The sequence below is a fragment of the Cervus elaphus genome, chromosome 8 (genome assembly GCF_910594005.1).
Source record: "Cervus elaphus chromosome 8, mCerEla1.1, whole genome shotgun sequence".
Taxonomy (NCBI): Eukaryota; Metazoa; Chordata; class Mammalia; order Artiodactyla; family Cervidae; genus Cervus; species Cervus elaphus.
The window spans coordinates 9,815,548-9,952,755 of record NC_057822.1 but is presented as its reverse complement, the minus strand read 5'-3'; the positions used below and the strand labels follow the sequence as shown (position 1 = coordinate 9,952,755).

At 49.0% G+C, this 137,208-nt stretch overlaps 1 protein-coding gene, 2 non-coding genes and 1 pseudogene across 3 annotated transcripts; 3 read left to right on the top strand and 1 right to left on the bottom strand.

Annotated features, from left to right (window-relative positions):
* Window positions 1–16,003: 16,003 nt before the first annotated feature.
* On the top strand, window positions 16,004–16,167 carry LOC122699065. The gene has a single exon (XR_006342550.1). It is a non-coding gene; the product is annotated as a U1 spliceosomal RNA (small nuclear RNA).
* An 18,634-nt stretch (window positions 16,168–34,801) lies between these two features.
* Window positions 34,802–34,873, top strand: TRNAE-UUC. The gene has a single exon. It is a non-coding gene; the product is annotated as a tRNA-Glu (tRNA).
* A 2,556-nt stretch (window positions 34,874–37,429) lies between these two features.
* Window positions 37,430–88,490, top strand: SLC9A1 (solute carrier family 9 member A1). Its single transcript, XM_043909385.1, has 12 exons — window positions 37,430–38,592; window positions 74,616–75,076; window positions 78,494–78,744; window positions 79,664–79,881; window positions 81,004–81,206; window positions 82,864–82,953; window positions 83,430–83,500; window positions 83,623–83,796; window positions 84,017–84,131; window positions 84,300–84,401; window positions 85,891–85,963; window positions 86,596–88,490. Exons 1-12 carry the CDS (start codon window positions 38,241–38,243, stop codon window positions 86,940–86,942), a joined length of 2,457 nt encoding a protein of 818 aa, XP_043765320.1. The 5' UTR covers window positions 37,430–38,240; the 3' UTR covers window positions 86,943–88,490.
* A 6,410-nt stretch (window positions 88,491–94,900) lies between these two features.
* LOC122698411 lies at window positions 94,901–95,433 on the bottom strand (annotated as a pseudogene).
* Window positions 95,434–137,208: the final 41,775 nt, after the last annotated feature.

The following is a 137,208-nucleotide window of genomic DNA, read 5'->3' as shown; positions in this document are numbered from 1 at the left end:
CTCTCTCTTCAGACCATTTTCTTTTTTTGCCCCTGGAACTGGTCAGGATTTGATCTGACTCCAGACAGATCCAACACATTTACTCCTTTGCCAGTATTTCTCAAGCTCTCCTCATTTACCTCTCATCTTTATCATTATTTACAATATTTACAAACCTTTTATATTAAAAGTTTCCCTGGTGGTCCAGTGGTTAAGAATTTCCCTGCCAATGCAGGGGACATTGGTTTGATTCCTGGTCTGGGAAGATTCCACATTCCTTGGGGCAACTAAGCCCATGAGCCACAACTACTGAGCCTGTGTTTAGAGCCCGTGCTCTGCAACAAGAGAAACCACTGCAATGAGAAGCCCGAACACAGCAACTAGAGAGTAGCCCCCACTTGCTGCAACTAGGGAAAGCCTTCGCACAGCAAAAAAGACCCAGCATAGTCAAAAATAAATAAATTTTTTAAAATTAAAAAAATAAAACTTTCCCTTAAGTCAACTCTAAATCAATTTGCTTCTTTGGTTTGTCCAAGCTGTACTATCAATGAGATAATGAGTTTGATGTGTTAGACATATTTCTCTATGAAAAAAAGATGTTAACTATTAACACTAACATGTAAAATGTTTATCCATGTGTCAACTAAAATCACTGAGTACCTCTATCCCTCCTGTATCACCTCCCACTTCACCTCACTGATGCTTAGCTTCTTCATCTGTACAATAGGACTAATCATACATCCCTCAAAAGGTTGTTGTTTGAAACAAATGAAATCGCTGAGGTGCTGCTTTGTTGATGGTGAAGCACTAAGCAGAAGGGAGGCACCACGGCCATTCAGACGGCAAACTCATCAAGGGTAAGGATGAGGACTTTGGTTTTTCACTTCTTGGATCTCATGCTAGTCTCCTTCTCTTGGCTACCTGCCAGCCTCTTGTTTGTCCTCAGGTGGACTCTGCCTTCTCCCATTGGAAGATTTTTGTTTAAGGATTGTCTCAACTGAAACATTGTTCCCACTGGGGCAATCTGTGTTTTTCAAAACTGGCCACAGCAGTATTTCTTGTCCCACATGCTCTTCTAGAACTTTGCTGTCCCCCGTAAAGAGATGGGAGTCTATTTCTTCTTCCCTTGACGTGGAGTGGAATTTTTTCGACTGCCTCAACAAATGGAAGAATAGTAGAAGTGATGTCAAGTGACTTCTGAAGTTGAGTCAGAAAAGATGGTTTTGGGACTTCCTTGGTGGTCCAGTGGTTAAGAATCTGTCCTGCAATGCAGGGGTCATGGGTTCAATCCTTGGTCAGGGAACTAAGATCCTACATGCCACAGGGCAACAAAGCCTGCATGTCATAATAAGAGAAGTTCCCGCAACTAGAGAAGTCCCCTTGAACCACCAATGAAGACCCAACATAGCCAAAAGAAAAAATGGTGCTGCTTCCACGGAGCTCTCTTTCTTGGGATGTTTGCCCTTGGAACCTGAGGAAGCCCAGACTGATCCATGTGGAGAGACCATTCGGAGAAGCCCATATAGAGGGGAGCTGAGGCCACTGACCAACAGCTTGCATAAACCACCAGATAAGTGAGTAATTAAACTTTTAGATGATTCCAGGCCTCAGCCTTTAAGTCTTCCAACTGAGGCCCCAGACACTGGTGTAGAGAACAGCCATCTTGTGGTGCCTTGTCTGAATTCCTGACACAGGGAACTTGTGATCGTAAAATAAATGCCAATAAGACTGGGGGGAATTTGATATACACCCACAGTTAAGTAGAATACCTCCTGTCTCTGCTTGGTTAGCTTCTCCTGAAACTCCAACTCTCACCTGAAATGCTTCCCTGGACAGGACTAGGTTAGATCACTGGTCATGATCTCCCATAGCATCCTCTATTTCCTCTTTTGTGGCCCTAGCCACACTTGCCATGATTTTTTTCAGCATCCACTTTCACTATATTGTGAACCCTATGAAGGCCAGGACCATGTCTGTCGGCACAATCTCCAGCAGGTAGCCTGGTGGATACCTGTCCACAGGATGCTCTCAGTAAATACTTACTGAGTGAATGAATGGATATTTCGCCCCACAGTGCCGGACACACACACGGGGGCAGCAAAGTTGGACCCACCCTGGAGGGATCGGGAATTACTTTTGGTAACATTCCTGCTTGGGGTACTGCCTTGTCACAAGAGTGGTCTTGACTTACCATGCAAATCCTTTACTGTTGCCAGTATTGTTCAGTAACAAAATGTACATTTCAAGAAATTTCATAGGCTTTTACTTCCACTTCAGATGAAGAAAGTAGCAAAAACACTACTCCCAACTTAACAAAGAGAAAAAGGCAAGTAGTCTACAATGTTGTGATTTTTCTTCAACCCATCAGAGAACAATGAAATCAACTGAATTCCAAAGAGTGAGAAGCTTCTCAAAGGTTTGATGGGATACATACAAGTGTCACCTTCGTCAAAGCACAAGAGAAAGCAGCAGCGGCTAGAGAGGCTGGTGAGAAGAAATTAGCTAAAACTTTGACAAATTTTTAAAGACCAAGCGTGGGCTAGCATATCAGTGTGGTATGGACTGGGGCTCTGACACAAAAGGAGTTTTCACTCCAAGTTCTTATCCACAGGCCTCCAGTGGGTGCTCACTAGAAAGACTGAAAGCAGAGCAGGAGACCAGAGAACGCCCTCGTGGCATAGGTGTGCAGCAGGTAACTGGCTGCTGCTGAATGATGCAAAGTGAAAGTCGCACAGTCGTGTCTGGCTCTTTGCAATCCTGTGGACGGTAGCCCGCCAGGTCCTCTGTTCATGGAATTCCCCAGACAAGAGTACTGGAGTGTGTTGCCATTTCCTTCTCCAGGGAACCTTCCCAACCCAGGGATTGAACCTGGGTCTCCTGCATTGTAGGCAGATTCTTTACCAACTGAGCTACTACAAAGTCCCTTACAGTTTTCCAGATGCTTTCTTCTTTTCAACAAAGCAAAACTTTAAGCCTTTGGGGGAGGGGAAGCAGACCCTCATGCCCGGATTCCTCCCAGCAAAGATCTATTGTTTCTGCAGGAGGAAGAGCAGCAACACCCTTCTGCCTGGACTGGTGGGTGTGTAGCGAACACTCTCACTCCAAGACACAAGCAAGGCCTCACTGCAGGTGGGGGATGAGTAGAAGCAGAAACCCTCCACCTTTCCAGGAGGGGCCGGAAACAAGTTCGGGCTCAGGAGCCTACAGCAATACCAATCTGAGGTTTGGGAACACTATAGACCAACCAAAAACACCAGGCGGCATTTGGTGCCACAAGGAGGAGGGGCAGGGATGCTGAGAAGGCTCCTGCCTGAGGCCCAGATGCATAGATCCTGCCTAAGACTGAGGCTGGGTCAGGACAATGGAGAAACCCACCTTAGGTCTTACCATTGTGACCAGCATAGCATCATGTAAGAGGCAACCGCAGGCTGCCCCAAGGAGAGCAGGGAGAGCATGGAGAAGAACCCTTGCTGGGTTGCAGGGGTGCAGGGGTGGCTGAAAGCTGAGGGGGCAACAGAAAAAAGCTGGGGACATCCATTGTCAGTAGACCTAACAATAAGAAAAGGTAATGGACGTTCTTCCGGAAGAAGGAGTATGATACCTGAGGGAACTTGGATATGTACAAAGAACTGAGAAGTATTGAAAATGGTAAAAAATAAATAGAAAAGACACTTTCAATCTATTTAAAAAATAATTGGCTGACTAGGACATCCCTGGTCTGCCTGCCCATGTAGGGGACACAGGTTCGATCCCTGGTCCAGGAAGATCCCACATACTAGTGCACCACACTGCTGGAGCCTGCACTCTAGGGCCTGAGTGCTGCAACTGCTGAAGCCTGCATGCCCTAGAGCCTGTGCTCTGCAACAAGAGAAACTACTACGACGAGAAGCCTGCACACTGCAACTAGAGAAAGCCCAAACACAGCAACAAAGACCCACCACAAAAATAAAAATAAATAAAAAATTTAAAAATAGCTTATTGGAGCTGAGTCCGGGGTAGGGGTAGCCGCGGTACAGCTTGCGGGCGTGAAATTGACTGACGGACACGGCGGCCTCGGGGCTGGTGAGAGGAGGACGAGGGTCCGAGCTGAAGGGTTATATTTCTTTAAAATCCTCACAAAACCCTATGAAACTAGTATTCCCATTCCACAGATGGATGATTGGAACTCAGATTTAAAGAACCCTTTTGCGGAAGGAACATATTCGCTTATACGGTTTCAGAATGTCAAGTACTGTGTCCTACTGGATTCTCAGTTCTGCAAGGAAGACTGTTGCCACATTACAGGGGGGACAACGTTTATATTCAAGCTGTGGGTGAAGGTGGCCAGGCCTCTGGACCAGCTGAATTTGTGTAGCTTTCAAGCCCTTCCTCTGTGTCTCACCCCTTGAACCTTTGAGCCATGCTAGGAGGTAACTTCTGTCTGAGCCTTAACTCCTGGCCTTTCCTTCATTAATAAAATTTCCTCCAGTGTTCAGTAAAAAAAAAAAATAATAAAAAAAAATAAAAAAATAAAAATAAAAATAGCTTATTAAAAAAAAGAAATTGGCTAACTAAACAAAAATAGGCAATAAAGTATTGCATGGCATTTATAACATATTTAAAAGTAAAATGCATGATGATAATAGTACAAAATGTGCTCAGAAGGAACCGGAAGTTTACGGTTGTAAACTTACTGTGTAAGTTTATTGTTGCAAACACTGTATCAGAGAAATGGTAGAATATTATCTGAAGGTAAACTGTGATAAGGGCTGCCCTGGTGGTTCAGCTAGTAAAGAATCCACCTGCAATGCAGCAGACCCAGGTTCAATCCCTGGGTGGGGAAGGTCCCCTGAAAAGGGGAATGGCTACCCACTCCAGTATTCTTGCCTGGGAAATCCCATTAAAGAGGAGCCTGATTGGCTAAACCACCAGCAGAGAAGTCCCTCTACTTTGTACTTCCCTGGTGGCTCAGATGGTAAAAGAATATGCCTGCAACGCAGGAAACCTGGGTTCGATCCCTGGGTCCAGAAGATCACTTGGAGAAGGGAATGGCAACCCATTCCAGTGTTCTTGCCTGGAGAATTCCCTGGACAGAGGAGCCTGGCAGGCTACAGGCAGTCCATGGGATCGCTAAGAGTTGGACACGACTGAAGCGACTGAGCATGCACTAAATTGTTATTTTTCTTATTGCATTAATGTGAAACTATTTTCATATGGATTAAAAATTATGCTCCAGAGACTATGGATTGAAATAGTATTTAATGGTCTAATATCCTACATCTGGATTTCCTAATGATATTTATTTTGCAAAAATTATGCAAGATAGCATTATTGGGGTTCTAACACAGGGAGAGTTGGGTAGAGAAAGAAAGAGTCGCAGTAATAAAGGCAATTAAGAGGAGATATTTGTCAGTAGCCACTAACAGTCTCCAAGGCACCATTTACATAGTAACCTCAAAATACCGCTCCACAGGTCCTGGGGCACAAAGCTGTGGTTTTTAGATTCAGTATCTTAGGCTCATTAGAATGTCAACTCCATTAAGGGAGGATTTTTATTCATCTTATTCTCTTCCGTATTCCTTGTATGTGGTTAAAAACTCAGGCTGAGAGCTGGAAAACCTTATGTATTTAATCCTATACCCTCCATTGCTCTCACAGAGGATCTCTAGGATGCGAAAAGCTGGAAGGACCTTAAATACCAACCAATGCTATTAAAAAAAGAACTATCTGCAATAATGGAAATAATCTATATTTATGCTGTCCAATATGATAACCACTATTCACAATTGTCTATTGAGCACTTGAAATGTGGTTATTGTGATTAAGAACTGAATTTTAACTTTTAGTTTTAATTATGCTTTTCTTGTGGCTCAGATGGTAAAGAATCCACCTGCAATGCAGGAGACCCAAGTTCAATTCCTGGGTCAGGAAGATCCCCTGGAGAAGGGCATGGCAACCCAATCCAGTATTCTTGCTTAGAGAATCCCATGGACAGAGGATCCTGGCGGCCTACAGTTCACAAGGTTGCAAAGAGTCGGACATGACTGAGCAACTAACATTGCTAGTACTAATTAACTTAAATAGCTATGTGGTTAGTGGCTACCAATTGACATCATGGATCTAGACTAATTCACTATTCTTTGCACAGAGGACATCAGTGACTTGAGTAAGATCACACCGTAAATAGACATTTCGATGGGATTTGATGAGCATTAAAGATGAAGTGCACTGAACTTAGAAGCAGGCCAAATTTGGCCTCTAGTACCTAGACAGCATAGTAAAAAGCAGAGTCATTACTTTACCAACAGAGTCTGTTTAGTCAAAGCTATGGAAAAACCATAACTAATCATGTTTGGATGTGAGAGTTGGACTATAAAGAAAGCTGAGCGCTGAAGAATTGATGCTTTTGAACTGTGGTGTTGGAGAAGACTCTCGAGAGTGCCTTGGACTGCAAGGAGATCCAACCAGTCCATTCTAAAGGAAATCAGTCCTGAATATTCATTGGAAGGACTGATGATGAAGCCGAAACTCCAATACTTTGGCCACCTGATGCGAAGAACCACCTCATCTGAAAAAATCATGCTAGGAAAGATTGAGGGCAGGAGGAGAAGTGGACGACAGCGGATGAGATGGTTGGAAGGCATCACCGACGCGATGGACATGAATTTGAGTAAACTCTGGGAGTTGGTGATAGATAAGCCTGGCGCGCTATGGTCCATGGGTTTGCAGAGTCGGACTCGACTGAGCGACTGAACTGAACTGGTTCAGCCACAAAACTGGGAAAGTTGGGTAACTTCTCTGGGTCTCACATGTCTTCTATAAAAGGAGACATTTACTTTATGGCTAACTTGCTCTAAAATCCCTTCTAATGATTCTTGTTGAAAGATTCTGATTGCATAATTTGTGCGCCCTCCGCACACAGTGCCACCTAGTGGTGGACTTTGAACTCTGCGTTTCCTCCTCCTGGATCAAATTCCTGGACAAGGAAAATGGAAACGGTGGCTCCGACAGTAAAGCGTCTGACTACAATGCGGAAGACCCGGGTTCGATCCCTGGGTCAGGAAGATTCCCCTGGAGAAGGAAATGGCAACCCACTCCAGTACTCTTGCCTGGAAAATCCCATGGACAGAGGAGTCTACAGCTCTCTGTATGGAGAGAGGCTACAGTCCATGGGGTCGCAAAGAGTTGGACACGACTGAGCGACTTCACTTTCACTGTGAGCTGCTCACCCTCTTGCTGTGAGTGACTTTGCCATCAGAGTACACTTCTCTCTACGCTCCTCATGTCGATGTGGGCAGCTATTCAGTGCTGACACTTTTAGATGTCCCAGGGCTTTTCCTGACCGCCTCTCACCCGCTGCATCCACGAGATGCAGCTTTGTGAGTACCTTTGGTGGAGTCATACCTAACTTACTTATCAAAAGTCTCCTGCCCCTGTGTTTGGTCCATGACATGGCAGCTACCTCCTCTGACCAGCCTCTAGTTTGATTTTTTTTTTTTTTCTTTTTCTCCGACACAGCTCAGCTGTGGCCGAAGACGAGTAGGTGGAAAGCCCCCAGCCCCTTAACATACATCTGGGGATAGTGCCTGAAAGACTCTCAGGGTCTCTGCCCCCATGGTCCTAACAGCTCTGTGACCTTGGAGAAGTTATTTAATTTTTCTGACCCTTAGTTTGCGTGGTGGAAATAAAAATACCTATCTCTCAGGTAGTTCTGAGAAACTATATATACTGAGTGTTTAATAGGCAATCAATAAACGGTAGTGTGTTATAATCACGGTAATAAAACACACCTTCTGTTAGCTCAGCACTGATCTCTGAACTCTAGGGGATGCAGAAGGGCTGTAAGAGACACGATCGCAGTTGGTTTCCACACTGGGGTAAACAGCAGGCTACCACACAGGAACAAGAGCAGATCAGTGGAGGCAGGGTATAATTAAATGCAGAATGGTAGGTCATGACCTGTGAGTGCTGAAGGAGCAGAGTGCCCAGAAAGATGATAATCATCCTCATGTCTACACAACACTTCAGTGTTCACACTGTTTCTTAACATCTATAATTTTACTTATAACAACCATGAGGTAGATGGTAATGTTATCATCTGTGTTTTATAGAGGGAACTGAGGCTCTCAGGGGCAAAGTGGCATGCCCACAATCACACTAGGAAGTGGCAATGGGGAGACTAGAGACATCCCAACTCATAGGCAGCCTTCTTTTCCCTCTCTGGAAATTTTTCTAGGTTAATCTGAACTTGAGATGGGTCTTGAAAGGTGAAAAGCATTGGAGAAGTAATGGAGGCTGTTCAAGCAGTGACACCCAGAGTGACGCAATGGAAGAGGGTGGGAAATTGGACCAGGTGACCCCTGAGATCACTCAGGGTAGACAAAATGCCTTGATTCTACACACTACGGATTCCTAACCCAGCCTGGTAGGGTGGAAAAGGCTGGGGAGGACTTCCTGGAGAAAGTGACGTTCAGGCTAAGACCTGAATGACAATCAGGAGTTGGCCAGAGTTTCCAGGCAAAAGAAATGTCATGGGCACATTTGGGGAAAGGAAAAGTGTTTCAGTCAGACAGGGGCAGAGTGTGGCTGAAAGTAAGGCTATGCACACAGCGCAGGGTCTCATATTCCACATTAAGATCTTGGGCTTTATTTCAGGTCACTGAGGACTCAATGGGATGCTTACCCAGGCGATTTGAGTTTTAGGCTAATCATTGTGATTACAACATGCAGACTGAAGGGCAAGGGCCTAACCGGAGGCAGAGGAGGCTGATGCAGCAACCTAGGCAAAGTAGGAGAGCTGCCTGGAGGAGGGAGCATAGCAGGAACTGGAGGACTTGGAATATCTAGGGGACAAATAAAGAGGTAAAATGGACTGGAGTTGGTGATTGATTGGAAACTGGGGGTAGTGGCCCAGGGCAGATAGAAAGAAAGGAGGAGTTGAGGATGAGTTCTGGTTTCTGGTTGGAACAACTAATTGGGTGGCTGTATCAGTCCCTAGGCTAGGAAATGTGAGAGAGAAGCAGTCCCTAATAGGAAAGCAAAGGAGTGAGGCTTTGAAGTGGGGAGAGGATTCAGCAGCAGATGGGGAATAGGAGTCAAGTACTCAGTGGAAGAAAGCAGAATTTCTTCTTTCTATTCATCCAACACATTATGGGTCTACTATATCAGACACTAGGAGTACAGCAGTGAATCAAACAGACCTGGTCCTGATCTCGTGGAGTTTATATTCTCGTGGATGGATACAGACAAACAGAGAAATAAGTACAGAAATATGTCAGGAGGCGGTAGGTACTATGATGACACATGAGCATGTGTAAGGGGATGTGGATGGTGACTGAAGTCCTGAAATTAAAAGACTTGCTCCTTGGAAAAAAAACTATGACAAACCTAAACAGTGTATTAAAAAGGAGAGACATTACTTTGCTGACAAAGGTCTGTTTAGTCAAAGCTATGGTTTTTCCAGTAGTCATATACGGATGTGAGAGTTGGACCATAAAGAAGGCTGAGCACTGAAGAATTGATGCTTTTGAACTGGGGTGTTGAAGAAGACTTTTGAGAGTCCCTTGGACTGCAAGGAGATCAAACCAGTCAATCTTAAAGGAAATCAGTCCTAAATATTCATTGGAAGCTGAAGCTCCAATACTCTGGCCACATGATGTAAAGAGCCAACTCATTGGAAAAGACCCTGATGCTGGGAAAGACTGAGGACAGCAGGAGAAGGGGACGACAGAGAATGAGATGGTTGTAAGGCATCATTGACTCAATGGGCATGAGTTTGAGCAGGCTCCCAGAGATAGTGATGGACAGGGAAGCCTGGCGTGCTGCAGTCCATGGGGTCACAAAGAGTGACTGAGGGGATGTGGGTTCTGCATGGGGTGAACAAGGATGGTTGCTCTAATTTTTAGGCCCAGACCTGAATGAATGATTTAGAAGGACACCTTTGGAAAGAAGGGCAAGGCTTTAAGAAGTTCTCTAAATGCTGTGGCTACTTCAGACATTATAGGGGTAAGGTCAGAAGTGGAGGCTAGATACCTTGTAAGAAATTTGGATTTTACCATAAAACCACTTCCTTCCTCTACCCTGAAAGGTAAAATTCCCCAAGATCTTTTTCAAGCCCATGATTCCAAAGACTTGAACTGGTTTTGCTGTCTCTCTGCTCTGCTACCTATCAGCTGCATAACCTTGGGCATGTCTCTTACCTTCTCTGAGCCTCAGCTTTCTAGCTATAAAATGGTTATACTAATAAGAGTTGCTGTGAGGACCAAATGAAGTTATGCGTAGTGCCTGGCATGGAACAGATTGCTCGGTAAAGTTAACTTTTTGTTTTCTCTTTTCCACAGAGGGAAAAGATACAGGATAAAAAGATACAGGATGAGAAAGCTGGCATGATTGAGGTGTGGAAATTGATAAATTCTAACACTGAACTCTCATAGCTACCACTGCTGGCAGGAGAAGTCCTCCTTCAGTATCCTTGGGGGATTGGTTCCAGGACCTCCTGCCAATACCAAAATGTGTGGATGCTCAAGTCCCTCACACCTATAAAATAGCATGTGCTGTGCTTAGCTGCTCAGTCGTGTCCGACTCTCTGTAACCCACCAGGTTCCTCTGTCGCCCACCAGGCTCCTCTGTCCATGGGATTCTCCAGGCAAGAATACTGGAGTGGGATGTCATGTCCTCCTCCAGGAGGTCTTCCCAACCCAGGGATCGAACCGGGATCTCCAGCATTGCAGGCAGATTCCTATAAAGAGAAGCCTGCGAGCCGCAACTAGAGAGAAGCCCACATGCTGGAACAAAGACCCAGCATAGCCCAAAATGTCAATCAATCAATCATCTCTAGGTTACTTCTAATACCTGATACAATGTAAATGTTGTGTAAATAGTTGTCAGTACTATTGTAAATACAATGTAAATCACTGGCAGTGCTCAACAAATTCAAGTTTTGCTTTTTTTGGAATTTTCTGGAAATGTCTTTTTTTGAATATTTTCTATCTGCGGTTAGCTGAATCCACGGATATGAAGAGCAAACTATATAGTTACCTTTTCTCTCCCATTTTCTCCCCCGCCCCCAGCTTCTGACCTGGACATATTTGTGTTTCCAAGTAGGTCGTCAAAGAAAGGCTGATAACAATCTTCCTGGTGGCAGTCTAGAAGGTTCAGTCTTGAAGCTGCCTTCTGCTTCCCTCTCCAATGGACTGCTTTCCTTTCACCAGAGGAAGAGAGAGGAGAGAGAGGGGAGAGGGTGTGATGGAAATGACTCCACCGAGAGCTTATGGGATTTTTACATGAGTCCCCACCCTGCACCTCCCTGCCCAGGGGGTCTCTGCTGGGTGGGCTGAAAGGTAGCTCTGGCCCTTAGCAGGGGTTGCAATGCTGAGCCTCTAAAAACCACTGAGCCAGGATAGAGTGGAGGTGGGAGGGTGAGCAGTGGAGATCACCTCTGTGCTGATGACTTAGATTTCTGCCAGTTTGGCCTCTACAGGCAAAGAATAAAGAGCTCATGGAAAGAAGGGACCTTGGGTAGGGGAGGGTAGAAAGGGGCCTGGGTAAGCTGAACAGGATGACTTTGGCTGAGTCATTCTGAAATCAACCACACCCTTGAAGTCAGACTACCCTCAGTAGCCTTCAATGGTTCCCCCACTATCATGAGATAAAGTCCCAAAGGCTTAACCCTGACCTGACCAAGAGTCTCCACTGGGTCTGCTATTCTACTCCACCCCTTCCCCATGATCCCTGAAATGCAGCCTCCTCCAAGGTTTCTGCTTCTAGTAGGCAAGACCTTCCTTCCTTCCTTCCTTTCTTTTTTGCTGTCTTTCTCCCCTACCTTTGAGGGGTTCCCAGGTTTCTCAGTAATATAGAACCCGCCTGCCAATGCAGAAGCCACCAGAGACTCGGGTTTGATCCCTGGGTCAGGAAGATCCCATGGAGGAGGAAATGGCAAACTGCTCCAGTATTCTTGCCTGGAAAATCCCAAACTCCAGACTTTAATTGGATTTCACCAATTTTCTTTTTCTGTTCCAGAATCCCAGTCAGGACACCACCCTGCATTTAGTTCCCCTGTCTCCTTAGTCTGCTCTGGCTGGAGACAACTTACCAGTCTTTCCTTATCCCTATGACCTTGGAAACCTTGAGGAACACTGGTTAGGTATTTTGCAGAATGTCCCTTAATTTGGACTTACTTGATATTTGCCTCATGACTAGACTGAGGTTATGGGTTCAGGAGGAAAAATAGCCACAGGGTGAAGAGCCCTTCTCATCATACCCTATCATGGATCACATGCTACCCATGTGATTATTACCCATGGCTTATTACTGGTTATGTTAACTTCCACCACTTGGTGATTCTATCACTCCCACTCCCTAACCACCACCCCTGCCCCCACACCTTTCCACAGTCTGTTCTTTAGCAAGTCACTAAATCCAGCTGACACTCAAGGGTTAGGGAATAGGATTAAATTCCACCTCCTGGAGGGGGAAGCATCTACATAAATTATTTGGGATTCTTCTTTAAAGAAGATTTGTCTCTTCTCCCCCATTTATTTACTTATTTATTCAATTATTTATTTTTATTAACAGGGGATCTTGTAATATTTATTTTACACTTTGGGTTATAACCCAATACTATGTCATTTCTTCTGTAGCTCAAATTGTCCCAGCTTTGCCATCCCTTACTCTTTCTGGTTGTCGGGTTTTGGTTTTTTAATCCTTTCTTACTTTCTGGCACTGCAAGATGTTCTGAGCTCATCTTGTCTTTTCTCTGGAAATTGGAAATTCTTAGTCACTCAGTCGTGTCCGACCCTTTGAGACCCCATGGACAGTAGCCCGCCAGGCTCCTCTAACCATGGAATTTTCCAGGCAAGAATACTGGAGTGGGTTGCCATTTCCTTCTCCAGGGGATCATCTTCCCGACACAGAGACTGAACTCTGGTTTCCCCACACTGCAGGCAGATTCTTTACCATCTGAGCTACCAGAGAAGCCGTTTCTTTTCTCTACCCACCATAAAATCATCTACTTCTCCAAAGAGCCCTGGTTTCTTCTATTGAAGATGATTTTTAGAAGCCAAAATCTGGACACTGGATCACTGCTCATTGCTACTGGGAAGAAAACTTACATTTTTAAATTGTGAAATATATCATATACAGAGGAGTACATCAAACCTATAAATATGGTTTAGAGAATAATTACAAGCTGAATATAATCAAGTCTCTTTTCAGCATTAATTATATCCATTCCTGTGTTTCTTCCTCCTGAAACCTTCTCTGACCTACAAGAACAGGATGAGGCGCCCCTCACATGAGCAACCATAAATTCTGTATTAATACATGTCGATGGTAAACAAATTGAAGATGTTTAAAGAAGAAACCAAGTCAGCATTATTCTATCATCCAAGGGAAGATGTCTAACTGCCAAAAGTGGTCCAAGAATATAATGGGTTCCCCTTAGATTTGTGCTTTATTCACTAGCCATGTGGAGCCACTGAGCAAGTGAAATGTGGCTGATCTGAACTGGGATGGTTTAGTACAGAAAAAGAATGTAAAATATCTCATTAACTGTTTTTATTTTCATTTCTTGTTGAAAGGATAATATTTTGGGTGTGTTGAGCGAAATAAAATACTATTAAAATTAATTTCACCTGTACATATAACAAAACTTATACATTTAAAATTGGTTAATTTTATGATATGCAGATTAATAATGGGGAACTTCCCTGGTGGTGCCCTGGGTAAGATTCTGCCTTGACAGTGCAGGGGACATGGGTTTTGTTGTGGTCCGGGAAAAATACACATGCCGAGGAGCAACTAAGATCGCACCCACAGCTGCTGAAGCCATGTGCTACAGCTCCTGAAGCCTGAGCCCCCTAGAGCCGGGTGCTCAGTAACAAGAGGAGGCACCGCAGTGAGAATCCCGAGTACCACATGGAAGAGTAGCCCCTGCTCGCCGCAACTAGAGAAAGTCCGCTGCAACTAGAGAAACCCCCGAACAAAGCAACAAAGACCCAGCGCAGCCAAAATAATAAATAAATAATAAAAATACATAAACAAATTTGTTTAAAAATTAATAATAGGGATTTAAATATTCCAAGAAAACAAAAATGCTTCATTTCACCTGTTTGTTTTTTTTCCCCCCTTTTGGTAGTTACCAGAAAAATATAAATTATACATGTGGCTTGCTTTATATTTCCAATGGATGGGGTATTATGTAAAGCAGGGGTCCCCAGCCCCTGGGTCACAGAAAAATGATTGAATTACTGCCTAAACCATCCCTCTCACCCCCGCATTCCTGTCCGTGGAAAAATTGTCTTCCACAAAGTTGGTCCCTGGTACCAAGAAGGTGGGAACCACAGCTCTGAATAGTGAACTCCTGAGGACTAGATGTTTCACAGCACTGAGTGGATTTTGGTGGAGTGCTGGAGATAACAGTGGAGATTAGATAAGCTGGTTCTTAAGATTTTAGCCTTGAGAGTTTATGTCTCTGCCTTTTCTCCCACTCTTTGCCTCTGTCTACACATCACCGACTCGATGGACATGAGTTTGAGTAAGCTCCGGGAGTTGGTGATGGACAGGGAGGCCTGGTGTGCTGCGATTCATGGGGTCACAAAGAGTCGGACACGACTGAGCGACTGCACTGAACTGAACTGACACTCTGTTTATTTCCCAAATGTGCTCACATGTCCTATGTCTTCCATTTTTATTCTTTTGCCTTATGGCTTCTTATCTCTGAGCTTTTGTTTATCCAGTGCACTCCACCTTGAATGTCCTCTCCCCTATATTTTCTGTCAAAATCCTACCCAACCTGAAAAGCAGCTGACATGCCACTTCACCCACAAAGCCTTTTTTGGCCCCCACAGTGAGAGGTAAACTCCCTGAACATCTCCATCACTACTCACCACCCCTGCAGCACATTTCTCTAACTCGTCTCCCCTTGCTGTTGTTTAGTCGTCAGATCGTGTCCGACCCTGCAAACCCATGGACTGCAGCATGCCAAGCCTCCCTGTCTTTCACTATCTCCTGGAGTTTGCCCAATTCAGGTCCATTGAGTTGGTGATGCTATCTAACCATCTCATCCTCTGCCACCTTCTTCTCCTTTTGCCCTCAATCTTTACCAGTATCAGAGTCTTTTCAGATGAGTCCACTCTTCGCATCAGGTGGCCCAAGTATTGGAGCTTCAGCTTCAGCATCAGTCCTTCCAATGAATGTTCAAGGTTGATCTCCTTTAGGATTGACTGGGTTTGATCTCCTTGCAGTCCAAGGGACTCTCAAGGGTCTTCTCCAGTACCAAATTCGAAAGCATTAATTCTTTGGTCCTCAACCTTCTTCATGGTTCAGCTTTCATGTCCATACATGACTACTGGAAAAACCATAGCTTTGACTATGCAGACCTTTGTCGGCAAACTTCTCCCCCTGACTAAATTGGAAATGCCTGGAGGGCAAAAGGTGCATGGCACAGATACTTCTAAGAATTGATGTCCAGATCCTCAAACTCTGTTCGTGCTCTTTGCTAAGACACATCTTCTGGAGAAGATGCTCTTTGGTCCAGGTCCATCTTTTTCTTTCCCACCCACCTTCTCTAACTTTACAAAAGGCTCTAAGCCCTGGTTTTTACCCACAGTCTTACCCTGGGAGGTAAATACCTCCAGGGTACCAACCAAAGGTAAAGAACTCCGAAGACTGGATAAGGCATTTTGTAAGTGGAGCAATTGCCAGTTGAAGGAGGTTCTGATTTTTTTGTCATTAAAAACAACTTTAAAAGAAATTTCTGGTTGCACCCCACAGCATGTAGGACCTTAATTCCCTGACCAGGGGTTGAGCCTGTGCCCTTTGCATTGGAAGACAAAATCTTAACCACTGGACTGCCAGGGAAGTCCCCCCAAAATAACTTTTGATCATTTTCAAAATAATCACTGTGTAATTTTTTGGCTTGAAACTCTAAGAATTAAAAAAGTTAAGTGACATTATTATAACAAAACTCCCTTCATTTTCATCTACTTGTTTATTTGGACACGGTTTCTCAGAGCTTCTATTTATAAAAGTTAAAAATAGATATAAAATACTTACCTGGCAGGGGAGATACCATGATCACGAAGGTGGTTTTCCCAGGGCGAGGCTTATCCATTGCACTCCGGATGTGCTGACCCCTGCGATTTCCCCAAATGTGGGAAACTCGACTGCATAATTTGTGGTAGTGGGGGACTGCGTTCGCGCTTTCCCCTGAAAAAAAAAAAAAAAAATAGATATAAAATTGATGCTGAACCCAGCTTCATTCCAGTAGTAACATTTATCCATAAATTCACAAACTAATTGAAAAAAAATCTATTTCAGTAAAAGACATATTTCCAATATTGTTTCACCCTTTGTTTAATAATTATTTTTCAAAAGATATATGTTATGTTTCTTTGGTCAACTGTGTATTAGTACAGTAATAAGTGATATTTCAATCCAGAAGAAATTTTAAAACATAGAGACTTAGAGTCAAAGGAAAATTTAAATTATTTAAATTTCAAAATTTCCTAAATTGCAATCATATATATAAATTTCTATCAGAGTATGAATAAAGTAATCAATAACAGACTTTCCAGAATAAAATATATTACCTTAGGATAACATTCTGTGAAAGGAAGCAAAATGCAACTATAAGTTCAAGAAGAAAAAAAATAATGATGTAGCATTTCTGCCTGTTAAAGTGAGCTTGTTCTGGTATTTTCTTCAAATGAAAGATAGTATCAAACCCTGATGATACTTGCATTCAGCTGATGATGGAACAGTTTTATTTAGCAAGTGTATCTTTTTTTTAAGTTTGGGCTACACTGGGTCTTTGTTGCTTTTGCGTGGACTTTCTCTAGTTGCAGCAAGCAGGGGCTACTCCTTGTACTACTTGGGCTTCTCATAACAGCGGTTTCTCTTGTTGCAGAGCACAAGCTTTAGGCTCTTGAGCTTCAGTAGTTGTAGCACACAGGCTTAGTTGCTCCATGACTTTCGGAATCTTCCTAGACCAGGGATCAAACCCATGTCCCCTGCATTGGCACATGGATTCTTATCCACTGTGACACCAGGGAAGTCCAAGTAAGTATAACTCTTGCAGTGACTTATATTTAAGACGTTTCAGTGAACAATATTAAAATGTGCCACCTAGCCTGCATGTGGACCAGCAGATCCATTCTCTGGCCTACCTCTCCCATCTTCTCTCCCCTGGTTGGCTGACTTGGTTGGAGGACATCAAGGGCTCTGTGCCTTCTAGCCTCAACTTGGATTTGGCCAGTGGGAAGCCCTGGCAGGAGATAGGATGGAGGGAGGAGCAAGATTAGGATATTTATTGCCCTTGATCTGTCCTCTGGACATCTAACCATTCTGGCTCTGTCCCTGGATGGAAAGTCACTGCTCCTCTTAAGGCAGAGAAATTGCCCTTTAGACCTAAGGTGGTAACACCCTAGCTGCTGCTCTTTCCAGCTTCCTGCATAATCCCTGGTGATTTCCCTACACCTTGACCGCACCTTCTAAATTAGCTCCTTTGTATATATGACCTGCTTGGGCTTCCCTGGTGGCCCAGAGATTAAAGCGTCTGCCTGCAATGCCGGAGACCTGGGTTCGATCCCTGGGTCAGGATGATCCCCTGGAGAAGGAAATGGCAACCTACTCCAGTATTCTTGCCTGGAGAATCCCAAGGACGGAGGAGCCTGGTGGGCTACATTAGTCCATGGGGTCACAAAGAGCCGGACACAACTGAGCAACTTCACTTTCTTTCTGAGTTGTCTTAATTTGAGTGTGTTATTTGTTTCCTGTTGGAATCCTCACAAATGCAGTTTTAAAAAAATTCTTTAAGTTGGCACGAGAACAAAAAGTCTGAAGACCACTGATCCAGACTGCGGCAGGAAGGGGGACTGCTTCCAGGGCCCGAGAGTGGGCTCTTGTCTAACACTTGGAAACGACTTGTCCGAGGAAATGCACATGCTGGCAAAGCCAGAGGCTCGTACTGGGGAGGGTGCCCAGGGGGAGAGCGCAGGGTAGTGAAGTGAAAGTCGCTCAGTTGTGTCTGATTCTTTGCGACCCCATGGACTATAGCCTGCCGGGCTCCTCTGTCCAAGGAATTCTCCAGGCAATTCTACTGGAGTGGCTAGCCGTTCCCTTCTCTGGGGATGGTCTCCAGCATTGCAGGCAGATTCTTTACCACCTGAGCCACAAGGGAAGCACAAGAATACTGGAGTGGGTAGCCTATCCCTTCTCCAGGGGATCTTCCTGACCCAGGAATCAAACTGGGGTCTCCTGCATCGCAGGCGGATTCTTTATCAGCTGAGATACTAGGGAAGGGCACCCAGGTGGAGAGCAGCAGGGTAAAGGAACCCAAAAGAACTGCCCTGCCACATGGCTCTCAGCCTCTGATTTTATGGTGATGGGATTAGTTCCTGGGTTGTCTCTAGATAATCATTCTGACTCAGGGCCCTTAGTGGCACACACATTGCTCAGCCAAGATGGATTCCAGCATGAAGGATTCTGGGAGGTTGGTAGGATATATGGACTGGCATCTACTCTCTCCTTTTGACCTTTCCTGAATTCTTCTGGTTGGTGGTAGCTTGTTAGTCCCACATTTTTAAATAGGACCTCTTGTTCTAAGGTAACTCATACAAGTAGCTATATTTTGCCTGACCAGGTTGAGTGGTTTCAGTGTTTCCCCTAACAAGACTATAGCCTCAAAAAAAAAAAAAAAAAAAAAAAGACTATAGCCTCATTTGTTCACTTAATAAACACCGATTGCATCATGCCCAGTGTTCATTTACAAAGATGAATTAGTTGGCCACCTCATACCCATTAGGATGGTTATTATAAAAAACACAGAAAACAACTTTGTTGTACAGCAGAGATATAATTAATTCAATTAAAAAATTTAAAAACACAGAAAACAAGTGTTGGCAAGGATGTGGAGAAATCGTGACCCTTGTGCACTGTTGGTGGGAATGTAAAATGATGCAGAAGCTGTGAAAAATAGTATGGAGCTTCCTCAAAAAGATTAAACATAGAATTACCCTACGGCCCAGCAATTCCACTTCTTGGTATACACTCAAAACAATTGAAAGTAGGGTCTCGAAGACACCTTACTGTGTACACCCATGTTCACAACAGCATTATTCACAATAGCAAAAGCATGGAAGCAACCCGACTGTCCATCCACTTAAATGGATTATCAAAATGTAGTATATTCATACAATGGAGTCATATTTGGCTTAAAAAAAATTCTGACACATGCTGCAACATGAATGAATCCCAAAGATGTAATACTAAGTGAAACAAGCTAGTCACAAAAGGACAAAAAATACATGATATGTATGATTCCACTTATATGAGGTACTTTAAAGGCAGAAAGTAGAATAGGGAGTTGCCGGGGGCTGAGGGGAGGGCAGAAGAAGGAATTATTGTTTAATTGATATAGAGTTTCAGATTTATAAGAAGAAAAGAGTTGGATGGATGGTGGTGATGGCTGCACAACAATGTGTTTTATGTATTTATTTGGCTGCGTTGGGTCTTAGTTGCATCATGTTGCATCATGTAGGATCCTTTGTTGTGGAGCTCGGATTCTCTAGTTGTGGAGTGTGGGCTCAGTAGTTATGCCTTGTTGCTCTGCAGCAAGTGGGATCTTAGTTCCCCAACTGTAACAGGAGGGAAAGGGGCAGGTCATAACTTTTGAGAGAATGACATAGCCCAAGGACACAACATAAACGGATTAGAATCAAGTGGGACCAAGATGGCAGCAAGACTAGACCTTGATCCTCAGTCAGCAAGTGAAATGACGCACCCAGAGGTGCCCGGACATTTCCAAGGCACTGGTAACAGACCAAGGAGTGGGCGGTGGCCCAAATCCTGGAAATCTCCACCCCTTCCCAAAAATAGCTGGAATAGTCCTCCCATGTATGCGAGCTAAGTCACTTTATTTTTTATTTTATTTTATTTTTTTTCATTTATTTTTATTAGTTGGAGGCTAATTACTTTACAATATTGTAGTGGTTTTTGTCATACATTGACATGAATTAGCCATGGATTTACATGTATTCCCCATCCTGCTCCCCACTCCCACCTCGCTAAGTCACTTTAGTCTCTGTGCAACCCCATGGGCTATAGCCCACCAGGCTTCTCTGTCCAAGGGATTCTCCAGGCAACAATACCGGAGATAGTCCTTCCACTCATTTGCATATGAAATTACCCAACCTATAAACACTAACCAGGCCACATTTCCAGGCGGCGCTCACCCTCTGTGATGGCCCACACTCTGTCTGTGAAGTGTGCTTCTCTGAATCTGAATAAATCCACTTCTTCCCTATCACTTTGTCTCTCACTGAATTCTTTCTGTGATGAGACATCAAGAACCTGAGCTTTATTAGGCCCTGAAACCAGATACCATGGGTTTGGGCTGGGTTCGAGTCCCAAGCTGGGTTTGAGTCCCAAGCTGGGTTTGGCTGGGCTCAAGTCCCAGGATATGGGTTCAAGTCCCAATCTGAGATAAATGGTTTCACAACCAGAGATCGAACCAGTGTTCCCTGCATTGGCAGGCATTTTCTTAACCACTGGACCACCAGTGAAGTCCCAACAATGTGTTTTTAATACCATGAACTGTCCATTTAAAAATGGTTAAAGTGGTAAATGTTACATATATTTCAACATAATTAAAAAAAAAGAAAGATGAACTGCATGGGGTTCCACGCCTTATGTAATAATTTAGTGTGAGAGAAGACATACAATTAAGCAAAGAGCAATATAACAATACAATTTGTACTTTATTTATTTACTTATTCATTTTTTATTTGGCTGCACCAAGTCTTAGCTGCAGCATGAGGGATCTTTAGTTGGAGCACGTGACATCTAGTTTTCTGACTAGGGATCAAACCCCAGCCCCCTGCATTGGGAGCACGGAGTCTTAGCCCTTGGACCACCAGGGGAGCCCCCGAGATATGTACTTTAGTAAAGATATGGACAAGTCGTGAGAGGACTGTGGAGAGAGCAACTAATTCTACCTGGGGGAATTGGGAGGGGCTTCCCATAGAAGGTTTTATTTGGTTTATGGCATTGAAGATAAGTAAGAGCTTGCTTAGCAGTAAGAAGGAGAAAGGACATTTGAGGCAAAGGGGCAACATGAATCAAATAAGGAAAACCAAAGATTTCTAGGGGATTGGTGAGTCATGGATGGGTATTCAAAGGTAGTTCAGAACCTACGAAGAATAAAGGAAAGCATTTGTGTATATGATTAAATTAAAATTAAAAACATAAATGTCAAAAGACATTATGAACAAAGTTAAAATACTAAAGGACTCCCTGGGAGAAGATAATTGCAATTTATATATAAATAACACCTTAAAGTCAGTAAGAACTAGAAACAAGAAAACAAGTTGAAACATAAGCAAAGAACAAAGTGGCAATTCTCACAGGAACTCCTGATTGCAGGAGGGAGTGTAAATTAAAATGAGTAGATACCATAGAGTATGGAAAGAAGGAAATAGTAACTTTACAGTGAAGAAACATGGGAACACCTTAACCAAGTGGTGAAAGGTAATAACATCACCAGTAATAAAGCATGTGGGTAGCATCTGACCTCCAGTAGAGTGTGATGAGAAAAGTAGTTCATCTTCCCCCAAATCTATAATCTTTGGAAAGCTATGAAGAAAACATCAGGTAAGCTCTAACTGAAGGACATTCTGCAAAATGGATTAGGTTTGTGGCTCAGATGGTAAAGAATCTGCCTGCAATGCAGGAGACATGGGTTCAATCCCTGGGTTGGGAAGATCCCCTGGAGAAGGGAAAGGCAAGCACTTCAGGATTCTTGCCTGGAGAATTCCATGGACAGAGGAGGCAGGTGACCTGTAGTCCACGTGATCCCTGAGAGCTGGACATGGCTGAGTAACTAACACTTTCACTTTCTTCTTCTGCAAAATACCTGACCAGTATTCCTCAGGACTATTAAGGTTATAAGAATAAGGAAAGACTGAGAAATGGTCATAGACCGGAAGAAACTAAGGAAACATAAGGACAGTGTAGTATTCTGGATGGTATCCTGGAACAGAAAAGGGACATTACTGAAATATGAATAAAGTCTGGATTTTAGTTAACAGTATAAGTTGGGAAAACCACTAGACCATTCAGGTATGACCTAAATCAAATCCCTTATGACTATACAGTGGAAGTGAGAAATAGATTTATGGGACTAGATCTGATAGACAGAGTGCCTAATGAACTATGGATGGAGGTTTGTGACATTATACAGGAGGCAGGGATCAAGACCATCCCCAAGAAAAAGAAATGTAAAAAGGCAAAATGGCTGTCTGAGAAGGCCTTACAAATAGCTGTGAAAAGAAGAGAAGTGAAAAGCAAAGGAGAAAAGGAAAGATATACCCATTTGAATGCAGGGTTCCAAAGAATAGCAAGGAGAGATAAGAAAGCCGTCCTCAGTGATCAATGCAAAGAAATAGAGGAAAACAACAGAATGGGAAAGACTAGAGATCTCTTCAAAAAATTAGAGATACCAAGGGAACATTTCATGCAAAGATGGGCTCAATTAGGACAGAAATGGTATGGACCTAACAGAAGCAGAAGATATTAAGAAGAGGTGGCAAGAATACACAGAAGAACTGTACAAAAAAGATCTTCACGACCCAGATAATCACAATGGTGTGATCACTCACCTAGAGCCAGACATCCTGGAGTTCGAAGTCAAGTGGGCCTTAGGAAGCAAAACTATGAACAAAGCTAATGGAGGTGATGGAATTCCAGTTGAGCTATTTCAAATACTGAAAGATGATGCTGTGAAAGTGCTGCACTCAATATGTAAGCAAATTTGGAAAACTCAGCAGTGGCCACAGGACTGGAATAGGTCAGTTTTCATTCCAATCCCAAAGAAAGGTAATGCCAAAGAATGCTCAAACTACTGCACAATTTCACTCGTCTCACACACTAATAAAGTAATGCTCAAAATTCTCCAAGCCAGGCTTCAGCAATATGTGAACCGTGAACTTCCAGTTGTTCAAGCTGGTTTTAGAAAAGGCAGAGGAACAAGAGATCAAATTGCCAACATCCACTGGATCATCAGAAAAGCAAAAGAGTTCCAGAAAAACATCTATTTCTGCTTTATTGACTGTGCCAAAGCCTTTGACTGTGTGGATCACAATAAACTGTGGGAAATTCTGAAAGAGATGGGAATACCAGACCACCTGATCTGCCTCTTGAGAAACCTGTATGCTGATCAAGAAGCAACAGTTAGAATTGAACATGGAACAACAGACTGGTTCCAAATAGGAAAAGGAGTACATCAAGGCTGTATATTGTTACCCTTCTTATTTAACTTATTTGCAGAGTACATCATGAGAAACGCTGGGCTGGAGGAAGCACAAGCTGGAATCAAGATTGCTGGGAGAAATATCAATAACCTCAGATATGCAGATGACACCACCCTTATGGCAGAAAGTGAAGAAGAGCTAAAGAGCTTCTTGATGAAAGTGAAAGAGGAGAGTGAAAAAGTTGACTTAAAGCTCAACATTCAGAAAACTAAGATCATGGCATCTGGTCCCATCACTTCATGGGAAATAGATGGGGAAACAGTGGAAACAGTGGCTGACTTTATTTTTGGGGGCTCCAAAATCACTGCAGATGGTGATTACAGCCATGAGATTAAAAGACGCTTACTCCTTGGAAGGAAAGTTATGACCAACCTAGACAGCATATTAAAAAGCAGAGACATTACTTTGTCAACAAAGGTCTGTCTAGTCAAGGCTATGGTTTTTCCAGTGGTCATGTATGGATGTGAGAGTTGGACTATAAAGAAGGCTGAGCGCAGAAGAATTGATGCTTTTGAACTGTGGTGTTGGAGAAGACTTTTGAGAGTTCCCTGGACTGCAAGGAGATCCAACCAGTTCATCCTAAAGGAGCTCAGTCCTGGGTGTTCATTGGAAGGACTGATGAAGCTGAAACTCCAATAGTTTGGCCACCTGATGTGAAGGGCTGACTCATTTGAAAAGACCCTGATGCTGGGAACGATTGAGGGCAGGAGGAGAACGGGATGACAGAGGATGAGATGGTTGAATGGCATCACCAACTCGATGGACATGGGTTTGGGTAAATTCCAGGAGCTGGTGATGGACAGGGAGGCCTGGCGTGCTGCGGTTTGTGGGGTCGCAAAGAGTCAGACACGACTGAGTGACTGAACTGAACTGAACTGAATAAGCCAATGTTGACTTCTTAGATTTGACAAATCTGCCATAGTAATGTAAAATGCTACCATTAGGGGAGATTGATTGAAGGGTATCTGGGAACTCTCTTGACTATCTTTGTAACTTCTATAGATCTAAAGATACTGGTGGCTCAGTGGCAAAGAATCCACCTGCAATGCAGGAGATGTTGTTTCAATCCCTGGGTTGGGAAGATTATCTGGAGAAGGAAATGGCAACTCACTCCAGTATTCTTGTGTGGGAAATCTCATGGATAGAGGAGCCTGGTAGGCTAAGTCCAAGGAGTTGCAAAAAAGTTGGACAGGACTTAGCGACTAAACAACAGCAACAAAGGTATTCCAAAGTAAAACGTTTATTTTAAAAAATGATGAGACACTGGGACTTCCTTGGTGGTCCAGTGGCTAAGACTCTGCTACCAATGCAGGGAGCCCACGTTTGATCCCTGATCGGGGAACTAGATCCCACGTGCCAGAAATAAGAGTTCATATTGTTGTTGCTGTGATTTAGTTGCTAAGTTGTCGTTTAGCTGCTAAGTCGTGTTCAACTCTTTGGTAACCCCATGGACTGTAGCCCTGCAGGCTTCTCTGTCCGTGGGATTTTCCAGGCAGGAATATTGGAATGGGTTGCCATTTTCTTCTCCAGGGTGTCTTTCTGACCCAGGGGTTGAACTTATGTCTCCTGCATTGGCAAGGGGATTCTTTACCACTGAGCCACCAGGGAAACCCAAAGAGCTCGTATGCCACAACTAAAGATCATGCACACTGCAACTAAAGACTATGTATGCGGCAGAGAAGATTGAGGATCCTATGTGCCACAGCTAAGACCTGGCACAGTCAGATAAATAAACTTTTTTTTTTGAATGATGAGATATTATTCCTACCCGTGAAATTAACAAAGAATAAAAAGTCTGACTCAAAGAAGTATCAAGGAGGATATGGGAAAAATAATTCTCTCATATTTGCAGGTGGAAGGGTCAAAGGTATTGTAGGAAGCAATTTAGTCTAGAAAAGCAGAAAATGTACAAACCCTGGAATCCAGAATTCCATTTGGACACCAAGAGATATTTATAAAGGCTTTGATACAAATTGTCCACAATAACATAAAACTGAAACAACTTGAATGTCTATCAATAGGGGGGTAGATACACAAATTATATACAGATTATAAATATGGTGCAATATTTACTACATAGCAGCTAAAAAGAAAGAATGAAATTTATATATATCAATATGGCTAGATGTTAAAAATACAATATTGAATGAAAAAGTAAAGGCGGAGAAGGGTATATGTGGTATGGATGTGTGCGTGTGTGTTGAGTTGTGTCTGACTCTTTGTGACCCCATGGACTGTAGTGGAGCTCCTCTGTCCATGGAATTTTCCAAGCAAGATTACGGGGTTGCCATTTTCTCCTCCAGGGAATCTTCCTGATCCAGAGATAGAACCTGTGTCTCTGTGTCTCCTACATTGCAGGTGGATTCTTTACCAATGTGCCCCCTGCATGTATCCTAATTCATTCACCTTTTTTTTTTTGCCACACAGCATGGCTTGTGGGATCTTAGTTCCCTGACCAGAGATTGAACAGCCCTGGAATTCCCTAAAATATCTTTCTTGTATGCCTCATTATGTGCCAAGTGCTATCCTCTGTTCGGAGGATACAGCAGTGAACAATGGCTAGCAACTACCCAGGACTTACTAAGAGTCGAGCATTCTGTAATAATAGTAGCAACAATAACAATAATGGCAAGCACTTACCTAGCACTTACTATGCTCGTGTGCTAAGGTGCTTTGGTTATATCCGATTCTGTGCAGCCTTATAGACTGCAGCCCACCAGACTCCTCTGTCCGTGGAATTCTCCAGGCAAGAACACTGGAGTGGGTTGCTGTGGCCTCCTCCAGGGGATCTTCCAGACCCAGAGATCAAACCTGTGTCTCTTACATCTACCTGCGTTGGCAGATGTGTTCTTTACCACTAGCACCACCTGGGAAGCCCAGCATTTACTGCACTATAAACCTTGTGACCCAGGCTCTGTTATTAACCCCAACAGATAGATGAAGACCCTAAGCAGCAGTGGAGTTCAGTAACGCATCTAGGGCACCACAGTTGGATGGTGGTAGAGACAGCAACCACATCCTGGAAGCCTGGCTTCAAGTCTGTCCTACCAACCATTGAGCTGTCTGCCTAGAATTCCCCCTCCTCATGGAGCTCCATTCTAGGGAAGGTAAGACAGGCCATAAACATGCGTAGTAAGTTAGACAGTGAATGAGCTGTGGAGAAAAACAAAGAAGAGAAGGAAAAAGGGAGTATTACTCTTCAAAGAGGGGGTGTGGGGGGTCATGGATGGCCTTACAGAGAGATAACATCTGAGCAAAGACCCTAAGGAAGTGAAAGAGGAAACCATGCCTATATCTGGGGGTACCCTCATTTCAGCCTTGACAACAAGATAAAAGGCTCTGGGGAGCAGTAAACCTGGAGTGTTTGAAAAATAAATAACAAGGAAGCCAGGGGCACTAAAGCAGAGGGAATAAAAGAAATGAGGCCAGAGAGAGATGGGAGGCTAGATTGGGTGGGGCCTTATACGTCATGAGGACCTTGGAGGGGTCTGAGCAGGGGGTGACAATATCTGATTTGGGCTTAGGAGAGATCCCTCTTTGTTGAGGTGATATTGTTCAGAGGCTTGGGTGGTAGCTTGAATTGGAGTGGTAGCAGTGGGTGGTGGTAAGAAGTGATCGGATTTTGGATATATTTTGAAGATCAAATTGATGGTATTTGCTGAGGATTGACTTGACAGAGGAAAAGGAGTCAAGGATGACTCAGGTTTTGGGCCTATGTAAATAGGAAGACAGAGCGATTGTTTCCTGAATGGAGGAGACAGGGGGAGAAGCACGTTTGAGGAGGAGGTGGGAAGGCCTGGAGTTTTGTTTTGGGCATGCTGAATTTGAGATTTCTACTGGACAACCAGGTGGACATGCTGAGCGTTCAGTTGGACATAATAGTCTGGAGTTTTGAGCAGAGGAGATAAAAATCTATGCATCATCTGCATATAGATGTTATTTGAAACCACAAGAAAGGATGAGATCACCAGAGAAATGAATATAGATATAGAGCAGTGAAAATGTGAGAACTGATCCCTGGGGCCCCAGCATTCAGAGTTTGCAGCTGAGGAGGAGGAAAGGGAGAAGGGGGAGAATTCAGCAACAGGAAACTGAGAAGGAACAGCCAGAGAGGCGGGAGGAAAACCAGGAGAAAAGCCAGGAGAGAGAGCCAGCTAGTTGAGGAGAGAGAGGCAGCTAGTTGAAGAAAGTGTTCCAAGAAGGATCAAGTGATCAAGTGTGTTGAAGGCTGCCGATAGGGAAAGAAAGATGAGGACTAAGAAATGACCGTTTGATCAAGCATCACGGAGGTGCTGGGTGGCAAAACGTGCCATCCCCAAATATGCCACTTTGGCACAAAGATTGTTTTGAGCTAAAGGCAATTGAGATGAGGCAGATAGAGGAAAGGCTCTCTACCCTATATCCTCATTTGAATAAAAGCAGGACACACATTCATAAAGGTGTCCCAACTCCTGTCTCTACCAGGAGGGACAGAAGTTAATCATCAAAAAACTTTAGACCCTTATCAGTCTAGAGACAGCTCCAGAGAAATTTATTGGGTTGGCCCAGAATTTTGTTCCCATTTTTCCATAAAAGCCCAAATAAACTTTTTTTGGCCAACCCAATATGTAAGAAACTTTACTGACTATCCTTTATCTACCATCATTTCCTCTGATTTGCCTTCCCACAATTTGCTGCCCCTAGTGAAAGTTACCTGGAGAAGGAAATAGCAACCCACTCCAGTACTCTTGCCTAGAGAATTCCATGGAGAGAGGAGCCTGGTGGGTTGCCGTCTATGGGGTCACACAGAGTCGGACACGACTGAAGCGACTTAGCAGCAGCAGCAGTGAAAGTTGCTCAGTCGTGTCCGACTCTTTGCAACCCCATGGACTATACAGTCGGTGGAATTCTCCAGGCCACAATAATGGAGTAGATCGCCTTTCCCTTCTCAAGGGGATCTTCCCAGCCCAGGGATCGAACCCCGGTTTCCCGCATTTCAGGTGGATTCTTTACCTGCTCCTAGAGTCAGGTCTTTTTCCTTCCTAGTGTCATATCTCTAAAAATTTCATTCTTTTGCTAAGATGTTATGTCAGCCCAAGGTCTAATTAAATCTTTGAGTTATTCATCTCTGGGTATATGATGCACATGTTTATGAACTTCTATTTGTTTTTCTCTTATTAGCCTGTCTTTGGCTAATCTAATTTATGCAGCCCCAGCTGCATGGCTATAGGAAGAGATTTGGGGGCAGAAGAAGAGATTTTTCTTTCCCTACAGCGGTCATTAGTAATATTGACAAGAGTGGCTTTATGTAGAGTATGTGGAGGTTAAAACCTAATTGGATCAGATTTGAGAGTCTGAGAGAAGAGAAATAATGCAGGCAATATAGACAACTCTCTCAAGTGTTTGACCACAGCTGGAAGGAAGTGTGAGGTGAACAGCAGTGCGTTAATGTGTCAAAATAATGCATCACATTCATCATAAGGTTTCCTGTCATTGGTAGAGATTGATGTACATTACTTGTGTTTTATTTTGCCATGTGTCCTGTGGGGTCTTAGTTCCCCTACCAGGGATCAAACCCATGCCCTCTGCGTTGGAAGCACTGAGATTTAATCACCAGGAAATCCTGCATTACATTCTTCTTCTTCTTTTTTTTTTTTTTTACTTATTCATTTATTTGGCTATGCCAGTTGTGGTATGTGGGCTCTTTTAATTTCAGCATGTGGGATCCAGTTCCCTGAGCATGGATGGTACCTGAGCCCTATCCACTGGGAGCACAGAGTTTTAGCCACTGGACCACCGGGATGATATTACATTCTTATAATATAATCTTGTATATAACCTTGTCAGTGAAGGTTCAAAGAGACATTAAAATTTTATGAAATAGTACAGATATCCCTTAAAAAAAAGTGAAGGCAAATGGAACAAACTGTAACAGCTGATAATTCAGAAAGGTGAATGTTTTGATATTTGCTATATTATCTTTACACTTACAATTCCCACAGAATCTTAACCACAGGACCACCTGGAAAATCCCTCTTAAAAATAATTAGAGGGGACTTCCCTGGTGGCTCTGGAGAAGGAAATGGCAACCCACTCTAGTACTCTTGCCTGGAAAATCCCATGGACTGAGGATCCTGGTAGGCTACAGTCCATGGGGTCGCAAAGAGTTGGACACGACTGAGCGACTTCACTTCACTTCACTTCACTTCCCTGTGGCTCAGATGGTAAAGAATCTGCCTGCCAATGCAGGAGACCCAGATTTGATTCCTGAGTCAAGAAAATCCCCTGGAGGAGGGCATGGCAACCCACTCCAGTATTCTTGCCTGGAGAATTCCATGGACAGAGGAGCCTGGCGGGCTACAGTCACTGGAGTTGCAAAGAATCGGACATGCCTGAGCAACTAACACACACACACTCCTTGGTGGTCCAGTGGTTGAGAATCCACCTGCCGATGAGGGGACATGGGTTTGATCCCTGGTCTGGGAAGAGTCCACATGCTGCAGAGCAACTAAGCCCATGTGCCACAGCTACTGCAGCCCACACGCCTAGAGCCCATGCTTAGGCAACAAGAGACGCCACCGCAGTGAGAAGCCCGCACACTGCAAACAGAGAATAGCCCCTGGCTCACCACAGCTAGACAAAGCCTGCGTGCAGCAACAAAAACCCTCTGCAGTCCAATGAATAAATTAATTAATTACAATACATAAATAATTAGAGCTGGGAAAAATGTGTGAGGGCCTGAAGGTATGAAGGCCTCTGAGTGCCATGTCAAGAATGCGGTGGGGGGAGGGGCATGGCTCAGAAAGTTCTCCCTGAAAACTGTGCAGAGGGTGTGGGAACAATAAAAATTTTTCCTTTAGCCATTCAGGCCAGAGTTTTCTAAAGTATGGACAGGACCACCTGCATCAAAATCTCCCAAGGGCACTCAAGAAAATTCAACCCCTGGGCCTTTCTCCTCTGGCTTACTAAATCCTAACGTCTCCAGCAGGGCTAAGCAATCCGTACCTGGGAAGGTGGAGTGGTAGCAAGTTCAGGGAACGGTTGGGGCTGTGTTTAGTACCTGTGGAGATGAGGTGCCCAGAGGACTTTCTGGTCTGGGAGTGGATATAAGAGTTTCAGGTTCATTTCATTGTCCAGTCTCCCACAGCAGGAAGCACAAGGACTTGCACATAGTAGGTGCTAAAAGTTTATTGAGTGAATTAAGAATTTAGCTTAAGGAACTTCCCTGGTGGTCCAATAGTTAAGATTCCGAGCATCCAATGCAGGGAGCCTGGCTTTAATCCCTGGTCCAGGAACTAGATCCCACATGCTATCACTAGATCTTACGTCCCAAAACTAAGACCTGGAGTGGTCAAATAAATAAATAAATACCTGAAAAAAAGAATTTAGCTTCAAAGCCAATCACTCAATCACAAATTCTACCTTGTTACCAACTCTCTCCTGGTTGCCTAGGGCGCAATGTATCTTCATGGTGGCCATTAGCCCAAAGAAGTGGGAAAAACTTAGACTTCAGAGTCAGACAGACTTGAATGCATACCTGATTCCCCTTATTCCCAGCTCTGTGGCCACAAGTGAGTCTCCCCTTGGAACTTGGTTTTCTCATGTGCAAATAATGTCATTTGCTCATTCATTCATTCAGCCTCTTTTGCCTTCCTGGAGTTTGCAACCTAAGGAGGTAATGGTAGTAAACAATAAATATAGTAAGTAGATTTATTATACCGTATATGAGAATGTGAAAATTGCTATGGGAAAAAAGAAAAAAAAAGCAGCAGAATGAGGGCTGGGCCTGAGTGGTAGTAGTAGCAGTGATCAGGCTGGGGAAACGTCATTATTAGTTACAGTTTGCATGTAGTAGGCCACGTTGACTCAAACAGTAAAAAATCCACCTGCCATGGAGACCCAGGTTCGATCCCTGGTTTGGGGAGATCCCCTGGAGAAGGGAATGGCAACTCAATCCAGTATTCTTGCCTGGAGAATTCCAAGGGCAGAGGAGCCTGGTAGGCTATACAGTCCATGGGGTGGGAAGGAGTCAGACCCAAGTGAGTGACTAACACACATGCAGGCCGCGCTGAGTAGGATTTGTGGATGTGATGGGATGTGGAGGGTTTTGTGGAGGGACGTGATGGAGTGGACCAAGTGGAGAGCTAGAGAAGAGTATTCCAGGCAGAAGGAGCAGCAAGCACTAAGGCACTGAGAGAAGTGTGGTTGGCACTGTGTGAGAAATAGCAAGGGGGCCGTATGGCTGGAGTGGAGTGAGTGATGGAAGAAGGGGGCCTTGCAGGGCTGTGATGTTATACACAAAGGAAAGAAGGAAATGAACTCAGTTACCGGGTGCCAACAATGTGTAAGAAACTGAGCTTTGCGTATTAATATATCAACTATGTAATCTTTTCACTAACCTTCGAGGCATATATTCAGACCTCACCCCCCTTTTATATACATGAATAAACTGAGTGACAGAGACAAAGTGACTTCCTCATGATGTACTGCTAGTAAGTGGCCCAGAGGATCTTTTCCAAGTATGACACGTTGTTTGCTACTTATCTGTCATAGCTATAGCAATTCCACAAAATTCCCATTAAATTTTATTTGGCTTTGCTGGATCTTAATTTGGGCACGTGGGATCTTAGTTCCTGGATCAGGGATTGACCCCATGTCCCCTGGGGTCAAGGTAGACTGGACAAGCAGAAGGAGGATGTGGGGAAAGGCTTGAGGGATGTGATGGAGTAGGCCCAAGTTCCCATCACTTTTACCAAAAGGATTCAAGGAGGGACACAGAGGGACAGACATGGCCTAAACAAGGGGAGATGCCGCCCAGGGCCAGGCATCTAGAGATGGTTCTGGATCTGCAGGGGAGGAGTCTGCAGAGACACGGCCCCTGTGAGTCAAAAGCAATGTGAGCCAGCAACAGTAACAAAATGAGGACTTGCCAAAATGGGGTTACAAGTATTGCAGCATATATTAACTGATGACCTTTAACAAGATAGACTTCCTTGGTGCTCAGACAGCAAGGAGTCTGTCTGCAATGTGGAAGACCTGAGTTTGATCCCTGGGTTAGGAAGATCCCCTGGAGAAGGAAATGGCAACCCACTCCAGTGTTCTTGCCTGGAAAATCCCATGGATAGAGAAGCCTGGCAGGCTACAGTCCATGGGGTCACAAAGGGTCAGACATGACTGAGCAGCTTCACTTTCTTTCTTTTAACAAGATCATGCTTTTAACATGCAGAATACACAACAATATAATTTATCTAAAATTACTATTATTATTATCATTTATTTTTTTTTAATTTATTTATTTATTTATTTTACTTTACATTGTATTGGTTTTGCCATACATTGACTTGAATCCTCCATGGGTGTACATGTGTTCCCCATCCTGAACCCCCCTCCCACCTCTTTCCCCATCCCATCCCTCTGGGTCATCCCAGTGCATCAGCCCTGAGCACCCTGTATCATGTATCGAACCTGGACCGGTGATTTGTTTCACATATGATAATTTACATGTTTCATTGCCATTCTCCCATATCATCCCACCCTCGCCCTCTCCCACAGAGTCCAAAAGACTGTTCAATACATCTGTGTCTCTTTTGCTGTCTCGCATACACGGTTATGGTTACCATCTTTCTAAATTCCATATATATGCGTTAGTATACTGTATTGGTGTTTTTCTTTCTGGCTTACTTCACTCTGTATAATTAATGCTCCAGTTTCACCCACCTCATTAGAACTGATTCAAATGTATTCCTTTTAATGGCTGAGTAAGATTCCATTGTGTGTATGTACCACAGCTTTCTTATCCATTCATCTGCTGAGGGACATCTAGGTTGCTTCCATGTCCAGGCTATTATAAATAGTGCCGTGATGAACATTCGGGTACACTCTTTCAGTTCTGGTTTCCTCGCTGTGTGTGCCCAGCAGTGGGATTGTTGGGTCATATGGCAGTTCTATTTCCAGTTTTTTAAGGATTCTCCACACTGTTCTCCCTAGTGGCTGTACTAGTTTGCATTCCCACGAACAGTGTAAGAGGGTTCCCTTTTCTCCACAACCTCTCCAGCATTTATTACTTGTAGACTTTTGGATAGCAGCCATCCTGACTGGCATGTAATGGTACCTCATTGTGGTTTTGATTTGCATTTCTCTGATAATGAGTGATGTTGAGCATCTTTTCATGTGTTTGTTGGCCATCTGTCTGTCTTCTTTGGAGAAATGTCTGTTTAGTTCATATAATTTAAAAAAATTATTAAACTCATAACATGCCACAAGGGTCGTGGTCTGATGATCACTTTCTCAGATGTGAAGGCATTTTTTTCTAGCCTGAATTTCTGTGTCTGAATGTGTAACTTCATGTGGCCCTAACACCAAAAGTCTACATTTGAGGCCCTCAGTACGTGTAAATGAAGATACAGATGGTAAATGTAAGTGGTACTGCTGTGTGCTGCCCTGAGTTCCACGCATACATTGGCTAAGATCTTATAACAGTCCCATGAGACTTGCATTGTTGTTGCCTGAATGTGATGGAGGAAGAAACTGTGAAACAGGGAGGTTGACTGACTTACCCAAGGTCTTCTAACTACTGAGTGGTGATGGGGGGTTCTGAACCCAGACAATATGGCTAGATTATTATTATTATTTTTTACAAGATATATGTATTGTATTTTTGCCCGCACTGGGTCTTGGTTGCTGTTCTCGGGCTTTCTCTAGTTGTGGCGAGCAGGGGCTACTCTTCGTTGCTGTGCATGGGCTCCTCACTGTGGTGGCTTCTCTTGTTGCAGAGCATAGAGTCTAGGCCTACGAGCTTCAGCAGTTGTGGCACATGGGCTTAGTTGCTCTTCAGCATGTGGGATCTTTCCAGACCAGGCTTGGAACCGGTGTCCCCTGCATTGGCAGGCAGATTTTAACCACTATACCACCAGGGAAGCCCAAAATCTGGCTAGATTCTTAACTTTCGCGTTATACTGCCTGGTCCAGGATGGGCCTTGGTTGTCCTGGGTGGTTTTCCCCAAGGGCTCTTTCTTGGCACTGTCGTGTTGGTACAACCTTCTCCAGGCTTCGGAAGATCTCAGTTCAGTTCAGTCACTCAGTTGTGTCCAACTTTTTGCAACCCCATGGACTGCAGCACGCCAGGCCTCCCTATCCATCACCAACTGCTGGAGTTTACTCAAACCCATGTCCATTGAGTCGGTGATGCCATCCAACCATCTCATCCTCTGTCATCCCCTTCTCCTCCTGCCTTCAATTTTTCCCAGCATCAGGGTCTTTTCAAATAAGTAAGTTTTTCGCATCAGGTGGCCAAAGTGTTGGGAGTTTCAGCTTTAGCATCAGTCCTTCCAATTAATATTTAGGACTGATTTCCTTTAGGATGGACTGGTTGGATCTCCTTGCAGTCCAAGGGACTCTCCAGAGTCTTCTCCTGAGGTAATTCCTGGTCCTCACAGGATTTGCTACTTCCCAGGCTGGTACCCAAGGACTGACTGAGGACTGGAGTGATGAATCAGAGAGTGAGGAGGATCAGAGCGTACCATTGAATGTTGCCCTCAAGACTGGAAAGAACTGGGAGTTCCCTGATGGTCTAGTGGTGAGGATTTGGCACTTTCACTGTTGCAGCCCAGGTTCAAGCCCTGGTCAGGGAACTGAGATCCTGCAAGCTGTGTGGCATGGGGAAAAAAGCTGGAAGGTCTCAGGGTTCCCTCTCCATGTCACCTGCATAAAGTCTCTCCACTAACCCCACATTTGCCCTTCTTTTTGCTATATTGAACCTGTGGTGTTTTGAAAGAGCTCTGGATTAAGATGCTAGAAAACTAACTTAAATCCTGGATCTATTATCTAACAGCTGTGTTATCTTGGCCAAATGGCTTTATGTTTAAATCTTCATTTTTTTTCCATCTGTAAAATGGAAATGAGAATAATGGCTACTACTCATTGAGCACCAGGGCTTGGTACATTGAAAAACCTGGAGCACTTGGGTGTAAACTATACAGGACTGAACCGTTGTGAGGCATAACGTCATTATTCTCATCCTTGCCCCAAATGCTTTTCTTCTCTTTGGTTATTTCCATTATAGCTGATGTTATCTTTTCATCCGCTGTCAGGTGACACAAAGCCCTTGACTTTCTCTGAAGGCTCTTCTGGGCTCTTCTGTCATCTCACAAGTAGCTGGACTTGTGCCAGGAGGATGTGAAGTACCGAGAATCAGTTTAACGTTGGCACCTTCAGTTACAATCACATCACTCTTGTATCATTTGAATATACCTTCTTGAGAAAGGAGAGCATATCTTATGAAAAGTGCACAGATCATGAGCACTCAGCGCGTTATCACAGTATAACCTTTGTATCCACCACCCAAAAAAGAAAGGAAGGGAACAGTATCAGCCCCTAGAAGCCCTTGCTGTGCCCATTTTGTGCCCCCTCCCAACCACTGCCGCCTCCTTCCTCCCCATTACGTCTGTGTTGCCAAAGCCTAACACAAATCCTTGTCAAGAAGCCCATAAACAGTTGCTAAACTGAACTGAGCCCCTTTGAAATCATTTTGTGATCTCAAGGTAATCACTTCAACTTCCTTGGCCTTGATTTACTCTTCTGAAAAACAGGGATGGCATTTCAGTAATTTCAATAGTCTTCAATCCTAGCCGTACACTAGAATCACCTGGGGAATCTTTTGAAAAGCTGTCCACCATGCTTGGGCTCTGGATACAAACCTCTGAAGGTCCCAGGCAGCGGTAGTTTTTCATGACTTTCCAAGGATTCCAGTGTACAGCCATGATCACTTGAATCTTACCAATTCCAATCAATACACAATTACACATACATTCAAATCTCAGTACCACTCCTGCCGTGGGTTGAATTGTGTCCTCTGCAAAGATACGGTTTCTAACCCCCAGAACCTGTGAATGTGGACTTATTTGAAAACAGGGTTATTGAAGATGATCAAACTAAGATGAAGTCTTTAGTGTGTGTGTGTGTGTTAGTCACTCAGTCGTGTCCGACTCTTTGCAACCCCATGGATTGTAGCCTGCCAGGCTCCTCTGTCCATGGTATTCTCCAGGCAAGAATATTGGAGTGGGTAGCCATGCCCTTCTCCAGGGGGTCTTCCCGACCCAGGGATCGACCTGGGGTCTTCTGCATTGCAGGCAGATTCTTTACCATCTGAGCCACCAGAGAAGCCCAATAGGTCTTTAGAGTGGGCCCCTAATCCAGTGTGACTGGAAACCTTATAAAAAGAGGAAATCCTGGACCCAGAGACAGAGGCCCAAGGAGATCACCAAGTGAAGACTGGTGTTATCATGGAGCACCAGAAGCTAGGAGAGATACTTGGAAGAGACTCTTCCTCAGAACCCTCAGAAGTCCTTCTGCTGACTCCTTGACTTCAGGCCTCTAACCTCCAGGATATGAGACAATAAATTTCTATTCTTTAAGCCACTCAGTTTGTGGAACTTTGTTAATTTCATACTAGCCAAGGAACTGTCTTGGCCTGTTTCTTCACCTGCAAAGCTGGAAGTATAATCATGGTTCCACGTCCTGGGCTCCATTCTAGACACTTGACATAGATTATCTCATTGAGTCATCACATATACTTTACTACTGGCTTCCCTGGTAGCTCAGTCGGTAAAGACTCTGCCTGTGGTGTGGGAGGCCAGGGCTCTATCCCTGGCTTGGGAAGATCCCCTGGAGAAGGAAATGGCAACCCACTCCAGCATCCTTGCCTGGAGAATCCCATGGACAGAGGAGACTGGTGGGCTGCAGTCCGTGGGGTTGTAAAGAGTCGGGCTCGACTGAGCCACTAACACAACATACTTTACTACAGCAGCATTAGCGGGTATAGGTACTCCTGTTATCTCCACTTTTTCAGATGAGATAGCTGTGGAACAGAGAGGTTAAGTAATTTGCTCAAGCTCACATGGCAACTAAATGTCTAAGACAATAATACATCATTCACTTTTACTTGGAAGTCTCCATGAGACTGTGAACGTGCATGTGAACGCGCTTTGTAATTAGCAGAGCATTTTACCCTTTTTAGTTAGAATCTCTGTAGATGCTGGACTTTTTTGGCCATCTTTAACTCTTCCCTTCTCTTTCGACGCGATACTTCCTTTCCTCGGCGGCAGGGGTCGCTGCATCGCGCGGGCACTGACAGGTCCTTCTAGCCCGCAGCGCCGGCTGCTCGCTGGTGCCTATAAGTGGCAGTACTGAGCTCAGTAGACAGCAGTCAGCCGCCGCCGGTGCCAGGGCCGGGGCTGCAACTGGAAGTGGAGCTGGACGCGGAGGAACTGAAGCTGGGCCGGGGCGCAGCGCAGCACCGCGCCGGGGCCGCAAGGAGGGGCGTTTCGCTGCTGGCCCACCGCGAGCCGCCCCCAGCCCGCGCCAAGGCGCCCTTTCTCCAGGCCGCCTGCCTCCGCCTTCCGCCTCCCTCCATTTCCCCGGAATCTCAGCCCGGCGCGCCTGCACCCCGGTCCTTCTTTGGGTGGGGAAGCTCCCGGCCGCTATCCGGCTTCACTCCTTCCTCGCAGCCTGGGCTCTCAGCTCCCTTTCTTCTTTTCCTGGACTGGGTCCCACCCCCTTCGATCCCCTTCTTTTAGCTCAGGCTCTCTGCTCCTTCCCTTAACAAGAGTCCCAGTAGCTTAGCCACTTTTCTTAGCAGAGGGTCCCCGCCTTCCTTTTCCTTGCCTGAGGTCCACCCGCATCCTATTTCTTCCTCTGTCCCTAGGGTGCCGCCTCTCCCCTCCCCCACCCCCTTTCCCAGGCCTGGAGTTCCAAACCTTTTGGTCTCCTCTTATGGCCCTAACTGGGTCTTGGTCCCTCTTCCCCAGTTTGGCGTTCTAGATCGGGAACCCAGCTTTCTTTCCACCTCCAGAGGGCTGCTTCCACAAAAACACATCTCTCAAACATGAACTTTGCCTAGAGACTCCCGCAGTCTCTCTTGCCCCCTCCTGCTGACCCCTTGCTACCTATGTCCCAGGTCTTACTCTCATTTTGCTAAGGGTCGGGGGGATAAGCAGCGGGATGCTTCTGTGGTCTGGCGCCAGTGGCCTCCCTCCGCCTCGAATCTTCCCTTCGTTGCTCGTGGTGGTAGCCTTGGTGGGGCTGCTACCCGTTCTCAGAAGCCATGGCCTCCAGCCCAGCCCTACCGCCACCACCATCAGAGGCTCCGAGCCGCCCCGGGAACGCTCGATTGGGGATGTCACCACCGCCCCACCGGAGCTGGCCCCCGAGAGCCGCCCTGTTAACCATTCCTTCGCTGAACACAGCCCAAAGGCTCGAAAGGCCTTTCCAGTCCTGGGCATCGACTACCAACACGTGCGCACACCCTTTGAAATCGCCCTGTGGATCCTACTGGCCTGCCTCATGAAGATAGGTAAGTCCACCTCGCCCCCCCGATGCTTCCGCTGTCACCTAGCTGATGAGACTGTTGCCCATCCTTACCACTTGAAGCTGCCCAGGAATGAGGGTCTGGACTGCTCCTGTATAGTAGGCAGCCTCCATCTGGCCATCTTGATGCTTCTCAAACTTGAGCTCTGCGGCCTCGTCGCGCGGAAGCGCGGGAGCTGGGTATTGTTCACCGGAGAGAGCAGGACTGGAGGATGCTTCTGGCCCTAGGTACCTTCAGCGAGGCTCCCAGGCCTGGCAGGTCTCCTCTGGAGCCAGGCGCCCAGCTGTGTGTGTGTGAGACAGGCGTGTCTTCAGCAAGTAACACAGTCTGCTCTGTCACCAGCCACCAGTGTAATTACATGCTTCATGGAAGGCTATTCCAGGACAGAGGATCTTTCTACTTGGTTTGCCTAAGGAGTTTGGGTAGCGTTGGGGAATGCGTGTGCTGGAGACTTACAGGTGTGATGGAAGATGAGGCATCACTGTATTCTCACCTTCCTTCCTTCGTCCCTGGAGTGTTATCAGTCAGTTCTGCCTGCCCAGGCTGGTCAGGAGCCCCTGAGTCAGTTTCCTGCCCGGGAATGCCATTCTTTATACAGTTTATGGGACAGGGGGCCTTGGGAATTCCTGAAGTCTGGTTTGAGGCGGGGGAGGGAGAGTGGAGGAGGGTCAAGCTCACCTCCAGGTTGCACCCTGCTGTGTCTCAAAGTGCTGTCCAGGCCGGCCAGTCATGGTGGCCTGCCTGCTACTCGGCCGGTGGGAGATGGACGGGTGGAGCTCAGGATGTTCTGATATGAAGTGACTTTGAAATGTTATTTTTGGAAGAAGGAAACAGAAAAGTGGTTCTTCTCCAGAGGCTTGTCTCCCTGCTAGGTCTGAGCACTTCTGCTGGGTGATAGATGCTAGAGATGCTCCAGATGACAGATGCTCCAGATGCTGCTGGAGCTCCCCAGAGCCTGCCCAACCCAGAAGTCCCTGGAAGTGGTGTCCTGGGGGGCTTTGACATCCGCCTTTGCCTTTTTTGCCCCCAGCCAGCTGTGGAAGGCACGAGGGCCTGGGACTCCGCTGGTTTGGGTTTGGAGAGTTTGTGATTCTTGGCAGGAAGCCTTGCAGCTCTCCCAAGGACATGCGGGAGCTGAGGGCGATGCCAGGCTGGAATGAGGCAGGCTCCGGGACATGCTGCAGGAGGGCTCGGGTGCTTCTGTCGTGACGGATCTAGGAGCTGGCCTCCTGATTCAGGGCTTTGGTGCTGTGACAGTGGCAGGCTTGTATATGGGGCTGGGCCATCACCACCTATCCCCTGATGGCAGCCCGGAAAAAAATCAAGGCTGGGGCAAGGGGAGTCATGTGAACTGTTTCTGACAAATACATGACCTTGAACAAACTGGGCTTTTTTCTGCAGGTCTCACTCACCTGTGAAACCGGCAAGAATCTCTAAATTTGACCATATCCATTGAATCCTGAAGCCCCTGTGTCCTAATTTGTTGTAAGAAGCTGAGGTGACTGATGTGTCATTTGCCTGTGTGAGACTAGGAAGAGGCCTCACAGGCACTATTTATAAATTGCCCTCCTCCTCGCTCCAACCCTGTCACCTCCCAGCTGCACCTGGCATTGTGTTAGGGTGTGGGGGGGCGCAGGGGGGGCTAGTGCACTCCCGGTGTGTCTCGGTGACTTCTGGTGGGTCAACAGTGTGACCACTAAGGTCCTACTCTGGACAGTCAGGAGTTTGTCCCTGCAGGCCTGACTCCGGTCCCAATGGGACCAGGTTCGGCCTGATTTGTCCCCACCAAAACTGTGCGGGGACCCCGGGCAGTTGGCAGAGGTGGTGTCGTGACACGGGTGTCAGCCTAGAAGTTAGGAAACTTGGCTTTTTGTCCCGTCTCCCTTGTGACCTTGGGCCAGTGACGCCTCTCCACTCACTTGTCAGTTGATCTTTGTGGCTTCTTCCAGGTCTGACGTTTTTGCCATTCCACTGACTTGGGTAACCCTGGCAAGTCATTCAACCTTGGGCCATAGTTTTCTAATTGTAAAAGTGAGGATGCTGGATATGATCTCTGAGGGCCTTTGCAGTTGCGAAAGACTGTGTCTCTGCTTTGACAAGACGTTTTTCTGCCTCGCTAGAAACAGGGGTACCCTCGCATCTGGCCATCCTGGCGAAGAGAGTAGAGAGAAAGGTGATCTTAAGCGTCCCAGTTCAGGTGGCAGAAAGTGAAAGCCCATTTCCCCCTTTTTGTTTGGCTGTTTGTTTTTTGGCCACACAACTTGAGAGATCTCAGTTCGCCAACCAGGGACTGAACCGAGGCTGTGGCAGTCAAAGCCCGGAATCCTAACCACTCTGCCAGGCCGCCAGGGCACTCCCCCGGCCCCTTTGCAGTGTTGAACTGAGGTTGGCACCACTCTGCCCCTTACCCTCTCTGACTCTGTTTTCTCAAGTATAAAAAGGGGGAAATACTAGTATCCAGTTATAGAGCTCGTGACGTGGTAATGACAGAAATTAACGCACGTAAAGCTGCCTTTGTGCTTACAGGAAGCGCTCAGTGAGGTTCAGTCACCCCTGTTGGTAGTTTAACCGCCTCAGGTAAATGCCTTCCTCGGAGGCTGGAGGATTACAGATCTCTCGGCCTAGGCTGCCACCAGGAGCCCTTCCTTCAGGTTTCAGGAAGGACTGAAACTCAGTCCCACCGACTTTATTCTTCCTTTTGCTTTAGCAGGTCCTGTGGGGAAGGGATGTGGTACCAGCTGACACCGGGAGCGGGGGTGGACTTGAGGGACTGAGGCCATGCTCCCTTTCTACTACACTCTGGAGCTTTGGAGTTCATCTTGGGGTCTTGCCTCTTCTCTCAGAGCCCCAGCGTAGGTAGGCGCCCTGTTGGAGGCCTCATTCTGTCATCTGTGACAGCTGCTTCCCTTGCCCGTTACCCCTCCTTTAAGAACAGAAAGTTCTGTGTGCAGTTCACACTCTTGTTCTGGTCGTGGAACAGAGCCTCAGGTAGATACCAGCCTAGGGCAGATAGCGTTAGAGCCGAAGATTAAAAAAAAATTCTTCACCAGGGAGATCATCACCCATGGCTGATTCATGTCAATGTATGGCAAAAACCACAATAATACTGTAAAGTAATTAGCCTCCAATTAAAATAAATAAATAAATTTAAAAATAATAATAAAGTGATGCTATGAAAAAAAAATTCTTTTGGCCTCACAGGTGCAGCATGTGGAATCATAGTTCCCGACCAGGAATTGAACCGGTGCCTCCTGCAGTGGAAGCACAGAGTCTTAGTCCCTGGACCTCCCGGGCAAGGCCCTAGAGCTGAAGTTCTGGAGTAGATGCTTCTGGTTTCTTTCTGAGTGACTCAGTGGGTGACGTGGGGCAAGCCTCTTCCCTTCTCGGGCCTCTTCTCTGTCTCTGACAGTCAGGGGTTCTTGCCTTTTCTTCGTGGGGAGGGCCTAGTGATGTGGGCGGGGGGTGAGCCCATTGGGAGAACTTCGAGAACGACTCCAAGCCCTGGGTAGGACCACTCCGCATCCCACCCCACCCCACACTGGGGTTTGGACCCTGCATGAATCCTGCTTTGTCTCTCTGTTTACCTGGCTCCCAGTCCTGCGTGTGTTTCAAGGGAGCGCCTCGCTGTAACCCAGCTCTCTGCTGGCACCCCACACAGTTATTTACCCATGTCCAGCTCCTGGCAGCCCGTGAAGCAGGTATTCAACTGGTCTCCTGACCACAGACAAAAAAAAAAAAAAAAAAAGCCTTCTTTTGTCCCTTCACATCTTATAGCTTTTCTTGGTTTTGGTTTTTGCACAGTGCGTCCTGCCATGTCCTCTTCAGAACAGGTCTGTGAGGAGGGGAGATGGGGGTCATTATTGCCCAGTTCACAAGTGTGGATATCAGACCCAACAGCTAGTTTCCTGTGTAAGACTAGAACTCCCTTCTCTCACTTCTCAGAAGGAGAGAGGAACAACCTAAAGGTCACCTTGAAACTGTCCCTAGAAGCCCAGGTGGAACTCTCCAAAAACGAAAAGGTGACCTTTTTCTCTTTGGGAAGAAACAGCAGAATACCTGCGGGACAGTGTGGGGAGGTCAGCTGGGGCCTGGGAGGAAGGTTCAGGTAGGGACCTGGGTCCCCAGGCGCCAGGGCACGTGGAGGGCCTCAGCTGGTCGTGTGGCCTGGACTTCACTCAGCTGAGCCCCCACGAGGTGCCCCTCTCCTCTCCGTCCTGCCCCGCGCGGCGGCTGCCCCTCCGGTTCTGGTGGGAAGGACAGACAAGGTCTCAAAGTCGGGGCTCTGCCCCTGGTACCTGCGTGACCAGGTACCTGGTGTCTCTGAACCTGACTTGCCTCATCAGAAGGATGAGGATGCCATCTCTGTCTTCCAGGATCGATGCAGAGGCTGAACGTGGGGTGCCCAGCGTGGAGCCCAGTGCTGTGGCGGCTTTTCAGGGCCTGTTCAGGTTCCTCCCCTTTGGGCGGTCTTCCCAGGCCACTCCAGCCCACAGCCGTTGCTTTCATTTCTCCCCCAAAGCCCTATCCCTTATTGTTTATCCACAACTTTGGCGTCCGGCCTAGCCTGCCCTGTGACATCTCTTCTGTTGGGGGGCTGTGTGTTTTAAAAAGAATTACCATTTATTGAGTATCTGCAGAGTGATGTCAGGCACTTTCCAGAAGTAATCTCTTTTAATTCTTACTAAAATCGGATGAGATAAAGGCTATCTCTGTTTCGCAGATGAGGAAACAGCTCAGAGGGGTTATCTGCTGTGATGTGGAGCTGCCGTTCTCTGTTTGAGTCATGGCACAGCCTCCTCTAAGGGTACAGCTGCGTCTCCCGCCCTCACGTTCCCCTCAGCAGATGCCCATGCTCTGCAGGGAGTAGCTGCCCAGCTCCCCGCACCTGCTAGTGGGGATTTTAGTACTCCCTGTCGGAGCTGGCGGCTTCCCAGGTGGCTCAATGGTAAAGGATCTGCCTGCCAATGCAGGAGACGCGGGTTCGATCCTTGGGTCAGAAAGATCCCCTGGAGAAGGAAATGGCAACCTACTCCAGTATTCTTGCCTGGGAGATCCCAAGGACAGAGGAGCCTGGCGAGCTACAGCTCATGGGATTGCAGAGTAGGACATGACGTAGTGACTGAGCTCTCACGCCTTCGGGGCTGGCGATTGTTGATGGCAGGAGCTCTCTCCCTCCACTAAGAAAGCCACTGGGGTTCTGTGCCAGCATCCTCTGGCCCCATGAGCCTGTGTTTGTGCACCTGAATCCCGCAGCCAGGCTGGACCTATCGCTTGTCTTCTGCTCGCGACCCTGCCTGCCATCTCTCTGCTCTCTCAGTGGTCTGACCCAGCTTGCTTCTCCCCTGCTTGGACAGGGGAGGACCACTTAGAGGGTTGTTTCCTTTTGCCAGCAGGGGTGGCTAACCTTGTGATTACCATCTCCTGCCTCTGGGTGGAAAGGGTGCTGAGCTGCTTTGGGTCACCCTTGGGGCCCAGCAGGGTCTCCTGAGAGGCAGCCTCTGTGTTGAGAGCAGGTGGCACGATTGTCTTTAGCCCTTTAAGGCAAGTGGAGTTTAGTACTACTTCTCATTAGTATTGTAACTTGTTTCCAAAGCACTTGCATATACACTATTCTGATCTTCTCAATGGTCCTGTGGGCTAGAATAGCAGGTGGTGCTTTTGTTTTTGCTAATATTTATTTATTTATTTGGCTGCACTGGGTCTTAGTTGCCACACACAGGGAGCTTCAGTTTTCGTTGTGCAATGGAAATTCTTACTTGCGACATGCGAGATCTAGTGCCCTGACCAGGGATCGAACCCAGACCCCTTGCATTGGAAGCACGGAGTCCTAGCCACTGGATCACCAGGGAAGTCCCTCGCAGGTGGTATTGATATTCTCATTTTACATCCAAGGAAACCTCAGGGGGGTCACTTAACAAGTAAGGACTCAGTCCCCGGACTTATAACCCAAGGCCCTGTCCTCTTTTCTGCTTGGTCAGGTCATTGCGAAGACAAAGGGAGACCGGAGGTCCCAAGAGGCTTTAACTAGAGTAGATGACCAGACACATCCCTGTTGGTAACCTGAACGGTTGACAGGAGGGACAGTTTCCTCTTGGAGGAAGGAAGGGCTAAAGGAGCATGGTGGTTTGGGTTGTTCTGGAGCCCAGGCCACCTCAACTCCAAGTCCTTGATCCCTCACACATGCCTAGTATTTGTATGAAGAAAGGGTGTGAGTGTGTGAAGTGTTTATGTTAAATACTTGTTAATTATGTGAGCAGTCACATATCAAGCTCCTGTTTGAGACACTGTGTCAGATATTGCCCACTTGGAAAGCACTGGGGTTGAAGCCCAGATCTGTGTGACTTTGGAGCTTGTGTTCTTTTATCATCATGCCCTGATTCCCTTTCAGTTCAAAAGTTTTCTTTTTCCCATGATCATTTTAAAATAGGGAGGGAATAAAGGCATTTCAAGTCTTGGCTGCTCTCTGTGGATCACTTCTTGGGTGGGGGGGGGGTGTAAAACTGTGCGCCCCCCTCCCCCGCAAAGCCTCACTATGAAGCAAATAGGCCTTCTCGGAGGTGATAGCATTCAGAAACAAGGGAGGGACCTGGGCTCCCTTCGGGAATGCCAGCCTGTGCGCAGCTGGCTGGCAGGCCTGCCTCCCTCCCTCCCTCCTCCTGTCTCCACCCCACCCCTGCCCCCCGCCGCCCCCCTTTCCTTCCGTGGTGGGGAGAGAAGGCTCACTCAGCAAACCCAGGACCTGGGTTATCCCTGAGTCATCCATCGCCTGTGTGGGCCTCCTTCTGCAGCGCTCACTCCCCCTGCAAACGTCTGAGTCAGACACGTCTCCCCAAGGTTGTCTGCACACACCGCGCTGGGCCCGACCATCTCTTTAGATGCCGACAAACATCAACTGGTACTTTAAGGCGGCCCGTGATTACATGTGGGTATTTTTAATCTTATAGGCTAATCTAATTTTAACTGAACTAGGTTTTGAGTTGGGCTCGGATCAGTGGGCTGCCCTCACTCCCTTCCCTGAGATCGTGCTGACTGCATTTCCTTCCCCCCTAAAGTTCTATCAACACATGAGGCCAGTTTGGGGGTCTATTAGGTCAGATGTGACCCCTGAGTTCTGATACTGACTTGATGAGAGCCTGGAGTTTCCCCAAATTACCCAGGCAAGCGCTTTCCTGAAAAGATAGCGTCCTTAAGCAGCTCCGAGCGAGATTCAGAAGTCCTATTCCTTCCCTAGTCCCCTTCCCAGCCCCTTGCGGGGGACACTTGCCCCCTAAGCCCAGACTGGCCCTTCCACAGCGCTGGGCCTATTTGAGACCAGGTCACGGAAGGGAAAGAGGTGATATCACAGACGTGCACCAGCAGAGTCTATGAGTTCACCAAAATAAGAAGCAGCTAACACTTACATAGCACTTCTGTGTGCCAGACAAACTCATGGAGGCTCTGGCTTCGGGCTGGCCAGCCACGACTGAGGGCGGCTAATTAATTCGTCTGTTCCAGCTGAGGTCGTAGAGGGAAATGAGCTGAAACCGACCAGCAGGCTCTGAGCTTGGCGGCCCATCAGGGAACCAGGAAGAGTGGGAGACCCAGGCCCGGCTCACCGGGAGCTTCCAGTCTGCCTGAAGAAATGGTCTCTCTGTGCTGAGAGCTGGGCGGAGAGCTGGGCGGACTCCTGGCGGAGGCAAAATTCAGAGGGAACAGGCAGTCCCGAGGGCACAGATGGTTAGGGAAGGCTTCTCAGAGGAGGGGGAACTCGAGCCAGTCTTGAAGATGGAGAAGAATTAGGGAAGCAGGCAGGACAGGAAGAGCTATTCTTAGTATGTGATTCCAGACTAGAATGTCAGCCCGTTGAGGGCAAAGCCTTCGTTTGCTTTCTCCTCTGTGCCTGGCATGGAAGATGGGCTCCGAAAGATCTGAGGGGACAAGTGAGTGTATGACTGACTTCCGTGTAGAGATAGTGTCCATGGGAAGCGTTTGAGGCAGACAGGAGACCCACCTGACACAGAGGGATGTCAGGCGTCAGCCAGCCTGCGTGGAAGTGCCTCCCCCCGCCTCTCCCATCTCCCTCTGCTTCGTGCTAATGGAGGGTCTGCAAGGGCATCCTCTCTGAGCTGGGTGGGGTCTCTCTGGGAGAGTCTGGATCCATTTGGTTTGCCCTCAATTTGTGTAAGTAAAAGCGAGATAACAGAGCTTCCTCAGGGAGCCGCCAAGAGCCCTAATTGAATTTAGCTTTTCCCGGTAAGATTCCTTAAGTCATCAACCGCACCATGACTGTGAATTAATGAGACCAGTGGCCATAAACTATGCAAAAAGTCCGTCTCTCTAATTTATAGTTTACCCAGACAGGAGGATTTATGGCTTCCCTTTGTTTCTATCTGTGTGTTGGAGGTGGGCTGGGGCCAGAATCTCCATTCGGTGGCAGATTTATTTTTACAATTTGAATACATAAAACACATTCATGGTAAAACAAAACAAACAAAAGTAAAACCGAGCAGTAGAGAAGGGTATTAAGGTAAATGTTAGCCTCCCCCCTTCTCTGACCCCCTCCACTATCACTCTCCCCAGAGGTTACCCCTGTTAACTTTCTTGTGCACCCCTTCAGAAACTCTCATGCACGTGTGAGTGTGGGAGTGTGAGGACAAATCTAGCTTTTTTTTAAAGTGTATTTTTAAAAATTTGTTATTTATTTTTGGCTGTGCTGGGTCTTCATTGCTGTGCAGGCTTCTCTCTAGTTGCAGCAAGTGGGGGCTGCTCTCCAGCTGCAGCACACAGGCTTCTTACTGCTGTGGCTTTTCTCGTTGTGCAGATCACAGGCTCTAGAGCAGGCGGACTTCAGTAGTTGCATCATGCGGGCTCGAGTAGTTGTGGTTCCTGGGCTCTAGAGACTAGGCTCATGGGCTTAGTTGCTCCGTGGCACGTGGGATCTTCCCAGACCAGGGATCAAACCCATGTCTCCTGCATTGGCAGGCAGATTCTTTACCACTGAGCCACCAGGGAATCCCCCAGATTTAGTTTTTATAAAGCCAATTGTGTAAGGAAAAGAGCTCTAGGCTTGGAATCAGGGACTGGGTCTAGTCTTAGCTCCACCTCTTTCTATGAATATTGATCTGTGGCATGTCATTTTGCTTTCCTGGGCCTTAGTTTCCCTGTCTGCCGGTTTCAGTTGCTGAAAGGCTGTCTGGGACATTCCAGTAGGAAAGGCAGTCATCCCAGGGGAGCCCCTTCTCTGGTGAGACCTGGGCAGACTGGCTCTCGGAGGGAGACTTCCACAGCCCTGTTGTTTTGGGGAATGGTCCACTGCTGTCATGAGCCCTGGCTTCAAAGCATAGAATTCTCATGTTCATGATCATGGTCATCTCCAACTCTGGTTCAGGGTTATGGGTTAAATAAATGGGTCCACAGAGAGCCAACTCTCTTACTTGGGAAGAAAGCACAGGTAGGAACTTGTGTGGCTCTGGCTGAGATGCTGAGGGGCTCAGATAGGAGAAGAGATGAGGGAAGGCTCCCTGGAGGAGGTGATCTTGAGCAGTGGGCCAGTTGAAGACGAGAGACTTGCTGTTAGAAGAGATCCTGGCTTAGGTGGGAGAAGGGACTGAGAGACCTGCTTTTCTTCTAGTATCTAGGCTTCTAAAGAGTCTTTCTGAGTCCTTGATGGAGTTTGGGGAGCCCATGGTACCCCAAAATAGTCTACCCCATAGACCCCAAAATAGTCTACAAATATTTATGTGTTTTTATCAGAGGAAGAAAGCCCATAGTAGCCACAGATATCAACAGGATCTATTCCCTGCCCCCCACCCCGCCCCCACCAGAAACATTAAGAGCTTTTGACTCTTTGACCTGTGGGAATCTGAAGACAGGTAGAGGACTTTCCTCGGATGAGTATGTGTTAGTTGCTCAGTTGCATCTGATTCTTTGCGACTCCATGGACTGTAGCCTACCAGGCTTCTCTGGCCATGGAATTCTCCAGGCAAGAATACTGGAGTGGGTAACCATTTCCTTCTCCAGGGAATCTTCCTGACCCAGGGATCAAAGCCAGGTCTCCTGCATTGCAGGCAGATTCCTTACCGTCTGAGCCACCAGAAGTGGTAGTTAATTCTGTCCTCAGTGGGGTTTGCCTGGGGAACTGCAGAACTCCTTCTAGGCAAGGGGAATGAACCCCGTCAGAATAAGCAAGCTGTGTCCTGGGAGAAGAGAGGGAAAATGACTCTGTAAAGTAGAGAAAAGCTTTTTTGGACTGGGGATCAAAGCAGATGAGAGAGACCCCCCTTGCCCTGTGTAGGCAGGCAAGGTACTAGGTTCATTCTGCCCCCTGGTCTTCTGGGTTTCCAGGGTGAGCTCAGCTTATACCCTGGGAGGTAACTCAGGCCTCCTGCTGTTTTTCTGTTTTAAGCAGCCAAGGCCCAGACAGTCCTCTGAGGCTCTGTTAGGTGAAACAGCTACCTTGGAGGCAGTAGAAGCAAGGCCCTGCCTCTGAAGGGGATAAGCTTTGGAGGTATACCACTAGGCAGTCTCGATTGGCCTCTGCTGTTTCTTGGACTGAGGGCTGCCACCTCCTGCTCTGACCCTGATTCTGGGAGTGAAAATAGAGAATATTAGAGATACTAGAGGTAGAAAGAACCTAATCATAGCCTATGGCCCCCGGACCCAAAGGGGAACTGGAGATGTTTTGATCCAGTCCTCTCATCTCCCCATTAAGGTGCAGAGAGGATGTGCCCAGCATCACGTGAATTAATGGCAGGGGGAAGGCTTTCTCTGTTCTGTTAACTAACCCAGGGGTCTCTAGGCAGTAAGAATTGGACCAAGAGGAGGGGCCATGGTCTTTGGCCTGGATGTTGGTATCTGAGTAGTGGCAGCTGTCTGCATGCATGCTTAGTCACTTCAGTTGTGTCTGACTCTTTGCAACCCAGGACTTAGCCTGCCAGGCTCCTCTGTCCATGGGATTCTCCAGGCAAGAATACTGGAGTGGGTTGGCTGCCATCTCCTACTCCAGGAGATCTTCCCGACCAAGGGATCGAACCCATGTTTCCTACAGCTCCTGCATTGGCAGGCGGATTCTTTACTGCTGAACCACCAGGGAAACCTGGTAGCTCTCTAGTGGGCCCTAAAAGCCTAAGGAAGGGCAGCTTCCTGCTGGACTTTCTATCAGAAGAGGTGTTCCTGGCCAGGAAGCCATTTGGCTTTATCCAAACAGGTCCTTGCAGGAGAAGCAAGTGCAAGCCTTGCAACCCAGAAGCTTCTGCTCTCCCCCATCAGATTCTTCAGGCCTTTGACTCCTTTACAAACCAGCAAAGAGCCTGTGAGCTCTGCTTTTTATTGGATCTTTGCCATCAGTCCAGGGGATGAGATCTTATCTCCCGGGGCCAGGGCCCACAGGAATCTGGATGTCATACCAGGTAGGCAGGATGCCAGCAGGGAGGTAGGGCCAGCTCACCCCACGGAGCCCAGCCCAAGACTCTGGGTACAGCTCAGTGCGGGAGGGGAGCCGGCACCCTACCACACCCTCTGGGCCTGCCTGACTGGTGGAGCTAATAAAGACGCCCGAGAACTGCTTCTCTCAAGGAGCTTTAAGGACTTGTCTGAGGAATTCAGTGTAGGTGCAGCAAGAGTCAGGCAGTAGAAAGTGGGTGTGAGTTGAGGTGCAGATAGAATTCTTTGAGGGTAGACAGGAGGCAGAAAGACCTTCCTGGGACTTGCCCAGTGGTCCAGATGCTAAGACCCCATGCTTCCAATGCAGGGGGCCTGGTTTACATCCCTGGTCAGGACTCTAGATCCCATAAGCTGCAACTCATACCTGGTACAACCAAAATTAAATAAATAAATATTAGAAAAGGAAAAAAAAGGAAGACCTTCCTACCTTAGAGGACCAAGGAGGCTTCATGGAGATGACTGGTGAACTAGGCCTTGAAGAACAGGTAGGATTTAGATGAGACGCTTGAGTGAAACAGGGCTTACCGGGCATAGCCCAAAACTTCGACTTGGGGCAGGACTTTCAGATTGCAGAGAGTGGCCCAGAGCAGTTTCCTCAGGAAACATGGTAGTTAGGAACAGAGGCTTTGCATCTTGACAGACCTGGGTTCAAATCTTAGCTCAAATCTATAGTGACTCGGGCAAGTCACTTTCCCTGTTTGAGTCTCAATCTGATGATCCTTGACATGGGGATCTTCCCAGGCAGCGTGAGTAGTTAAAGAACCTGCCTGTCAGTGCAGGAGATGTAAGAGATGCAGGTTTGATCCCTAGGTCAGGAAGACACCCTGGAGAAGAAAATGGCAACCCACTCCAGTATTCTTGCCTGGAGAATCCCATGGACAGAGGAGCCCGGCAGGCTATCATCCATGGGGTCACAAAGAGTCAGGCACAACTTAGCATGCACGCATGCAAACACGGGGTAATGCCTGGCAGGGGTGTCGGGAGGATTCAGGGAGAGTGCCCTTGTAAGATGCTTGGCACAGAGTTTGACACATTCTGAACATAATGATCAGTGGTGGCACTTGGAGTCCTTCTAGGATCAGGAGAAGGAGAAATAGTGGCTTGTTTTCTGTGACTCCTGAATCTCCAGCAACTGAAAAATCACTCAGCAAGACTTCCTGATCCCTGCTGGGCATCCAGTGCGGCCCTAAATGCAAGGGTGAGGTGGCTGCAGATAAATAAAATTTATTGTTTCAATGAAGTGGATGGGGCACTTTCAAGCATGCAGCAGAAAACCTTTTGGAGAGATACTGTCATTCTTCTTTATACAAACGAGAAAACTGAGGCCCAGAGCGCTTGGGTGACTTGCCTAGGATCACACAGGCTGACTGCGGCACAGCTGAAGCCAGACCTAGGGCTTCCCGTTCCAAGTCCTGTGCTCTATCTCCTACGTAACAGTCCTTTCCCCACCTCGCTGGAGTAGCAAGACTTATCACTTGAAGCATTTAATGAGCAAAGCGAGACTTTGTATGACAATTTGATATGTAGCTATAAAAGCACTAAATTTTGCAGCACAGATGATGATTTTTAAAATAGACCCAGCTCTGATGAGGTGCCAGGTGATCTGTGCCAGTGTTCAGGGCAGAAGATTCTGCCACTTCATAACTGCATCACCTTGTCTGAGCCTCAGTCTCCACAAGCAAATAGGATAATGTCTGTAAATCCCCGAGCACATCATAAGTGCTCAAAAATGGGAGTTACCACCGTCCTGTAGCGTTAAAGGAAGAGGAGGGAATTCCCTGATGGTCCAGTGGTTAGGACTCCGTGCTCTCACGGCTGAGGGTGTGGATTCAATTCCTGGCAGGGAACTAAGCTCCCACAAGCTACAAAGTGTGACCTAAAAAAAAAAAAAAGAAAGAAATTGTTTTAAAAGAAGAGGAGAGGGTGAAGTGAAAAAAGGGAATAATGATGTGCTCCATGATAGCTGCCGTGGTGGTGGTGGTTTAGTCACTAGGTCATGTCCAACTCTTGCGACCCCATGGACTGTATCCTGCCAGACTCCTCCGTCCATGGGATGCTCCAGGCAAGAATACTGGAGTGGGTTGCCGTTTCCTTCTCCAGGGGACCTTCCCGACCCAGGGATCGAACCCAGGTCTCCTGCGTTGCAGGCAGGTTTTTTACCAACCGAGCTACGAGGGAAGCCCCTGTGATAGTTGTGCTGCTGCCTGAAGCCCAGAAGGACTTCAGGGAGGGGAGAAATGAGGCTGGAATGAGCAGGGGTCCTTATGCCGGTGTCTTCACCAGATCCTCACGTGGTGGTGGTGGGGAGTAGCAGGTCAGGTGAGGGTCACAGCACGTGCTGCGGGCATGGGTGGACAGCTGAGAGGAGGCCCAGTCAGCTGGGGGGAAAGCCTGGACTGGGGGTCGCTGAGAGATAAGATTAGGTAGGTGGGCTGGGCTGGATTCCGAGCATCTAGAACTCCAGCCAGGGGGCTGCTGACTCGCAGAGCCTCTCCGGCTGGTAGGACAGACAGCTCCATGGGTCGAATGGAGCTCCTTCTTTGTGTTTCCCCCTCTGTCTAAGTCACAACAAGCATCTCTAACCCGGTGACTCCAGCACCGGGCCCATTCCCCTCCATCTGTAATCAGCCCTCCACAGAGCAGCCGGTGTGGTTCATTTAGAAATGTAACCCACAGCATGGTCTTCCTGTGTTTGCTGACAAGTGCTCAGTCGTGTCCGACTCTGCAAGTCCATGGACTGTAGCCCGCCAGGCTCCTCTGTACATGGAATTTTGCCAGACAAGAATACTGGAGTGGGTTGCCATTTCCTCCTTCAGTTCCTGTGTTTAAAATCTTTCTTTTTTTTCTTTTTTCTTTTTTTTCCATTTATTTTTATTAGTTGGAGGCTAATTACTTTACAGTATTGTAGTGGTTTTTGTCATACATTGACATGAATCAGCCATGGATTTACATGTATTCCCCATCCTGATCCCCCCTCCCACCTCCCTCTCCACCCGAAAATCTTTCAATTGCTTCCTGATGAACTTGGGATAAAATCCAGGAGAGGTGTGTTCCATCTACCCCTCTCTCCCTCACTGCCTGCTACTCTTTCCCCTGCTTCACTCACACCAAGCTTCTTGGGTTCCTCAAACCAACCAAGCCTCCTTACCAGACCTCTTCCTCCATGGGGCCGCGGCTCTTGCTTCCCCCTCTTGGAAGACTGCATAGAGACAGCCACAGGCTGTCAGCCTCACTCAGGCTCTAAATCAGGTGTCATCTCTTCAGATAGGCCTTCCTGGCCACCTAGTCTAGCATGTAGCACCCTCCACCCTGGCCCATGTGCTTCTGGGTGCTGAGGTCACAGCCGGGAGCAAAATGAGGAGGCTCCTGATGTCAGGGGGCTCTCAGGCCAGTGCAGGGTGTTGGACAGTGGACACAATGTCAGGCAGCGATAAGTGGTCTGAAGAAACTAGATAGGAGAAAGACATGCTGCTTTGGATGGTCAGCGAAGCTGACAACTTTTGAGCTGAGCACATGACAAGAAGGAGCCTGTCTTTCAAAGATCAGGGCCCCTGAAGAGAGCATATTTGAGGAACCTGGGGTGGAGTAAGAGGGAGGGGTGGTGTAAGGACAGAGAGGAAGGCAGGAGCCAGACCCTGCTCAGCCCATGGGCCTTGGGTTAGACATCAGATCGGGTTCTGGGTGCGCTGCCGCTGAGCTGGGCCGGGAAGCGCAGACCACTGGTCTGACCCGGGGAGGGATGTGGCAAGCACCCTAGGCGTCAGAGATGGCTCCCAGAGCTGGCCTGGGTTCTGGGCTGGCCTCAGCGAGCCGAGCAAAGCAGGACCTTGGCCCAAGGCTATTCTGCCAGGTCTGCGAGAACAGGAGCCGAGCTTGGGAACAGTCACCTCTAGCCAGGCCAGGGGTGGGAAGGAGAGCCCTGTTCAGAGAGGAGTGGACCAGGAGTGGGAGGGGGGTGAGAGCACGTGGGGTGGGGAGGGACCAAGTGAGGTGCCAGGCTCTGCTGGACTCCCGGCCCAGCCCTGCACCTCCCCGGCCCGGCCCCCGCCCAGGCAGGATGTCAGCAGACCTGTCATGTGGGAGGCGTGGCACTGCTGAGCCCCAGGACCCTGGCATGCCTGTTCCCGGCTGAACCCTGGGCCCACGTGGCCTGGGGAGTTACCAGGTTCAGAAAGCACTGGCCTGGAATCAGAGAATTAGACTCGATTGTTGAGAGGGATCCTAGAGGCAGAGTTAGGAGTTCAGGAGGTGTAATGGAAAAAGATAAGGGCGGTGGGGATTAAGAGGCCTGGACTCCAGTCCTGGCTCCTGCTCTCCCAGCTGTGTGGTGACTGATGGGCGGCGTTTGGAGGCTCGGTGACGGTGCTGTGGGGAGCACCCAGCAGTGAGGCCCATCGGTGTCAGGCCCAGCCCCCTGTGTCACAGAGGAGGAAGCAGAAGGCCAGGGAGGAAATGGCTTGCCCACAGGCCACAGCGGGCGGTGGCAGAGCTGCGTTAGTTCAGGTCTCAAGCCCTGGTCTGGAGCTCCCCCGCGGTGGTGGGAGCGGGCCTTCTCTCCTGCTGGGCTCCATCTGGGACCAACTTCTGTTCCTTCTGCAGGGGTGAGCCCGCTGCCCCCAGCGTCCCACCTTCTCCTCAAGTCGCCTCTGAGCACCTACTACGTACGCATCTGCAGGGCTGTGTGGGAGGCGGCTGACAGCTCTCTGTGGGAGACAGACATGTAAACAGCTCAAATACAAGGCCGGCCGGAGTGACACCGGCAGGAGGCACGGTGCGGCGTGGGCTCTGGTGGCAGACGGGCTCGGTTCTGGCTCCGTCCCTCAGAACGGAGTGGTGATGGGGCCCGAGCCACAGTCGGGCCACAGTGGAAAGGCCTCTGATTCACGGCCGAGCAGTGAGGACGGTAGTATAGTGGAGGCAGCTTGCGGAGGTTTGGGAGGGAGGCGTGACCATGACCGAATGGCCTGTGTTTAGGACGAAGGCCCTCCCGGCGGGTGGAGAATGAACTCGGTGAAGTTTTCCCTCATGGTCTTGGCTCCGGGAATGTTCCGCCTCCTCCCTCCATGGATAATTATCCTTCCTATGAAACTGATCAGATGGGAAGCTGCAGGAAATGGTTTGGGACAAGGACTGTGTAGGAGTTGGGGGGAGAGCAGAAAGGATGTCGCAGGAGAGGGGATCGGTGCCAAGCAGCAGGAGGTGGCTCCCTTTGGAGGGGGTGGGGGAGCCTGGGCAGGCTGGAGATTTAAAATATAGGGCGGTGGCTCTGGGGGAATCCAGGTTTCTCAAAGCTTGTCTGCCCCTGGTCTCTGGTGGGGAAGAAGGTGAGATCGACTGGCAGGGTCTGGCTTTTCTGAGTCAACAGAAGCTGGGGTCCTAATGGGCTTCCTAGGTGGCGCTAGTGGTAAAGAACCCACCTGTCAGTGCAGGAGACATAGGAGGTGCAGGTTCAATCCCTGGGTCGGGAACATCCCCTGGAGAAGGAAATGGCAACCCACTCCAGTGTTCTTGCCTGGGAAATCCCATGGACAGAGGAGCCTGGCGGGCTACATTCCATAGAGTTGCAGGGTTGGACATGACTGAAGTGACTTAGCACAGAGTACGGGGTCCTAAAGGGAGAATGTGAGGCAGCAAAGTCAGGCGGCTGGAGCCCTGGGCCGGGGGTCTGAGCTAATCCCAAGCCCACCTCTGCTGCTTAGCTGTCCTTCCACATTTGAAATTCCATCATTATGGCCCAGGGCCTGTTATGGCAGGTGGGTGGGTGTGCGCGAGGCTCCCCCTCGCTGCAGAGAGCCCTCCAGCCACCCTAGCTCCCAGTAGGCCCAGGACTTTAGTTGTGGGCCTGGCGTCTGCTCCCTTTTGGCCTCTCGGGTTAACTGCAGCCCTCAGTGTGCTGAGCCTTCCGGCGAGCCAGGCTCCACCACTTGGTGTGAACAGGTGACTGAACCACAGTGACTGGTGGTTAATATTGAGGAGCAAGCCAATCTTGAACCCAGGGGCAAGGTTGCTTCTGCAGAGAGACACAGGGGCTCTTTGGGGAGATTCAGGGCATCCTTTGGGCAGTCAGGGTTCAGTGTGGCCTGGTGGCTTAAGGTCTTCAGAATCTAACAGACCTGGTTTTGAACCTCAGCTCTACACCCTTTGAGCTATATAGCCTTGGGCTAAGGACCTGTGTGACCTGGGAGGGTTATTTTTTTCTGGCAATAATTCTCACCTGCATTTTTAAAAAAACCTTTTCCCCCTCTGTTTATTTAATGGAGGAGTAATATACATCCATGGGGCTTCCCTGGTGGCTCAGGGGTAGAGAATCTGCCTGCAGTGCAGGAGACACTGGTTCGACCTCTGGGTTGGAAAGATCTCCTGGAGGAAGGCGTGACAAACCACTCCAGTATTCTTGCCTGAAGAAGCCCCATGGACAGAGGAGCCTGGTGGGCTACAGCCCAGGGGGTGCAAAGAGTCAGACACAACTGAAGCGACCAAGCACAGTTGCACCTACGTACGTACATACAGTAGATTACACTGATCTTAACATATACATACAGCTTGCTGATTGTGTACAAATATTTGCACCCAGACGGAGATAGAGGACATCTGTGTACCCACCCAAGTCCCCTCTGCCTTCCCCAGTTTGTACCCCCACATGCCCCCAAGAGAGCCACCGTTTTGACTTCCGTCATTGTCACTTGGTTGTACCTGTTCTTCAACTCCATATACCTACAGTCAGACACAGGTGCGCTTTGTGTCTGGCTTCTTTTGCTCAGTGTTTCCTGGAGGTTCTCCTTTATCTTTGCCTGTCCCAGTGGTTTGTTCTTTCTGTAGCTGTGTATGGTATTGCCTTGTGTGAGTAAGCCACAGTTGATTCATTGTCCTGTTAATGGACATTTGGGTTGGTTCCCTTTTTTGACAGTTATGAATAAAGCTGCTATGAATATTCTTACACACCATAGGGTCTTTGTGAAAATTGAGATAAGCAATTACAGTAACATGTTTAATACTGAGATTTTTTTAAAAGTCATTTATTTATTTCAAAAAAATTTGTTTTGGCTGCACCATGCAGCATCCAGGGTCTAGTTCCCTAACTGTGGATCAAACCCATACCCCTACTTTGGACCACCAGGGAAGTCCCCCTAATACTGAGTTTTGACTTAGAGCTGGTGCTCAGAAAATTCTGCCCAGATTTTTGTTGTTGTTGTTTGTAAAAAGGAAAATAACAAAAACAAACCAACAAACACTACATGAGTATTTAAAGAAAAATATGCAGGTTCATATCCTTTTCACTCCACCTCTCCTTACCCCGCCCCTGCTCCTCAGAGCCACCCCCCGCCCCCAACACCCCTGCTTAGAACTGATCACTCTTCATAGTTCAGCGTGTCTGCCTGGACTTTTCCCTACAGTTGTGTGATGTTCTTTTCAATAAAAATAGTTTCACAATAATAATCATGCCATCTGTAATATTTTGTGACTTCAATTTTGTCATTAAATCTGATCTTTTAAGAGTCCCCTTATCCACCTCAGTGGAGCAGTTTGAGAGAGGCTAGGTGAACTCTTTTTTTTTTTTTTTTTTAGTATTTCCCAAGATCTTTTTTTATTACTGTTTGTTTCCTTTTTTTTTTTTTTTTTTAATTTTTTTTTTTATTAGTTGGAGGTAGGTGAACTCTTGAACTGGTCTCTTGGGCCTCCCACCCTGGCCTGGCCCAACTGCCCTCAGCTTTCCTCTATGTGGAGCCCAGGGTGCAAGTTCTGGCCCAGTTGTGCCCTATCTGAGTATGTTCTTGGGCATAAGTTCCTTGAGCTTTTTTTTTTTTCTGTCTTTGACTTAGGAGAACCCATGCTTGCCTCAGAAGGATGCCATGATATTTACACAAGACCAAATATGGGGAAAAGACAAAGCAAAATGGAAAGTGACACATGTGTGCTGGTTATTACGTAAAATCAGGGGCTGTCAGAGTTAGAGGAGGCCTCTGAGAAGCTAACTCAGCCCATCATCAGACACAGTGAGGAAACAGTGGCCTGGGGAAGGTCCCAGAGCCAGCAAGTGATGGAGCCAGACCCGAACCAAGGGAGGTGTTGGAGCTACAGTGTCCCAGGGGACCACTCCCCCTCCTCCCCCGCCGTTCCTCTCTCTGGACCAGAGCTTGGCTCTCATCAGCCCACTTCCTATCTGTGGGGACTCCCTGCTAGGGAGGAAGGCTGCTCTAGAAAATTTCCCGGGCTCAGTGTCTCCTCTGGTTCCTGGCTGAGGCCACTGGGTGCTAGAAATTCCAGGCAGTGGTCTGGTTCCCCACCCTTCCCTGGTTCAAGAGTGCAGAGGAGGTGGGGGGCAGAGGAGCCTTGGATGGGAAAGAGACGCAGCCCTGGTCTGGGACCCACAGACCCGGGGCTCTGTGAGTCCCCCAGCCCCAGAGAGCTTGCTTCCTCCCCCTTAGAAGCCAAGCTAGCACCCCTGCCCCTGTCCTCTCAGACAGACAAGGCCTGGATCTGAGTAGTCAGCTTGTAACTCAGTGGCCAGGTCTCCTGAGCCTTCGTCCTCACAGTTTCTGCAGGCGAGTTGTGGGAGGTCTCCCAGGCCGGGGAGATTACAGCCTAGGCTGAGGTCAGGAATCTGGAAGCCGAGGTCTGACCAGCGCGGGCTGGGCCTCTGCCTCGCCACCTGGCTCCTTCCCAGGAAGCATTTAGTGATAAGATACCGGCCCAGGTGGGCCCCACTTTGCCTGGTGTTGCCACCTGCGGTGCCAGGCTCACAGAGGCGGAAGTGCTCTGGCTCCCGCCTGTCTCGGAGGCACAGCTCATTATGAAAGCACCCCGGGCGGTGATATCAGGGAGCCGGGCAGGCCTCTCCTTGGGAGTGCCCTGTTGGTCCAGGGTGGAGGCTGGGGACAGCCTCTGAGCCGTGGTATCTGCCTTCAGGGCGAGGTTGTGGAGTGACACGTGTTCTAGTGGCAATGACTGCTGATGTCACAGGGGTCCGGCCCAAAGAGTAGGCGGCAAGGGTCGGAGTCACCTCCACTTGCTGCTCGAGCCTTACCCTCCAGGCCCTCTCTGCCTTGCTCAACGGGGTGGGCCTCTCCTGACCCTGTGAGGTGGGTGGAGGTGTCCCCATTTGTAAAGGAGGACCCTGCGGTCTCGAGAGGTTAACTACTTACCCAGGGTCACAGGCACCAGAAAGGGGAGGAACTGAGTGACTTTGAAGTGTAGGAAGCCAGAGCAAAAGAGCCCTGGAGGTTCCCTGGTCCTTTCCCTTCACAGGGGAGCAAACCCAAGGCCCTTAGTTTGGGCAATGTGGGGCCTGGTGTTCAGGGACAGTTTTCTGTCCTTTCCACTGATAACAACAATAGTTATTCCATTCCAAGGCCCCCAGCTTGCTCCTTGGAACTTTCTAGGATGGTTCCTGGAGAAGGAAATGGCAACCCACTCTAGTATTCTTGCCTGGAGAATCCCAGGGACAGAGGAGCCTGGTGGGCTGCCGTCTATGGCGTCACACCGAGTCAGACACGACTGAAGCGACTTAGCAGCAGCAGCAGAGATGGTTCCAGTGAGGTCCATCCTTCAGAGAGTTGAGAAAACAGCATCCAGATAGTTTTCTCTGTGGCTCAGATGAGGAACCTGGCTGAGAGCCACCCTGGAGGATGAGCCGCCGTCAGCTCCGGAGTCAGCCTCCTGGGCTGGAGTCCTGTTTGGCCCTGCTGCTTACCAGTGAGGAGGCCTTGGGCAAGTAACCTAGCCTCTCCGAGCCTCAGGTTCCACATCTGCGAACGGGTATGACAGGGCCTCCCTCACTGGGTAGCTGTGAAGGCTAAGGAGCCCTCAGTGAGGCTGGCATCATGAACATCCCCATCTCCTGGGGAAGCTGGGCCTCTGAGCTGGTTAGAAAACCAGGGCTCCACCCGGAGTTTCAGGCCTTTTGTTGTCCACCCTGCTGGGGCTGCCCCCCCAGCTCCTGCTACCCCGGGCATATCCGATTGGCCCTGCCCAGGGGGAAGCAGGTGCTATGGAGCCTTTCTCTACCCCTTCCTGGGCACGGTGCACTGCCTTCTATGGGACGGGCCTGCAGCAAGTAGACAGATTGGCAGCCTCTCAGTCAGCCTGGGCCCTTGCCCCTCTGTGCCTGGCTCCTTACCGAAGGACTCCCGGCCTCCAGCCAGCCGCATCTGAGTATGTGCACAACCTGTGCCCTGAGGACCAGGATGACAGTGGGAAGCTGTTCCGCATCCTTTCCTACCAAGCAGCCTGGCTCGAGGGCAGAGCTCACCCTCCTGGATCCGGCAATTCTGGAATCAAACGCCAGTTGTCTTGCTGGCTGGCTGTGTGCCCCCTGGGCAAGTTCTTTAGGCTCTGAGCCTCAGTTTCTCCTCCAAAAAAAATGGGAACAGTGCCTGTCTCGGGTATTGCTGAGATGAAATGAGAACGCACAGGGCTTGGCGTGAGTCTCCCTTCCTGTGCTGGTGGCCGCTGGAGGGCTGCAGCTCGCCCCTCCTCCGAGGCAGCGCGCAGGCCCACCCCAGGACTGGAGCTGCCTCTGCAAGGGTGCCATTCCTCTTCACCAGGGTACCAGACAGCGCCTGGTTCTCCCTCAATAAGAGCAGATGCAGGACAAGGGCACGTGGGTGCTGCCAGGGGTCCTGGAGGGAACCAGAGGTTCTAGAGTGGGTGTGTGGCTCGCCCCTAAGGTCACACAGCCAAGGAGCGACAGAGCTGGCCGTGAACTGAGGCTTCTGCTCCCAGCACAGCGGGACAGAAAGCCAGGGCTCAGAGATGGAGGCAGCCTGGTTGAGCCGTGGCTCAGGAGTCAAGAAAGACTAGCTCTGGGGGCCTGGGTTAGGTCCCTTCACCTCTCTCTGCCTCCATTTCCTTTGCAGAAGGAGGATGGCAGTACTTGTGTAGAGAACTTTCAGGAGATCAGGCAGTTAACATGGACAAAGCATCACAATGGAGCACTGGGAAAGGGTAATAAAAAAAAAAAAAGGTGGGAGTCGTGTGAGGTGGGATACCGTGTTCCCAGTGAGGACTGGCTTTAGGATGTTGAGTCCTGGGTGTGGATCCTGGTGCTGCCGTCACGTTCCAGTGTGACCTTGGCCAAGTCCCTGCCCGTCTCTGAGCTTCCTTCTTGGCATCTGTGAAGTGGAGGAGTCAGATTGAAATGGTCTGGGGGGCTGCACTGCCTCTTCTGACCTCCCGTGGCTTTTTTGCTACCCCTCTTCTTCCCCAGGAGAGGCCCGACATCACTTTACTGTTTCTGGAGCCCGGGGCCTTCCTGGCACCAGGACCGAGGCCTGCAGCCGGCCGTGTCCTCATCTCTGCAGTGTCCTCTAAAGGGCAGCCTCCTCTGAGCATGCTTGGCTCTCCCATTCACTCCATGTATCTCCTGGCTCCTGGAGGCCTGGGGCGGCACACTCTCCCTGGTGGAACAGTGGGAGGAGGCTGGGAGAGGCCCACCCGCATGCCCTCTGTGTCCCCCTCCTTGCTGACGGTCAGCCAGCTGGGCTGTTTTCAGGAGAAGCATATGGACACTTTCAGGGCAGACCCCAGACGGATCCTCGGGCATCTTCTTAGGGGGGGACCTCTGGCCTCCCCACCCCAGCAGCCTGCCTCAGGGATGCAGCTGCTAAGGGTCCAAGGAGCCTGGGTCTGTATGACCCAGCCACATCCCCAGGGCCCCAGATCTGTGTTCAGGTACCCTGGCAGGATGTTCTAGGGGTTTTATAGGGGATGAGAAGTGGACCCAGTGGGGGCTCTAGGTGGCCTCTCTTCAGCCTCCCCTCAGCACCTCCAGAAACTCCTGCCAGCCAGGCTCAGCCTGAAATTGATGCTGATGGACAGGGCTCCCAGGTCTGCTTTGGAGCTGCTGCCCCAGAACGTGGCCCTGTCCCCTGGGCAGCTGTGCTCTGGTGCCAGCAGGCCCTCTCTGACCTGGGACTGGGGCACAGCGCAGGGACTGGGCCCTCCGCTGAGCTCTTTCTTTGGCAGCCCCTAGTTGAAGATGTATCATCGCCTTGGGCCCTCAGAACAGCTCTTTGACGTAGACATGGTGGTGAACCTCGCTTTTCAGATGAGAAGACAGAGACTCAGAGGGGTGAGTGCCTGCAAGTAGGTGGCAGAGCCAGGAAACAGACTGCTGGGTTCTCAGGGCCAGGCTCCCCGCCTCCCTGATTTGAGTTGAAACTTGAGACAGAACCCGGGTGTGACACCCCTGTTTGTTTTTCCAGCGTCTCCCTCCCAGCCTGCTCACTCCCAGCCCATACCTGGACCACCTCCCCTGGCCCAGCCCTGCTTGGAGCCCAGGACCGATCCCTCTGCATCAGTCTCCCAGGGAGCTGGCTGCCGGGGCCCCCAAGAGAAGCTGCCTCTGGCGCAGACCCGCTGCCCGACTAGGGTGGGTCCTGCTCCCACCAGGGCCTGACCACGAAGCTGGGCAGTGATGACCACAGCTCCCTGGGAGTTTTATTTGCCTTTTTCACCTTTTTCTCACAGCCACCCTGTGCCACCGTGTTGTTGCTAGAGAGGCAAGAAGTGGGGTTCAGGGCAGTACCATGATTTGCCAGAGATCACAGAGGAGTTCAGGTTTAGAGCTGGGACAGAAGCCAGCATCCTGGTTGGCAGCCAGGACTCTTCACGCCACCTTGTGCCGCCTCGTGCAGTCTTGCTCGGCGTGAAGACTGCTCTGGCCCAGACATGCTTGTTGGCATGGGTAGAGATGGTGAGCATTGCAGAGCCCCAGCTTTGTCCATCAGCAGGGCTCACAGGTCAGACGTCAGAACTGGAAAGGCTCTCATTACGCCTCAGAGGATGGGGAAACTGAGGCCAGAGAAAGGCCAGGGCTTGTTCAGAGCACCTAGTGATGTGGTGGCAGGGTCTCAACTGTAACCCAGGTCTGCTGATCCCCAGCCTGGCTTTGGCTCAGCGCTTCTCCTCTCCCAGTGTAGCTTTCTGGTCTCGGCAGGCATTTGGAGGTGAGATGGGGGCTAGGGCTCATCCATCTGTTGGAATCTTCCAGAAGCAGGGCCAGCTGCCCCCAGAACCTAGACTTGCTTACTGGGCACTTGGAGAGCTCTGTTTCACCCCACGGTGCTGAGCCTGGGGGCAGTACCATCTCCCTCCTCCCTCCCCAAGGGGCTTGTAGGCAGGACTTTTTCACCGTGTCTGTCAAAGCCCTCCGGTAGCTCTGCCTAGTCCACTGGATTGATCCAGAATTCCCTTTCCAGGGTATTTAAGGCCTTTCACAGTCTGGCCCTATGTGAGCACTGGACTGGGAGTCCATGGTCTTGGCTTTGTGACCTGGCTTGGCTGCTACCCATGTGATCTTTGGTCAGTGTCTGGACCTCTCTGAGCTTCTGGTTCCTCATCTGTTGTCTGTGTGCCCTGGGTTTTAGTGAGGACCAGAGGAGAGGCTGCTTTACGACCACCTCTTCAGGTGATTATTTCCTCCTCGGCCTTCACTCTCATTGGTGCCCAGTAGAAGCCCTTCACCCACACCACACTCGTTCCGTCTGTCCTGCCTTTCCAGATGCTGGAAGGCCTTCCCGGTGCCTCCCTAACCCCAGCCCTTCCTTCAGGCTCAGGCCAGTTCAGCTAGCACTTAGTGCTCACACGCTTGGAGCCAAAACTGAAGATTAGGTTCGATTAGGACAGGAATCGTGCCCTTGGATGGTCATGCAGACTCACCAAGGAAGTTTGATGCTTGCCCGGTGCCAGGCTCTGTGCTGTGAGGCAGAGTCAGCAGTGAGGAGGACAGGGTCCCTGCCCTTGAAGAGCAATCTGGAGGGGAGACAGCCAACCAGCCCCGTGGTGTGAGCAGACTCTCTCGGTCTGCTCCGGGCTCCCGTGTCTGGGTCTCATGCAGTCCTCACATCAACCTTGTCAGGTCACTGAGGCAGAAGACCATCATCCATTGAGCAGATACTGATGGTGAGCCTACGGCCTGCCAGGCACAACTCTAGATGCCAGGGGCACGACAGAGATTGCGGCAGTCTGCCCTGATGGAACTCACGTTCTGGGTCATGGGGACATCAGTGAGTGCATACAAATGGGCAGGAAGTGCTCAGTGCTCTAAGAACGATAATGCAGGTTAAGCAGAGAGGAGGGAGGGTATGGGACCTGGAGAAAGGAGGACCTGCCATTCACCTATTCCGTGCCAATTCACCTATTCAGCTTTGGGCAGAGGAGCTAACAGGTGCAAAGGCCCTGGGGTGGAATCATGTCTACACTCAAGAAAAAGCAAGGAGGCCAGTGGAGCCAGAAGGGAGTGAGGGTTTGCCACTGGATTGGATGTGGGTTGTGAGAGGAAGAAAGGAGTCAGGATGATTCCACGATCTGGGGCCTGAGCAACTGAGAGATGCTGGGAGGTGGGGACCGCTGGAGGAACAGGTCTAGGGGTCAGTGCAGCTCCCAGGTCCTTGTCACCCTGCAGCATCCACCCCATGCAGACCCAGACACACTGGTCTCAGGGTTCCCCCATTCCCCCCCTTCTGGACTCCTCCCCATCTTCTCAGGCCCACTGCAAGCTCTAAGAGGTCACCAAAATGCTCTAGTTGAGGGGTACCCAGTCTCCCTTCTTCATCACCACCCCAGATGCCGTGAAGCACAAGTGGACTCTAGCCAATCGAGCTACGAGGGGTGGAAGGGGCCCGGATGCACCCCCCTTGCCAGCCTGCCCCACCGGAGTCCTGGTCTCCCTTTGCAGCTCCCCCTTCCTCCCCTGCGGCCGCTGAAAATGGGGCGCCCGGACTTGCTTTTGCATGGCTGTTGTCCTGGAAATGGTAGAATTTCTCTTTGTGTTGCTTTCCTGCCGCCATCTCTCTGTACTCCCCCTCTCTCTATCTGAGTGTGGTGACATTGTGAGCAAGTTCAAGTTATATATATAAAGGATTGAATTCATTGTTAGGCTTCTAAGCTGAGTGACTTGCAACTGGGGCTCTTAAGAACAACAGGTATTTGGTATACTCAATTTCAGTTTTCTCTTAAGCTTGCATTTTGCAAACTACACCCTACCCCCACCAAAAGGAAAAGAAAAGAAAAACACAGCTTTCTCAGGGCTCTAAGGTTTCTGGAAATAGAAGCTCTCTTACCGAGCCTCCTGTTTTCTTCCCCACCCCAGGTATGGGGCAGACTGGTGCTTGGAGCTCCTGCTGCTGTCTTTAAGTCCTGAGAGCATCTGGCAGGAGTCACAACAGGTCCCGGGCAAGGGGATGGGTGGGAAGGGCAGAGCCCCAGCTGGGGAGCTGCCCTGGGGCATCAGGAGATGAAGGGGATGGTGGCTTGAAACTAGACTAACCCCTGGTTCTTTTCCAGCTCGAGCATCCTGTGCTTTCCTGTCCTCTGCATTCCTTAGTTGAAATCCGGGGAGCCCAGAAGGGTCTCCTTTGCAAGGGGTGTGACTCAGATTTTTCTGATGCCCGTGGTACCAGGGGGTCAGAGAAAGCAGAAGCTGAGGCCCTTTGGTCTCCCTGCCAACACAGAGGCACGGCGTGCATGGGGCTCTTAGTGGAGGATCTCAGAGTGTAAGAAAGCAGGCTTCAGCCTGAGGCCATTGGGGCAGTACATCCAGTACATGATGGCACAGGAAGGGCCATACTCACAGTGAGGTTGACCCACGGGGGGGCCAAGGGATGGGGACTGGAGGGTGGCGTCAACTGGGTCCGAAACGCTGCTCTGTAGCCCTGGCTCTCTGACCTTGGGGCATATTAGTGGTCATCCCTCTGACCTTCTCTTTACTTACCTTGAAGTGGGGACAATAATAATGCCTGCTGCCGGAGGGTTGTTGAGAGAATTAAACAGGACGCTGCCGTGTTTAGTGCAGTCTCTGCCCCATAGAAGCCAGCACAGCGCACTGTGTAGAATATACTGTTTAGACAAACATTTTTCTAAATGTTTATCTAGTTAGGCTGCCTTGGCCCTAGCTGCAGCACACAGGGTCTTCGTTGCGTCATGTGAGATCTTTCGTTGCCTCGTGCGGGCTCTCTGGTTGTGGCATGAGGGCTTAGCTGTCCCGTGGCGTGTGGGATCTTAATTCCCCAGACAGGGATCAAACTTGCGTCCCCTGCATTGCAGGACAGATTGTTAACTACTGGACCGCCAGGGAAGTCCCTACACAAAAATTTAAAACCTAAGAGATACAGAAGAGTTTGGAAGTTTATATATCTGTTTCTGGGGCTAGGGGATTGTGGGTTGGGTATTGAAAGAGGAGGATCAATGGCAGATAATTCTTCTTTGACTTAATACACTTATATACTTTTGGGGGAAAAAAAGTTTTAAAGGACCATGACTTTCATTTAAAATCACCAAAGTAATATATCTCTATTTTGAAAAAAAAAATCAAAAGTAGCTGGTGTGTATCACATGGTCCCCCATCAGGGAACCCAAACCAGCCTCTGGAGTCTTTGGAGCCTGAGGTCCTACCCCACCTGCTCCGACTGGCTGCCTGGAGGCCTCTCCTTTGCCAGGCCCTCCCGCTGCCCGCTGGGGCTCTGTATCTTGTCAACACGCACAGGCTGTTTACTGCCAGTCCCCAGTCCGTGTCCCTACCTCCCCTGCCCCGTGTGAGTCATCGTCCACCTCCCTGTGTGGGGACACTCCATCCAGCACCTTGCCTGTGGGGGTGGGGAGAAGCTGCCAGAGGGAAATTCGTTCAGCAAATGTTTATGGCAGGCTTTGGTGACTAGGGAGACTGGACCAGGTCCCTGGAGGTGCTGCCCCAGCGCATGGTCAGGTGGGGTGGGATGGGGAGGGGGTACCAAAATGGGTCTTGAGACCCGCAGAGGAGTCTGATGGAGTGAAAGGCAGGGCCAGAATAGAACCTGGCTCAAGACCAAGTCCAGGCCTGAGGGTCAGGGGTCCCTCTGAGCCCTGCAGTGTCAGCTCCAGTCCCTTGACTCAGGTCCTGGCACCCCTGCCTCCTCTAGGTGTGCCAGCACCTCCCTCACTTCCAGTCTCATTTCCAAGCTGGTTGGAGGCCTCAGAGTCCTTGGAAGGCTTTACAGATGCCACCCTCTCTGTTCCTTTGTTCACTCTTACCCCATCAGCTCCCTGCCCTCCAGACCCAACTTCAATCCCACATCCTTTAGGAAGCTTCCATCATCCCCTTAACTCACTTATCCTGAGCATCACTTTGGTGGGGCCCAGGGCCTCGTGCTGGGCTGCCAGGGGGACGCGAGCCCCGGCTACAGAGCTCCCACCCCTCAGTTTGCAGGAGCACCTGACTCAGCCTGGGCTTTCAGGGAAGGCTTCCCAGCGGAGGGGACACCTGCACTAGGTTTTGAAAGGTGGGTAGAAGTTCAGAGTGAAGGATTACCCTCTGTGTGCGCAGAGCTGGGATTTGGGGACTTCCAGCAACTGGAGTACAGGGGTTGATCGGGACGGGAGGTTAAGGGCTAAGGATTAACCAACCCAGAATCCTGGTCACAGCCTCTCCTGTCAGGGGTCCAGGTGGGCCCAGCAGTCGCAGCATCCCTCTGCTTATTGCTTTCAAGTCACCTTGACCCCCCTGTCCCCTCCAGCCCGTTTCTGTCCTTACTTCTCTTTTATTGATCATCTCCGAAGTTTGTTTGCCACATCACAAGGTACAAAGTGCTTTTGTGTCCAGTCCCTTGATTCTCACTGGAGTACACTCGAAGAAACCGAGGCCCACCTGTGGTCTCATGATTTGCCCAAGCCTCCCGATTACTAAAGGGCAGAGCCGGGCCTCAAACCCACATTTTGATCTGACCGAGTCCTCTCTTCCCTATGCCTCGGGAAGCCCAGTGTATGCTCTGTGTTCTCAGCTGATTTATTAGCTAATTTCCCACCCAGACTGGATGTTCCCAGGGAGTGGGACCCTGTCTCCCTGAGATGTGGACTGAAACAGGCCAGAGATAGAGGTGCTGTTTGGAAGAATGATGGGTAAGGCACAGAGAGAGACCGACTCCCCCGGCATGGGGGATGATTCCTCTCCAGGTACTTGGAACACGTTTATTTTTGGCTGTCTTGCAGGGGAGGCACATTGCAGACTTGACTTCTCTTTCCTCGGATGCTCACAGGCTTAGTTTTCATTGATGCAGCTTGCTACAAAGACTAGTGATTTGGAGACCTGGTTTCTGATTCTGACTCTGCCACTTCCCAGCTCTGCAGCCTTGGGCAAGTCACTTCACCTCTCTGAGCCTCGGTTTCTTCATCTATTAAATGGGGGTCAGGATATGAGATGAAATGAGAGGAGATATGTGAAAGTCTTACATCCAACCCTGTTAAGTGTCCAATAAGTGTTTTTCTCCTTCTCTTTGCTAGATATTATATCTTAAAGTGAATCATGATGTTAGTGGGTGGGCACATTTTTAAAAAATTGTCTTCTGTGGGCCAGAAGCTCTAAAACACAGCTTCCCTGGTCACTGGGTACCCAGCTCACTCATCATCACCCCAGTGACAGGAGGGACTGAGACTCAAAGACACGTGTAACAGGTACTGTGCCAAGTGTTTTATAAACACCGTCTCATTTAATCTCAGCAACTCTCATGTTTGGATATTGGCAAAGGCTTGGGTGAATTCAGCCTTGCTATTTGTCTTTTTCTTTACTTATTTTTCATTCATCTATTATCCATACATCCATTTGCGGGGTACTTGTAATACAGACCCTAGAATGGCTTTTTTCTTCCTTCTCTCTCTGGCAAACTTCTATTGACCCTTCAAAGCCTAATTCAGATGATCCCTGCTCTGGGAGCATCACCTACTCTTGAAATCTCAGAGTCTCCCCCTCCTCCTTCCTCTTCCCCATACTTCACATCTGAAAGTCAGTTTTATCTCAGATCATAAATAGTTAATGCCCACTCTATGCTGACAGCTGGAGACCTAGATGACTCTTAAAAAGTTCCCACCATTGCAGAGCTTAAAGTGCTGTCCATCCTAAATGATGGACAAGTGCACACCAACAGGTCATGATAACATAGAGTGATTCATGTTAAACCTGGTTTAAACCTGATTTTGAAGATAATAATAATAATAGAACCACTTTTTGCCAACATTGAGGGTCGGTAGTGTTTGCCTTTCTTTACCCTTATTAGGTCCTCTTGGGCTCCAGAAACCTTCTGAAATAGGTTTTTACACAGATGGGGAAACTGAGGGTAGGAGACGTAACTTGCCCAAAGTCACCAAACTAGTCAGTGACTACACCTGGCTTATAACACAGGGCAGAGTGGCGAGTGCCACACATCTTTGTCTCTGCTGGTCTGGCTGCAAGCCTACTGAGGCAGCGGCTGCATCTGGACCTCAGAGCTGACTTGATGGTGGGGAGAGTCAACACTGAGAAGAAATCTGACTCGAGAAGAGTCGGAGCCCCTCTGATTCTCATCCTGCCCTAGGAGTTTAGGAGAAGACTGACCCCCTTCCGGCTGAGTTAACTGGGGAACTTCGGGGGCAGCCTGAAAAAATGGAAGGGTTCCCCAAGGTCTTTCCTTGAGCGGAAAAACAGCAGCGGCGAGACTTCCCTGGAGAAGAGCTCATGGAAAGAAATGCCACCTCCGGTTCCTGGGAACCGCTTTGGGGCTCTTCAGTCCTGAGTTCTGATGCGCCCCTTAGAAACAAAATAAGAATAAAACCAGGGATAATGTGGCAAGTGGCTGAGAACCCAGAGTGGCGCCAGACTGCCTGGATTTTGAATCGGTTGCCAGCCACTATACTTTGAGCAAGTTGCTTCGCCTTTCTGTGCCTCAGTTTCCTCCTCTCTAAAATGGGGAGATGGTGACTGTGACGGCCCAGAGCCTGGTGAGGTGCAGGTGAGTTAGACATAGCAGAGCAAGCTGCTGTAAGCTGTCGAGCGCCAGGCTCTCCTTGGGAGGGATCACCTTTCATTACTGTAGCGGAGACTGGTTGCTGGGGCAGTTGAAGAGGGAGTTAAAGACGTGGAATCATTGTGCAACCAGGAATCCCTTGGGACCTGGCCGAGTTGCAGCCCCAGAGCAGTCCTCAGGCCAGGAACTAGGGCGGCAGAGCCCCTCGCATGCCCCTGGGTCCCTGCTGACCCAGCTCTGGGGGGCCAGGGAGGCCCTGCTTTCTGGCATGCCCCTCTGACTGCCAGGCCAGGGGAGAGAAGCGGCCAGTGGGGTTGGGATATCCCTTCACCCTGGCAACCAAGGGTGACGTGGGACAGTCTTGCCTGCCTGCTGCATGGCGCCCAGTTTCAGCAGGTGGGGACGGTCTGGGATGTAAATAAAACATTCTCACAGTGAAGTCCAGAGAGGCTGCCGGGGACCAAGAGCCGGCCATCAGTCTGTGGTTGATTTTTTACCTGTGTGATTTTTACCTGTGTAAAATTCAGTTTACCTGTGTGTGTCATAGAAAGAGTATGTGTGTGTGTCTGTAAGACGGGGGGGGGGGGTGAGTGTGAATGTTTTAGAGCGTGTGTGTCAGAGAGAGCGAGAATGTAGGTGATGATAGTGTGCATGGGTGTGTAAGAGAATGAGTGTGTGGTCAGAGTCTGTGTGTGAGAATATGTCAGAGAGTGAGTGTGGGGATTGTGCGTGAAAGAGATGGAGAGAGTGTGTGTGTCAGACAGTGGGCAGAGTGAGCGTGTGTCAGAGCTAGAGTGAGTGTGTATATGTGTGTGCCCCCAGTTGCCCAACTGCCACCCACGCCGGACAGAGTGAGAAACACCACTCCCCTGCCCCCGCCTCTTCGCCTAAAAAGTGAAGTGAAGTCGCTCAGTCGTGTGTGACTCTTTGCGACCCCATGGACTGTAGCCCAGCCCCAAACTGTGTCAGCGGTTTGGCCCTGTGGCCAGGAGATGTTGAATTCCAGACCTTTTCCTCCCATCCTTGCTTTGGGAGGTGTGGGGGCTCCAGCAGGAGGCCGTGTGGCTCAAGCGATCCCTGGACTTGAGCTTCACGGGTCCTCATGGTGGGACCGGCCGTGACCTGACAGGTTGCCACCCCTCTTTGTGTCTCATTTCCCCAACCATGTGATGGAGGATCTAGGTGGCTTCCGAGGTCTGTGTCGGCTCTCACGGCTTGGGTTTGAGTCTGGTGGCCTCTGCCCCACCCCTGATTCCATCTTGGTGACATCACCACTGTCACAAGTTCAGGCCCAGAAGTTTTGCCTCATTTCGTGGCATCTTGGGGTCCTGCCTCAATGCTGGGTCTTGATCAAGGGCCCAGAGACCCAACTGTCCCCCTTTCACTTCACTCAGTGTCTAGGGTGCAGGGTGGGGACAACCGGTGGAGTCAGAGCCTTGGGAGAGGGACAAGTCAGAACAGGCCATCAGGCCCCCTTCCGCTTTGCCTGATGACAGAATCCACCCCTCCCTCAGAAGCTGCTTTCCAGTAACATGCAGCCTACCCGCAGGCCAGGAGCCAGGGTGGATCCCAGACTTTCCTCCCCTCCCCTCCCCTCCCCTTGCCCGTCAGGGCACGGGATTCTGCTCCCCGAGAGGCAGGGCCAACACAGGAAGACCTGGGGTTTCTGCTCTGGGGACAGGGCACCAGCCCCAGGTACTGTGGGGACCAACTCACTTAAAGAAGTGAGGTGCTCTGAGCTAGAGTTGAGCTCCTCCCCTGCCCTCTGGGGAGGCTACTGAACCTTGCCAAACCTCAACTTTCTCTTCTGCAAAGTGGGGACAATACCTATCCCACAGGGCTTGGTATTGTGAGGACTAAAGAGGTGACATGTGCCTGGCTCCTGGTGCACCTTTAGGACTAATGAGTATTCTTCATGTTATTGCTCTTGGAGTGTTACGCACACACACAGTCATCCCTCTGCTCCCCCGATGGGCTGAGGCTTACTTGTTTCTGGTACATTGCCTGGCACTTCCTGCAGGCAGAAAAGCTCTGTGGATTGGATGGATGGTACAGAAGGTGATGAGGCAATTTCAAAGCCTAGCAAGCTAGGTGGAGGTGATTGCTGTCCTCCACTCGCCCTGGGCTGCCTCTTTAGACTCTGCTTACTCCTGTGGCAGCTCTTGTTGCTCAGTTTCAGGGGTGGGGGTGGGGAGTTGAGGAAGTCAGCTGGCTGGGTTTGGCTCCCCCAAGCCCCATGCTGTCCTGTCTTCCCTCAAGGCAGATACAGGTCCCAGGCGTGGTGCTGCTGTCTGGTTTCACTGCTTCTGCCTGCATTGTCTACCTCATTGGGTGTCAGGGAGAAAGAGGAATCCGGGTCATGACTGTGGGTCGAAGGTTATGATAGGGTACACACCAGAGGACTCCTGCTCTAGCCCAGGCAGGCAGGGGTGGTCAGGGAATGCTTCCTGGAAGAGGAGGCAGGCAGAAGGATATGGTGTCGGCCACATACAGTGTGGGTAGAGGAATAGTGGTCTGGACAAGCAGACTGGACTAGGCAAAATTCTGCAGGCCGAAGAGGGTGTAGCTCACTTGAGCGAATTGCAAGGAGTTTGTCAAGGTTGAAATGTTAGAATACGCAGTGGGGGGAATTCCCTGGTGGTCTAGTGGTTAGGACTCAGTGCTTTCACGGTGTGGGCCTGGGTTCGATCCCTAGTCAGGGAACTAAGATCCTACAAGCTGCATGGCGAGGTGGAAAAAAAAAAATGATAGCAGGGACCATGAGACGTGAGCAAGACCTCATGAGGAAGGGCATGCTGAAAGTTTGGACTTTAGTCTTTAGAGCAAGGGAGACTTGGACTCAGCCTGACTTAGCCCTTCACAGTGTACCAGCCACGTGAACCCTGAGGGTTACTGACAGACAGTCAAAGATGGATGGGTGTGGCAGGGTAAAAGGAGTGGACTTTTCAACAAAAATGGTGACTTTCTTTTTTGGTCTTACCACACGGCATGTGAGATCTTAGTTCCCTAACCAGAGATTAAGCCCACACCCCCTGGCACTGGAAGCGCAGAGTCTTAACCACTGGACCACCAGGGAAGTCCTAAAAGCAGTGACTTTTGGTCAGGTCTGTTTTGAAGTCTCCTGAACTAGGATGGAGATGTGTTTTTTTTTTTTTCCAGCGTGATTCGATTGTATCTCCTAGGTGCTTGGCACTGTGACAGGCTCTGGGCCTGGAGGGTGTACTGAGTCCTGACTTGTAGCGGGCGCTAGCACCACCCAGATCAGTATCTGAGAGCAGGAGGGCTCTGGGCCTGGGGAGGGATGTTCCTCTTCCCTCCCAAGGTTCTTCAGGGATAAAGAGGGAGGAGGCCTGGTCAGATATGTTATCGATTCACGTGGTCCTGGCCAAGCCCTTTGCATTTCAGTAGATACTTGTTGAGCGCCTCCTCTATCCCCAACCCTGGGGACACAATCATAAACAGAGATGGAATCTGCCTGCAGAGAGTTTACAAGCTAAGGAGGGGAGGAGACCAAGAGCTTCCACCTCAAGCAAAGTGGCAAGCAGACCATTCTACCAAGCGGACCTTGGGGGTTTTGTCCCAGGTCTTCTCCACCCACCTCCCCACCCAAAACAAACCCGTGAGCAGCTTGGGGGCAGAGCTGGCATTGAGAGGGCCCCTTTCTGAAAGGGATTTTTGCCGCTTCCTACCTTGAGGTTTGGAACCAAGTGGGCTGGCTACAGAGGGTGGCCTGCCGCTGTTGCTGGCCAGGACCTGGCTTGGGGAGACGGCTGGTGGGTCTCAGGCAGAGGGGCATTTTCACCTTAATGGGGAGAAAGGAGGGGCTGATCTAAAGAACGGGGGAGTTTGATAGGAGCCAGTGGGGTCAGACCTGGGTTCTGTCCTGGTTCTACTACTGATGATGTGTGACCTTGGGTAAGTCCCTTCCCCTCCCTGAGCCTCAGTTGCCCCTTCTTTGAAGTGGATGGAATTGGTGAGAAACAGGATGGCAAACAGGTTTTGTCTCACGCGCAGAACCCGTTGATTGCTGCCAGCTTCCTGAGCGTCCCTCTGGGCTCAGCAGGAAAGCACGCGAAGCTGGGATTGGAAGTCGCTGCGTGCGTGCTGCACGTTTGCAGGCCCAGGCAGCGTGATCCCCAGGTTCCTTCCTGCGCAGATAGCCTTTGATTCCTCTGTGCTCCTTCCTGTCTCCTGTGTCACTTCACCAACCATTGTCTGCCTTTTGCTTCAATGCCTCCGTGATGGGGAACTTGATGTCTTCCCTTAGACAGAATTCTTCGATTGCTAGGCCTGGTCTTGAGCTTACACCCATCTCCCTGAACTTGTGCCTGGACTGATGACTTGGGTTCAGGTGTTAAGTGATGCCCTCAGGATTGCAGATTGAAGTTGTGAGAGGGGAAGGCACCAGAGAAGGACCCCTACCCTAACCCGAGCAGATGGGGCTGTCAGGGAACTGGGTGGTACTTGGAGCCTCGGTAATCAGTGTATAATTTCTGCTTTCTGGAGGCATATAGACCTGCTGCTTTCTCCTACTTTATGACAGTGACAGAGAGCCTCTTTATATCCTTTGAAAAAAGCACTTCAACAACATCATCATGTAGTTTATACATCACTTAGTTATGTATAAATATAATCCATAACTGCATTATGTTAGCCTGTGAGGCTGGTATTATCAGCTCTAGGCAAGGAGGCTGAGGCTCAGAGAGTTAACAGAGTGGCCCCCTGAGACCAAGCCTGAGCCCCTCTTCTTCCTACCTCTAGCCTTCAGCCCCAGCCCTAGCCTTCTGTTCTCCTGGCTCCCCTCAAGCCCACAGCCTTCCGTTATCTCACCCTCTGCAGGTTTCCACGTGATCCCCACCATCTCGAGCATTGTCCCAGAGAGCTGCCTGCTGATTGTGGTGGGGCTGCTGGTGGGGGGTCTGATCAAGGGCGTGGGCGAGACGCCCCCCATCCTGCAGTCAGAAGTCTTCTTCCTCTTCCTGCTGCCGCCCATCATCCTGGATGCCGGCTACTTCCTGCCTCTGCGGCAGTTCACGGAGAACCTGGGCACCATCCTGATCTTCGCCGTGGTGGGCACGCTGTGGAATGCCTTCTTCCTGGGCGGCCTCATGTACGCCGTGTGCCTGGTGGGCGGCGAACAGATCAACAACATCGGCCTCCTGGAGAACCTGCTGTTCGGCAGCATCATCTCGGCCGTGGACCCCGTGGCCGTGCTGGCCGTCTTCGAGGAGATTCACATCAACGAGCTGCTCCACATCCTTGTGTTCGGGGAGTCCCTGCTCAACGACGCCGTCACTGTGGTGAGAGGCAGGGACCATGCCCTGGGGCGCGCAAGACCCAGACCCAAGTCCAGGTGCAGAGTTAATCCCACATCCCCCCGCTCATGATAGTAAGACAGCCAGTGTCCAGTCCTGCCTGCTATGTGCAGCCATCGTGCTGGGCGCCAGCAGGGATTATCTCAGTTATCCTCCTGACTGCGTTAAGAGGTGCTTCTTAGTCTCACTTTGCAGAGGAGGAGTCAAGCTTAAAGAGGTTAAATAACTCAGTAGAATAGATAGAACTGAAATCAGAAGCCAGGTCTGTCTGACTGCAGGGCCTGAGCTCTTGGCCTGACCAGGTCGTATGCTCTGTCCCTGATGCACTGTGATGTGATCTTGGTTAAATGACTTATCCTCTTTGTACCTCAGTTTACCCTTTATAGACCAGTTAGTCTCTGAGGGGCATTTTAGCTTTCATGGTGGCTGTGTCTTAAGCTAGGGCTTCCCAGGTAGCTCAGTGGTAAAGAATCCACTTGCCAATGCAGGAGATGTAGGTTCGACCCCTGGGTTGGGAAGATCCCCCGGAGGAGGAACCCATACCAGTATTCTTGCCTGGGAAATCCCATGGACAGAGAAGCCTGGTAGGCTACAGCCAAAGAGTTGGACATGACTGAGCAGGCATGCATGCACACACACACACACACAGACACACGCCTTAAGTTAGAGTTTAATTTGTGCAGAGTTTGGGGGCAGCATTCATGGGAAGGAACCTTGTCTCTAAAACCTCCAGAAGGTGGCAAGTAAAGTGGGTCAGTCTGGGTTGGCCACTTGCCTGCTGTGTGACCTTAGGCATGTGACTATACCTCTCTGGGCTTCACCTTTGACAGCTGGGATGTGGCAGAGTAGTTAGTGTGTTCCTCCCAGGTCTAGCGAGGACAGACACCCCCACCGCAGGGTCTGCACGTGGCAAGGCTGTGTATGTTTGCACATACCCTTCCTCCCAGCCGGCTTCCTCAGGAAGCAGATACGTGTATGTGCACACTCGTGTTGTGCAAACACCTACATCCCCCTCCTGGCTGGACCCCTCAGAGAGCAGCTGCCCACACAGGAAAACTCATGGACCCATGTGCACGCCCTGTGCACGCTCGCACACGCACTCCCACCTCACTCCCAGCCGCTCAGGAAGCCGCACCTCAAAGAAGCTACCGAGAGCGGTGGTTGCCTGCCGGCAGCCTCAGCTTCCTCTCCCTCTTCTTCCCCTGGCGCCCCGTCAGCTCCTTGTGAAGATGGGGGAGACACAGACTGGCTCATCTGTCCTGTCTCCTCGGGCACCTGCCCTTGCCCATGGCTGCCACGCCGGTCTGTTTCCCCATCTGGAGCAGGGACCGTTGTCCTGAGCCTGCCGTCCTCCCGGGGCTCTGACGGGAGTCACACTCGCTCGTATCTGCAAAAGCAGTGGGTGCCAGAGATGAAGCCCGCCCCAGAGGATCTGGGTGTATGTTGGGGTTCATGTTGGCACTCTTGGGGAACAGTGGGGCGTGGCTGCAAGAGTGGATGCCCTATTCTGGCCACCGTGGGCCCGTGGCCATGCCTCCCCGAGACAGGGGCAGTGGTGGTAGTCATTGCTGGTGTTCACTGCGTGCTTCCTGTCTGATCATGTATTGTCTCTTCTAATCTGCACAGACTCCATGAGGTTAGCACGGTGATTTTTCCCAGTTTTTCAGGTGAGGGAACTGAGACACTGGGAGATTAAGGAACTCATCCAAGATCATAGTAGCTGATAAATGATGTAACTGGGGTTCAGATCTACACAGTCTTGAGTCCAGAGTCCAGATGCTTAGCACTATGCTACTCTGCCTCTGTAGTCCCAGTGACAATGCCAGGCCAGAAACGAGGACCTTGCCCTCTGTACCTGCCCCATTGGCCCAGGCAGCGCACTTTAGGGACCTGAGCATTTCCTCAGGCCAGGAGTAGGTTTAGGTAGCCCAGGGCTGATAACACACTGCCAGGGCCCTGCCCCGTCTCCCAGACGGCTGTGTCCAGGCACATGGGGGACTGGCCAGTGCTTGGCATCTCCCCTCCCTGACTGGCCCAAGTTGGGCCCTTTCTAGAGCTCTGGGCGTGGGTGTGAATGCCCCATTACCCAGATGGTAGGGCTGAAGGCTGCCCCAAGCTGTGTGGCCTCAGGCCTTGGGCCTGGAGCAAAGATGCCCTGCTTCTACGTGTGGCCAAGGTACTGGGGGCTTTGGAGGGTCTGTCTCGGGGGCCCGGAGGTCTTCTTCCCCAGTCCCTCTGCACTCCTTCAGCCTGGACACTCCCCAGCTGGTTTCTGGGCAGAGCTGTCTAGGAGCAGGCCAGGCAGCCAGCACCGAAGAGGAGGTAGACAGAACCTCAGAGCTGGATCCCCTGGGAGGCCCATCCACTGCTGGCAGGGACCAAGCTCTGGGCCCAGTTCTGTTGCTCCCGGGCAGGGATTGGGGGGACCCTCTGGCATGTCACTTCACCACTCCAAGCCTTAGTTTAGCAAGGGAACAAGCATCGTTAGCCTGCCTACCTCATGAGGCTGTTGTGTGGCAAACAGGATGACCATAATCAAAGGGCTTTACAGTGTATGAAGTGCCACTTAAAGCCTGATGGTGGTGTTACAATGACCGTTTATTTCCCCAGCCCAGAGGTGGGGAAGCCCGTGGAGAGCCTCTGGGTCCGTAGCGCCTGAGCTTGGTGGTTCATTGCAACCCTCTGGGGGCCTTGTTGAACAGAGATTTCTGGGTCCCACTTCCAGACAATCCAAGTAGAGTATGGGCTGACCGAGTGTATTTTTAGAAAGCTTCAGAAGTTAAGAAGTCCTGTTCTAGTTCATTATCTGAATTTTCCCAGCTTTGTGCTAAAGGAAAGACCAAAATCCAGGCAGGGACGTGCATGATGAGCTTGGTGAATAGCAGCTAATGCTGTGATAGGCAACTTGCCTTCATTAACTAATTGAATCTCACAGTAGCCCTGTGAGGTTGGTACTATTGCCCCCATTTTCTGGACAGGAAAACTGAAGCACAGGGAGATTGAGTCATTTGCTCCATGTGTATAGTTGGGGAGCAGCAGAGTCAGAATTTCAACCCAGGTGGTTTGGCTGCAGAGCTGGGCTCTTTTTCTGCACAGCCCGCTGCAGGCCCAAAGACCCTCTGGCCCCCAGACCCCTCTGCCACCTCTTGGCTGCGGTCAACAGAGGGGACAGAATCGCCCTGGGTGAACCCCAGGAGCCACGGAGCAGGGCCCCACCCTGGGTGAACCCCAGGAGCCACGGGGCAGGGCCCCACCCTGGATGAACCCCAGGAGCCACGGAGCAGGGCCCCACCCTGGGTGAACCCCGGGAGCCACGGGGCAGGGCCCCACCCTGGGTGAGCCCCAGGAGCCACGGGGCAGGGTGCCTACAATCCTGCCGACCAGCCTGCACACCCTTCGCAGGTTCTGTATCACCTCTTTGAGGAGTTTGCCAACTACGACCGCGTGGGCATCGTGGACATCATCCTCGGCTTCCTGAGCTTCTTCGTGGTGTCCCTGGGCGGGGTGTTCGTGGGCGTGGTCTACGGGGTCATCGCAGCCTTCACCTCCCGCTTCACCTCCCACATCCGCGTCATCGAGCCACTCTTCGTCTTCCTCTACAGCTACATGGCCTACCTGTCGGCAGAGCTCTTCCACCTGTCGGGCATCATGGCGTGAGTTTGGGCGTGGCGTTGGGGGGGGCTGCCAACTCAGATCCCCCGGGCTTGGAGGGTCAAAGGGAGCTCCCCAGGGCCCAGTCCCCCGGATCCAGGCTTCAGGTCTTGGGGCTGCCTGGAAGCATGGAGTTTAAGGTTCTGGAAAACCTCAGCCCAGCTGTTCCATTCTTTCATTACAAAGGAAGCCCCTTGGCGGTCGCCGGATGCAGGCACTAGGGCCCACTGTTCCTCTCAGCAGCTCTAGCGAGGGGGCTCGGGGCTTCCATTGCTGTGGGGGTCCTGAGACCCCAGCTGCATCTTGCAGTCGGGGTTGGTGGGATGGGGGGGAAGCTGTGTCAAGGTGCTCCCACTAGGGGAGGTCACTGGAAGTGCCAAGGCTGGATTGGGGGACGGGGATGGGGGCTGACAATGAGAAGGCTGGGCCAGTGGGAGTGGAGCCCGAGTGTGGGTGCCCGGCTGGGAAGGGCTTGGGCTGCCGCTCGGAAGACAGCTCCCTGTGGGGACCCCCAGGTGTTAAGGGGACACCACACTCTGGAGGATAAACCTATGGCCAGAGACCTGAGGTGAGGTGGAGAGACCGTGTGGCCTTGGGGAGAAGGCCCAGGCTTAGGAACCGGGCAGAACTTTTTATGTTTGTATCTTAGCTCTGCCACTCCCTGGCAGTGTGACCGTGGGCAGATGACTTTATTTCTGCATGGATCAGATCTCTCATCTGGAAAATGCCAGAATATGCCTGCATCTGCAGGGTTGGCTGAGAGAATTGAGAACAGGGGTTGGAAGCCGGCAGGGGCATCTGACCCACGAAAGGAGTTCAGGCGCCCGGCCCCTGCCCGCCTCCCTGGCGCTGGAGGCGCCCTGGGAGGGTGCGGCTCGACTCTGAACCCCGCTCCCCACTCTTTCCTCCCCTGACCCCCAGACTCATTGCCTCGGGCGTGGTGATGCGCCCCTACGTGGAGGCCAACATCTCCCACAAGTCCCACACGACCATCAAGTATTTCCTCAAAATGTGGAGCAGCGTCAGCGAAACCCTCATCTTTATCTTCCTGGGTGTCTCTACCGTGGCCGGCTCCCACCACTGGAATTGGACATTTGTCATCAGCACCCTTCTCTTCTGCCTCATCGCCCGAGTGCTGGGTGAGTCGTGGGCCCAGGGAGGGGTGTGTGTGCGCGTGGCAGCTGGGTGCACGCTGTGTGCAGAGGTGGCAGGCTTGGCTCCGGGCTTCTCCCGACCCCCCTCAGGACAGGGGGATTCCCCACTCTGCTCCCCGCAGCGCTGAGGCCCTGATGGGCCCTGGAGAGGACAGAGGGCTGCGCTCCCGGAGGGGAGACAGCCATGGTGTGCGGGTGGAAGAGGCCTCAGCAGCCCTGGGACTCTGAGCCACTCCGTATCTGAGGAGGGGACTGAGGCCCCCAGAGCCAGATCTGTGTTCAGGCCTGTGGTCTTTGCACCGCCTCTTCCCACGTGTGACTTTGGCACCTGCGGAGTCTTCTGCAGCGCCTCCCAACCGAGGCTGCCAGCCCCGGGGCACACCAGGCCACCCCTGGGCACCAGGCCTCAGGCCCTTGGGCAGCTGCTTCACCTTCCAGATACACATTACCTCGGTGACCGTGTGGCTTCCACCCATGGATCTCACCTCCTCTCTGAGGTTAGGTCTGGGCGTGGCACTTAACTTGTGCTGTCTTAAAAACCCTTTCATCCTGGGCCTCATCCTCTGGAGATCCTGGGTCTATGGGCTTGAGATTGGACTCCGACCTCCCTCTGCAGTTTTTTTTTTTTTCTGGCCATGCTGCACGTACGATCTTAGTTCCTCAACCAAGAATTGAACTCCTGCTCTCTGCAGTGCAAGCATGAAGTCTTAACCACTGGACCACCAGGGAAGCCCTAGCATTTTTAAACAACTTTTTATTACAGAAAATTTCAAACACATAGAAAAGTAGGCCCCGTGTACCTATCATATTTAATAGGTATCAACTTGAAGCCAGTCTCGTCTCATCTCTTTTCCTGATACCCTCCTGCCCTCCAGCCCCCGGAGGCGTCTGTAATGTCTCTAAAGTATACCCAGGTTGAGGGACCCCCTCAAAGATCCACCCAACTCTTGGATGGAGGGATTAGAGCACCTTGAACTGAGGGACCTGAGATATGAGTGAGCTGGGTGGGTTTACCAATGGAGGCTTCCTCCAGACAGAGAAATCTCCCAGCTGCAGAAGCCGTGAGGGGCTGGGACAGTCTGACCCCTTGCTTCCCCTCCCTGGCAGGCGTGCTGGGCCTGACCTGGTTTATCAACAAGTTCCGCATCGTGAAGTTGACCCCCAAGGACCAGTTCATCATCGCCTACGGGGGCCTGCGAGGGGCCATCGCCTTCTCCCTGGGCTACCTCCTGGACAAGAAGCACTTCCCTATGTGTGACCTGTTCCTCACGGCCATCATCACCGTCATCTTTTTCACCGTCTTTGTGCAGGTGCTGGACAGGGTGGAGCAACCCTGCCCGGGGACCCTGACTCTGCCAGGAAAGAGGAAGCACATGACCGAGCGGGGATGGGGCGGGGGGTGGTGGGGAGCATGGGTTGTAGTTCCAGCTCCCCCAGTACCTTAGGCAGCCCCGGACAAGCCTCTGCACCTTTGTGGGCCTCACTGTGCTCAGTTGTAAAGGGAGGGTTGGATCACGCGTCCTTGTGGAGTGGTGCTGCCCAGCTTAGTTAGGAGCCCAGGTAGCATCAACAGGGGCAGGTCCACTCAGCAGGGCCATGAAGCTCACGGTAGGGATTTAGTTCAGTTCAGCTGCTCATCATGTCCGACTCTGTAACCCCATGAACCACAGCACGCCAGGCCTCCCTGTCCATCACCAACTCCTAGAGTTAGGGAAGCGGTTTAATATCTTAGGGTCTCAGCTTCTCCATCAATCGAATGGGGACAGTAGCACACCATGGGGACTGGAAAGGCAGAAAGGTCCCTGAACTACGCAGTAGGAGGTCGTTAGCCAGAGCTCTCCTGAGCTCTGCTGCTATCAGTGTGACCCCGGAAAGATTCTCCTCCCATCTCTGGCTCTCAGATCCCCATCTGTGAAGTGAAGGGACTGGACCGGGTGATCCTGAAGAATCCTTCCAGCTACTGGCCATGATTTCTATGCATTTGAACAACCCAGGCTTAGCCGAGAACCTCACCCACCCGTTTAGTCCCTGAGGGAGCCCAGCCTGAGATGATGTAAATCATTTCTCGTTATCTGACCCGTGACTTTGGGCAAGTGAGAAACACTTCATCTGTGTGTTTGCTCTATGTGTTTCTCTACCACCCCCTCCACCTTTCCTGAATAGTAACCCCGGACAAGCCCTCAATGGGAAGCATCATTGCCTTCTCCAGAGAAAACAGTATAGAGCAAACTTCCTGGGGCTGGACTTGCCTTCTGTCTTTTAAAAGGAGAACAGGCTACCTCTTTGGTTGTCTTGCCCTGCTTCCATCTTCAAAAACATTTTATCACCTTGATTTTGCAGTTGTAAATGCCGATGGTTTACTAAGTCAGTTTTTAATGAATGCAGCATTGAGGTAGGGACCTCCCTGCCTGAGTTTGAATCCTGCTTTACTACTTCTGTGAGACCTTAGGAAGTTACTCAGCCTCCCTCAGCCTCAGTTTCCTCATCTGTACAATGGGGTCAAGGAAGGGGCTTACCTCTTAGGGTCATTGTAGGTACTGAAATGCTAATTCTAGTAAAAACACCACTGGCCCTGGCACTAGACAAGTGTGTAGTTAGATTAGCTACTGCTGTTCTTACTAGGTCCTTCTGGGTCACAAACCTGCAAGGGGGCCAGAGCAGACGTGGTCCTCCCAGTTAGGTAGGCCTGACTTCCCTGGGGTGACAGAACACATTTGTGGTGGAGCTCACGCTTGAACTCTGGCCCGGGCTAGATGACCTGTGTGTGAGTCCCTTGGCTGGATGTGAAACCCCTAGTTATGTCTTCAGGAAGAAGTGGGCTTAATATAAGTGCAGCTTGGATGTTGGGAGATTGGGGACGTCAGAGCCAAGGGCATCCCAGTCTCAGGGACCTTAGGGTGGGGGACCTCTGTGACCTCCCCGCCAGGGTGGCAGAACTGGACTGCCTGACACCCACCCGCCCCCCAGGGCATGACCATTCGGCCCCTGGTAGACCTGCTGGCTGTGAAGAAAAAGCAAGAAACGAAGCGATCTATTAACGAGGAGATCCACACGCAGGTACCGGAAGCTGGGCCTGGGCCCTGTGTTGCAGGAGGAGGCTTAGGGAGCGGGGGGTCAGCTAGGCCTTGCATCCATGACCTCAGTCAGCCCCTCCTCCCTCATCCAGTGCCGGGGTGGTCCTTCCGCCTCCTGAGGTCACCAGGTCGCCCCATAGGGAGGGGCGGTGTGAGCAGCCAGGAACCTGAGGTGGGGGCGTCATGCGGTCTCTGCCTCTGCAGGAACCTGTCCCAGGTGCTCGGTACAAGTGGGTTCAGAGAAGGGGGTTCAGCCGGGCCCCAGTGGCAGAGGGCTGGAGGGGTCCACAGAGGTTCAGGATGAGTGGGGTCTGGGTGCCACCTCCTGGCTGCTTCTGAAACTACAGGGTTGGGCTGAGCAGAGCAGCGCTCGGGTGGAAGGTGGGGGGGCCCATTCAGGAGTCTTGGTCCGGAAGGAGCCGAGTAGTGAGGCTTGACCTGGCCCTGGGCACGTTTCAGTTCCTGGACCACCTTCTGACAGGCATCGAGGACATCTGTGGCCACTACGGCCACCACCACTGGAAAGACAAGTAGGTGGCAGGCCTGGTGGGCAAGAGGGTGGGAAGGGGCAGGTAAGGGTCTCCCCCCGGGGGCCTGGGCATCATCCCATCACAGGAGCCGGCTTCACCCATCTCCTCCTGCCTCCCACCAGGCTCAACCGCTTTAATAAGAAGTATGTGAAGAAGTGTCTGATAGCTGGCGAGCGCTCCAAGGAGCCCCAGCTGATCGCTTTCTACCACAAGATGGAGATGAAGCAGGCCATCGAGCTGGTGGAAAGTGGGGGCATGGGCAAGATCCCGTCGGCCGTCTCCACCGTCTCCATGCAGTGAGTGCTAGTGGCCAACCCTGGCCGCTTTTGCAAGCCATACACCGACCCCTCAACACCCACCTGGAGTGGGCCCCTGGGTCATTTCACCAGGTGGGCAGGCCACACTGAGGACCCAAGGCTTGGCGCGCCCAACCAGTTCATCCCCAGGGGACCCTTCTGACCCTGGCCCAGCCCCCAGAGTCCCAGGAATTTTCTAATCTGTGCCCCGTTATCCCAGGAACATCCACCCCAAGTCCCTGCCGGCCGAGCGCATCCTGCCAGCACTGTCCAAGGACAAGGAAGAAGAGATCCGCAAAATCCTGAGGAACAACTTGCAGAAGACCAGGCAACGGGTGAGGGGCTGCTCCCCGCCCAGCCCACCTCACTTACTGCAGAGGAGCACCCCCCTCCCCAACCCCACCCCACCCTCCTCCGCACCACGTGCCCAGAGCCACCCTAACCCCTCCAGGCCCAGCTTCCAGGGCCTGGCCGGGCCTGCCTGACAGCTGTCCCTCCCACAGCTGCGGTCCTACAACAGACACACGCTGGTGGCCGACCCCTACGAGGAGGCCTGGAACCAGATGCTGCTCCGGAGACAGAAGGCCCGGCAACTGGAGCAGAAGGTGTGTCCGGAGCTGGAGCCAGCTCCCGCCTTTCTCTGGGAACCTGGGCTCTTCCTCTGCCTACACCACCACCACCCAGCCCTCTGGGAGACAGAGCCACTCCCATCTGGTGTTTTAGCCTCCTCCAGTGTTCTTGCCTGGAAAATTCCATGGACTGTAGCCCTCCAGGCTCCCCTGTCCATGGGGTTGCAAAGAGTCAGACACAACTTAGCAACTGAACACACACACAAACCCCACGTGTTTCAAAGGCTGGGGCCCAGGGAGGGTTCCAGAAAGCTGCCTTCTCCACCTCTTCTCCACTCAGAGCAGCAAAGAGGCCCCCCTTCCCCACTGTGTCCTCGGGTATCAGATCTAGAAGAGTCTATCCACCTGCTCTAACCTCTCATTTTCTAGTGAGAAAACTAAGGCTCAGAGGAAAGGAAAACTAAGGCTCAGAAAAGGAAAACTAAGAATCAGAAAGTAAGACATACATGCCTTCATTCACTCATTCAGGAAAATATTTGTGGAGCTCTCCCTAAGTGCCAAGCGGCAGAATTGCCTCCGTGAATCGGATGGTGAATCAGCCCAGTCCCTCCCTTGCGGAGCTTCGAACGCAGTGGCCCGCACGCAGTGGCCCCAGGCAGAACCGGAAGTGCAAGGGGCTCTGAGCACCTCGAACAAGGAAGTGGTCAGAGTGCGCTTAGGAATGAGAGTCACAGGGGCGGGAGTGTGGGCTGGGGCAGGGCCAGGCAGAAGGGAAGAAACTATGCCTAAGTTCCTGACCACAGGCTGAGGGGCTCAGCTTTCAAGGAAGCTTTCAATGGGCGTTAAAGGTTTGGGCTTCCTTCCAAAGCATGGAGAAGTCATGAAGGATTCTCAGAAGGGAAGCACATGGGAAGGGGTGTGGGTGGACTCGTGGGGTGGCGGGGGGAGGGGAGGAGCAGGCAGATTCAAGGGACATTGAGGAGGTCAAGTGGCGAGACTTGGTTACCAGTTTGAGGTGGGACCCAGGGAAAGGGAAAAGGAGGCAGGGGTCACGTCTGGCCTTTGATTGGGGTAGGCGGGTGGGATGGCTGAGGGGACACTGAGGCAGGAGCCGGTTTGGAAGGAAGATAAGCTGAGTTCAGTCGGAGCGTGTTCCACTGGGAATCCCGGGGGTTGTCCAGGGCCTGGGTGACATCCTGAGTTGACTACGTGGGCCTGTCCTCAGCGGCAGATGAGGGCTGGAGCTAGAGGCTGGGCCGGTGTCCCCAGGGGAGAGGTGGGACAGGTCTGTTCAACACCCTTGAACAGACATGGGTGTTCAAGGTCACCCCAGAGCCTGACAAGAAGCTGGGCCAAGCCCTCAGGACCCAGCACTGGCCCAGGCTCGCCACGGGCATGGGTGGAGAGGGAGCGGGCGCCCCGGGCACACAAAGGAGGGTGTGCGGCCACGGCCCGGGGCGCCGTCCAGAGGGGCCGCCTCTGCTCACCTCCCATCCCCCAACCCCGTCTGCTCTTCCTCTGTCAGATCAACAACTACTTGACGGTGCCAGCCCACAAGCTGGACTCGCCCACCATGTCGCGGGCCCGCATCGGCTCAGGTAAGGCAGGGCGCGGGGGGCCCTGGCGACGGGCCTCGAGGCTGGGCACGGGGCCACTGTCTCCTGAAGATGAGGCTCCAACAGGGCCCGGGCCTCAGAGGGTCTGCAGAGAGGACGGGCTTCTCCGGCCCTGCCTTCTTCCCAAGCTGTGAACTCCTCCTATATCAGGTGGATTTGGGGGTTCACAAGAGGGGGGCCCCCCCAGAAGAGTGGCCCTGCTGTCCTCCCCAGGGACAGAGTGCTCCATGGGGAGGCTCATGCTGAGGAGCCGGGTGCCCACTGGGGAGGCCGGAGGGGGCTGCACTGTTGGGCTTTCTGACATGTCCGGGACCAAGGGCAGGCCTTCCAGGACGGGTGACTCGGGAGGGAGTCTGAACTCTTCGTCCGAGCAAGGACTCCTGTGGGAGCCCCAGGGCTGAGCAGGGGAGCACAGTCCTACCTGGGAGAGTGCAGTCCGAGGGGAGGAGGAACTATTGGCCAGGTGACAGGGCTCATAAAAGGCCCGTGTGGAGTGATTTGAAGCATAGCAGGATCACCGCACTCACAGACAGGCTCTTTGCGGGCAGAGGTGGGCCACGCACTGGGAGGGCTCGGGGGCGGAAGCCAGCTTGCACCTTGCTCTTGGTTCACAGACCCATTGGCCTATGAGCCCAAGGCCGACTTGCCTGTGATCACCATCGACCCGGCCTCCCCGCAGTCGCCCGAGTCCGTGGACCTGGTGAACGAGGAGCTGAAGGGCAAGGTCCTGGGGCTGAGCCGGGATCCGGGGAGGCTGGCCGAGGAGGAGGAGGACGATGAGGACCCCGACGAGGGCCTCACGATGCGGACCAAGGAGCCCTCGTCCCCGGGCACCGACGACGTCTTCACCCCGGCGCCTAGCGACAGCCCCAGCTCTCAGAGGATACAGCGCTGCCTCAGTGACCCAGGCCCCCACCCCGAGCCTGGGGAGGGAGAGCCTTTCATTCCCAAGGGCCAGTAGCACCAGGGGGCCAGCGGGCGGTGCCCGTCCCACCACGGACTCTCCCACCAGAGCCGGGGCTGCTGGCGGGGCGGGGGTTTCCCCTCGTCCTTCCCGACCTGGACTGGCCCCGGCCCTCCCCCACCGCATGGCAGCTGGGCCCACAGCCCCCACCGCAGCACGGCTTCCCCCCGCCTCCCGGGAAGCGTCCTCCCTCCCGCCAGAACTGCCTTCCTGATCCATCCATCGGAGGCGGACCTGCCCCCTCCCGAGCCAAGCTCTCTCCCTACCCGGACCAGGGCCTCCGAGTCCCCTAGACCTCCACGGGGCCCCTCCCATTCCGTCACCCTGCTCATTCAAATCAATCTTAGTTTCTAACCAAAGAGCCTCTGGCTCAGCCTTGGTCCCTCCTGGGAAGGGAAGGAGCCGGGGCCTCCATTAACAGGGAAGAGACTAGGGGACCAGGCGTCGGACTTGGGGAGGGGTCGGGGACCTGTGGACTTGGGGAGGGGTTGGGGACCCATAGCCATGCCGTCCTCCTGGCGGCTCTCACACTGGCCACCTCACCTGACCTGTCCTTACTCAGAGCTGCAGGCTGAGGGCACCTCTGAGCTCTGTCTGGAGCTGGGACTCAGCTTCTCCAAACTGGGCTCCAGCGGGGACCACTGGGCCCTTCAGGGGCTGCTGATCGGAGCTCCGGAGAGTGCTGCCTTTGTATCTGTTTTGTTTGTTCACACTTCCATGTACGATTCTATTTGCACAGAGGGCATTCCTGTTTTTAAAACATTTTTGAAAACCCCTGCCTGAACAGAACTCCCACCATCCTACTCCAGAGCATCACTCATCCGCATACGTGCCTGTCTGCCCAACACTCTTCCCCAAATCAGTCCTCTGTCTGTCCACAGGGCTCTGATTTCAGAAATGACCTCACCACCCCGCCTCCAACACACACACACACACACACACACACACACACACACACACACACACCAACACCCCAATCATGACTTTCTCTAACTCATAGATGCTGGGCCTCTTGGGACCTTCTTTCTCTTGGGCCCGGCCCTCAGCTCCTGCTGGCCTGTTCTTTCTCTCCGCCCCCTGCCCGCCCCCGTTGGCCCCGGAACCTCTCCTGTAAGCACTGCACTCAGCTTGCTGTGGCGCCCTGTCCTCGGGGGGCGGGGGTGTCCCCTGAGTATCTCCCACCGGCCAGGGCTGGTGGGTGAGCGGAGTCCTGGGCCCCCAGAGGCCTTTGCTCACAGAAATACACTCCTACTCCCATGGCCGCCATGGGCCAGGCCCAGGCCTAGTGGTTTCTGTCCTTCTCTCTAGGGTACTCCTCTCCCCAGGATCGTGCAATAGTCAGAGCATCCCCCTCCCCAGTGGACTGGGCAGTGGGCGCTCATCTCCCCCTCCTCTCCATGTAAGTGCTGTTTTGGGCAGGAGTCACCGTGCAGGGTGACGTCGACAACCACGTTCAAAGCCACCACAGCTGCTGCCGCTCCGCCGCCTGTACAGAAGAAACCGAATCTTTTTCATATTCTAATAAATCCGTGTGAGTTTTTGATAGAGTTGAGGGCTGCTTCCTGGGCACCAGGGCCTTGGGGGGAGGAAGGCAGCCCAGGCACCTGAAGGGCTTGGCTCGGTGGCCGGCACCGAGAACAGTCCATGTCGGGCGCTGCGTGCTGATTCCTGTGGACCCAGCACCCGGGACACGGGTGTGAGCAGAGCAGGAGGCGCCTAGCCCTCAGGCTCCTTCTGAAGGAGAGCAGCGCTCATCAGTCCCGCCAGGAAAGCCGTGTGTGTCTCTGTGTGTACCTATGTGTCTCTGTGTGTGTCTGTGTGTGTGTATCTATGTGTCTGTATATGTGTCTGTGTGTGTGTGTCTCTGTGTGTACCTATGTGTCTGTGTGTGTCTCTGTGTATGTGTCTGTGTGTGTCTATGTGTCTCTGTATCTCTGTGTGTGTGTCTCTGTGTGTGTCTCCGTGTGTCTTTATCTGTGTGTGTGTGTCTGTGTGTGTGTGTATTTATGTGCCTGTGTGTCTGTGTGTTTCTGGTGTATGTGTCTGTGTGTGTGTATTTGTGTGTCTGTGTGTCTCTCTCTGTATCTCTGTGTGTGTTTCCGTGTGTCTATCTATGTGTGTGTCTGTGTGTTTCTGATGTGTGTCTCTGTGTGTGTGTATTTGTGTGTCTGTGTGTGTCTCTATGCATCTGTGTGTCTGTGGGTCTCTCTCTGTGTCTCTGTGTGTGTCTCCGTATGTCTTTATCTCTGTGTGTGTCTGTGTGTACCTATGTGCCTGTGTGTCTCTGTGCCTCTGTGTGTGTGTCTGTGTGTATCTATGTCTATGTGTGTGTCTATGTGTGTATGTCTCTGTGTCTCTCTCTCTGTGTATCTATGTGTCTGTGTCTCTGTGTCTCTGTGTGTATCTCTGTGTGTCTGTCTCTGTGTGTGCATCTGTTTGTATCTATGTGTCTATGTATGTGTGTGTGTGTGTGTGTGTGTCTCTATGCATCTGTGTGTCTGTGGGTCTCTCTCTGTGTCTCTGTGTGTGTCTCCGTATGTCTTTATCTCTGTGTGTGTCTGTGTGTTTCTGATGTGTGTCTCTGTGTGTGTGTATTTGTGTGTCTGTGTGTGTCTCTATGCATCTGTGTGTCTGTGGGTCTCTCTCTGTGTCTCTGTGTGTGTCTCCGTATGTCTTTATCTCTGTGTGTGTCTGTGTGTACCTATGTGCCTGTGTGTCTCTGTGCCTCTGTGTGTGTGTCTGTGTGTATCTATGTCTATGTGTGTGTCTATGTGTGTATGTCTCTGTGTCTCTCTCTCTGTGTATCTATGTGTCTGTGTCTCTGTGTCTCTGTGTGTATCTCTGTGTGTCTGTCTCTGTGTGTGCATCTGTTTGTATCTATGTGTCTATGTATGTGTGTGTGTGTGTGTGTGTGTGTCTCTATGCATCTGTGTGTCTGTGGGTCTCTCTCTGTGTCTCTGTGTGTGTCTCCGTATGTCTTTATCTCTGTGTGTGTCTGTGTGTACCTATGTGCCTGTGTGTCTCTCTGCCTCTGTGTGTGTGTCTGTGTGTATCTATGTCTATGTGTGTGTCTGTGTGTGTATGTCTCTGTGTCTCTCTCTCTGTGTATCTATGTGTCTGTGTCTCTGTGTGTATCTCTGTGTGTCTGTCTCTGTGTGTGCATCTGTTTGTATCTATGTGCCTATGTATGTGTGTGTGTGTGTGTGTGTCTGTGTGTATCTATGTCTGTGTATCTCTCTGTGTCTCTGTGTATCTATGTGTCTGTGTGTCTCTGTGTGTATCTATATCTGTGTGTGTGTCTCTGTGTCTGTATGTGTGTGTCTGTGTGTGTCTGTGTGTATCTATATGCCTGTATGTGTGTGTGTGTATGTCTGTGTGTATCTATGTCTGTGTATCTCTCTGTGTCTCTCTGTGTATCTATGTGTCTGTGTGTGTGTCTGTGTGTCTCTGTGTGTATCTATATCTGTGTGTGTGTCTCTGTGTGTGTGTGTGTCTGTGTGTATCTATATCTGTGTGTGTGTCTCTGTGTCTGTGTGTGTGTGTGTCTGTGTGTGTCTGTGTGTATCTATATGCCTGTATGTGTGTGTGTGTATGTCTGTGTGTATCTATGTCTGTGTATCTCTCTGTGTCTCTCTGTGTATCTATGTGTCTGTGTGTGTGTCTGTGTGTCTCTGTGTGTATCTATATCTGTGTGTGTGTCTCTGTGTGTGTGTGTGTCTGTGTGTATCTATATCTGTGTGTGTGTCTCTGTGTCTGTGTGTGTGTGTGTCTGTGTGTGTCTGTGTGTATCTATATGCCTGTATGTGTGTGTGTGTATGTCTGTGTGTATCTATGTCTGTGTATCTCTCTGTGTCTCTCTGTGTATCTATGTGTCTGTGTGTGTGTCTGTGTGTCTCTGTGTGTATCTATATCTGTGTGTGTGTCTCTGTGTGTGTGTGTGTCTGTGTGTATCTATGTCTGTGTGTGTGTGTCTCTCTGTGTGACAAGGGAAGGAGGGGTGTTGAGCAGGACTTTCCTATGTGATATCCTAGGAGAGAAGTACAGGATGAGTGGAGGTTAACCCAGTGAAGAAGGTTTGAGCGAGTTCCCAAATATTCTAGCTGGGAGCCTTACGTGGGAATACCCTAGGAGCTGAGGAAAGGCTGGTGTGGCTGGGTCAGAGAGTGACAGGCAGGGAGGTGAAGGTGGGACCTGGCAGCCCACGGTCAAGATTTTGGTTTATGCTACGGGCAAGGGAGAGGCCCTCCATTGTAAAGTGAGGACACTAACCCCTGGATGGAATGTGCTCAGGAGTGTAGTGGTCTCAGCACGGTGCCTGGGCTTAGTTCAGCTGAAGTTGGGTCCGTGAGGTGCACTTCCAGAAGCTGACCACCAGAGGGCAGTGAGGCCTTGGCACACACCCCAGGCACCCCTGGGACCTGCCTTGTGGAGGATAGCCTCTCCTTGCCCAGACTTGGCAAGGAGCTGGTTTGATCCATAAAATCTGAAGTGATCGGTGTCAAAAAGACCATAGGGAGGGGCCACAGCATCCATTCCTGTAACAGTGTCCCAGCAAGAAATGGATGGAACACTCAAAGGGTTACTAAAGAACCTTCAACTAAGGAATTCCTTACAGGGGTGTGGGCAGGGTTAAGGGAACTTAACCAGGGATGGGACGCAAGGGGGTCACACTATAAGGAGCTGAAGGGCAAGAGGAAGAAGTTGTTAGGACGGGGAGGGGCTGCCTTGCTGGAGCTGCAGCCACAGGGGTCAGGACACAGCCCCTGCCAGGCAGGGAGCCAGAGGAGAAATACCCGGACTTTGATCCTGCTGGTGCCTCCCCTTGGTCAGACCCATGGGAAAGGGAAATGAGGCAGCTAGCAGCTTCACTAGCGCAGTTCACACAGATGAGCCTTCAGTAGTGGAACAAGGGGAGAGGGTTTAGAGAGAAGGCAGAGCCATTCCTTCTCCTCCCCCTCACCATTCACTGTCGTCCTTCAGATGAAAAATGTGTGTCCCTATTGCTTAACGGCTACAGGATTTAGCCGTTTAGAGTAATGAAAGAGCTTTGAAAATAGATCATGGTGATGGTTGCACAAGTGCCACTGATTGTTCACTTTAAAATGGCTTGTTTTATGTTATGTGAATTTCACCTCAATTCTTAAAATTAAGAGTTTATTAAAGAAAGCTCATCCTTAACAGGAAGGAAAAAAACAATCTCATCAGCCTACCATATCCTTGTCTTACCACATCATTGTTATCCTTCAATCACACTCACCGGGAACCTAACTCAGTCATCATCAAGGCTCTTTCAACAAGACAGTAGAGGAGGGATAACAGCAGAAACCTGCTCCAGCCCCCCTTTTTGTAGCTGGTCGCGAGACCTGTGTAAGCAGTCATGCCTTCCTCCTCCCATCCCTTCCATGGTCCTCTCACCAGCTGCCAGCACTTTGGCTGGTGTGGCCTTTTACTCTGTGTGTGTGTGTCTGGGTCTTTACAGTGTGTGTGTGTGTGTGTGTGTGTGTGTATCTGGGTCTTTACAATGTGTGTGTGTGTGTGTGTGTATCTGGGTCTTTACAATGTGTGTGTGTGTCTGGGTCTTTACAATGTGTGTGTGTGTGTGTGTGTATCTGGGTCTTTACTGTGTGTGTGTGTGTGTGTGTGTATCTGGGTCTTTACAATGTGTGTGTGTGTGTATATCTGGGTCTTTACAGTTGTGTGTGTGTGTGTGTGTATCTGGGTCTTTACAATGTGTGTGTGTGTGTGTGTGTGTCTGGGTCTTTATAATGTGTGTGTGTGTGTTCTCAGTCTTTACTCCTATGGAATTCAGGTTTGTATTGGTCTTCGGTTTGTTGGGTTGCCATTTCCCACTGTCGCTATTAGACATGGGAGATCTGAGAAGCGCTGTCTGTCCTCCGGATTCTAGACGTGGCTTTCCTGCCCACCCTCCCTTTTCTAGATTCATCACCCTACCTGGTATACTTGATCCCCTCTCTACATTTGAGTTAAGCAATATTCAGAGCTCAAAATGACCAGAAGGAAGCCTCTACCTCTGACTTCAGGGAACCACATCTGTGTTCCCTCCAGGCCCACTGAACACAAAGTCGAGAGAGGGAAAGCAAAAATTCCTCCAGGTTATTTGGAATCATAGAAGAGCCACCCTTATCTCCACTGCTTGGTCCCTGGGCCTCTGCATGCAGGCTGTGAGAGGGGGGAGCCACTGATTTTAAACTTACACTGCATCCCGCATGTCAGTAACCCAAGTTGCTGTCTCCCAGCTGGCACTGGAGGTTTCTGGATTGGATTAGCTGCCTCTGAGCGATGGGACACATTGTATGTCCAGTGCTTCCATGGGCGAGGCCATTGCTCCATGCCCTTCACCATAAAAGGAAAATAGGCTGTGTGGGGGACAGCAGGGTGATGAACAAGCAAGTACAGAAATGACGAGGCTGGCAGAAGCAGTCCAGGCGGGGAAGGCAAGTCCATAGCAGGAATGCATATTTATAACCTTGAGGGAATAGATAACTGATCCTTTATGAAGCAAGGGGACAACGCACTCAACCTGCCAATAGCTAGCTAGCTTGTCCCTGAAGGGCGGTGGTTCTCAGATTTTTTTTGGTGTCGGGATCCTTTTACACTCTTCAAAATTATTGAAAGGTTATACTCTTAAAAATTGTAAAGGGTTTTTGTTTATGTGGGTTATATCTATTTTACTGGATTAGAAGTTAAAGTGCTACACTATTTAAAACTAATAAACCCATTACATAGTAACATAACATTTTAATGAAAATAACTTTTTGAAAACAGAAATTGTGAGAAGAGTGCCGTGATTTGATTTGCCGTTTGCAAATCTCTCTGTTTTTTGACCATGCTGTGAGGCATGTGGGATCTTAGTTCCCTGACCAGGGATTGAACCCGTGCCCCCTGCAATGGAAGTGTGGAGTCCTAACCACCTGATGTCCAGGGAAGTCCCTGTAGATCTCTTTAGAATCTGGCTTAATAAGAGACAGCTAGATTCTCAGATCTGCTTCAGCATTCAGCATTCAGTCTGTTGTATACACGCTGTGTAGCCTCTGGAATATTCCACTATTCACCACTGAAAGAAAAAGGCAAACACTGTCTTAATATTAATAAAGTAGATCTGACCTCATAGAACCCATGGAAGAGTCTTCCTGGTCCACACTTTGAGAACCACTGCCCCAGGGAATAGTTCCAAACAAGAAGCTCAGCTGGGTCTTCGCGGATGGCAGCTTGAGCACTCAGCAGTGCCCACTGCCTGATCAGATTTGGTGAGGGAAATCTGTTGTGTCTATGTGTACTGATTTATTTGGCTGCTGACATAAATTACTGAAAACTTGGTGGCTTAAAACAACACAAGTTCATTATCTTAGAGTTTGGGAGGTCATAAGCCTAAAATGAGTCTAACTGGGCTAAAATCAAGGGCTTCCCAAGTGGCTCTAGTGGTAAAGAACCTGCCTGCCTATGCAGGAGACAGAAGAGATGTGAGTCCGATCTCTGGGTAGGAAAGATCCCCTGGAGGAGGGCATGGCAGCCCACTCCAGTACTCTTGCCTGGAGAATCCCATGGTCAGAGGAGCCCGGTGGGCTACGGTCCATAGAGTCTCATAGAGTTGGACACGACTGAAATGACTTGAGCACAGGCTAAAATCAAGGTGTCGGCAAGGCTGCAGTCCTTTCTGGAGTCTCTAGAGGAGAATCTGTTTTCTTGCCTTTTCCGGTGTCTAGAGGCTGCCTGCGTTCCCTGACTTGTTCCCTCCTTCCATCTTCAAAACCAGCCATGGCCAGGAGACTCTCACTTCTCCCCACCCTGCCTCTGACTCTGCCTCCTGCTTCCACATTTAAGGACTCTTGTGATGACACTGGGTCCATCTAGGTAATTCAGGAGAATCTCCCTATATATTTTTAAAAAATTTTTCTGGTTACAGGCTTATTCAACCCAAAACAATCTCTTTCAAATTATTGAGGCGGCTGACTGCATCCATGACCAAATCCACTTCCAAAGTGGAATTCAGTTGCTGACCCAGCCTCAGCCTCGGCATTCTTGTTGGCACCAGGGGGCACGGCACTTCGTCTGTAGATGTCTCTGTCAGCTTCTCCTCATGTGAGTCTTGCAGGTCACTCTCCCTCCAGACCTTTGGACCATGGCCGGCCAGTCTCAGGACGGCTGTGGCGCAGAGTTGGCAGGCACGATCTCAGGGGGCCAGTGGAGGTAATCGTGGAGATACTGGATGCCCTCGTCGGTGAGGTACCAGTAGAAGTGTCTCCAGGCAAACTGTTCCTTCACGTAGCCTCATGATTTGAGAGACAGTATAGCTTTCATGACGTGACAATCAGGCACGTTCTTGTCTGCCAGCTCTGGGTGCTTGGGCATGTGGACATCCTTCTTGGCCACCATCACCCCCTCCTTAAAAAAGAGTTCATAAATGGCAATCCGGTTCTTCTTGGGCATCAACATTGCAATGGCTGCTGCATCCAGGGCTGGAGCTGGAAAAGCGAGAATCTCCCTATTTTTAAGGTTGGTGGATTAGTGACTAATTTTTTCTGCCCAGTTTTTAAACTCTAATACTTTGGCCACCTGATGTGAAGAACTGACTCATTTGAAAAGACCCTGATGCTGGGATTGATTGAAGGCGGGAGGAGAAGGGGACGACAGAGGATGGGATGGTTGGATGGCATCACCAACTCAATGGACGTGAGTTTGAGTAAACTCCGGGAGTTGGTGATGGACTGGGAGGCCTGGCGTGCTGCAGTCCATGGGGTCACAAATAGTCGGATACGACTGAGCGACCAAACTGAACCTTTATCTACCCTTTGCCCTATAAAATATATTCACAGATCCTAATCCTAATTAGGATCCTAATCCTCGGATTAGGATGTGGACATCTCTTTATTTTTTGACTGTGCTGGGTCTCCATTGCTGCACATGGACTTTCTCTAGTTGCACCAAGCGGGGGCTACTCTTTGTTGAGGTGCTTGAGCTTCTCATTGCCGTGGCTTCTCTTGTTGTGGAGCACAAGCTCTAGAGCATGCACTCAGTAGTTGTGGTACATGGGCTTAGTTGCCCTGTAGTGTGTGGAGCCTTCCAGAACCAAGGATCAAACCCATGTCCCCTACATTGGCAGGCAGATTCTTAACCACTGGACCACCAGGGAAGTCCAGGACATGGACATCTTTTGCAGGTCATTATTTGTCTACCACACTATGAATGGCCTCTCTCCCTGCCACATGCCACTCTGTGTGTGGGCCCATTGAGCCAGAACCAGAGTAGCTTGGAAAGGAATGACATCAACAGATTAGGTAATCTTGTCCACCTGACCACTGAGACACTCCCTCACAATGGATGCCCTCTGAGGACACTTGTGTGAGTTAAAATAGTTTCACCACCTCTGCCCATTTCAAGCAGTTCATGTATAAATCTTTCCCTTAGACCTCTTACCTCTTCATCACCAATCTTCCACTCTTATTTTCAAGTCCCTGAGCAGCCACTCAACTTGTTAACCCACTGCTCATGAATCAGAGATCTGTACCTCTAGTCATTTCTCCTTCCATGCAAAATGGACAATCAATATAACCATAAGAGGATATCTCTTCATCTTTTAGAGACACTCTGAGTGTGGCTCTAATGTGGCAGTTAATCCATTTGTGGCTGGTGCTAACATACTATGCAGACTCATTTGGAAATCATGTCTGTGCTTTTTCCTCCATGGTAACCAGTCACAGCAACTTCCCCAACTGGGGGCTGAGAGAGAAGCAGTGAAGCGTGAGAGCACCTACCATGGGAATCTGAGCCACCTGCTCCTGCAATTTCCTTGTGCCTCCTGGACTTACTCAGACCTGATCTAAGATATAATACTGAATAATAGAATGTTGCCATGCATGTCCAATTTGACAAAGAGACGGATCTGATGATGTCCAGTTCTGGTTGCATGGGTCACTTGGTGTCCTAAAATCAGGCATTCAGTCTCCACCATGCTCGGGTATGAGCCGGGAGCTGGTTTTCAGTGGAGAATAGTTATTGGAGAATAGTTATTGGCAGAAGAGGGCATGAATTAATCCAGAACCCTAAGGGTCTATAACTGTACTGCATCTCTCCTGCTGGAGCTTGTCCATACAGCATTTTTTCCTGCCATAAACTTCTAAATTGCAAAGCTCGAGGGACAGGGCAGCTTGCTCTGCAGTCTGGACCTGCTACAGCGTCTTATCTTGCCGCAGGCCTCTCTCAAAACTTGGAATATTATGAGTTTTTCCAGTAAATCGGTAGAACAGCATGACCAAATGTTATCTATATTACCTCAAAAATCCAGAGTCCCATCAAACATTTTGCCTCTTTCTTTGTTGTGGGCAGTATCAGGTTCAGCAACTCTCATTTTGTAGATGTACTGACATGCCCCAGACCTCCAGATACCCTAGAAACTTCCCTGACAAGGCATTCCTCTGAATATTTTGTGGGATTTATCACCCTTCCTTTGGCATACATATGTTCTGCTAAGAATCTAAAGTGCTTGCAATTTCCTGCTCACTAGGCCCAATTACAATAATGTCATCAATATAATGGACCAGCATAATGTCTGGAACTATATCAAGATGATCAGCATCCCTTTGGACTAGATTATGGCAGAGATCAGGAGAGTAAACAAAGCCTTGAGGATGTAGACTGAAGATATACTGCTATCTCTAATACACAAAGACAAACTCATTTTGATGATCTTTACTTAGTGGGGTAGAAAAGAATTGGGGGTCAAGGATGGGCCCCAGGGCAGAAGTTGTGTTGATTTGTTCCAGTGAAATTTTCATGTCTGGATCCACAGTTACAGCTCCATCCCACCTAGTAGTTACAGTAATGTAGTCATTCCTCAAGACCCAACTGGTTTTTGCACCAACCAAATAGGTAAGTTAAGTTGGGTCTTAGAAGGAATGACCACTTCTGTGTATTTCAGATCATTGATGGTGGCACTAATTTCTGGAATTCCCTTAGGGATGAGTATTGCCTTTGGTTTGCCCCCCTGCTTTTTTGGCCTCACCACAGGGCAAGTGGGATCTTAGTCCCCCAATCAGATATTGAACATGCGTCCCCTGTATTGGAAGCCCTGAGTCTTAACCACTGGACCACCAGGGAAGTCCCCAGTGGTGTGTCTGTCAGTTAATTGTCAGAATGGGTCTGTGGTCCCATTGAGCTCCCTCAGGCTAAGAACAAACTGAAAGCCTTGAACTCATGACTCAGTGGAAGGGTGGACATTCAGAAAGCCTCTAGAATGACTCTGAAAGAATCTTGATCTCTGGGGGCCACAGGGAAGATATAGCTTAGGACCAAGCCCAGGCCTTAAAGGTCAGGGTACCAGGGTTGCAGAGCCAAGTAAATGTGCTGCCCCACAACTACATCTCTTATGCTAATGGAGGGGCACCTTAAGAAAGGATAGGACATCCAGGCATGGGATGGGGACATTTGGATAGAACTTGGAACCCCAACACCTCCAGAATCTTCCTTGTTGCTAAAGGCAGCACCTTGGCTTCAGTCTGAAACCTTCAAACCTTCCTGGCATGAACACCCTGCAGTGACGTCACCTGGGGCCTTTTCCTGATGCTGGTTTTCCTCAGGACACCTCCATCACCTCTCACTGCCTCTAGGCCATGATGAGAATTATATCCCACCTAGCCCAGTTCAAGGCTTTCAATCTGTTTTGTTTCCTTTGTGTGTGTTCCCAAGGGCAATCTGATGTAGAGTCAGAGGGCTGAGCCAGTCTTTGTAATCACTACTGTCACCATAGTGACTAAATGTCCTAGCTACTTGGTCTCCCGACATCATACCAGTGCATCTCACACCACCACTGGTCATAAAGGCAGTCACTGCGATGTCGCAGACAACCATCGTCCCTCACCCCCGCCAAGGAGGATGTTCGCACACTAACCAGGATGTGTGAGCCACCCATCCCAGAACCCCAGAATCCCAGCCAAGAATCTATTTCCCAGGGGCTATGCTGGTACCAATTATTGTAGCAGTCAGGACACTGGATGGAAACAGTTGGCACTTTTAAAGGGGTAACTGAAAAGGGCTTGATGAAGGGACGAGATCAGAGTGGTGGGCACAGTTGGAGGAGCTAAGAAAGGCTGCTGCGGCACTCAGGGGCCTGCAGCGGCTGGAAGCTCTACCCCCCAGGGAGCAAGGCACGATCCCTGAACCTGATGAGAGCTGCAGCCCTGGGAAAGGTCGGCCTCCACGGACCAGAGCAGAATGGAGGAAAGTGAAGGGTGAGCTGGTGCTGGTACCTGGAAAACGTCAGACACGAGGCCTCATTTTACAGATCAAGACTAAGCTTAGCTGCCCCTGAGGAATTCAGCAAATAGGCCCTGAGTGCCTGTGTGTGTGTGGTGGGGTGTGAGCATGTGTGTGTGGGGGTGGGGGTGGGGGTGTGTGTGTGTGATGAGGTGTGTGTGTGGGGGGGGTGTGCGTGTGTGTGTGTGGGGGGGGTGTGGGGGGTATGTGTAATGGGGGGTGTGTGTGGTGTGTGGGTGTGTGGGTGTGATGGGGTGTGTGTGTGATGGGGTGTGTGTGTGGTGGGTGTGTGGGTGTGTGTGGTGGGGTGTGTGGGTGTGATGGGGTGTGTTTGTGTGGTGGGGTGTGTATGTGTGGTGTGTGTGTGGTGTGTGGGTGTGTGGGTGTGATGGGGTATGTGTGGTGGGGTGTGTGTGTGGTTTGTGGGTGTGTGTGTGTGATGGGGTGTGTGTGTGATGGGGTGTGTGTGATGGGGTGTGTGTGTGGGGTGTGGGTGTGTGTGGTTTGTGGGTGTGTGTGTGTGGTGGGGTGTGTGATGGGGTGTGTGTGGTGGGGTGTGTGTGTGGTGTGTGGGTATGTGTGATGGGGTGTGTGTGTGGTGTGTGTGTGTGTGTGATGGGGTGTGTGTGTGGTGTGTGTGTGTGTGATGGGGTGTGTGTGGTGTGTGTGTGTGTGTGATGGGGTGTGTGTGTGTGTGGTGGGGTGTGTGTATGTGGTGGGGTGTGTGTGTGGTGTGTGTGTGGTGTGTGGGTGTGTGTGTGATGGGGTGTGTGTGTGTGTGTGGTGTGTGTGTGGTGTGCGTGTGTGAAGGGGTGTGTGTGTGGTGTGTGTGTGTGATGGGGTGTGTGTGTGTGTGGTGGGGTGTGTGTGTGTGATGGTGTGTGTGTGTGTGATAGGGTGTGTGTGTGGTGGGGTGTGTGTGTGGTTTGTGTGTGTGTGTGTGTGTGTGTGTGTGTGTGATGGGGTGTGTGTATGTGGTGGGGTGTGTGTGTGGGGTGTGTGTGGTGGGGTATGTGTGGTGTGTGGGTGTGTGGGTGGTGTGTGTGTGTGGTGGGGTGTGTGTGTGGTGGGTGTGTGTGTGATGGGTGTGTGTGTGTGATGGGGTGTGTGGGTGTGTGTGGTGGAGTGTGTGTGTGTGATGGGGTGTGTGTGTGGGGTGTGTGTGTGTGTGTGGTGTGGGTGTATGTGGTGGGGTGTGTGTGTGTGTGATGGGGTGTGTGTGTGTGGTGGGGTGTGTGTGTGGTGTGTGTGTGGTGTGTGGGTGTGTGTGTGATGGGGTGTGTGTGTGTGGTGTGGTGTGTGTGTTGTGTTTGTGTGTGTGGTGGGGAGGCGTTTTGGTGTGGAGAGAAGGAAGCACAGAGCCCTGTCCTAGAAGGACTGATAGTCTCGGGGGCAGACACACTCAGCCTTATTTTCCCATCTGTAATAAAGAATTCCTAATTACTGCCCACATCATAAATTCAGTAAAAGGATCATGCCACTGAGAGCCAGGAAAGCAATTTTCCATCAAGAAAATTTTTTTAATTTAATTTTTTGGCTGCACCACATGGCATGCAGGATCTTAGTTCCCCAACCAGGGATCAAACCTGCACCTGCTGCTTTGGAAATGCAGAGTCTTAACCATGGGATCACCAGGGAAGTCCCAAGAAAGTATTTTTGGAAGGCCCGTTTTGTGCTATTTTCTGCACTCAGGGAAAGGACGAGGGATTGGAAGGGGACACTTGTAGAGAATTGAAGCCCACCTTCCTAGTGCCCAGGGTGTCCCAGAGAGGGATTGAGGAAAGAGGACAAAGAGAATTGCTGGAACTAACACAACACTGTAAATCAATCATAGTCCAATATAAAATAAAACAGTCATATTTACACTATACTGTAGTCTGTTGTGTGCAATAGCATTATGTCTACAAAAACAATGTACATATCTTTCTTGCTAAAAATGAAAAAAAAAAACTCAAAACTTTAGAAATGGGTCTCATTGGTAAAAAAAAAAAAAAAAAAATAGTGATGTCAAGATACATGGATTGGCTGGAGTATTATAGAAACAGACCACTGCTCTTTCCTGAACAGGGAATAAAAACCCAGCTACCTATAGTGATTGCCTGTGGAGTTTTGAGATTGATTGGAAAGGGGAAAGCAGGAATTTGGGGGGGGGGGGTGATAGAAGTGTTTTACATCTTGATCAGGATGTTATCAAAACTCATTGAATAGTACACTTAGGATGCGTACATGTTACTATGGGTAAATTTAATATCCACTTTAAAAATTATATTAAGAAATCTGATGCTCAGCCCTCAGCTCACATCCTGGATAACAGACTCCTGCAGCGCTCATCATTCTGCTGCTACCTGGGAGGCTTCTGGGAACCTGGCTGGTTAGACATCAGCCTGGTCCCACAGCTAGACTAGGGTCCCATTCTCCTCATGGTTGTCAGAATCCTTGGTGACTCAGATGGTAGAGAATCTGCCTGCAATGCAGGAGACCCAGGTTCAATCCCTGGGTTGGGAAGATCCCCTGGAGAAGGGCATGGCAACCCACTCCAGCATTCTTGCCTGGAGAATCCCATGGACAGAGGAGCCTGGTGGGCTACAGTCCATGGGGTCACAAAGAGTCGGACACAACTGAGCGACTAAGCAGAGCACATAGTTGCTTTACGGTGTTGTGTTATAATAGTTTCTACTGTATACAAAGTGAATCAGCTATACATTATATACATATATATATCTCCCCTCTTTTTTTAAAATTTCCTTCCATTTAGGTCACCACAGAGCACTGAGTTGAGTTTCCTGAGTGATACAGAGGGTTTTCATTAGTTATCTGTTTTATACACAGCATCAGTAGTGTATGGATACTTCCCCGTTGGCTCAGATGGTAAAGAAACTGCCTGCAGTGTGAGAGATAGGGGTTCAATCCTTGGGTTGGGAAGATTCCCCTGCAGAAGGGAATGGCAAACCACTCCAGTATTCTGGCCTGAAGAATTCTATGAACAGAGGAGCCTGGAGCCTGGCAGGCTACAGTCCGTGGGTGCAAAGAGTCGGACACGACTGAGCAACTAACACACACACACACCAGTAGTGTATATAAGTCGATCCCAATCTCCCAATTCTTCCCATCCCTCCTTCCCCACCTTGGTGTCCATTTGCTTGTTCTCTATAACTGTGTCTCTATTTTCTGTTTTGCAAATAAGATCATCCATGTGTGGTGTCTTATACGAAATAAAAAATGAATACAGATGCTTGTCTTGTTTCTTTGAGCAAGATGAGTGATATTAAGAGACATTCGTGAGCTATTGGGAAATGATCCAGGTGAGAGGAAACATTTTGAGAAAGTAAAGGGGTAGAGATTCAGAGTCAGACACCTTTGAGAGCAGCGGGGACAGATTCTCCAGGGCTTTCCCCAGGGCCAGGAGCAGGTGGGTTTGCAGATTTAGTGGCAGGAAGATGAAGTATGGCAGTGTGATTGAAGGCTTTAGTTCTCTTAGGAAAGAATGAGGGAAGTTCACCAAACAAGAATAAACTTTGAAAAGGAGGTAGAAAATTTGAGGAACGAGGCAAAAGAATGAAACAGTAATCTTGAGAGTGTAGAGAAGAAGGAAATTGTGTTTATTCAGAAAACAAAGTAGAATTTTCCATGTTGAGTCCATTTGATGTTTGAGAACAGGAAACCAGTCAGCCTAATTGTATGACGTTATCAGTGATCTTCAGATACTTGAGCACAGGCACCAGAAGGATGAATTTTGCCAAGTAAGTAAGATGAAATAAAAGGAAATGAAATGAAAGATGTGATTAGCATAAGAAACCACAGAATCAAGTAGAGATTCCAAGAGAACTAACGATGGAAGAAGAACTGAGGTCAGTGGACTGGATATCTTCATGAGAGGGAAGCATTATTAAGCAGGTGTGTATTAGTTTGGGGGAAAGGCAAAGGAGCTATATAACAAAGATATCCCATAACACAGCAACTCAACAGAAGTTTTTTTTCCCCTCATATAACAATCTTGCTCCAGTATTCTTGCCCGGAGAATCCCATGGACACAGAAGCCTGGTGGGCTACAGTCCAGGGTCGCAAAGAGCAATTTAAGCAACACAACTGAAGTACCTTAGCATGGACACAACAATCTTGAGATAAGTGGCCCGGGTTGTTGGGGCCACTGCGCTCCCAGGACCAGGTCCCTCCCATCCTGTGGCTCAGACATCTCCTAAGCTGTTGTCCTCATCTTCATGGTCAAATTATGGCCCATGTTTAGCCCAATGGAAGAGAAAAGGGCATGAAGGGGAATGCATCTAAACTTGAAGGCATAGGCTTGAAGGTGACACCCATCACTTCTGCTCACATCCACTGATAATTGCATATTGTATAGGTGCCCCTAGCCATGAGTGTGGGAAGGGTATGGGAAGGGGAAATTGAGAAAAATTAAGAGAATAATTTTGAGAGAAGCTAGGAAATGTAGTTTCTAGCTGGGCAGCACTCTACCACTAATACAAAAAGAAGGAGACAACAGATTTTGATGGACATCTGACAGTCTTTGCCATGGGGGATATTTGAGAAAATGGGCATTGTAATTGTCATATTCGATAGCATAATTTAATACTTTCCCCTTTTTTGAATACTACCTAGCATACGTAATTTTTGTCTTTTAACTAGTTTGCTAATTAACATCTTAGTACATCAGTCTTTGGGAGTAAAGTTTCTGGTAAGCATCTTCCTAAAAGCAGCTTCCTGAAAAGAAGATATTTTAGGAAGATGCTTATAATGAATAAGCATCCTTGAATTCTGACAAACTTACGATGAAAAACTAGGCAAAATCTAAGTGAAGTGAGTGAGGTTAGTTAAGGTCTGGAACTGTTTTCCTCTGAGGTCTTTAGCCATCTATGGGTTTGATATCTAATGAACTTTGGGTTTGATGGTCTAAAAAACTTAGAACCCAACTAAAAAGGAGAAACTGATAAGAGACCCCAAGGGACCATACTGTCAGTGTAAGAGTGAATCAACAGAAACCAATCCCAATGCTCCTCACCCCGGGACTAAAAGGAAATACATCTTGGTTCCAAAAACACCAGGGGGAAATAAACCATATTCCTGAGAAGTTGCTTTCTGAACTGTCCCTTGTGCAGAATTTCACATCATCTATCATGGTCTCAAATATTCAGATTGTAAATTTATTTTAAAATGATCCTGGGCTGGTAATACCCCTAGCTTCTGATAGAAGCAAATGCCCTCCAAAGGAATGCACCATCATCCTGAGCTTCAAAATTTCAACAAATCGTGTTTTTAAAAATGTGAACTGTTAACCATGCAGACAAGGGAACAAATTATCATGAGTGACCACAGTGGAAAAAATAGATACAATTGATTTTATCACAATCCAGAAACTCCATCAAGAGAATGAAAAGACAAGCCATACAATGGGATAATACTTGAACACATTTAACTGATGAAGGAGTCCTATCTTGAATATATAAAGAACTCAATAAGAAAAGACAAACCCACCAAATAGAAAAAGTGGGCAAATAAGTTCAACACATACTTTACAAGAGAAGGAAATCCAAATAGCCAATAAATACATGGGAAAGTGCTTAACTCCATAAATAATCCAGACAAAACAAAAACTATAAGAAATATTACTATATACACACACCAGTTGGGCAAAATTCAAAAGTGTGACAAGACTAAGTAGTAACAAGGGTATGGTGCAACTGGAACTCTCATACACTGCTGGTGACTATTAGCCCAACTACTCTGGGGGAAAGCCTGGGGGGAAGTAAAGTGGTATAAATATTCATATCCTGTGACCCTGCAACATCCCCACTGGAAAAATGCTCTAAGAAGTACACGGATTCTTCATCAGGAGACATGCACCAGAACACTCTGAGGAGAATTATTTACGGAGCCTCAAACTGGAAACAACCAAAATGCCTATCAATAATAAAGCAGCTAAGTAAATTTTGTTTATAATCAACCATGGAGTATTAAACGGCAATGACAATAAAAAAACTAGAACCTCACAATAACGTGGATTAATGATATAAATCCCATGCTGAGTGAAAGAAGCAAACAAAACACAAAAGATATACGAGGAATTGTTCCATTTGTTTAAAATTCCATAACAGAAAAGTCTAAACTATATTATATGAGGATGGATAAGCTATATAGAACGATAAAACCATGACACTAGGCAGTGAGTGCATACTAAGTCCCTTCAGTCGTGTCCGATTCTTTGTGACCCCATGGGCCGTAGCCCACTCTCCACGCAAGAATACTGAGGTTGCTTGCCATTCCCTCCTCCAGGGGATCTTCCTGACCCAGGGGATGGACCAGTGTCTCTTATGTCTCCTGCACTGGCAGGCAGGTTCTACCGCTAGCACCACTTGGGAAGCCATAACACAAGGCAGAGATAACCTTAAATACAAGAATGATTATCCCTAAGAGGAAAGTGGGAGATGTGATTGAGGAGGGGCATGTGGGGATTCCTGTGGCCCTGGCAATATTCTATTTCTTGACTTAACTGGTGATTATACAGATGTTTACTTTCTAATTGTACATTATACTATGTGTTTATGTTTTATGCACCTTTCTGTATGTGAGTTTTCTTTTACAATCAAGTTTTTAAACAGAACAACTTTATGCCAATGTATTTGAAAATTGAGGCAAAGTGAACAAATGTCTAGAAAACTATTACTTTCCAAAGCCAAATCAAAAAGAAATAAGATATCTGAACAGTTCCATAACTAGTAACCTATTGCTATGTGACAAATTACAATAAGCTCAGAAACTTAAAAACACACACTTATTATCTCGTGATTTCTGTGGGTTAGGAGTCTGGGCACATGTTAGCTGAGTGCTCTGTCTCAGAATCTCTCACAAGGCTACAGTTGTTGGCCAGGGCTAGGTCTCATCTGAAGGCTCGGCTGGGGAAAGTCCACTTGTAGATTGACATGGTTGTTAGCACAATCCAGTGTCTCAAGGGTTGTTGGACTCTGAGCTTCAGTTCCCAGCTGGCTGTGAACCTGAGGCCACCATTTGTTTCTTGTCACGTGAACCTCTCCGATACAGCCACTTGCCTCAGCAGAGGATGCAAGCCAAGAAGGCAATAGGGAGAGTCTGGCCGACAGCCAGAATCTTGGACTTCCCTGATGGTCAATGGTTAAGGGTCTGCCTCTTGCAGGGGTTCAGGAAGCGGGGGCACGTGTGCACTCATGGATGATTCATGTCAAGGTATGGTGAAAACCTCCACAATATTGTAAAGTAATTATCCTCCAATTAAATTAATTAATTAAAAAAAAAAAAAAAAGAATCCGCCTCCCACTGCGGGGGACAGGGGTTCCATCTGGGGTCCAGGAAGATGTCACATGCCTTGGGGGCAACTAAGCCCACGTCCACAGCTACTGAGTCTGAGCTCTAGAGCCTGTGCTCTGCAACGGGGAAGCCACCACAGCGAGAAGCCTGCACGCCGCAACTAGAGAAAGCCCACACGTAGCAACAAAGACCCAGTGCAGCCAAAAATAAGTAATAAACAAATAAATATTTTTTTTAGAGAAAAGAAGTTACAATCTTATATAATCAAATCATGGAAGTGACATTCGTCCCCTTTGTCTTATTCTGTCAGTTAAGAGCAAATCCCACACTCAAGGCAGCAGATTACACAAAGGCTTGATACCAAGAGGCAGAGAATATTGGGGGTCATCTTAGAGTCTGCTCACCACATGAGTAAAGGAATTGAATCAACAGTTAAATACCTTCCTACAAAGAAAATTCCAGGAGCTTCCCCAGTGATCCAGTGGCTAAGATGCCACACTCCCAGTGCAGCAGGCCCAGGTTTGATCCCTGGTCAGGGAACTAGTTCCCACTTGCCACAATTATAAAGATCCCTCATGTCACAGTGAAGACCTGACAAAGACAAATAAATAAATAAATTTTTTTTTAAAAAAAAAGAGGAAAGAAAATTCCAGGCCTCCCTGCTAAATTCTGCCAAGAATTAAAGCAACAATTCCAATTTTACATACATCTTTATTCTCACTTCCAATTATTCCCTTAGAATAGGCAGATTAATGGGGAAAGTTTTTTGATAAATGCTGATTTTTTTTTCCAGGAATGTACTAATTTATATTCTTACTATTTTTCTACATACAACTTCCCCCAATATTTATTATGAAAAATTTCAAATACACAGAAAAGTTGAAGAAACTGCAATGAACGCATATATACTCACCACCTGGATTTTACGATTGTTGACATTTTGCTATATTTTTATATCTATCCTATTATATATTCATCAGTGCATCTTACTTTATTTAAACTGTGATAGATTATGTATAACATAAAGTTTTCCATTTTAACCACTTTTAAGTGTACAGTTTTGTGGCATTAAGTACATTAACATTGTAACTGTCTCCACACTTTTTTCCTCTTGCAAAACTGAAACTCTATACCCATTAAGTAATAACTCCCATTTCTCTCTACTCCCAGCCCCTGGAAACTACCGTTATTTCTGTCCCTGTGATTTTGACTGCTCTAAGAGCCTCACATGCATGGAATCATAGAAGCTTTTGTCCTTTTGTGACTGGCTTATTTCATTTAGCAAAATTTCGTCAAGGTTCATTCATGTTGTAGCACATGTTATAATTTCCTTCCCTTTCAAGATTGAATAATAGTCCATTGTGTGTCTATACCACAGTTTATCCATTCATCTGTTAATGGACACTTGGATTGCTTCCACCTTTTGACTGTTGTGAATAACAATACATCTTATGTTTAATGCATTTGAGTAATTTGCAGGTATCAGTACACTTCATTCTTAAACACTTCAGCGTGAATAGCATTGACTAGAATTTAATATTTGTTTGCAGTTCTTTTTTTGCCTTTTTCTTATTGAAGTATAATTGAGGTACAATATTATATGTTACAGGTATACAATATAGTTACTCACAATTTTTAGGAGTTAAACTTCATTTATAGCTATTATAAAATACTAGGTAAAATATCCTTGCGCCTTATTTTATACACAATAGTTTGTACCTCTTAAGCCCCTATCCTTATATTGCCCCTACCCTGATCTCTCTCCTCACTGGTAACCACTAATTTGTTTTGTATATCTGTGAGACTATTCCTTTTTTGTTATATTCATTGTTGGTTGTATTTTTTAGATTACACATAAAAGTGATATCCCACAGTATTTGTTTTTCTCTGACTTATTTCACATAGTATAATACCCTCCAAGTCTATCCATGATGTTGCAAATGACAAAATTTTCATTCTTTTTATGGCTAAGTAGTATTCTATTTATATATATATATATATATACATATCACATGTTCTTTATCCACTCATCTGTTGATGGACATTTAGTTTGTTTCTATATCCTAGCAGTTGTAAATAATGCTGCTATGAAGAACATTGGGATGCATAGATCTTTTCAAGTTAGTGTTTTTGTTCCTTTCAGGTAAATACCCAGGAGCAGAGTTGCTGGTTCATATAGTAGTTCTGTTTTTAGTTTTTTGAGAAACTTCCACACTGTCTTCCATAGTGGCTACACCAAGTTACATTCCCACCAACAGCATGTGGGGTTCCCTTTTCTTCACACCTTTCTAACCTTTGTTGTTTGTGCTCTTTTTGATGATTGCTGTTCTGACAGGTGTGAGGTGATATCTCACTGTGGTTTTGATTGGCGTTTGCCTGATGAGTAGTGATGCTGAGCATCTTTTCACGTGCCTGTTGGCCATCTGCACGTCCTTTTTGGAAAAGCACCTATTCAGGCCTTCTGCGTCTCCTCTACTTTGGAGATAAAATTTAGACTCACCGAAATGCACTCACAACACTTTGGCCACATGATGCGAAGAACAGACTCACTGGAAAAGACCCTGATTCTGGGAAAGACTGAGGGCAGAAGAAGTGGACAACAGAGGATGAGATGGCTGGATGGCATCACTGACTCAATGGACATGGGTTTGAGCAAGCTCCAGGAATTGGTGATGGACAGGGAAGCCTGGTGTGCTGCAGTCCATGGGGTCGCAAAGAGTTGGACATGACTGAGCGACTGAACTGAACTGAAATGCGCAAATTAAAAGTGTGCTATTAAATGAATTTAGGCAAACGTGTATATCCATATTACCCAGATCATCCTCATCAATATATAGAACATCTCCATCACCCTAGAAAATTCCCTCATGCTCCTTCCTGTGTTGGCAGGTGGGTTTCTTACCCCTAGCGCCACCTGGGAAACCCCATAATGCTCCTTCCTAGTCAATTCTCAACCACTCTTGTCCCCAATCCCAAGGCAAACACTGCAATAATTTTTTTTTTTGCAATAATTTTTTTTAACCATAGACTGGTTGTACCCGTTCTAGAACTTCACATAAATGGAATCATACACTTCTGTGGTCTTCTGTGTCTGTCTTCTTTCCCTCAGCCTGTTTCTAAGATTTGTCCATGTTTCTGCCATCTATCAATAGTCCCTTCTACTTTATTGATTAGTATTCTCCTGTAAGTACACAGTCAAATCCATTGTGCTGTGGTATCTCATTGTGTCTTTAATTTACATTCCCTGGATGACTAATGATATTGAACATCTTGTCTTATGCTTACTGGCCAGTGCCTAACTTTCTTTGTGAGTATATGTTCAAATTGTTTGCCCATTTTAAATTGGGTATTTGACTTTTAATTATTGAGTTTTAGAAATTCCATATTTTCTGGAAATAAGTCATTTGTCATGATTTGGGATTTGGGAATATTTTCTTCCACTCTGTGATGTGTCTGTTCATTTTCTTAAAGATGACTTTTGATGAACAAAAGTTTTACATTGTGGTGAAGCTTAATTTACTGTTTTTTGATAGTTATTGCTTGCTGTGTCCAGTCTAAGAAACCTTGGCTGACCTTCAGATTGCAAAATTTTCTTCTACGTTTTCTCTAGAAATTTTATGGTTTCAGTTCTACATTTAATTTCAACAACAATTCATAAGATTTAGGTACTTTTTGCCCTTTTATAGAGGAGGAAACTGTGGCCACAGAAAGACTAAGTAACTCGCACAGAGACACACACACATATACATACCTTTAGTAAGTAATCATTGTGTTGGAACTGGAATCCAAGAGGTCAGATGCCAGACCCAATCTCTGACACACCACCATGAACCACTTTTGAAAGGTGCTATTGGGGAGGGAGGGGACCCGACCAAGCTATTGTGGAAGGCCTGGGCGAAGGGTACAAGGAAAGACCAGTGAATCCCGTGGGCACTGGCCTGTTTGTGTGCATCTTTGGTCTTCACAGAAACATGAGCTTCTGGGTGAGGGGGGCAGGCTGTGGAAGGCAAGGCCCAACACTGCCATCCAGTAAGTTTAAGAATGGAGGTGCAGGACTTCCCTGGTGGCTCCGTGGTAAAGAATCTGCCTGCTATTGCAAGGGGGACATGGGTTAGATCCCTGGTCCAGAAGATTCCACATGCCAAGGAGCAGCTAAACCCATGAACTGCAACTGCTAAGCCCACGCGCCCTAGGGTTAGCACTCCGCAGCAAGAGAAGCCCAGCAGCACAACTGTGTGTGTTAGTCACTCAGTTGTGTCAGACTCTTTGCGACCCCATGGAGTATAGCCCATCAGTCTCCTCTGTCCATGGGGTTCTCCAGGCAAGAATACTGGAGTGGGTTGCCATCCCTGCATCCCAGGGGATCTTCCTGACCCAGGGATCAAACCCAGGTCTCCTGCACTGCAGACAGATTCTTTACCATCTGAGCTACCAGGAAAGCCCACAACAAAGAATAGCCCCCATTCAATGCAACTAGAGAAAGCCCAAGTGTAGTAATGAAAACTCGGTGCAACGAAAAAAAAAAAATTAATTTTTTTAAAAAAAGCTGTCAGTTGTTTTAAAAAAAAATAAGAAAAAAAAAAAAAGAATGGAGGTGTAGAGGGGGGATGGGAAAGTCAATCCAACTCTACAATAAGGTTCTATTGCAGGAGGACAAATTTCTGCCCCTCCATGGATGAGATTCTTGACCAGCTGTGGCTTATGGGAGATTCTCAGAACCTGGGACATCACCATGTAACAATTTGTCCTCCTCTTGGGAAGCAGATGCAATTAACAAACTATGACTATTAAGCAAGTTACACCAGAAGATAAATTATACATATTGCAACAAGGGGAAAGAGAACATGTAATGTTTGCAAAATTCTTAAGGGAATTTGTCCTTGTCCTGGGGAGAAAAAAAATGCTGGCTTGCAGTTCAACATTTCTATCAGAAAGTTGAAGCTCTTAGTGCCTCAAAGAAGGCAAGAAAGTCATGCTGAGATGTCACCTCTGAAGCTGCCTCAAGTGATTCAGAGTTCAGAGTCACAGTCTAGTTTTGACCAGTTCCGTCCCCAGGGAATAGTTGCTGAATGTTGCTAGCATTATCTTAGGTCAGGATAACGAGACAGGGAAAAGCACACCAATGGTCTGTATCTCTCGTCCTGAAATTTAAGTCTCGCTGCAATTAGAAATATCAAAGGTAAGCCCTAGTGGATATTGCGGTATTTTCTCAAATTTTGGCTAGATCCTAAAAACAGAGACCTGTAGCTCCCTGTAGATCAGTTGGTAAAGAATCTTTCTGCAGTGCAAGAGACCCGGGTTCGATTCCTGGGTCAGGAAGATTCCCCTGGAGAAGGAAATGGCTATGGAGAATTCCGATGCCAGCAGAGTCCTGGATCAACTCCAGAGGGATTATGAGCGGTCCCTGAGCCGCCTGACTCTGGATGACATTGAACCTTGGCTGGCCACTTCCTGCACCCCGAAGCGACTGAAGCTATGGAGAAGGGATTCTCCAAGTAGGAGTCTCAGAGTGTGGGGAGGAGCCTGGCCGGGCCACTAGCTGCATGTAGCATTAAATGTCTTCTTGTATTGCAAAAAAAAAAAAAAAGGAATTCCATGGACAGAGGAGCCTGACAGGCTATAGTCCATGGGGTCGCAAGAGTTGGACACAACTTTGCGACTAAAGCACCACCACCAAAAGCTGAGAGGGGCACCCACAGCTGTCCCCTGAATACTGAGCCTCCTTTCTGGACAGCCACCTGGGACAATCATTCTTGCAGTCTGGGCCCGTCCTGAGGGTCCAGCCACACGGCACCTCCTTGTCATCCATCCTCCCATCTCCCTCCTTCCAAGTCCCTGCCCACCTGGCAAGACTGCCAGCCACTGCCCAGAGCTGACATACAGCCTGACCCCAGGCCGCCTCTCCTTCCATGCCAAACAGACACAAAAGGTACTGCTAGAAGCCCTGGAAAGATTTCTCGTCACTGTCACCACCGGAAATCAGGCTGCAGCGCCACAGCGATCGATTCCTGGCTGGGGCTGGCTGCTTGCAGAACCATCTGTTAGCAGGCTGTGGAGAGAGCTCAGGATTGTCTGCAAAATGACCTCGAAGTCTCATCCTGGGTTGCCTGGCAACTAGCAAGCTGGGATCAGTGGCTCCGGGTCCCCAAAGGAGGGGCTGTGCCTGAACCAGCCTGTCATGGCAAGGTGGGGCACAGGCCTCCAAGCCAGCACTTCCCTGGAGAGCTGATGCTTAAGGTCAGACTGCTTGGCAGTCATGCATCACCCCATCACCCCAAGGTCATTCTCACACTCCCGTATGAAAGGGAGAACAAGGGTCGCTGTGCCCCATGGGACCTCCGGCCTCATCAGGGACCTGGCGCCTGAGGGTGCCCTGCCCATGAGTTCCACCTTCACCTAGGTCTGTGCCAAGTGTCCCCCAAGCTCTACACATGGTGCGGGGTTGAGTTTTCGATCCTTGGGCAGCTGGGCTGGAGGGACCTGCGTCTGAGGGGTGGGTGGAGGGAAGGGCAGCAGGAAGCTGGAGAAGGGCCTCCGGGGAGTCAGCCGCCTGCTCAATAGCTCTCCTGGGCTTCAGGATGTGCCTGGGCCCAGTCCGCCTCCCCGCGTGCTCTCTCCCCTTGACAACAGATGCTGCTGGGCACACCTGACCTTGTGGCAAGGTCAAACAGCACGCGGCTCTCGTCACATGGTCCCCAGGTGCCTCGTGTCGGGCTTTGAGTCTCCCCTGGGGCCCACCAGCTTATGAAAGGCATGAGCTGTTTCTCAAAAGGAGAAGAGTGGCTGGCAGAAGGGGAAACAGCTTTGCACTCAAACCCTGGCTCTGGAGCTGAGATTTGCCGCCTGGGGTTTGTCCTGGGCTCCAGAAGGGCATCTCAATATGCCAGAGACACTCGGGGCCTCAGATGAACCCAGCTTTGGAGCAAATGCCACATGAGAGAGCAGGGGTGTGGAGGTGGCTGATCCTCCACACCATCCACCCCCCTCCCCACCATGGCCCAGACAGAGTTGTGTCCAAGGAGAGGGCGGCATGGCTCCAGCCTCGGGGATGGATGCAAATTACCTGAGGCTCCAGACTCTCGACCTCTGTCCATGAGCTCCCCTCCACCCCAGACGGCCCTGTTACTTTAGGTCCCTGAGTTTCACCTGCCTTTAGTCCCACTGAGGGAACAGAATGGACTCCTAATTTTCTTAGAATTTACTGGAGGAAACAGAATGACACTTCATGTTCTCAGACTTGAGAGTATACATCAGAACTCCTCTGGGTGGGCACCTTGCTTAAAATAGAACTGACGTGGGACTCAGGAATACACATTTTAACCAAACTCCCCATCTATGATTCTGATACCAATGATTCTGATTCAGGCAGTCTGCAGATCTACACGGTGGAGTGCCTCAGGGGCCGTCAAGCCTGGGTCGAAATCCAAGTTCTGTACCTGAACTGATTTAGATTCATTGCATCTATAAGGGACAGATACCCAAAATAACAGGAGCCTAAAAAAGAGGGAAGTTAGAAGTTTCTGTCTCTCATATGAATGTTCAGGAATGTCCCAGATTCAGGCTGGTATATTGGTACCACAATCATTAGGAAACTAGACTTTTTCTATATTGTTAGCCCCAAACCCTCCATAGGCAGCTTTGTCTCATGGTCCAAAATGGCTGCTCCAGCTCCAGTCATCATGCCTTAATTTCATCTAGCAGGAAAAATAAAAGGGGAGAATAAAGGCACAATCTTGTTTAAGGGCAAATCCTGGAAGCTAAACAACCACTCTACTTATATTCCATTGGCCAGAACTTAGTCATATGACTAGATCTGCTGCAAGAGAGATTGGAAAATATAGATATCTATTTAAGAGTTTGTAAATAGTGGTTTAAGACACAGAAAGAATGTGTAAAGTAGCTGAAACAAAGAAGGAAAGGGTGATGGGAAAGGTAAAATCAATCAGCTATAAAATCATATATGGTGAATACAACTGAATGCCAGTGATTGTTCTAAGCACTTGATGCGTAACCATGAACTCAATTCAAAATGTTTTGACATAGGTCCTGCTATTCCTTGTTTGTCAAAATGGAGTCATACACTCATGCCAAACCGCACCAGCTGAAAGACTAGTCTTGCCAGCTACTCCCTGAGTAACTCTGAACAAATTCTTTGCTGGCAAAACAGAATAGGCAAGCCATACTCAGCTCAGACCAGACACAATTTCCCCCTGAGACCTGGATACACTGCTCCCCCCAAACTTTGACCAAATCAAACTTTTGCCAGCCAGGAAGAAAGGGCATTTGCTTCCCTAATGTTTATAAATCAGGTGTCAGCTGGCGTACCCCATGAGACTGAGGTAGGTTGCACTCAAACCCCATCCAGAGGGTTGCTACCTCTGGCTTCTTGCTTCTGCTAGATTCTTACATCTGTGGATGGTTGGAGCCTACAGGTGCAATTCCTGGGCTCTGGGACCTCCATAAGGGTCTGATGTTGGCACACTGCTAGGCACAAAGTAGTTGCTCCCTAAATGCTTGTTGAATAACAATGACGATAACCATCACTCAGTGAGTGCTCATCACATGTCAGGCACTATGCTCAGAGCTTTGCATATGTTATGCCATTAGACCCTGACAGATGCTAAGATCTTCACATTACCAAGATTTATTTATTTTATTAAAAAAATGTTTTGCAGAAGAAGGTATGTATTTTATTTATTTTTTCTTGGCCATGCCAAGTGGCATTTAGGATCTTAGTTCCCTGACTAGGGGGTCAAACCTGTGCCCCCTACGATGGAAGCATGGTCTTATTAAACACTGAACCATCAGAGAAGTTCCAGCAAGATCTTCATTTTGCTGATGAAGAAACTGAGACTCAGAAAGACAAGGTGTTTGCCAAAGGTCTCACGCCTGGTAAATAGTAGAGCTGGGATTTGAAGCCACACATTTTTAACCACAAAGCTTGGATTGTCTACAGTCCTCCAATAGCTACCCCTCTCTACCCACATGTACCATGAAAGTCCCAAGAGCCTGGGGTCTAGGCTGCTGGGTCTGTGCGCTGACAGGAGGAGAATGTGTTTTGTCTGGGATTCCAAGGATTCAAACAACTGCGGGACCCTCCTGTCCTGTCTCCTCGATTTCCCCTGGGCCCAGCGCCTACCCTGAGTGAGACTGCCACCCAGAACGGAGGCCGTTGTCACTGCAGAAGGGGGAAGGCAGGACAGGCCTTTCACTCACAAGGGACTTGGAAACAATTTCCAGAAAAGCAGCAGAGGACATGGTTGAGAGGTGGAACTCTAGCCTGCCACTCCTCAGCTCTGTGACCTGGTGAGGATTAAAATGAGCTAACACACAGCACAGAAAGCCCTGAGAAAGGGACTAGCACGCGTTCTGTTGACAGTCTTCGAGAATTAGTCATCATTATGCCTGTTTCAGCGAAAGCTGGTACCAGCAGAAGCCAACCACCCAGAGAGGGCTGAGTTCTGGCCTCTCTTCTTTCTTTTTCAACATAATAAATTGGCTTTCAAATAACAAGTGATACATGGTCAACTGATAGAAACTGTAAAATTTTGGATTAAAAAAAAAAATCACCTATAATCCCACTCTCCAAAGATCATCTTTCTCTTCTCGTATGGAACTAATACCATAGTGATTTGGTGCGATTTATTTTTTCCCCAGAAAGTGACTGGGATTTGCGGTTCTCCCACCCCCACCAGCATGAGTCACCCTCATCCCATAGAGTCACCCAAGGTTCTGAGTCTGCTAAGGGGGATGATGGCTCAGAGGCGAGCAAAAGAGGCTGAAGAACAAGCCCTGCAAGTGTATTTGGCTTGGCCCCAGCCACCTGGAGAATTTTATGAGTGAAGAGCTTCAAAGACTTCTAAAGGGTGAATCAGAGCTGCCACCTGAGCTCACAACCTTTCAACAGCTTCCCATGGCTCTTTGGAGAAAGCCAAGGTCTTCCACGTGGCCTTGGATGTCCACACTCCCTGGCCTGAGTCTGAATCGTGGACTCCATCTGTCAGTTGTGTGACTTTGGGCAAGTTATTTAAACCTCTCCATGCCTCAGTTTCCCCATCTACAAAATGGGCATAATAGAACCTACCTCCTAGAACTGCAGTGAGGGTGAAATATGGCAAGGTGAAGCACTTAGCACCTGGCATATGGAAAGCCCTTGATGAATGTCAGCAGTGTGACTGTTACTGTTTTGCTCCAGTTCTTCCCTTTGCCCTCTACCCTGGGACGCACGCCCCAGCAACGTGACTGCAGAGCCCTCACATTTAACCCCTCTGTACACAGCCTCTGACCGTGTCCGTCCAATGGTGATAAGACAGGGCAGGCCTCCTCAGATGACTTTCCTGTTTTCAGAGGGGGTGAAGATGGGGGATCTTTCCAGAACCGCCTCTGTCTCGTTGACCAGAACTGGGCCCCATACCTGCCCTTAAATGAATAACTGGCAGAGAGGAATGCCAACATCCTAATTGTACAAGACCTGGACAAAATCAGGCTTCTTTTAGCTCGGCTGGTGCTTCTCAAACTCCAGGTGCGACGGAATCCGCTAGAGGGTTTCTTACAACACAGATTTCTGGGTCCCACCCTCCAGGCTTGCTTACCTCTCAGGTGAGGTCAAGAATTTGCATTTTCCTGGAGAACTTCCTTCCAGGACTTTCCAACAGGACTTCCCCTGGTGGTCCAGTGGTTAAGAATCCGCCTGCCAATTCAAGGGACACAGGGTCAGTCTCTGGTCCAGGAAGATTCCACATGCCGTGGGACAACTAAGCCCACAAGCCACAACTAGGGAAAATTCACATGCAGCAATGAAGACGCAGTGCAGCCAAAAATTAGTTAATTTTAAAAAAGAATTTGCATTTTCCCAGATGCTTCTGCAGCTGCTGTTGATGATCCCGAAACCACATCTTGAGAATCCCAGGAGGGGAGGTGGAGGGGGAACAAATGCTTGTTCCTGAGATTAATCTGGCCTCTGACTGGTGCCTCTGGGTCTGGAGATGGCTGTGGGCAGCCCAGTCTCAACTCAGGCTGTGCAAGGACCTCCCTCAGATCTCATGGCCTCTGTCTTGCTACTGCTTATTTCTGGTCCGTGGCCTTTATTTCTGCCCTGGAATGGACCCAAGTGAGGGGGTGGAGGACAGTTTCCCCAGCTCACAGAGCAACTGTGGGTACCAGCTATTGTGTGAGCAGGACTTGTACTAAAGACACAGCCCACGGAGGAAAATAGCACAGGAGCGGATCTTGTTCTGAAAAGCCCTGGGGCCTCCCTGACGCTGAGGTTCTCAGAACTCTTCACCAGTCGCTGCAGGACCCAGCCAGTCCTCTCCCTTCCTCCTCCACTTCACTCCTACGCACACCTCCCTCCTCGCTGCCCCCGGGGCCCATAGAACAATGCCGTTCCCTCCAATCTCTCCTCCCCAGCTCAGCACAGTCCTGCCAGTGGCCACACCCTTGAACTGAGGGCCCAGGGCCGGAGAGTCAGAAAGCACACCTGTGTAGAGCCTGGGTTAAGGGCGCTGAGTCTGAGCCCCCAGCTGGGGGAAAGGGGTGCTTCTGATCTGAGCAAACCCTGAAGGTGGACAGGAGACAGTTTGGGCCTGGGGACGGCGGGACTCTGCCTCCTGTGGGCTGAGCAAGGACTGGGGTTTGGCCCTAAGCTATCCTGGCCCTGAGAGGATCCTGGGAATACTGTGAGAGATGCTGGGCAGTAGACCCCTCCTGCTCCTGCAGCTCTCAGAATCACTCACGACAGGCTCATACCTGGAACTGAAACGGAGCAACACCCTAGGGTCCTTCCCCCCCACCATCCACCCCCAACATATCCTCTGCCTGGCTTCTGTCTGTGGACAACGTTAGTCAAAGAATAAGTTTAATCGGAGAAGTGAGAAATGCGAAAACAAAGGAAAACAGTCAAGGGAGACTAAATAATAATAATGTAGTCATTAAGCAGAGTCAAGGACCTTTAGTTCTTTCTCAAGGGCTGTAGATAATATTCTGAGCTACATCTGGTGAGCTGTTTTATAGATGCTGAAACCCAGGTGGAGAAGTTAACTCCATGATGACCAGACTTAACCCACAACAAGAACTGCTACAATTTCAAGAATTGGCCACAAAGAAATGGGAACAAACGGACCTTGGAACTGAAGACTAACTGTACCCAAAAAAATCAAGATGACACTAGTCAGACCACTCATGACCAATTTGAAGATGATGGTTGGAGCTGAGTTTGCTATTTCTGCCTGTAGTCACCCCCCACTTCTGTCTAGAAAAGCTCTTGACCCCACTTGTTGCCAGTGGCGGTGTTGTAGCCACACGTTCAGGGAAACAGGGAAACAAACTCACTCAAAAGAACAATGCAAATAGTGGAGTGCAGTTTATTACACCCGCAGCCCAAGGCAGAGTCTCCTCTTAGCCAAGGACTCCGATCAGTTTTTGTGAAAACCTTATATACCCTAAATGTACGTGCTCAAACCCACCTCCCCAGATTCTCTGAAACTAGTCTGAACAAAGGAAAAGAAAGATACAATCAAAGTTAACCTATGGTTTGTTTGCCTTAAGCGTAGGTAGTTAACAGTGGACAATTATCAATAGGCCTGTGGTCATACCCCAATTAGCATAAGAGAATTTATGATTCTGTTCAGTTACACAGATAATTAGGGGGTCTGTTTTTCCATTTGGTATGTTGTTTCCATAGATACTGGGCATATAGCTCAAAGTCCACAGTCCGACCCAAGATGGAGTCCTGCTTTCAAGATGGAGTCTGTTCTGTTTCTTCCTTCAGCAGGGGGTGGGGGGGGGGAGTCAGCCTTCAGACAGATGTCCTCCCTGTCCTCCCCCCGCCCCCCGAAGTTTCCAGCATCTGAAATAAAGCAAACTTTCCACCAACCTGGCCTGTTTGTTGGCTTTTGAGTGGCAAGCAGCCTGACCCCACACACTAATAACAGAATCCCTCAGCCATTTAGTCTCTGAAGAGAGAACCTACTGACCAGAGCAGGTTGCCCCTCAAGGCATCTAGAGGGGCCATTTTGGGGACAGAAGCTTAGAAAACTCCAGGAGGACAGTATCTTTATTTTATTTTAATTTGAAGATAGGGCCTTTTAGGGGGCCGTGGTGTCTCTTCAGTGCTGACTGAAAGCTTTCTCTAGTTGTGGTGAGCGGGGGGCTACTCTTCCTTGCAGTGCCTAGAGCAGTCGCCCCAAGGCATGTGGAATCTTCCCAGACCAGGGATCGAACCTGTGTCCCCTGCATTGGCAGGCAGATTCTTAACCACCAGGAAGTCCTTCTAATGCAATCTGATTTTATCTTCTCGGGTTCTGGAAGAATAACTGGGTTCTTTACAGTGAACTTTGAGGATGCTTAGGACCAGACCGGGGGAGGACCCTCTTGGCTGTCAGCTTATTGCAAAATTTCGATTTCACTCAGATGGATCCAGATTGGGGACCGTTGTTATTTATAACCACAGCTTCCTTCTCAGGAGGGTAGATCCTGCTTCTTTAACTAAAAGGCTCTTTTGTTTGTTCTGAGGCCCCTTATTGGGTTTAGCAAAGGTGGCCAGGTAGCCGAGTTTGGGAGGAGAAGCTGTTTGGTATCTCGAGTGAGCTGAGCCAGGGAAGCCCCCAGGGGTGGCGAGGTGGGAGGGCTGTGAAGGAAGGAGGGCAGGTGGAGATGGGAGCAGGCCGCCCAGCTCGGGAGGTAGGGGGCCGGGGAATGCCGGGGCCACGGCTTTTAAGAACAGGAACGTCCCAGTGTCACTTTCAGCTGGGTGCTGAGCAGTGCTGTGACTTCCAGAGACCTAAATACCTTCTTCTCACAAAGCACCCTGGTATTCATGGTTTCTTGGGAGAAGAAATGGGCTGCATCCTACGTTTGAGTCAATTCCAGGGCAGAAATAAAGGGAACAGCTGCTAGAATTCAGCAGAAGCAGGAAACCAGAGCCACACAATTGTAAGCCTGAGAAAGTACAGAAGTCTTGGGGAGGGTGAGGGACAGGGTCTGAGCCAAACCTATTTTAATCCTGATGAGCTGGGAACCCCCAGCCAAGCCTGGGTTCTGCCATCCGGGAAGACTCCGCCCCCTGTTTCCTTACTGAAAAAGCCTGTTGTGTTCAAGGGAGAGGGCAGTGTACCCACCTGGGGTGGGGCAGGGGTGGGGAGGATGATGACGGGTCAGAGATAATTCTACATGTTCCCACTCCCCTCTGCTGTGATTGGGGTGCAGTAGCCATGTGACCCTGTTCTAGCCAGTGAGTCAGAAGGGGAAGTGGGGCTGGGGGCTTCAAGAAGGATTTCTTTGCCTAATGAAAGGAGAGAGAGCCATTTTAGGGGAAGCCCTGCTCCTGCTTTCTTTCTGGAGATGTTATCTCCGGCTAAGCCGCTGAGCCATTAAAAACAGGGGTTCCAGAGTCGGGGTTAAAAGCATGGCTCAGCTCTGATTAGCTGGGCGGTCTTGAGAGAGTTACTAGACATTTCTGCCCCATCTGCAACGTGAAAATAATAATGGCACCTTCCTCATAGGATTGTCGTCAAGATCAAATGAATAAATGAACACATGAGTGTCTGAAATGGTTAAACAGCTCCTGCACATGATGAACACTCGATACATGACAGTTGTTACTATTTTTTTTAATTTTTATTTTTAAAATATTTATTTATTTTTGGCTGTGCCAGGTCTTGGTTGTGGGACTCTGCCACTTTGTGACATGCAGGCTCCGTAGTTTCCCCAAAGTAGTTCCCCAACTAGGGATCAAACCTGCATTCCCCTGCACTGCAGGGCAGATTCTTAACCACTGGACCACCAGGGAAGTCCCTGTTATTATTCTTTTTATCTGTGGATATGATGCTTGGAACCACTGGAAACTTCTTTTAGCCAAAAAGGAGGAAACCCTAACATAGAAGATGGGAAGGTAGAAAGAGGAAAGTATTGATTCCAAAACAAGACCTCTTAAGATAATAAGGCTCTCAACTCTTTAGGCAACTTTTAGTTGAATATTTGTTATTTGCAGCCTAAAGCATTCTAACCATTTGTACATAAAACTTGATTCCCTTGTTGATTTACAATAAGAATAGAACCACTTAGTCTACAGGACACTCATATTTATTGATGAAAATACTCACCCTGGAGGCAGACTATGGCAGTGATTGCCAGTTATTCTCAAATGCTTAGTTTCTCCTTTTTTCAAATTTATCTTATTGAAGTATAGTTGATTTACAGTGTTGGGTAGTTTCTCCTTTCTTTAATAAAAATAACTGCCGTTCGTTAGCTGGACACATGTGCCTAGCTAGAAACTACATTTCCCAGTCTCCTCTGCAACTAGAAGCCATATGCCCAGGTTCTCGCCAAAGGAATGTGAACCCAGTGCCACTCTTGGAGTTTGCCCTTGAAAGGATTGGGCCTGCCCTCCCCTCACTCTTCTCTCTTCTTGCTGGTGGGAAGATAATAAGAGCTGGAACAGTTACCTTGGATCCAGAGATTGAAGAGCTATTTTTAGGGTAGACAGAGTTGCCCCACCAGCCCTGAACCACCTACTTCTGACTTCTTACAAACAAGAAAAAGAAATTATCTTGTGTAAGCCACCGTATATTTTTTTTTTTATCACTTTACTACAACAGATCTATGTGAGATTACAGAATATCAGGTAGAAACAGTGGTACAGAAGTACTGTTCTGTGATTATTACTATGACCCTGTGGATCAGTCAGCTGCTGCTTCATAACAAAACACCCAAAATTTAGGACTTAATACAATAATGCTTTACTATTTCTCATGATTCTGTGGGTTGGCTACATTCTTCTGCTGGCTTATCCAGGGCTTGCTTGTGCAACTACATTCAGTTGGAGGAATGGCTGAGGGCTGGGTTCTGCTGGGACAGAGAGGGTGGCTGAGCCTCCCTTTCCACGTGGTCTTTCATCCTCAAGAGAGATAGCCCAAGTTCGGTTTCCTCACACGGTGACTCTATGAGAGTTCCAAGAGAAAGCCCCAAAGCACCAGCATTTTTCATGTTTGTGTCACTGTTGCTGGTTACTCCACTGGGCAAAGCAAGTCACATGGCCAACTCCAGAGTTAATGCAGGAGGGTATAGATACCAGAGGCTTGATTCACTGGGTTATTTAGGTAACAACTCACCTTCCCCTATTACGCCCCATGAATTTTGGAAGCTCATTAAGGATAATTAGAAATCCTAGTGTGCCGTGCACATTAGACTCCCCTGCACAGGGACTAATGACCCCCGAGGATTAAGGACAATTAAAATTCATTCCCTCATTTGGCTATTCATCATGTTCAGTCAGTCAGTCATATCCAACTCTTTGTGGCCATTTGGGCTGTAGCCCACCAGGCTCTTCTGTCTATGGGATTCTCCAGGCAAGAATACTAGAGTAGGTTGCCATTTTCTCCTCCAGGGAATCTTCCTAATCCAAGGATCAAACCGGTGTCTCCTGCATTGCAGGTGGATTCTTTACCACTGAGCCATTTGGGAAGCCCAAAGGTAAAAAAAAAAAAAAAAAAAAAAAGGTATTTCAGGTTGTTTATATAAAATTTTTAAATGATAAAATTAAAAATTATTATTGGAAAGAATCAGAACAGAAGGAAAAGGCAGGTAGAAAAAAACCAAAAGATGATAGCAGAAGCAGGGTCAGAACAAAAGATGTTGTCTCAGAGGTTCATGCTCCTTCTAGGAGAAGGACATGAGGGTGTCTGGAGAGTGCTGGGAGATGGTCACGGGTAGAGGAGGGGATGGGGGTGAGGACGTGGCTTCTCAAAGAGCTCTGCCACTTTGTGGGACTCAGGGAAGCTGGGATGAGGCAACATCTAAAGTACTCCAAGATGGTGCTTCTCAACCTCACGTGTTTTAGGATCACTTGGGGAGTAGGTTTAACACAGATTCATAGGCCCAATCCCTAAGAGCCTGGACTCATAGATGGTCTTCGAACCACATTTTGAAGTGACTTTGAAGCCCATTTCATAAGTGGATGCCAGGTTCCAGGTAGGATATTCAGAGTGGAGGAATAACCAAGAGGAAAGTTTCTTGGGACTTCCCTGGTGGTCCATGACTAAGACTCCATGCTCCCAATGCAGTTTGATCCCTGCTCAAGGAACTACATCCCACATGCCACAACTAAGAGTTCGCATGCCAAAACTAAGTCCCGGCACACCCAAATTTGAAGAAAGAAAGAAAGAAAGCTTGTTAAATGAGTGAATGGTTCCAGAATCCCAGGAATATTCTAGAAAGGGGAAGGGGATGCAGTGTGGCCTTGGAGCTCCCTAATATTTCAGATACTTTATTTCTGCCCAGAACAAACCTCTTTCCTGAGTAAATATCACCCAATGAAATTCTCAGCCCTCAGTAATATTACCCACTCTAGGGTGGGCCCCCATGCCACAGCACCATCGCTGGATTCTGCCCCTGCCCCAGCTGCTGCTGCTTGGGCCAAGGTCGGGCACCTGACTTAAGCTGCACTACATAGGTTCTCTCTGCCGGGAAGGTGAAACAGAAACAGGGGTCTTTGGTGCTGTGTCCACTGATGGCTGTGCTCCACAGGGACAGCCCATGAACCCCTGATGTTCAGATCTGCAGGATTGCCTGGTCCCTGCCCTTCCTGGATCCTGGCTCTTCAGCATCCCTCCAGCCTGTGACACCTTCTGGCATCCTCCCACTAAATTCTACTTTGGCTGAGTCAGCTCTTATCCCTGGCCTCCAAAAGCACTTTAACTGCTGCATGCTGGCAGAGTGACATGGGATCAGAGTTAGTGGGTCTGAGGTTTTCCCTGTGATCTCAAACTGGGCTGTCCCTAAGAAGTGGGCCCATCTAGTCTTCTTCCTGGTGAAACTATGAGATGCCAAGGGCCAACCAACACTGTTTGGGGAAGAACTGGGGCAGTCCAGGAAAGACGCTTTGTGCTGCAGCTGGAACTCACTGCCAAGATGCAGAAAGTAGGAGATCAATGAGGGGCAAAGGAGAAAGCGAGCTCACGGGAAATTAACGGGGCCTGCCCTGGCCACCATCTTCAGACAGAGCCCACCAGGGGATGGAAGAGATGCCTTGTCTGTTGTTGTTTAGTCGCTAAGTCATTTCTGACTCTTTGTGACCCCATGGATGGTAGCCCGCCAGGCTCTTCTGTCCATGGGATTTCCCAGGCAAGAATACGGGAGTGGGTTGCCATTTCCTTCTCCAGGAGATTTTCCCAACCAAGGGATGGAATCTGTGTCTCCTGCATTGCAGGTGGATTCTTTACACACAGAATAGATACTCTTAGGATCATCTAAATAGTTCTTTGAGGCAAGAAAGCATTAGTGTTTTGGGTTTATATTTCTGAAGATTCACCTGAAGGCTGTGGCAGCCAGCCTCCAAGATGACCCCCAGCAAACCCCACCTCCTGGTGGTCAGGTCCTTGTGTAGTCTCCTCCCATGTTAAATAGGCTGACCAATAGGATACAGCAGGAAAGATGGCATGTGATTTAGGCTACTTCATGAAAGACATCATGGCTTCAGCCTCACTCTCCTGCGTGGATCACCTACTCTGGAAGAAGCCAGACGCCATACTGTGAGGACACACAGGCAACCCGATGGGGAGCCCATGAGGGGAAGAACCGAGGCTGCCTGCCAACCATCAACACCAACTTGCCAACCGCATGGGTGAGCTACCACGGAGTGGGTCCTCCAGCCCCAGTCAAGCCTTCAAGTGACCGCAGTGCTGTTTACCCAAACTCAGGTCCAGTGAGTCGGTGATGCCATCCAACCGTCTCATGAGAGACCCTGAGTCAGAGCCACCTCTATGTTGCTCCTGAATTCCTGCACCACAAAAGCTACATGAGAAAATAAATGTTTATCGTAGCTAAGCTTAGAGGGTCTCTCAGGAGGCTGTGGAAATAGATAACTAATACAACTAAGGATGAGCATGTGCTAGACTTGGAAAGCAATCACAAAGGGGATGATAGGAAAAGACTGTGTGGCCCAGACTTGCATCAGTGGGGCCTCAGGCACCAGAGGCAGCCGTGCAGAGCGCCGCCCCCCACCCCCCGTCACCCCCACAGCTTCCCCTATGTCAGGGAGAATTGGAAGGGAAGCTCCTTTGGCAATTGAGGGAAGGGACCCAAACCACTGAAAGCAGCTGCCAACTTCCTCATCTTTAAAGTATATCCTGCTTCATTATCACCAGAGACACAGTAAGTTCACAATTCCTCTGATATTCAAAATACCAGGATTTCTGGGTACCCATCCTAGCGATATTAAAAAGCAGAGACATTACTTTGCCAACAAAGGTCCTTCTAGTCCAAGCTTTGGTTTTTCCAGTAGTCATGTGTGGATGTGAGAGCTGGACTATAAAGAAAGCTGAGCACCGAAGAATTGATGCTTTTGATCTGTGGTGTTGGAGAAGACTCTTGAGAGTCCCTTGGACTGCAAGGAGATTCAACCAGTCCATCCTAAAGGAAATCAGTCCTGAATATTCATTGGAAGGACTGATGCTGAAGCTGAAACTCCAATCCTTTGACCACCTGATGCAAAGAACGGACTCATTTGAAAAGACCCTGATGCTGGGAAAGATTGAAGGTGGGAGGAGAAGGGGACGACAGAGGATAAGATGGTTGGATGGCATCACCAACTCAATGGACATGAGTTTGAGTAATCTCTAGGAGTTGGTGATGGACAGGGAGGCCTGGCATGCAGCAGTCCATGGGGTTGCAAAGAGTCGGACACTATTGAGTGACTGAACTGAACCGATCCTAGCAACAGTAAGAGACATACCTTTTCTTCTCCTGAGGTAAGTCCAAGGATCCCAGAGACTCTACCAGTCCAAAGGAGGCCACCCCAGTTGGTTTCTCCTGGTAGAAGAAGAAACCAGAAAATCTGGTCAAGACCACTGAGGGGACCCATTTCTCAGCTGCACAGCCTTCACCCAACCAGAAGTTCTAGTAGTTTCTCAGAGCATATCTGAGAAAATGAAATATTACTTTTCCAAACACCAGGGACCCTTCCTGGAGGAACAACTCAGGAATGTCTCAACTTGTTAGAGTGAAGAAGACTAGAACCTTGTCCAAGTTGTCCTGCACCAGCAAGCTGAGTCAGGCTGCATGCTTCTTAGGAAAGAAGGGAGACTCAAGGTTGTACTAAGAGCAAGGAGACTGTTCCTGGCCTGTCAGGGCTCGCCATTTCCAGGGAAAGGTAAGTCTCTGAGGGCTTCATGATTCTTCTTCTCTTTCCCGCGTTCTCCTTCTCCACAGACTTCACACTGGCCGCCTCTGCCTCGTTCCCACCATATCTGGCGGCCTGCAGCCCCAAGGGGCTCAGAGACCAGGCCTTTTCCCACAGGATCCACTTCCCAAGTAGTCCCACTCTTTTCTTCAAAGATTCCTCTTTCAGGAAATCCCTGAGGGACTTGACAACAGCATGTGGTGACCTCTGTCAGGCGGATGTTACAGTCACACTGTGGGAGTAGGGACCCTCACCCTAACTCACTCCCTACCTGCCATGATGGGAGGAAGACTTTCTTCCACAGCGTTCGGCCCTGCGTACAGGGCCGGACCCTCCTGGAAACCACTTCCCAGTGCCCAGTGGGACAGACGTGCCCTCTGGTGGCCCCACACCATAGCTCCCACCACCACTCATGGCCCAGAGCAGACTTGAATACCACAAAGGCCTTCAGGACCCCATCTGCCCACCTCCATCCCTGAGCTGGCTGCCTCTACCCCAGAGCGGAGGGGTCTCAGCTGAGGAGAGAAGTGAGGTCACTCCAGAGCTCCTTTCTGCTGAGTTGGGATGGCGTTGAGTTTGTAGTCATCCCCATTACATTTTGAAGAACTTTCATGACCCTTGGGAAGGGCTGAGGCGGTGACATTTATGCTGCAGGCCTCTGTGAGTGTGAGCTTCCAGGGAAATGATGAGGTCTGGGGTGGCATCTCAGCCATCCTTGGGCCTCAGTGGTTGGGGGCGCAGCCTTTCCGCACAGTCAGGATGACCCCAGAATAGAAGGTCGGGAAGATCCCCTGGAGAAGGAAATGGCAATCCTCTCCAGTACTATTGCCAGGAAAATCCCATGAACAGAGGAGCCTGGTAGGCTACAGTCCATGGGGTCACAAAGAGTCGGACACAACTGAGCAACTTCACTTCACTTCTCACTTGAAAGATGGCAGGGGGGAGGGGGGATCGGGATGGGGAATACGTGTAAATCTATTGCTGATTCATGTCAATGTATGACAAAACCCACTGAAAAAATAAATAAATAAATTATTAAAAAAAAAAAAAAAGAAAGATGGGAGTGGTAAGGCCTTAAAAGGGGATTACAGAAGTAAAGCTTTTATTCAACCTCTGATGAGGTGAGTTTTCCAAGGGAAGTGGGCGCAGGGGTAGGTAGGGCTGGGGTACAGTAAAGAGATTCTGATTTTTTCAGAATATCAAATGACTCTGAATCCTGGCAGCAAAGCCAGGCAAGCAAAGACAAGGACTGATTCTCTGGAGAATCTCAGGAACATGATTTGTGGGACTAATCTCAGGTTTGTTGAATGAAAAGATGACTGAATCAGTGAATGAATGACTACACAGGAAGCTAACTCAGAAACGGTCCTGTGGAATTCTTGAGACATGAAACCTGACTGCCAGAAGCCAGCAGAGGTTGAAAACTGGGAGGCCTGCGCCCAGCTCCCAGTCTGAGAATTCACTGTGGTGTTGCTGAGAATTTGCCTCAGCGCCACCTACTGGCGGGCACTGACTGGCCAACTCCTGCTAGAGCTAGAAATCGGTCACCTGGATCCCCAGGGCGATGGTGCAAGGATGGGGGCCAGGCTCTCTCCAGATGACCTGCTCCCTCAGGAACCTGATAATGCCTGATCCTTCCAAGGGTTAGTCAAGAAAACATACGAAGTTTGGAAAAGGCAAAAGAGATTCTTGGATGCCCTTTCAGAGGAAGACTGAGTGTCCTCTAATGATAAGCTCATCCTTAGGGGTGTATGCTCTTCATTGCCTTTGACTGACTTTATAACTCTGTAGGGACAGAAGTAATTTGTAGAAAACAGATAATAATGCAAATGATTCCTGCCCATGGCAAGCAAATGATTCCTATTTATAATCACGCAAAGGAATTCAGTCCAATAGAGAACATTCTCACTTAAACTACTTTTAACACCTTGCTGGTTCCTTGTCAGTTACAGAGTTAAAGAAAATGTTTGACACACATTAATTTTTTTTTTGTATGAGGTCATGATTTTACCTTTTTGGAAATTACACTTTATTAGATATTTGGTTCTCGAGGAATCTACAAAGCCTCTCAGACCTTCCTTCCCATCATGCCCCCAGCCTGTTCAGGTGGCACCAGCAACAGCATCCTCTGGGTCCCCACTGCACCCAGCACTGACTTCAAGGACAAGCTGCCCTGTGCTTTCCTGCCAGCCTCTCCCACAAGACTGCCGGTGCCCAGGGGCAGGGGCTGGGTGATCCAGATTCTCACTGGATCTGCAGAGCTCGGTAGAGGTTATTGAATGAATTTATGAATATACTTAGTGTGGGCCACACCCCCTGTTGATGAGGGAGCCTGGGATACTGCAAGCCAGATGGGCAATTTATGCACTTGGCCTAACTCTTCTCAGCCTCAGTTTCCACATCAGTGCAATGAGGATAAAATTTCCCGTGTGCTGAAAATACAGATGGGAAGGAAGTCTTAAGCAACTCCTGCATGTTTTCCTTTTGCCTCTCTTGGTTTCTATTTGGACCTCCCACCCCACCACCAGAATACCAAGAAAAGGAACAGGGTCATTTCCTCTGGCTCCCCACCCTGCAAGGCCTACGGGAAGTGTTCAGTTAAGTATTCCCCACCCCTGACAGCCCAGCCCGGTTAATGAATGAGAAAGGGAAGGGGAAATGGCTTGAGGGGCCAGGGTGCCCACGATCTGGCGGTCAAGGATCAGGGCCTACTTTGAAGCAGCCTTGGGCTCCAATGCTGGGAAGGGAGAGGAGGGAACATAGTGAGCGATGGGGTGGTGGACTGCTTACCTGAACAGGGAAACCCCAAGAGAAAATCCAAAGGGAGAGAGAAGCTGGAAGAGGCTCCATGTCCAGAACCCAGCCTCAACTCATCCTAAGCCACAGGAGCCCACCTGCCTCTCTGGCCGGCTACTCCCCTAAACACCTGCTAAAGGGGGGAAAAAAAAAAAACAAAACTTTTTTACTGACAACCCAATAACTGGGATTCGGGCGCCACCTCGTGGTCATTTGTGAAACTGCCCGCCCAGGTGATCCAAAGGCTGAGGGAGGCCGACCAGCATGCCTCTAACTTTCCTGCCCTCCACCCTCTTCCTCGTCTTCTCCCTCCTATTTATTGAGCACTAACTGCATTTCAGATCCCCCGGAAGATCCCCTAGAGGAGGGCATGGCAACCCACTCCAGTATTCTTGCCTGGAGAGTCCCATGGACAACGGAGCCTGGTGGGCTACAGCGCATAGCATCGCACATAAGCAACTTAGCCTGCAGCCAACTGTATTCCAGACTCTATGCCCAGCCCTTTTATGTCTTTACCACATTTACTCTTGGAACAGTTTTACGAGGCAGATATTGAACACCATTTTACAAAAGAAGAAACCGAGGCACAGAGAAGTGGAGGAGCTTTCCCAAGGCCAGATGATTAAGAAGTGGACCAGAAGCACTTCTCTCTGTACAGGAGAGGGAGAGTAAAGTAGTCAGTCCTGCCCCTTAGTGACTGGTTGGCCTTGGAGCCTTTCAGATTTACTTCAGATAGGTCTTTGGTGCTGACTCCGCCAGACCCTATGCTGGGCACTAGGAGTTTCTATAATCCTCTGTCTCAGTCCCTGTTAATACCCTTTCCAGGTGGAGCTAGTGGTAAAGAAGCCGCCTGCCAATGCAGGAGATGTAAGTTCTGGTTCAGTCCCTGGGTCGGGAAGATCCCCTGGAGGAGGGCATGGCAACCCACTCCAGTATTCGTGCCTGGAGAATCCCATGGACAGAGGAGCTTGGAGGGCTACAGTCAATAGGGTCACAACTGAAGTGACTTAGCACACACACACAGCACTGATACTGAGTCTCCAAAGCTCAAAACTGATTTCAGAACACGGACTAGGTGCTCAATAAACATTTATTAATGAAGTCATAAATCAGTGAATGAATACAAGATTTTTTAAAACCCGAAAATTTGTCCCTGCCCTCAAGGCACTTGTAGCCTGGTGCGGAAAACAGGTCAGTATAGGGCAGAAGTGGTTCTTTCCACCTCTCCCCAAATACCCTCACCTCCCCTCACCCCTCAGAGCCTTGCCAGGACACACAGTAGCTTCGGTACCCAGAGGAGGCACCTAACCTCATCCCACCCTGAAGCCCTGAGAAGGATGGCCAGCATAGCTGAGACCCATAAAGGAGGGGAGGGGAGAGGCACTCCAGGTAGAGACCACAGCTCACACAAGCGCCTGCACAGTGTGCAGTGCGAATTCTAAGCCTTAAGGAGGAACATAAAGGGAGAAAGAGAGATCTGCAGGAATTCATCAAGATTTGCTGTTAAAACAAATCCTCCCCTTAACTATGCCTCAGATTTCTCATCCACAAAATGGGAATAAGATGAGGAGGGAATGAGAAGCGGAGACTGGCATACTGTAAACTTTGCTGTTATTCAGTCGTGTCTGACTCTTTGCGACCCCATGAGCAGCAGCACACCAGGCTTCCCTGTCCTTCGAGATCTCCCGAAGCTTGCTCAAACTCATGTCCATTGAGTCGGTGATGCCATCCAACCATCTCATCCTCTGTCACCCACTTCTCCTGCCTTTAATCTTTCCCAGCATCAGGGTCTTTTCAAATGAGTCCGCTCTTCGCATCAGGTGGCAAAGTATTGGAGTTTCAGCATCAGTCCTTCCAATGAATATTCAGGACTGATTTCCTTTAGGATGGACTGGTTGGATCTCCTTGCAGTCGAAGGGACTCTCAAGAGTCTTCTCCAACACCACAGTTCAAAAGTATCAATTCTTCAGCACTCGGCTTTCTTTATGGTCCAACTCTCACATCCATACATGACTACTAGAAAAACCATAGCTTTGATAGACTCTTGGAGCACAAATAGAACCTTGTGTGCACCAGGACCCAGGAGACAGGAGCAGTGACCCCACGAGAGACTGACCCAGACTTGACCGTGAGTGTCCAGGAGTCTCTGGCAGAGGCCTGGGTCGGTGGTGGCCTGCTGCAGGGCTGTGGGCACTGAGTGTAGCAGTGTGTGGGACCTTTGGAAGGAGGTCGCCATTTTCTTCATTCCCTCCACCATAGTCTGGTCCCAGGTAAATAACAGAGAGGGAACACAGCCCCGCCCATCAACAGAAAATTGGATTAAAGATTTACTGAGCATGGCCCCGCCCATCAGAGCAAGACCAGTTTTCCCCTCAGTCAGTCTCTCCCATCAGGAAGCTTCCATAAACCTCTTAGCCTTCTCCATCAGAGGGCAGACAGACTGAAAAACACAATCACAGAAAACTAACCAGTCTGATCACATGGGCCACAGCCTTGTCTAACTCAATGAAACTATGAGTCATGCTGTGTAGGGCCACCCAAGATGGACGGGTCATGGTGGAGAGTTCTGACAAAATGTGGTCCCCTGGAGAAGGGAATGGCAAACCACTTCAGTATTCTTGCCTTGAGAACCCCATGAACAGTATGAAAAGGCAAAAAGATAGGACACTGAAAGATGAACTCCCCAGGTCAGTAGGTGCCCAATATGCTACTGGAGATCAGTGGAAAAATAACTCCAGAAATAATGAAGAGATGGAGTCAAAGCAAAAACAACACCCGGTTGTGGATGTGACTGGTGATGGAAGTAAAGTCTGATGCTGTAAAGAACAATATTGCATAGGAACCCGAAGTGTTAGGTCCTGGATCAAGGCAAATTGGAAGTGGTCAAACAGGATATGGCAAGAGTGAACGTTGACATTTTAGGAATCAGCAAACTAAAATGGACTGGAATGGGTGAATTTAACTCAGAAGACCATTATATCTACTATTGTGGGCAAGAATCCCTTAGAAGAAATGGAGTAGCCATCATAGTCAACAAAAGAGTCCAAAATGCAGTACTTGGATGCAGTCCCAAAAACGACAGAATGATCTCTGTTTCCAAGGCAAACCATTCAATATCACAGTAATCCAAGTCTGCCCCAAACAGTAATGCTGAAGAAGCTGAAGTTGAATGGTTCTATGAAGACCTATAAGACCTTCTAGAGCTAACACCCAAAAAAGATGTCCTTTTCATTATAGGGGACTGGAATGCAAAAGTAGGAAGTCAAGAGATACCTAGGGTAACAGGCAAATTTGGCCTTGGAGTACAGAATGAAGCAGGGCAAAGGCTAATAGAGTTTTGCTAAAAGAATGCGCTGGTCATACCAAACACCCTCTTCCAACAACACAAGAGAAGACTCTACACATGGACATCACCAGATGGTCAATACCAAAATCAGACTGATTATATTCTTTGCAGCCAAAGATGGAGAAGCTCTATACAGTTAGCAAAAACAAGACCGGGAGCTGACTGTAGCTCAGATCATGAACTCCTTATTGCAAAATTCAGACTTAAACTGAAGAAAGTAGGGAAAACCACTAGACCATACAGGAATGACCTAAATCAAATCCCTTATGTTTATACAGTGGAAGTGACAAATAGATTCAAGGGATTAGATCTGATAGAGTGCCTGAAGAACTGTGGATGGAGGTTCGTGACATTGTACAGGAGGCAGGGATCAAGACCATCCCCAAGAAAAAGAAATGTAAAAAGGCAAAATGGCTGTCTGAGGAGGCCTTACAAATAGCTGTGAAAAGAAGAGAAATGAAAAGCAAAGGAGAAAAGGAAAGATATACCCATTTGAATGCAGAGTTCCAAAAATAGCAAGGAGAGATAAGAAAGCCTTCCTCAGTGATCAATGCAAAGAAATAGAGGCAAACAATATAATGGGAAAGACTAGAGATCTCTTCAAGAAAATTAGATACCAAGGGAACATTTCATGCAAAGATGGGCACAATAAAGGACAGAAATGGTATGGACCAAACAGAAACAGAAGATATTAAGAAGAGGTGGCAAGAATACACAGAAGAACTGTACAAAAAAGATCTTCATGACCCAGATAATCACGATGGTGTGATCACTCACTTAGAGCCAGACACCCTGGAATGTGAAGTCAAGTGGGCCTTAGAAAGCATCACTACGAACAAAGCTAGTGGAGGTGATGGAATTCCAGCTGAACTATTTCAAATCCTAAAAGATGGTGCTGTGAAAGTGCTACACTCAATATGCCAGCAAATTTGGAAAAGTCAGCAGTGGCCACAGGACTGGAAAAGCTTAGTTTTCATTCCAATCCCAAAGAAAGGCAATGCCAAAGAATGCTCAAACTACCACACAATTGCACTCATCTCACACGCTAGTAAAGTAATGCTCAAAATTCTCCAAGCCAGGCTTCAACAGTACATGACCTGAGAACTTCCAGATGTTCAAGTTGGATTTAGAAAAGGCTGAGGAACCAGAGATCAAATTGCCAACATCCACTGGATCATCGAAAAAGCAAGAGAGTTCCAGAAAAACATCTACTACTGCTTTATTGACTATGCCAAAGCCTTTGATTGTGTGGATCACAACAAACTGTGGAAAATTCTGAAAGAGATGGGAATACCAGACCACTTTACCTGTCTTTTGAGAAATCTGTATGCAGATCAGGAAGCAACAGTTAGAACTAGACATGGAACAACAGACTGGTTCCAAATAGGAAAAGGAGTATGTCAACGCTGTATATTGTCACCCTGCTTATTTAACCTAAATGCAGAGCACATCATGAGAAACGCTGGGCTGGAGGAAGCACAAGCTGGAATCAAGATTGCCGGGAGAAATATCAATAACCTCAGATATGCAGATGACACCACCCTTATGGCAGAAAATGAAGAAGAATTAAAGAGCCTCTTGATGAAAGTGAAAGAGGAGAGTGAAAAAGTTGGCTTAAAACTCAACATTCAGAAAACTAAGATCATGGCATCTGGTCCCATCACTTCATGGTAAATAGATGGGGAAACAGTGACAGACTTTATTTTGGGGGGCTCCAAAATCACTGCAGAGGGTGACTGCAGTCATTAAATTAAAAGACACTTATTCCTTGGAAGAAAAGCTATGACCAACCTAGACAGCTTATTAAAATGTCTCTGCTAGAGACATTATTTTGCCAACAAAGGTCCGTCTAGTCAAAACTATGGTTTTTCCAGTAGTCATGTGTGGATGTGAGAGTTGGACTATAAAGAAAGCTGAGCACCGAAGAATTGATGCTTTTAACTGTGGTGTTGGAGAAGACTCTTGAGAGTCCCTTGGACTGCAAGGAGATCCAACCAGTCCATCCTAAAAGAAATCAGTCCTGAATATTCATTGGAAAGACTGATGCTGAAGCTGAAACTCCAATACATTGGCCACCTGATGTGAAAAACTGGCTCATTGGAAAAGACCCTGATTCTGGGAAAGGTTGAAGGCAGGAGAAGAAGGGGACACTAGAGGATGAGATGGTTGGATGGCATCACCAACTCAATGGACATGAGTTTGAGTAAACTATGGGAGTTGGTGATGGACAGGGAGGCCTGGCATTCTGCAGTCCGTGGGGTCACAAACAATAGGACACAACTGAGCAACTGAACTGAACTTGACTAGACAGACCTTTGTCTGCAAAGTAATGTCTCTGTTTTTTAATACACTGTCTAAGTTAGTAATAGGTTTTCTTCCAAGGAGCAAGTGTCTTTTAATTTCATGGCTGCAGTCGCCATCTGCAGTGATTTTGGAGTCCAAAGAAATAAAGTCTGTCACTGTCTCCATTGTTTCCCCATCTATTTGCCATGAAGTGATGGAACCAGATGCCATGATCTTAGTTTTTTCAATGTTGAGTTTTAAGCCAGCTTTTTAATTCTCTTTTCACCTTTATCAAGAGGCTCTTTAGTTCCTCTTCACTTCTGCTTGGTGTCTGACTCAATGCAACCCAATGGACTATACAGTCCATGGAATTCTCCAGGCCAGAATACTAGAGTGGGTAGCTGTTTCCTTCTCCAGGGGATATCCAGTTGGATATCCCCAATGCAGGGATTGAACCCAGGTCTCTTGCATTGCAGGCAGATTCTTTACCATCTGAGCCACCAGGGAAGCCCTTCTTCCAAAAGGGTGGTGTCATCTGCATATCTGAGGTTATTGATATTTCTCCTGGCAGTCTTGATTCCAGTTTGTGTTTCATCCAGCCCAGCATTTCGCATGATGTACCCTGTATCTAAGTTAAATAAGCAGGGTGACAATAGACAGCCTTGATGAACTCCTTTCTCAATTTGGCACCAGTCTGTTGTTCCATGTCCGGTTCTAACTGTTGCTTCTTGACCTGTATATAGGTTTCTTAGGAGGCAGGTTAAGGTGATCTGGTATTCCCATTTCTTTAAGAATTTTCTAGTTTGTTGTGGTCCACACAGTGAAAGACCTTAGTGTAGTCAATAATGCAGAAGTAGATGTTTTACTGGAACGCTCTTGCTTTTTCGATGATCCAACGGATGTTGGCAATTTGATCTCTGGTTCCTCTGCCTTTTCTAAATCCAGCTTGAACATCTGGAAGTTCCTGGTTCAGGTACTATTGAAGCCTAGTTTGGAGAATGTTTGCTAGCCTGTGAAGCGGGTGCAGTTGTGCAGTAGTTTGAACATCCTTTGGCATTGCCCTTCTTAGGGACTGGAATTCCAGTCCTGTGGCCACTGATGAATTTTCCATATTTGCTGACATAATGAGTGCAGCACTTTAACAGCACCATCTTTTAGGATTTGAAATAGCTCAGCTGGAACTCCATCACCTCCCGTAGCTTTGTTCATAGGAACCTTTAGGACCTTTAGGACTCTCTGATTGGTTACCCATACCAGATGCACTTTGGGGGGTTTGGCCACCAGGGGGCAGTAAGTAGGTTCCCAGAGGCCTCTGGGGAATGACCTAAGACTGGAGCTGCAGGGGATAACATTCCCCATCTGGTTTAAATCAGTGTCTCTCAGATGACAGCACTAAGAGATCCCTTGGGGTCCAAACATCCAACTCCCATGAGATAGAAGAGATTCGTCCTCTAATTCATGGGCACTAGGTCAAGGAACTGGGGTGAGCCTCACAGTTCAGTTCAGTTCAGTTCAGTTCAGTCGCTCAGTCGTGTCTGACTCTTTGCCTCACAGAGAGGACATCAAATAGAGTCCTTTGATGTAACCAGTAATTCATTCTTGTTTATTAAGTCCCTACTATGGTCCAGCCCTAGGGAGGCTGTAGACAATAAACCAATATAGAGTGGGGGTGGGGGGCAGGAGGTGATGAGAGGTTGAACAGCTCTTTTAGGGAGAAGAATAAAGAGGAAACAGGGAATGTGGGGATGGTTTGCAGTTTTAAATAGTATGGTGCAGGAAGGCCTCCTGAGAAGGGGCCTTTGCACGGACACCAGAAGATATGACGGAAAATCCATGGGAATTTCTGAGGAATGAGGGGAACAGCAAGGACAAATGTCCTGGGGGCAAGACTGCACCTGCCTTGATTCAAGGAGCTCCGGAGAAGCCAGAAAGGGGGCGGAGTGCAAGGAGGAGGGGCCCAGATGGAGCTGGGCCTTAGAGGCCGCTGAGATGCCCAAATGAGGATATAATATGCAGTGACAAAGGTGCACGATGAGAAAGAAGCACAGACCGCTCATTAGGCAAATCTAAACTTGTGTCTCGCGTTACCCAACCGCACC

Excerpts from the sequence above, each read along its gene's own strand:
- SLC9A1 (XM_043909385.1), top strand. The coding sequence starts at position 38,241 with ATGCTTCTGTGGTCTGGCGCCAGTGGCCTCCCTCCGCCTCGAATCTTC. Across the intron at positions 75,077-78,493 it reads TCAACGACGCCGTCACTGTG|GTTCTGTATCACCTCTTTGA; the intron begins GTGAGAGGCAGG and ends CACCCTTCGCAG. Across the intron at positions 85,964-86,595 it reads GCGGGCCCGCATCGGCTCAG|ACCCATTGGCCTATGAGCCC; the intron begins GTAAGGCAGGGC and ends CTTGGTTCACAG.